Raw genomic sequence first — 144,179 nt, forward strand, 5'->3', positions numbered from 1 at the left:
AACTCCAGCGTAATGAGGTGGTCATAAAGTAAACCGACCAGCCCGTTTCGATGCAACCGTAAAGGCTCTGACTGAGGGTTGGCACCTAAGAGATAGTCTACATTTGGGCCCATAGGTAATGATGTGGTATGGCAACTAAGTCCCGTGATCCCAGGCATAATTCTATTTCTAAGCTGAATCCCCACACATACTCTAAGGCCACTAAATTGTCTTGGCTCTGAAAGTGGGTCTTATTGTCATATGGTGTATGAAACATAAAGAGGAGCAATATATACACTACTCACCCCTGTTCAGCACCTCCTCACACATTAATTACCTCTTTATTCCTTCCACCACGGTTAGCGAAGTAATTCATTACTGCATACTCTTTTTTTTAAATAATCTTTATTAGAATTTTGTGAATGAACACCCCCCCCCAACCCAAGAGGGACATTTTATATTACATTCAATTCCAATCCAGCAGAGAGTAAAAAGATACAATTCCAATAATTATAGGCAATTGCATTATTCACATAAAAAATAGTAAATAAAAAAACAATTCATCCAATAAAGTGCATAAGATTTAAGAATTATGCCACCCAACCACCTCTTCCCAAATCTTCTCCCTCCTATCCCTCTGCCATCTATTTGATCCAATCAGTAAAAGGTGCCCACACCCTTGACCATTTTTTCCTAGCACCTTTATCTTTTCATGAGTAAACTGCCATCTCTGTATGATACATAGCTATATGGCGTGATAGCCATTGATGCAATGAAGGCAAGTAGTGATCCAGCCAGGCCGTCGCTACACACAGTCTTAAAACTGTCATTGCTTTAATCATAAATACCTGTTCCTGTCTTGGAACTGCTTCATTATAAACCCCTAATAATATAAGTTGAGGAGTCATTTTTACAATTAGACCCAGCTTTTACTCCAAAAAGACAGGTATGTCCCCTATCAGACCACCAAGAACCAGGCATTCTGCGAATATATATCCGAAATGAGTGCCGTATAGTGGGCAGCAACGGCAGGGACCCCATACAGAAATGTTTCCCTGGGTATAGTATAACTTAAAACTGGTTTTAAAGTGCTGAACTTGCAGGTTTGCTGAGATGAAAATAGACTTGGTGAAATCCCGGGATTCTGAAAATACATCTTTTCCTACCTGCACCTTCTCTTCCCACAACATATCATGCTTATCACATCAGGCATTAAGCCATTCAATAGTTGATGAACCAATCTGTGTTTTCGTTGCTGAAACACTTTCCACCAACTCGATCCTGAAAAACCCTTCTGCCCGCCCCCTTTCTTTTCAAAGAAAATCACAGATCTGCAAGTATTTAAAAAATGGATTATGTTCCAGATTAAAATTACGCCGAAGGGTCTCAAACGTAAGTAATTCTTTCTCCTCGAAAAAATTGCCCAGCCCAGGCCACGCTCTTCCCAACGAGTTACGTGACAGTTGCAAAAGATGTTTGCAGAATAGGATTCTTTTTTAAGGGAGTATGAAAGTTAAACTGACCCAAACCTACTTTCCTCCGGACCACTGACCAGATTTTACAGGCACAATGGAGGGTCTTGAATCCCACTCATTTATAATACCAAAACTCAAGTTTCTGTAAATGAACCCCCAATGCTTCTTCCTCAATCAACAGCTAGTATGAGGTAGGAGAGAAAGTGATATCAGGCCCCACCTCCTCTTTAATCCTAAAGAAAATTGCCATCTGTTGCAATGCAGATGCCCAATACTTGAGTCTGAAACTAAGGATAGAAAATCCTCCACGAACTCTCAGAAGGGACAAATATTTAAGCGCCCTTCAGGGCCTGGCATATGCCCAAAGAAACCCTGAGATCATCCTGTCAATTGCCTTGAACCTCTGGTTTCCTACCTTGAGAGTAATAGCTCTAAAAAAATTATGTATTTTAGGCAGAAAAATAATTTTTACCGCAGTGCCTCTTCCTATCTGAGATAGCCATAGGTTGTTCATTCTTCCAAAATCCAATTTCGTTTTCCAAATCAGCCAAGCTGAGTTAGTCTCGACAGTTCTCAAGACTTCAGTTACTATATCGACTCCCAGATACAAAGCCCCCCTACCACCCAACTATCCTCAAATTTCACATCCCCATTAATAATACTTTTATCTTGGTTGAACAGGCATCCCTAGAACTTGCCAAACCTGTTAGCCTCCTTCTCTATTTCTCTCATTGCCATCCCTGGATCTGGGGTAACAACCGCTAGATCGTCGCCGTATGCTAAGATTTTAGTTTCCCATCCCTGAGACCTTACTGATGAGATTAACTTATTTGTTTCTATCCATCTTATCAGTGGATTTACATAGAGGGCCAAAAACAAAAGGGAACATGAGCATCCATGTCTTGTACACCATTGTATCATTATCGACTACGAGTGCCCCTCCCATCAGTGAGATTTTAGCTCTCGGATTTTGATATAGTGCTTTTAAGGCCAAACCAAACACAATCCCTAAGCCTGTTTTTTTCTATCAATACGGCCAGGAGACCCTATTGAATGCTTTCTCTGCATCCAAGAGTATTAAAGCAATGAGGTCTCTGTTTACTGCACCTGCATCAAAAAGGGTGACAACTCGTCGAATATAATCTGTTGTTCCCCGCCCTGTAATAAAGCCATGCTGGCTGGGGGACACAATCTTGCTAATTATCCTGGACAGTGTTGATGCCCGAATTTTTTAGTAGATTTTAGAATCACTATTCATTAAAGTGATGAGCCGTAAGAACCTAATTCTTTCAGGGATTTCCTTTTTTTAGGGAACACTACAATGTTCTCAGAGGCCCAGGACTCTGGTTGATCCACCCCTCCTTGTAATTTCTGAATGAGTTCCAACATATAAACTTTAAGACTAGAAAACATTGTCTTATAGAACTCCTATGATGGAAGGCAAGAAATTGTTTTTTGTAATTTCCCCCAACGTAATAGATTGGCCTATATACTCCTGGTCTTCCCCATCTAGTTTTTTTTAAGACAACCAAAACCAAATACCCTGTCATGTCCTCAACCTCCCTCCCAACTTCCTCGGTGTACAGCTGCTGATAATATCTTAAAAATGCGGTCCAGATTCCTACAAATTCAGACACTAGTCCTAGCTGGGGATCTCGGATTTCCCTGACTTGACACTGGACTGCTTGTTGTTTGGTCTGAATAGCCAGAAGATGCCCCACCCTCTTGCTATATTCATAAAAATTATGGTTCTGTATCATATATTTGTCTCCAGCTTTCTCTGTTGAAAGATTCACTATAGCTGTTTTTGCAACCTCCACTTTTAATTGTGCCGACTGAATCTCCATACCCATGGCTACTGCGTCTACCAGGTTAGTTTCTGCAAGAGACAGGCCCTTATACAGATCCACCAAGTGTAACTTTTCCTTCTTCAACACACCCAACTGAAACAAATTGTCTCCCAACGATCCCCACCTTAAACATACATATACTCTCGAGCTATATCTCAGATCATTGACCAATAGAATTAAGCATTCGTAGTACTGTGTGAGGGAAGAGATTACCTTATCCTTTAAATGCTTGATGGCTACTTGATGCCTCCTCTAGAGACTACCTCAATGACTGCATAACATTATATTTCATACTTAAGAAGGCTCTGCTTCTACCCCAACCACACTCTGGGAAGCCTTCAAAACAGTCATAAGGGGTAAGAACGGATAGAGAGGCTGAACTGCTGTATTTGGAGTGGAATATCTCAAAATCATAATATGTAGATAACATACACTCCAACAATGAAATCCAGTGAAGTCTGGATTAACAAGGGTAACTCCTAAGCAGATTCTCCTTGATACTGCTCGCCTGGGCTTGCTTCTCTCTAGACTTCCCATCCTTTGCTGGTTGTCTTCACTCAAACATATTAAAAGATACACTATACTAACTGGAATGACTCCATTGTGACAGGGTACAAGGCTATCACAAATGTTTTTTATCCTGGAACCAGATTTGAGTATTGACTATCAGGGATGTCTGGAACAGTGGCCAAGTTAAGTCATTTAAAGAACTAGCTTTAGAATACCATTGACACAAATCACAATACTACTTTTATCTGCAATTGAGACATGCCCTAGATATATACCGAGACAGATTTTCTGAGGTCCAGAATGTGTCACCTTTGAAGATAAATGAATAGCTATCTGACTTGGTAAAGGGGTAATCTCAACATGTATAAATCCATTGGTGTAAACTCGCCCAGCCCATAATTACAGCTTAAGATATCATGGGAGGCATAATTTAGTGCCCTCAATGATGACTAGTAGACCAAAGCCAAGAAGACTTCTAGGTTGTTGGCCATACCAATGCATTTCCTACTTCTCATATTTAAACATCTTCCTAAGTATTTTCTATCATACCATATGGGAAAGTTCCATTTTTTGTAGGTATTTGCTCATTAGAGTATTGGAACCTGGACCCTAAATCGTTCTCCTGGGGCTATGAACAATATGGATTTTCCACACAGTACCCATACTCTGGGTTACCTGGTTGCAAAGACAGATACAGTGCACCATTGGCAGAATGAACAAGCTCTTTCCATTGCAGAAGGACTAGATCTCTGGATCATGGTGCCAAAATTGAAATGAGGTACAAGGCCAGTGTTTTGCAAAAATGGGCAAAGATATGAGTCCTTGGCTCAGTACTAAAACAGCAATGTGATGGCACCATGGAATGTGTCCCTACACACAAAGGGTTTCACAGGAGTATTTAAGGATTCAGATGCATTACTCCCAGTAACTTATTGAACCACAATTTAAATGCATGCTTTCTGGAAAATTATAAAATGGTATTTTGGTGCAAATATAAAACCCAAGCCTAAATCTCCTGTTCCTAAAATACTCTTCCTTTAAAGGATACAAAGTGCCATCCACCATATGGTTGCATGCTTCATCATAGGGGCCCTTCTCACACCCCATCAACAACCGTTTAGGGTGTGGGCTACAACTACTACGCAGGGAGGAGGACTTCAGTTTCTTATGTGAGCTATAAAGTGTGGTTGGTGGCATTGTTCCCTCTAATTTTTTTCCCTCTGTGTGCGACAGTGTATGGTCTCTGTGCACCGCAGCCACGGCTATGTGCTCCAAGTATCAGACCATGCAGGCAAGTGCAGAGAAAAATTATCAGTGCAAATACTAATCTTAACTTTTACTTAACATGAAAAGAAGGTGCATTTCCACACATACAGCACCAAGTGAGGGATCTTAAGACAGATTTGCAATTTAGATATACATGCCATGGTCTTGATGGACAGTCCATCCAAGAAATAGCAAGCAATGAACGCCCTACAAAATGCAATGGTTGAAGTGAGCTGACACAAAGCCCTCTCTCTGTATTAATTCTGGTAAATCACAGAAACTGCCTAATAGTGCTTATTCACCTGGCTAGAGCTCATGTTATAGGCCTCACACCATCACTCTCTGTGGTTTGTGGAGAGGCCAAAGTTTGGAGATGCATGTACTCTTGACACCTCTAGGACCCATTGACAGGCACTGTGCGAAATCAGCACTGCATTCTGCCTCAACTCCAGGCCTCTCAATCAAGTCCTGCCATAAAAATGTACCCACAACTTCTTTTCAAGACACCTGGATGAAACTCAGTTCACAGTATGCACTGTACAAATCATATGCTGCATAAAAGAAAATTCCTATTCACATCATCTGGAAAAGCAAATCCTCTTAGGACACTCATGATGAAATACAATGTGAAGCATCCATATACCTTCATTTATTTTGTTTTAAATAGACTTTTAATGGGGTGACAGAAGCCATGAAGCAGTGCACAAACCACAGTGTTGCCCATAACAAAAGCTGAAGTCAGGGGGCCATAAGGCCGCTTTTTGTTGGAGTATCCTGGCTGGGAGCCTCACACCTAGATGTAATGGAGGGGAAACAAAGGCTCACATCTTATCACTTCACAGGTACTTAAGGGAGAAATGCTTTTTACCTTGCTCAGTCCCTGTATATTGTAATACTGTGCGTATATATATATATATACATTGTTGGAATTGGGTTTATCTTTTTGCCCAAGCGAATTTTAACTTCCCCAGAACGCGCATTGACATTTTCTTGTTTATAAGGAAACTTAAACTTCTTAAAATTCACTCTTTGAAACAAAGTGGGGTTGTCCCTGCTTTGGAGCGGTCTCCCAGTACCCAGAACCCGATACCTGACCCCTTGACTATATGTGACATAGATCTTTTGGCTGCCGCGAGAGAAATTGAGCAGGGGAGCAAAGACTGGGATATGGATAGGGATCTGCTGATCAGCATGGGTATCACTGTTGATCATAAAACAAGAAATGACTTCAAGCCCAAATCTAGATTTAACCCTGTGACCCTCTACGATGGAATCGATACTTACCATGAGGTGATTCTATCAGATCTTTTACAACTTTGGGGGAAACAAAACAATTCTTTTGGTAACAATCTCACAGTTGAACAGAAGGCAGGCTTGCTTTCCCTGCAAACAGCCAATTCCTTTGTTATTAAGCCGTCTGACAAAGGGGGGAACGTTGTGTTATGGGATATAAATAAATACAAAACTGAAGCAATCTGCCAGCTTGAATTCTCAGGAAGCTATCTGAGGTCTATCCAGGCTGAATATAAGAATACTATTGTCCAATACCATCACCTATTAGAGACATGGCTAGGCCAAGGGACGCTGAGGCGTAATGAATTCTTATTCCTGATGACCAAAAAACCAGCAGTCCCAGTGTTTTATATGCTCCCCAAGGTGCACAAGGACCTTGCTAATCCACCTGGGCGACCTATCATTGCAGCCAACCAAAGCCTCTTGGAGAATTCTTCCGTCTATTTAGACTTCTTCCTCTGTGACTATGTTCTCAGCTTACCATCTTACTGTAGGGACACTATGGACTTTCTTTCCAAAATACAGGGTATTCCCTGGAAATCATCGTATGTGTTAGCCACCATTGATGTGGTCTCATTGTACACGTGTATTGAACATGATCTAGGGTTAAAAGCGTGTAAATATTTTCTACGAGACAGACCAGTTTCAATGTTTGATCATACTGTGTTACTCTTGGACATGCTTCATTTTTGTTTGCACAATAATTGTTTTCTATTCGGGGACACTTGGTACAAACAGTATACAGGTACTGCGATGGGGAGTTGCTTCGCACCTAGTTACGCCTGCATCTTTATGGGCTGGTGGGAGGCGGAACATCTCTGGCATCAAGGTAATGAGTGTTACTCAGATAATGTAATCTTGTGGACCCGTTACATTGATGATATTTTTCTGATATGGGACGGGCCACAGGATTCCCTACAAGACTTCATTGCCGGACTTTCCAATAACAGCCTGAATCTCAGATTCACTAGTAAGATCAACGCTACCACCATTGAATTTTTGGATACCCTGGTAGAAGTCCTTGATGACACCATTCACACAAGCCTGTTCAGGAAGGCTACTGCCGGGAATAGTATCCTGCATGCGCAGAGTCACCATCCTGAAGGCCTCAAGAGAAGTATCCCTTATGGAGAGCTTCTCAGGGCCAAACGCAATTGAAGCACGCAACAGGCACTGTCCAAAGAACAAACTAAAATGACTGCCAGCTTTCGCACACAGGGTTACTCAGGGAAAACCATAAGAGCAGCCCTTGAGAAATCCTGCTTAAAGAGTAGAGACAGACTTTTGGTTCCTAAAACCCAAAGTAAGAACAAACAGGAGGTCAGGCTCATCACTACCTTTTCCAATGCCTCTCAGGCATTACATAAAAATGTGAGTAAACATTGGCATCTGGTCAGGCAGGATTCAGTGATAGGCAAGTTGGTTAGTCCTAAACCACACATCACTTACCGCAGATGTAAATCCTTACAGGATACTCTAGTGCACAGCCATCTTACACAGCGAAACAAAAAAACAGGCACATGGCTCAAAGAACTTCCTGGTTTTCACAAATGTGGTCGATGTAAGGCTTGTGCGAACAGCCAAAATGTAAAAAGTTACCTGTCACCTATTGGCAGGAATGAGAACATTCTTTCTTTTATCAACTGCAATACTGAATTTGTTGTTTATGTTTTGACCTGCATTTGTGGTTTGCGCTATGTTGGTAGCACAATTTTTCCAGTCAAAAAGCGAATTTTGGAGCATCTTAGTGCCATTAGGAACAAGGACCTTACATACACTATTGCTAAACATTGTGCATTAGAACATGGTGAGATTTCTGACATCAGTTCTAAGATCTCGTTTTTTGGTATTGACAGGGTTGCAGTACACCAACGTGGAGGTGACCGAGAACGCCATCTGCGACGTTTGGAGTCTGAGTACATCATTTGCTTACAGAGTAAGGCGCCTGGTGGCCTGAATCGAGAAGAAGATCTTCATGTACACCTGGGCTGAGGTGATATCATATACTACCAGTGTTCCTACAAATCTGGACACAGTATGGATACACGCTTGTTTCCCTTAGTAGGCGCTTTCCCTCCTGGCCTCCCCACCTTTTGATATGCAGATTCCAGTTTGACATTTTGCACTTGCAAACGGTCATTTTGATTTTGATTTTATCTCATTGCCTCCCTACCCATTGCATCCTACCACCACTTTGCACAAGCGGCTGCTCGATTGCAAAAAAAAGGGGAGGCTGAACCGCCACGCCTGGGTTTTTTAACACACTGGGGGTGGCTTTTCTTTTTCTTTTTCCAACATTATCCAAGCTTTTCCTTAGACATCGTTATAAACACACCACCCCCCTTTTGTTAAAAGGAAATTTCAGTTTTTGAAGCTTAGCCTTTTCAGGATAATTTAGGGTAGTCGCCACTCGGCAGCCCTATTTATTCTGCTTGTGCACCACTCTCCTGTGATGTAATTATGATGGGTTCATTTTCCCGTTCTATCAATGGATGGACTCTAGCACTTGCTACACATGTCTTTCCCTCGCAATGCACAAAATAGAAAATTTATATTTATTTTTATTTTTTATTTTCTGTTTTTTGTTATTATATATTTCAAATTAGCGAGAAAATAGAAAATAGAACTATTGTTTTCATTTTCCTGTTTACATATGATGGCAGTTTCAATGTACTGAGAGTCTGTTTTTCATATGTACCTATGACTCTTTTTTCTATGTCTATTGTGAAAATCGCTTGGTCATGCTTGGTTGTTATTTGTTTCTAAGAATGCTTATATATGTAGCCACTTCCCTCCCATGAAGTGACTTTGACAAAGACCGTGAGGTTGAAACGCGTCAGTCATTAAATTATTCTTTTCCTGCAAATCCTGAGTGCCACTCCTACCTTTATGTTGTGAAGCAAGAGGGTTCTCTTGACATATATATATATATATATATATATATATATATATATATATATATATTCACTGAAAAAACCATAGGTTTCACACATGTTATAGTTAGCGGAAATTTTACTGATAAAAAAACCAATGAAATTCCCCCGTTATAGTTAGTGCAGGCAACTATAACTCACGCGACCGCAATCCTCTGCTGATGCTAATACTGTATTTAGACACTTATTTGCCCATGTCTTCTTCCATACATTTTTAGCTATACATATATTACAAATATTTTTTTTTCATAAAGACACATATGTCATCAGCAGAAGATTGCGGTCGCGTGAGTTATAGTTGCCTGCACTAACTATAACGGGGGAATTTCATTGGTTTTTTATCAGTAAAATTTCCACTAACTATAACATGTGTGAAACCTATGGTTTTTTCAGTGAATTTGCAAGGTTTTTTAAATGCTAATTCCTAACTATAACGTGTGTGAAACCTATGGTTTTTTCAGTGAATTTGTACGGTTTTTTAAATGCTAAGTTACTTTACGCCATTCGTGGCGTGCGCGCCCACTTAACGCAGTTCGTTCCGTGCGCGCACGGTGCGCTTCGCGCACCGTGCGCGCACAGTGAGCACGCGGTGCGCTTCGCGCACCGCGCGCCCACTTTACGCAGTTAGTGCCGTGCACGCACGGTGGGCACGCGGTGCGATGACAAAGCAAGAAAGCATGTCAACAAATCTGTTTCTGCTTTCCTCCGTGACTATGGTATGGGTGCCATTTACCACAACAACTTGCGTTATGACATGCAAGACATTTATAGAGGAGATGGTGTGCACTTCAATGATGAAGGGAACAGAGTCTTCCTCTTGAACCTTAGACTCTGCATCGGTACTTACTTGTAGGTACCACTAAAAAATCATTTCATAAACACAACGGCTCTTTTTAGAGCCCCCTAATATCTAAACACTTAAATCTGATTTTCATTTTTTTTTTTTTTTTTTTTCTACCGTACGCTTACCGTAAGCTTACCGTACGCGTACCCCGTGATTTTTTTTAAAATCAATAAATGTTTTTTTTTTACTTTTCTGTCCTTCTTTGACCCCCTTACAAATGTTAGGGGGTCTGTAACTCTCCTCATTGCCCCCTTTCCTTGTTTTCACTCTTTTTTTTCAGAGTGAAATACACAAAATGGCGGCCGCCGCTTCCTGGTTTCGGCCGATTCGAATGTTTACTAAGATCTAAGAGCCAATCAGAATCGCGCTCGCGCACGCCACCGTACGCTTACCGTAAGCGTACGGTAAGCGTACCGTAAGCGGGCTCAGATATATATATTGATTTAAAGGCTATTTTCTCAGAATCTACTGAACAGATTTACACCAAACCTACAAAAGGCACTTCCTTGACCTAGGGACTACCTCTCTGCCAAATTTTGAGTAATTCTGTTCAGCCGTTCGGGCTGTAGCTCGTTCTAAAGGTCCTATGGAAAAATGCATGGGAAAAACGCGTTTTGGGACCCCCCTTTTATCTCAGCCCCCGCTTGACGGATCCCCCCGAGACTTTTAGGGTAGGAGCGGAGCGTAGCGCCCCACCTATTTTGAGAAATTCGCGAGGATTCGTCGACCGGCGCCAAAGTTATTCAAAATAGAATGTTGAGGTTTTCCTATGGAAACGTGGTCCTAACTATAACTACCTACTGGCGACCGCCAGTAGGTAATATATATATATATATATATATATATATATATATATATATATATATATATATATATATATATATATTATCTACTGGCGGTCGCCAGTAGATAGTTATAGTTAGGACCGAGTTCCCTTAGGAAATCGAAAATTCTATTTTGAATAACTTTGGCACCGGTTGACTTATCTTCGTGAAATTTTCAAAACTAATGGGGCGCTTCGCTCAGCTCCTACCCTGAAAGTCTCGGGGTGATCCGTCAAGCGGGGGCTGAGAAAAAAGGGGGGTCCCAAAACGTGTTTTCCCATGCATTTTCCCATAGGACCTTTAGTCGAAGGTACAGCCCGAACGGCTGAACAGAATTACTTGAAATTTGGCAAAGAGGTAGTCCTCAGGTCAGGCATGTGCCTTTTGCTTAAATGGTGCAAATCCGTTCAGTAGTTCCTGAGAAAATCAAAAGTAAAATCACATATATATCTGGGCCGAGCCTAACCACACATCTCATCGTGAGATCTGATTGACTGTCAGCACTTCATCCAAGAAGTGTTGGCAGCCATCTAGGAACCAATATACATGATAGCACCTCATTAAAAAGCATTGCAGTTAATAGAAGGTTTTAAGACTTTAGTTACATTATAAATCATTTGTTAATGGTACCATACTCATTTTAGGAATTGTGGTGTGTTGTAAGGTGATTTTACCATGTGAAAAAGCCTTCTGCTGTGATATCATGAATCATGTTTGAGAGAAAACTATTTTCTCATGCTTTTCCCACAGAGGTTTGGAAGGTGATCTATGAGCTAACTGAGAGCATATTTTCTGTAAATTCACATTATCTTTCTCAGTCATGTGAGAATGAAGTCTGACATTCTCAGTAAAACATGTACATCCAACAAGGGGAGAGACTGTCAGTTGATTCCTCTGTGTTCTACTGCAGCTTCCCAGAGTGTTCTAAAGAACAACTAGAGCGCTAACACTCCTACTTATGACAAACGTATGGCACACCTGAAGCTATCTTGATTGGAATAAAGTGGTAACTCTTAAAACATTTAATTTAAAAAGGAACAAAATTAGGGGGTTCCTTTTGCCATAGAAAGTATGATTAGTGCTGCAGAAAGAAAAATTAGGGCACATTTTGAGTGACTTTTCAAATCCTCTTCTATTTCATTAAAAAATTCTGACATGCAGACTGAAACATGCACTTTCAATACCAGCAGCAGACTTCCCTGGTGAGCAGTAGCTTTACTACAGTGATCTAATAAGCAACTAGAGTGCTAACATTCTGAATTTATGGCAAATTTGTGACACATCTGAATGCCTTCTTGATGGAATCAAAGTAAAAAACTGAAAGTATTTCCTACTGAGGAGACTGTAGTAAATGAGGAAATTAGGAAACATCATAACAAATAAGTCTCCCAAAATGGCCACCAGAGAAAAAAGAGCCCAAATGTAGCCCAAATATCACCCAGATGTAGCTCAAGTATATCCCAAAGACAGAATGTCCCAGAGTGTTCTAACGAACAACTAGAGCGCTAACAGTCTTACTTATGACAAAAGTATGGCACACCTGAAGCCAACTTGAATGGAATAAAGTGGTAACACTTAAAACATGTAATTTACCAAGGAACACAATGAGGGGATTCATTTTGCCATAGAAATTATGATTAGTGCTGCAGAAAGAAAAATTAGGGCACATTTTGACTTCTCAAATCCTCTTCTATGTCATAAAATAATTCTGACATGCACACTGAAACATGCACTTTGAATACCAGCAGCAGACTTCCCTGGTGAGCAGTAGCTTTACTACAGTGATCTAATGAGCAACTAGAGTGCTAACATTCAGAATTTATGGCAAATGTGTGACACATCTGAATGCCTTCTTGATGGAACCAAGTAAAAAACTGAAAGTATTTCCTACTGAGGAGACTGCAGTAAATGAGGAAATTAGGAAACTTCATACCAAATAAATCTCCCAAGATGGTCACCAGAGACAAAAGAGCCCAAATGTAGCCCAAATATCACCCAGATGTAGCCCAATTATAGCCCAATGACAGAATGTCCCAAAGTGTTCTAACGAATAACTAGAGCGCTAACAGTCTTACTTATGACAAAAGAATGGCACACCTGAAGCCATCTTGATTGGAATAAAGTGGTAACACTTAAAACATTTAATTTACAAAGGAACAAAATGAGGGGGTTCATTTTTCCAAAGAAATTATGATTAGTTCTGCAGAAAGAAAAATTAGGGCACATTTTGACTTCTCAAATCCTCTTCTATTTCATAAACAAATTCTGACATGCAGACTGAAACATGCACTTTGAATACCAGCAGCAGACTTCCCTGGTGAGCAGTAGTTTTACTACAGTGATCTAATGAGCAACTAGAGTGCTAACATTCTGAATTTATGGCAAATGTGTGACACATCTGAATGCCTTCTTGATGAAATCAAAGTAAAAAACTAAAAGTATTTCCTACTGAGGAGACTGTAGTAAATGAGGAAATTAGGAAACTTCATAACAAATAAGTATCCCAAGACGGCCACCAGAGACAAAAGAACCTAAATGTAGCACAAATATCACCCAGATGTAGCCCAAATATAGTCCAATTGCAGAATGTCCCAGAGTGTTCTAAAGAACAACTAGAGCATTAACAGTCTTACTTATGACAAAAGTATGGCACACCTGAAGCCATCTTAATTGGAATAAAGTGGTATCACTTAAAACATTTAATTTGCAACGGAACAAAATGAGGGGGTTCATTTTGCCATAGATATTATGATTAGTGCTGCAGAAAGAAAAATTAGGGCACATTTTGACTTCTCAAATCCTCTTCTATTTCATTAAAACATTCTGACATGCACACTGAAACATGCACTTTGAATACCAGCAGCAGACTTCCCTGGTGAGCAGTAGCTTTACTACAGTGATCTAATGAGCAACTAGAGTGCTAACATTCAGAATTTATGGCAAATGTGTGACACATCTGAATGCCTTCTTGATGGAACCAAAATAAAAAACTGAAAGTATTCCCCCTGAGGAGACTGCAGTAAATGAGGAAATTAGGAAACTTCATAACAAATAAATCTCCCAAGATGGCCACCAGAGATAAAAGAGCCCAAATGTAGCCCAAATATCACCCAGATGTAGCCCAAGTATAGCCTAATGACAGAATGTCCCAGAGTGTTCTTAAGAACAACTAGAGCGCTTACTGTCTTACTTATGACAAAAGTATGGCACACCTGAAGCCATCTTGATTGGAATAAACTGGTAACAATTAAAAGATTTAATTTAAAAAGGAACACAATGAGGGGGTTCATTTTGCCATAGAAATTATGATTAGTGCTGAAGAAAGAAAAATTAGGGCACATTTTGAGTGACTTCTCAAATCCTCTCCTATTTCATTAAAAAATTCTGATATGCAGACTGAAACATGCACTTTTAATACCAGCAGCAAACTTCCGTGGTGAGCAGTAGCTTTACTACAGTGATCTAATGAGCAACTAGAGTGCTAACATTCAGAATTTATGGCAAATGTGTGACATATCTGAATACCTTCTTGATGGAATCAAAGTAAAAAACTGAAAGCATTTCCTACTGAGGAGACTGCAGTAAATGAGGAAATTAGGAAACTTCATAACAAATAAATCTCCCAAGATGGCCACCAGAGATAAAAGAGCCCAAATGCAGCACAAATATCACCCAGATGTAGCCCACATGTAGCCCAATGACAGAAGTGTGCAAAACACTTTTTATTTTTAGTGTTTTTGCAGTTTTATATAGTGCAGACTTGTCAGGTATTGGAATGCTTTACATGAGCATTGGTTACATCACACAAGATCAAATTCATTTTGGTTGTAGACATGGGGAGATTAAGTGATTTGACCACAATCACAGAATGTTGAGCTGAAGCAGAAACTCCAACCTGGTTCCCCAGTTGCAAAGTCTGCAGCTCTGGAAGTAACACCACATCCTCTCGCCAAGGTGCAACATTTAATCAGGTGGTCAACTGGATAAAAAAACATAAAGATTACAAATAATTTAAAAGTTCTTTGTCGCTATTTGAAAACTCAGAAAATATGTCCTCATTTTCGTTTTTTAGAGCACTAACCATAATTTTGTTGCAAATAAGACCCTCTTATATATGTAATTTCTAAAGGAAATACTCTAGGTATTACATTTTTGATTACATCAAGATGACGTCATGCGTTCCACACTTTTGTAATAAATATAGAATGTTAGCAATCTAGTTTTTCATTGGGATACTGTTGAGAGGCAGAGGCCAGGGGCACGGACTCTGAAAATTGAAGGCAGGTAGGAGAGTGCAGAGGCAACAATTTGACCACGCTGGGCAGGCAGGAAGGGCAGTGGCAGCACAACAGACTATGGAGGGCAGTGGAAAGGGGGGCAGAGGCAACAAACCAACAATACAGGACTGGCAAGAGAGGCTGTGGCAATATAATAGACCATTGTGGGCAGAAGGAAGAGGCAGCGGTAGTACAACCATACATGCCAACAGACCCGTTTCAGCCAGGAAACATCCAATGTTTTTAAGCTCAAATGGGCTTTATTTGATCTGTCTCCTGTCTACAATCTCCTCTTTTTAAAGGTAACTCAAAGGGGAAAATCAATACCCCAGTTTTTTTTCAACATCTCCCTCTTACCAAGTTCAAAATGTTCGCAAGTATGGTACATTGAATCATGGTAGGCAGGAGGAATTGGGGTAGGGACATGGACTCGGATAACAGAGGACAGGAGGGACACGGAGAGGTGCACCAAACTGACCCTACAGGGCAGGCATCAGGGTTTGCAGCAGCACAATACCCCACACAGCGCATGCGGGACGGGAGTGCAGCACAACAATCCATAGAAAGCAATAGGGAGGGGACAGGACCATGCACATGGACAACAGAGAACAGATAGGAAAGAGGCAATGGTAGCTAGTTGACCATAATGGACAGACAGGAGAGAAAGCTGCAGCATAACAGACCATAAAGGGCAGGAGGGACGGATCAGGGGCATTACAATGGAACAGACAAGCCAGGAGGGAGGGAATAGGGGGTCTGCACATGGAAACAGAGGGCTGGGGGCAAGGTGGCAGGGCAGGAGCAGCAAGATGACCATGGAGGTCAGGCAGGATGGGCACTAGAAACAAGACACACCATGGAGAGCAACAATGAGACTATGGTGGCATACACACAGACCATGGAGGGAAGGTGGGAGGGGGTCAGGGGCAGCTAGCTGACCACACAGGGAAGGTGGGAGGGGCCATGGCAGCACAGAACACCATGCATGGCAAGCGGGAGGGTTAGTGGCAGCACAATGGCTATGATGGGCAAGAAGGAGGGTGCAGGGGCATGCACAAAGGACCATGGAGGATAGAAGGGAGGGTCAGGACCTGGGCACAGACAAGAGAGTTCAGGGGAAGGGGCCTCACAACAGACCGCGCGGGGCTGGCAGGAGGAGCAGTTGCAGCACAACAGATCACGGAAGGGTGTGGCAGTAAAATGGACCATGGAGGACAGGAGGAAGGGGATAGGGGCATGGCATGTGGACAGGCAGGGTGGAGGTGGCAGGGACAGGTTACAGTCATCTGACAATGCTAGGCAGGTGGGAGGGGAGTGGCAGCTCAACAGAACACTTAGAGTAGATAGGAGTGGCAGGTCCATGGAACATAGTGGGCAAAAAGGATGGAGCAGGGGCATGCACAAAGACATCGGAGGGCAGGGGGAAGGAGAATAGGGGCAGCAAGCTAAGCACAGAGGCTAAGCAGGAGGTCAATGATGGGCCATAGAATTGGGCAATGGAGGGCAGGAGGAGTGGACTGGTACATCATGCTAAATGGAGGGCAGTGGCAGCACATCAGACCATGCATGGCAGGAGGGAGGAGGCTAGTCCATGGATTCAGACAACAGAGGATAGGGAGGAGGTGGATGGGGCAGCAAGCTAACTGTTCAGAGAAGGTGGGTATTAGGAACTTTATTGTTTTTAAAATGTGTGTCTGTGCGAACTACTTAAAATATGAACAAGTATGCAGCATAATCTCACTTTTATTCAGGAAGAAGAGGACCTTTGTGACTGTGACTCCGGGCTCACTTGGCAGAAACACCCCCTGACCCTCCACCCCATCGCAAAATGTAATGCCCGTGAAAAGTGTAGGTGTACGCAGTGTTATATAGAACATAGTCCTGAGAGCACGATTGAAAATGAAAACTAGATGTAGTATATGGTATAAACTATGCACCAAAAAGTGTGATATAAGATGAACCGGGGCGTGAAATATAATATGCAATACATTGTGCGCAATGACAGATTAATTGGAAAGCGCGAGATAGCACAGGCACTAGCGCGTGATATGCGATATGCGCCTTGGAATGTAATATAAACAGAGCAGTGTTGTGTAACATAACTAGTCTCTAAAGTTGTAATATAAAATATGTGCTGGGGAGTGTAACGTTGCATATGCACTGTGACAAAGATATGGATCCCAGATTGTAATATGTATGGCATAGCGCTGTGCGTTATAACATACACATCGAGGAAGGCACGTTATATGGGACAATATAACCCATGCGAAGGCAAGTGTGGCATGACATATTCACGCGGTGGTGTTACAGTGCACATGGGCTAGAGAGTGTCATAGCATACGCACTAGCTGGTGGAATACAACACAGAGGTGTGAGGCAATCGGCGGCCACTGGTGGGTGTAACACAGCATTGGGCTCAGCCAGGAGCACGCTGTGACTCTCAAGTGAGGTTTGTCTCCTTTCCAGAGAGTAAAATAAAAAGTATTACACATCCGGCGGTGGATGTGTTTTTTATTAACCGTCAGGGGGGTTTCTTGCATAGTTTGGTCGAATGTTTGCTGAATCCCCTTTGAATGGCTTGGTGTGCGTGTATAGTAAATGTGCCCGTCAATAGCTACCCATGTTTGTATAAATAAACGACCAGGGTGTCTACTTGGAGAGTACCCACTGGCGGGGTCGCCGGGATTAGGCACGGTAGGGCGTCAGACACGTCAGAGCTTCACTACCGGTGTAAATACATTCCATGTGGATTCATTCTATGCATAGTCGCCTTTTAATGAATATCACGCAAATCGTCATGGTGATAGGTACATACGGTTTGTCCAGCATGTCCTAGGTGTTTCTATAAATATATATATTTTTAAAATAATAAAAAACAAAGGCCGGCCCGGGGGATGGAGTCCCTGGAGCCATAAGTGGCTTGAGGAGGGGGGCAACGCAGCCCCCTCCTAAAGAATTTAAATAAAAAAAGGCCATGACCCGGGGGTTGGGGTCCCCGGGGCTGATTAAGGCCTTGGGAGGGCCAAATTTATTTTTTTCACCAAAAAAATGAGCGTGCAGGCCCTGGGGGATGGGGTCCCCAGGGCCAGTAAACTAGAAAAAGAAGGGGGGCCACACAGCCCTCTTTCTTAAAAAAATAAAATAAATAAAAGACCGGCATCGCGCTGGAGGCCACGCCCCCTCCTTGCAGCACTCTGCAAACGTGCCCCCTGGCCAGTTGTAAGTTGGGGAATTAATTCCCCTTCAATACTGAGGGTCCCTGAGGGCCAACTAGCCCAACAGGTATCTCCAGTGTGTGCCAGGGAGCTGCGTTGCAGACAAGTGTTCTGAGGCCACGCCCCTCTGTACACCTCTATGCAACGCAGCTTTGTGGCGCTTACTGGAGGTACCTAGCGGGCTAGTTTGACCCTAGGGACTCTTAGGATTCAAGGGGACTTAATCTCTCAACTTAGAATGGCCACAGGGCGCGTTTACACAGTGGTGAAGGGAGGGGATGGGGCCTGAGGTGACATGTGCAAACACGCCCTGTGGCACGTTTTAAGTTGGGGAAATAATTCCCTTTCAATCCTGAAGGACCCTGGGGTCCAACTAGCCCACCAGGTGCTTCCAGTAAGTGCCACTGCTCTGCATTACAGAGAGGTGGTGCAGGCCGTGCCCCTTTTTACACCTCTCTGCAATGGCGCTTACTGGACGTACCTACTGGGCTATTTTGCCCCTAGGGATCCTCAGGATTCAAGGGGACTTAATCTCCCAACTTAAAAAACGGCCACAGGGCATGTTTACACAGTGGGGAAGGAAGGGGACGGGGCCTGAGGTGACGTGTGCAAACACGCCCTATGGCGCGTTTTAAGTTGGGGAAATAATTCCCCTTCAATCCTGAGGGCCCCTGGGGGCTAACTAGCCCACCAGGTGCTTCCAGTAAGTGCCACTGAGCTGCGTTGCAGAGAGGTGGTCCAGGCCGTGCCACTTTTTACACCTCTCTGCAACGCAGCTCTGTGGCGCATACTGGAGGTACCTAGTGGGCTAGTTGGACCCTAGGGACCCTCAGGATTCAAATTAACTTAATCTCCCAACTAAAAATGGCCACAGGGCTTGTTTACACAGTGGTGAAGGGAGGGGACGGGGCCTGAGTTAACGTTTGCAAACAAGCCCTGTGGCGCATTTTAATTTGGGGAAATAATTCCCCTTCAATCCTGAGGGCCCCTGGGGGCTAACTAGCCCACCAGGTGCTTCCAGTAAGCGCCACTGAGCTGCGTTGCAGAGAGGTGGTCCAGGCCGTGCCCCTCTTTACATCTCTCTGCAACGCAGCTCTGTGGCGCTTACTGGAGGTAACTAGTGGTCTAGTTGGACCCTAGGGACCCTCAGGATTCAAGGGGACTTAATCTCCCAACTTAAAACGGCCACAGGGTGTGTTTACACAGTGGGGAAGTGAGGGGACGGGGCCTGAGGTGACGTGTGAAAACATGCCCTGTGGCTCGTTTTAAGAGGTAGTTTTAATCCCCTGCCCTATTATATACTAGGGGCTTACAGAGGAGGTCATGCTGATCACAGGGGGACCCCAACGCATAGTGTTCCCTAGTGTATGTAGGTGTTTTCACTGTATTCTGAGTGTCTTTTAACATAACACTGGCTCTAAGACTGGTTAGTCAGACTCAGTTACCACCAGTATCCGTCTGAAAAAGGTGAGGGTACAGGATGATATTGCAACAAGGCTTCTTTCTGCTTTTCTGTTTGTTCTTTCTGCACGTTATCCTTCTTCCTGCACTTTTCTTCGTCTTTGAGGACTTCTGTTGCTTCTTTCTGCAATTCTTTTTTTTCTTTCTGTGCGTTTTTTCTTCTTTCTTCACATGTCCTATCTCTGTAGACATAGTTAGAAATTAGCATTTAAAAAACCTTTGAAATTCACTGAAAAAACCATAGGTTTCAGGCACGTTATAGTTAGCAATTAGCGTTTAAAAAACCTTAGAAATTCACTGAAAAAACCATAAGTTTCAGGGGCGTCATAGTAAGCTGGACTTTTCACTCGTACAAAACCATTGAAATTCCCCTGTTATAGTTAGTTCAGCTAACTATAACTCGCGCGCCCGCAATGCACTGCTGATGACATCTCAAATGACATCACTGGTGGCATCACTGATGATGTCATCCATGTGATAAATTAGTGCATCTTCTCACACCCTAATATAACCTTTGATACACCGACTCAAAATTTCAGACGGCCATTTTGACAACCATAGATATTCCAACACCAATAACTACTCACCCACTCATTGACTTTTAGGTCTACATACATGTCCACTCACTCACCTCTACAGTCACTCATACTTACAGTCACTCTGTGCATTTATACACCTATATAGACACTCACACACCGCCAATCATCCATTGAGGTACTGACACATCTAGTCAGTCATGCAAATAATTAATCACAGTCCAATTTACTCACCTATACAGTTAAACACACTCAAGTTCACTTACTCATAAAAATACGAAAAAATTCTGTGTCTTCCTGCAGAAAAAAACAAACAGCACATGACACAGATATCCTTGCACTATGGCGCATACAGCCACTCCCAAAATCACACACTCTCACATATAGATAGTTATATACTCTTACACATATATACACTGCGTTTCACATATGTAGTTAGTGACACATGTATACCTGAGATATACATTCAATCACTAACACACCCATACATACACTCACCCAACCATACAGTCCATCACACACACCCTACCCACACAAACACTCAGGCACCCATACAGATACTCAGACAACCAATGAATAACCCATATAGACACTCATATAGCTATTCACAAAACCATGCAGCCACTTATACACCAACACACAGACACATACAGACATTCACACAGTTTAGTAACTAGTCTGCAGTAAGATACATTTAATGACTCACTTATAGAGTCAGTTATGCACCTAGAAAATCATCCATTCACACACTTGTACACCCACTTATTCTTCAACAGGCCTTTCCCTATATATATTAAACATATTAAAACTGTTCAGAAACACATACTCAATGGAGGACGTCATCAGTGATGTCATCAGTGATGTCGTTTTAGATGTCCTCAGTGATGTCATCAGTTATTTCACTGACCATGTCATGAGTGATGTAATATGTGACGTCATCAGCAGTGCATTGCGGGGGCGCGAGTTATAGTTAGCTGAACTAACTATAACAGGGGAATTTCTAGGGTTTTGTATGAGGGAAATGTCCAGCTAACTATAACACCCCTGAAACCTATGGTTTTTTCAGTGAATTTCTAAGGTTTTTTAAATGCCAATTCCTAACTATAACGTGCCTGAAACCTATGGTTTTTTCAGTGAATATATATATATATATACATACTATATATATATATATTATCTATCTATCTATCTATCTATCTATCTATCTATCTATCTATCTATCTATCTATCTATCTATCTATCTATCTATCTATCTATCTATCTATCTACCTATCTATATATATATATATATATATATATATATATCCTGACATGCTAAGACAATAAATCTTCTTTATTGCATCTTTAACTGGAGTCTGTGCCCTTGTTTGGCCCACCGTGGTCATCAGTGATGTCATCAGTGATGCCATTTGAGATATCATCAGTGATATCATCAGTGATGCCACTGACCATGTCATGAATGATGCAATATGTGACATCATCAGCAGTGCATTGCGGGTGCGCGAGTTATAGTTAGCAGAACTAACTATAACGGAGGAATTTCTATGGTTTTGTACGAGTGAAATGGCCAGCGAACTATAACACCCCTGAAACCTATGTTTTTTTCTGTGAATTTCTAAGGTTTTTTAAATGCTAATTTCTAACTATAATGTCTCTGAAACCTATGTTTTTTCCTGTGAATTTCAAAGCTTTTTTAAATGCTAATTTCTAACTATAACGTCTCTGAAGCCTATGTTTTTTTTCAGTGAATTTCAAAGGTTTTTTAAATGCTAGTTTTTAAGTGTGATAGTCGTTATACCTATTTTTTTGTACTGATTTTCTACAGTTTATTAACTGTTTATTTATAAATATTTTATTTATTAAATAACATTATATATTTTTCAGAAAATTGCAATAAAAATGTAAAAAAACATTAAAACTGAAATATTGATTAATTTTTTTTCCATTTTTTATTTTAATATATTTATATGATTTTCTTTAAAAAAATATGTTTTCCCAATTTTTTTTCGGAGTCGCGCACTCAAAGTGTACACATCATGGTGGGTGCGTGGATCCTAGCCACCATTTTAGAAAAGTTGTGAAGGATACGCGTACGGTGTGCGATGGCTGCATGTTTTTTGGAATGATAAGTAATTCCAAATGTTTTCTGTTTTATTCGTTCTTTTTTTGTTCATTTTTTGACAAAATCACAAAAAATACAAAATTGTTCAAAAAAAAAAAATACAGCGTGATCCGGGGACTGCTTTGAGGTTTCCACGTTCGTGGATCGGGAAACCAAGTAATCTCGTGCATGAATGTAATCCGAGATTGTATATACATTTCTGTGGATCTGAGGATAATCTATCCCAGCAGTGCGCCTTTCAAAGAAATACAGCGACATGAATAATAATATATCTGAGGCATAAAAACAATCCCTTTCTCGATATACATTCTTATCCTGACCCTTAAAAATTAACGGATCTACAGGACGGCAGAACGAGTGGCCTATCCCTAGATGACCTTGATGCATGAATTGCATTCATTTGAAAAAATGAAGAAAAGAGGGCAAGGATTCTTTGCAGTACCTACCTTTTTGGATGTACTGTTCTTCGGAGAAGACTGATAATTCACTCCTTTGTGGAAATATGGATTTTTCTGGTCAGTTATGTCCCCTATCTTGGACCCCAACGGTTCCATGTGCATGTCACAAGTACATGTATGTTCCCTCCAGTTCCAGTTATGAAGACGCGAACACATGCGCGTCCACCGTCAACATGTCCTTTGACAGATCCGCCATGAATAGGCCGGATATTCCATTCCTAAATATGAAAGGCCATCGGCTTTATATGGTTCACTTATGCCACTTTACAGTCCAGGCAAGTAGGCCCTGATTCTGTCATCAAGACTCCTCTTGCCTTCTGCCTCTGAAAGCTCCAGTCCGAGCCTGCATCTGTGACCATGAACTTTGTCTCATTCTCTGCGCAGCTCACGAAGCCTGACATCAGCCCATTCTCTGCCAAGAACTGTATTTCACCTTCGAATTATCTGCCTCCCCCTCAGCCGATGCATTCCTGCCTAGTAGTTTAAGTAAACATTCTTCCAGTTACCAAGCAAAAAGGCCCAACTTCTCTGTCCTCATGCAAGTAATTCATAGCCCTGTTACCATGGAATATTCCTACCCCCTCGCATTCAGTGTAGACACTTAGACGCTTGTACACGCACGCACAGTCAGTATAGAATAGATTCTGTCCGAGAGTCCTTCTTTTGTGGATAACATAGTTCTTTAAACATAGGATGTTAGATATGATTTGGGATTAGGTTGACTTGACCCCCCAGACTTCTCGTCTCCACATATAGAGCTAAATGTCAAGTCCCCGTCACTCCCTAGTTACACGTCAATTACACGTCATACTGCTGCGCGCGCATTTAGGCCAAGTATTATCTTATAGATCCACCTATGTATGACATCATAACCAATCATGTTCCTTTTTACTCATTATTACACCCATTTTCGGTTACGCAGACCAAACGTCAATTTCCTTATCAATTGTTACGCCTACTGTATTCACTTCATTATAATGTATGTACTATAAAAGTTACTTCTTGTCAATAAAGTATGTACTTCACTTCCTGAACCCCCGTGGTGATGGAACTTGAAGCATCCGATTATAATCGATTATTGGAATAAAGCCCATTCCGAAACTCTAATATCACGGATTCTGCCTCTCATTTTACTGAGCTATTTTATAATGTTTCTGTATCAAATTCAGTCCCGGTAAAGGAATTTTTATTTACCACATGATGGCGCCCGAACAGGGACACTTTCTCATCTCACGCGCCGGCGGTGAGTTGCAGGCCCGGTCTCCTGCCACAGCTGGACGGACAATAACGCGTACCAGCAGGATTTCCTGTATCTCCCTCCGGTCAAGCGGGGGCGACTGAGACTGCGATCAACACCCAGACGAGGCGGTGAGAAGTGCGAAGTATCCCGACCAGAGCCTAGCTGAGAGAGCAAGATCCGAGGTATACAGAGACCCACCAGTTCGAAGTCAAGCCCAGTTTCCGACGAGTCGAGTCAAGTCCAGTCCGGTTCAAGTTCAAGATTTACCGAGGCCTTCCGTTTCCGAAGCTACCCGGTGAGTACCATTACTGGGGAGGCATTTCTGACGTGCACATAGGTTGTGCCGGTCAAGACGGGTTTGGGTACACAAATCCGGTCTGCACTGTTTTAGCAGTGTATCTGTACTGTTTAGCAGTATATCAAGTATTCCGAAGTATCTAGTTATTGTCAAGAATTAAGCATGGTGATTAGTTATGCAGACGATCATCAATGTTGTTTCAGTTAAAGGTTTAATGTTTTAATGTTTAATGTGTTAAACGTCCTGCATATTGTGGTATGAATGGTTGTTCATTAAGTGTGCTTTTTTATTAAGTGTGTTCAAGATTAAGTATCAGATCAGTTGTCAATATGCCGCTCTTTTCGAAATTAAGACAGATCACTACTAGAAAAGGGGTACTTGAAGAAGCCGTCCCTATTCCTCCTAGGGATACTCCAGGGCACTTCATGTATCACAAACATGGCTTAGACGCTATATTATTTCTTGATTTATGGGTAGACTACACCAAGGGATTACCAGAAAGTCAGAGATGGCCCGCAGCAGGAACCTGGGATGCAGAGTGCATCATGAAAGTCGAAGAAGAGTTATGGAAAAGGAAAGTCAGACAGTCACAGAAAGACGCCGTTGAGTTATGGCGTAAAGAATCTCATAGACGTACGGAAAAAGCACGTAGACAGGAAGAGAAGAGTAAAGAAAGTTCAAGCAAAGTTCAAGACAATCTATTAATTAAGGAAGGTATCCGAGTGAAATCAGAACAAGTAGACAGACAAAGAAATGCCCTTATGAATGGTATGTATCCCCTTCTGGCCGAAGGATTACCTAAGGCTACTCCAGAGATACCGAAAGACTTGCCACCCCCATTATTCCCAATCAAGGTACATCCTAAGGGGCATCCTAGAACCGCAGAAGATGTTTTTCTTTCCTCATATTTAGATGACGCAGCTCCCGAGTATGCTAATTCCGTCCCACGTAGACCGCATACCAGGGAGGTCCAACGCCAAGATCCAGCACCCGTATCCCTACAGCAACAAATCGAGTTACAAGTTCCGGCAAGCACATCTGTTTCTGCATCTGTTCCTACAGGTACTTCTATAGCTGAGTCCACACCTATAGTTGCTGTGTCACGTTCGACGAATCCTTTCACACCCGACGCCCCAGACGGGGCCACGGGAGGTGCTACCAATATTTTTTCTACGCCACCTAGAATAAATAAACTTATTTTTCAAGAGTCAGCGCATTCACGTACACCCAAATTCGTAAGTGATCGTACGCTTAAGGAACTTCTTATAGATTGTAGATATGACCCGGTGCTCGGTAAAGAGGACGAAATGATCCTGGCATCATTACGTATCAGACGAGCCGCAGGGTATTTAGCGAAGCTACCAGGAATGACTGCGCATCTAGATAAAATATATCATTTTGTTCAAACAGGGCGAGATCCAGAATGTATTAACAGAGCTATGGAATACCAGAAAGTAGAGATACAGGGGGAACTGTTACGTTTCCTCATAAACTGTGTGATCAGAAATCAAGACCGACCGGGGGTAGATCCGGAAGCAATGAAAATTCTTACAAAATGGAGCCAGAATATATCAGAAGGGAGACACGATAAGCAAAATTGTATAATAGCCATGTGCCGAAAGATCCGTAAAGAAATAGAACGCCTACACGAGGAGAGATTAGAGACAGACGAGTTCGAACAAAGCGAGGAAGAAGGGTCAGGACTGCCCGCAGGACAGTCGGACACCATAGCCTATGTAGGTAGAGGAAGATCTTGTAATAGGGATCAGACTAGATGTCATACTGACTCAATACGTCCAATATGTCCAGATAATGACAGGAATTTCCAAATACCTATAATTAACATAAGGTCTAACGAGCATTCGTTCCAAACCGCCGACAAACTACTCCGAGAACGAAGGGGTTATCATTTTCTCGATTCTATGGATGAACAAGATTTAGCAAGGGCAGCTGTCCATTGGGTGGACAGTCCCGGAAAATATAGTGATGAGACAGTAGTACGCACATTTTTGAATCTCACCCCAGATGAGCAGAGGTTAGCTGGGATTTATATGATTCAACAACTCATTATACTATATCAGAGTCAGCATTCGGACCCTGGTCCCTTACCTGACATATTGACTGAATTGCTTATGAATAAATGGAGAGGTCCAGGTACTAAATTAATTAAAGAAATTCTAGTATCAAGAAAGCAGTATATTCTTTTTGTATGCTCAGAGCATGTCTCATTGCCTGTCAAGGAAAGAACCACGTATCACCTGGATAGACAGAATCCCTTACGAGAAGTACACCCAATAAAAGGCGAGGACAATCAGTTTAAACGCGTATTTGTATATACGCCCATATCGAAAATAGAATTGTTAGAAATGAAGAAAGTGGTACCCAGTCATGACAAAGACCCAGCGGGTTTTCACCGAGAAATTAAAGACATGTTACTCATGGGAGAGTATACCTACCCCGACATTATGACAATATTAAAGGTGTTGATGCCTGCTGGCATTTATGAGAAACTCAAGGAAAAAGAGTGGGAGGTAGGTGACCAAAAGATAGAATGGTCAGCATTAGAAGCAGAAGAAAGGGCCCGAGGTCCAGGTTCGGGGCTTGGGGACAAAACTAAAGCACTACCAGGTCTACTAGTACAGGTACTGCCACGTTTATTAACTACGAAAAAGGAAGATTGGGGTACAATTTCAGCCTGTAAACAGAAGCAAGATGAAGACACTAGCGATTACTATGCCCGATTCGAGAAATGTTTTGGTATAAATAGTGGCATAAAAGCAAGTAGCGAATCATACCCGCATCTGTTTGTAACAAAATTAGTGGAAAATGCCCTGCCCCCAGTAAAGAATAGAGTATTAAAATTCGAGAGTACCTGGCAAGGTAACACTCCAACACAAATGTTACAAATGTTACAGTACCACCACAATAGAATTAGAGAGGAACAAGAACATGAACACAGACGCATGAAAGACACGAAAATGAAAATGCTAGTTTCCCAGACAGTTCCAGCTGAAGGACATAAAAAGGGTATGACACATTCCGATTCAGCAGGACCTGTAAAAGGGACATGCAATTATTGTAAAAAGCCAGGTCATTACGTACACGATTGTCCAGTGCTAAAACATAATATCGCCATAGGTAAAACACAAGAAAGATCACGGCCACTAAGACAAGATCAGAATGAACAAGGAGCTATGCAGCATGCCCAGGCCATGCCAGCCGCACAACAGCCAATACAGTTTGTGCCAGCTGCACCACCGTTGCCTGTTGCTGCCACACAGACAACAACACGACAAATGTATCAGACCGCACAGTATGAATATCCCGAGTATCAGCGTTACGCATGAACTAGCCTAGAGAGGGAAGTTGACTTACCCCTTATCGAGATTCCTGTAGATCAAGAAGGACCTTATGTACATAGTGAATTATTAGGTCAAGATAGAAAATTTTTACTCGATACAGGGGCAAGTCGAACAACTATAAAACGTAGTGAAGTTCCAGGGGCACCCCTCTCAGGCTCTCAGAATATTTCCCTTGGTTTTTCAGGAAAACCTATTGTTAATGAAGTATCACAGCCTCTTCCACTTACGATAGGACCTCTGACCCGAACTACAGATCTATTGCTTACTAAATCATGTCCAGAAAACTTGTTAGGAATAAAAACGTTGAAAGCCCTAGGAGCCATAATATGTTGTTCTCCGGAAGGAGTAAGGTTGTTTTTACGTGATTTTAAAGGTCACTATGTATCTAGAGACATGGATCCCCGACTGCAGACTTTACCTACACATCTATGGGCACAAGGCCCTACTGATGTTGGTTGCATGAATATTACACCATATCGAGTCACACTAAAGGCAGGAGTGGTGCTACCACGAATGCGACAATACAAGTTACCACCAGATGCTGTAGCGGCTTTACTACAAATCATTGACGAGCTCATTGCCCAAGGAGTAGTTGTAGAAACAGACTCCAATGTATGTAATTCACCGATAATTCCGATTCTTAAACGAACAGATCCTACAGCTCCGCCAGTATATCGATTGGTTATTGATCTGCGCGAGTTAAACAAATGTATTGTGCCACAATTTCCTGTGGTCCCAGATATCTCGTCATTATTGACAGCTATTGATTCCGAAGCCACATTCTTTACTGTAATAGATCTCAAAAAATGCCTTTTTCAGCGTCCCAATAGATCCGGAAAGTCAATATTTGTTCGGATTTAGTTTAAATGGGCGTAGCTTTAAATTCTCCCGCGCACCTCAAGGATTTACAGAAAGCCCCAGCATCTATAGCCAAGCACTGAAACGAGAACTTGACAGTATCCACATGCCAGTTAACACCGCCTTGCTTCAATACGTCGATGATCTGCTGATCACCGCCCGAAGCGAACCCGAATGTGAAAAAGCATCACTGACAGTTTTACAATTTCTAGCCGAAAAAGGGCACAAGGTGTCCCCTTCTAAGCTGCAATTCTGTGTCCAGCGAGTTGTTTATCTTGGACACTCGCTGTCCAAGGAGGGAAGGCAGCTTACACCCGACCGCATTCAGTTAATAGCTAACATGTCAATACCCAAGACACAAAAGGAGGTGCGGGCTTTCATAGGCCTCACTTCATATTGTAGGCAGTGGATCCCTCAGTATGCATTTCTAGTAAAACCACTCATTCAGTTAACCACACAGGAGGCAGCCACATCGACTGTTCTCCCTTGGACTCAGGAACACACACAAGCTTTTGAAAGCTTAAAGAAAGCTTTATGTCAAGCACCCGTTTTAGCAACGCCATGTTACAGAAAACAGTTTACACTTTTTGTTACAGAGCGCGAAGGTACTGCCTTGTCAGTACTCACACAAGAACAAGCAGGAGCACGCAAACCATGTGCTTATTTTTCTAGTACATTAGATCCCGTAGCTCAGGCTTTGCCTGCATGCCTGAAATCAGTAGCAGCGACAGCTTTAGCAATCAGACAAAGCGATGCCATAGTGTTAGGACATCCATTGACAGTTCAAGTACCACACGCAGTAGAGGTTCTTGTAAATAGAACGCAAACACAACACTTGACTATAGCGCGACTTACAGGATACGAGCTTACATTGTTTCAGCCACATATAGAAATCAGACGCTGTAACACATTGAATCCTGCCACACTTTTACCAGTAGTCGGAACAGACCCACTAGCCCATGACTGTATTGAAGTTATTACAATAACAACAAAACCCAGACAAGACTTAACCGATGTCCCATTGTCAGATCCAGACCTGACCTTGTATGTAGATGGTTCATGCATGAGAACAAGTACAGGAGAGTTAGTAGCCGCCTACGCAGTCACAACAGATACTGAAGTCATTGAAACTAATCGTATAAACACTTTGTCAGCTCAAGCCGCAGAACTTATCGCTCTGACACAAGCCTGTATTCAAGCCATGAATAAAAAAGTCAACATATACACTGACTCACGTTATGCATTCGGAGTTGTACATGACTTCGGCGTGCTGTGGCGAGAGAGAGGTTATTTAACTTCCCACGGTGCCCACATTCAGCACGGACCCCTCATTCATGCATTATTAGATGCAATACATCTACCCACTGAAATATCAATTATGAAATGTAAGGCCCATACGAAGGTTACTGATATCATTTCCCAAGGCAATGATCTAGCCGACAGAACAGCTAAACTGACTGCTCAAACTCAAACCCCCGACATGACAAAGACAATAGTCCCAACACCGACACATTGTATGACAGTTAAAGATCCTACTCTTGACGTAATTGACATACAGACACATGCTACACCAGACGAAATAAAGAAATGGACTGAATTAGGAGGGATCCAAACGGACCAAGGATGGATGATGAAGGAAAAGTCTGTATGGTTCCTTCCTGATTCAATGGTCCAAGTTATAATTAACACTATACATAGTCCAGCACATCTAGGAGAAAAAGCTATGCTAGACAGCATTCAACACATTTGGTTCAATAAACATTTACGAGCAGCAGCAAAACAAAAGGTCCGTACCTGTATGATCTGTTGTCAGTTCAACCCAGGAAAAAGCGTTTCCGTAGAACAGGGTGGATTTCATACTCCTAATCATCCTTTTGAAGTCCTCCAGATGGATTATATCCAGATGGAACGATGTCGAGGATTCAAATATGTTCTCGTAGTTGTTTGCGCTCTGTCCCGTTGGACGGAGGCATACCCGGTTTCAGATTACACTGCCCCGACTACTGCCAAACAGTTGGTTCGAGAATTCTTCCCACGATACGGTTTACCACGTGCTGTTTACTCAGATAACGGCCAGCCGTTCTCATCCGAATTAATGAAACACGTTTCACTTCTGTTAGGATATCAGTGGAAATTCCACTGTGTCCGACATCCCGAGGCAGCAGGTCTCGTAGAAAGACATAACCAGATACTGAAAATTAGAATGTCCAAAATATGCAGAGAGAAAGGTGTCGACTGGGTAGTAGCGTTACCAGTTGCACTCTTTTACATGAGAATGGTAGCACACTCTCGAACAGGGCTATCCCCGTATGAGGTGATCTTCGGTAGACCACCGAATATGTGGGGGACGCCTATACCACGCAAAATAACTGATATTGACTGTAATATGCTGACAGATTACTTGGCTTCCTTGATGTCTGCACTACAATCTTCTCGTTCACAGGTAGCTGCAGCCTTTCCCGACAACACTGAGGTGAAACCCCATGACGTTGTTCCGGGTAATCTTGTCTTTGTGAGGAATTTCGACCGAAAGACTCAGCTGGAGCCCAGGTGGAAAGCACCCAAGTTGGTCCTGTTGACCACAAGAACAGCCGTGAAGATCGAGGGCCGCAAGGGCTGGATTCATTCAAGCCACATCAAGAAATTTCATGGACTATCCTCGGATATAGACATTGTGCCCTGCACTCCCTCACAGACTGATACAAAACTCCCTTTTGTTGAACCGAACAAATCTGAAAATTACAAACTAAAGCTTAGGCCCACCAAGTCGAGCAATTTGATTGTTTAAGTCCTCTCCAAGGTGAAGCGGTTGAATTGTCTCTGACATGTATCCCTTGGACCTGAGTAGAGAAAATACCCGAAAAATGTTGAAACGACAGGCGTATTGTAAATCACTGCGTAGCCACTGCATAGTGACATTATTAATTTTGTTTTTATTGAGTCTTTTAATAATTATTACAAGTATGTTGTTGCACATATATTACCCTATTTCTAGACATGTTTATAATGTTGCTGCTGAACATTCTTTTAGTGACTTACCTCCGCATGAATTGTCTTATAGACTTGCGCTGCGCAATAACACTTTCATTAGTATGTTACATCATTCCCATCAGACTAGTAATGCCACCAATTGTTGGGTGTGTGGCCGACTCCCTCCCTATCAGAATTATGAAGGAGTCCTGCCTTTCTTTCCACATCCATTTACACATAATGGCTCCTGTGGAGCATGGTTTAGTTTAATTAATTCCATAGACTCAGACACAGCATTTTACCAAGATCATTGGGTATGGGGAAATCTGAACCTAGCTTTACTCAAGGTCTGTTACCCTGACAAGGAGGGTCGCCCCAAAAGAACAGGAACTGATCTAGAAAATGAAGTATATGGATTAGGAAATTTTACACCTAATCTCATGATTCTAAATGTCGTATCCGAGGTTGAACTAGTCTTACCCACCATGTCAGTATTCCCAGCGAAGGGTGAATTGTGTGTAAGAAAGGTTGGTTCCATACATATGGGCCATAGTAAATGCACTACTATAGTAGAATTCAGTGATCAAGGAAAATCTTCATTTAGAGCTTCCCGCCACTCCTACTTTATATGTGGTCAGACGACATATATGCGTCTACCCCTAGATTGGGATGGTACCTGCTACATTGCATTCCTTTTGCCACCTGTTTTCCTAGCTCCTCCTGATTATTACAGAAATATTCATTTAGTACACAACAGAGAACGGAGAGATCTCCCCATTGTCGATTACACTGAGACGGCATGGGACAAGTATGTAGATTTTAATAAAGGCATCTTTCCCTATATAGGTACTGTTACTAATAGTAAGCTGATACGTAGATTAACTAGAACCCTTGAAGCAGTAGTGAATGAGACTATTTCCGCCTTAGGCAATTTAACGGAAGAGCAGTCTGCTATGCGGATTGTTGTGCTTCAAAATCGTCTTGTCCTTGACGTCATCCTGGCTGATAGGGGCGGAGCCTGTAGGGTCATCGGATCAAGCTGCTGCGTATTCATACCAGAAAATTCGCCATCTGTATATAAAGCCATCACTCGCCTTCATAAGATTGTAAGCCAGATACACCAGAACCCAGGCACTTGGACGTGGTCCAGTTGGTTTTGGAATGCGGTATCAGCCTGGGGATGGAGAGTTTTATCCGTCCTAGGTATTGGCCTTCTTATACTATTCAGTTGCTGTCTATGTCTACAATGTGGACCAGCGATTTGTGGTCTGTGTGCCACATCGTGCATTCCACATCAAGATTTTCATTCAAGATCCCGGAAGAAGAAAGAAGAACAAATGATGCTATATGAACAGATCAATGGATTGATGAAGATTGATATCTCTTGAAGGGCAAGTAGGGGACAAGGAGGGAATGTGGAAATATGGATTTTTCTGGTCAGTTATGTCCCCTATCTTGGACCCCAACGGTTCCATGTGCATGTCACAAGTACATGTATGTTCCCTCCAGTTCCAGTTATGAAGACGCGAACACATGCGCGTCCACCGTCAACATGTCCTTTGACAGATCCGCCATGAATAGGCCAGATATTCCATTCCTAAATATGAAAGGCCATCGGCTTTATATGGTTCACTTATGCCACTTTACAGTCCAGGCAAGTAGGCCCTGATTCTGTCATCAAGACTCCTCTTGCCTTCTGCCTCTGAAAGCTCCAGTCCGAGCCTGCATCTGTGACCATGAACTTTGTCTCATTCTCTGCGCAGCTCACGAAGCCTGACATCAGCCCATTCTCTGCCAAGAACTGTATTTCACCTTCGAATTATCTGCCTCCCCCTCAGCCGATGCATTCCTGCCTAGTAGTTTAAGTAAACATTCTTCCAGTTACCAAGCAAAAAGGCCCAACTTCTCTGTCCTCATGCAAGTAATTCATAGCCCTGTTACCATGGAATATTCCTACCCCCTCGCATTCAGTGTAGACACTTAGACGCTTGTACACGCACGCACAGTCAGTATAGAATAGATTCTGTCCGAGAGTCCTTCTTTTGTGGATAACATAGTTCTTTAAACATAGGATGTTAGATATGATTTGGGATTAGGTTGACTTGACCCCCCAGACTTCTCGTCTCCACATATAGAGCTAAATGTCAAGTCCCCGTCACTCCCTAGTTACACGTCAATTACACGTCATACTGCTGCGCGCGCATTTAGGCCAAGTATTATCTTATAGATCCACCTATGTATGACATCATAACCAATCATGTTCCTTTTTACTCATTATTACACCCATTTTCGGTTACGCAGACCAAACGTCAATTTCCTTATCAATTGTTACGCCTACTGTATTCACTTCATTATAATGTATGTACTATAAAAGTTACTTCTTGTCAATAAAGTATGTACTTCACTTCCTGAACCCCCGTGGTGATGGAACTTGAAGCATCCGATTATAATCGATTATTGGAATAAAGCCCATTCCGAAACTCTAATATCACGGATTCTGCCTCTCATTTTACTGAGCTATTTTATAATGTTTCTGTATCAAATTCAGTCCCGGTAAAGGAATTTTTATTTACCACACCTTGGGAGATTTTAACTTTTGTCCTGAAGAAGGTGGTCCCTTATCCATATACTTCCACCGAAACGCGTCGACGCAAGCTATAGAAGGCAGACTCTAGATTGGAGTGACATCTGTTTTCCAAAATAATCAAATATGTGCATCGGTGCTTGAGAGAACAGTTGATCTGGATCTTATGTCTTCCTTCTTAGTTGGATAAGACAATATCCGTCTTACTTGTCTTTCTCCCTATGTTTGGAACCGTTCTTATTGTTTTAAATTTTTGTATTTTGTGCGCATCATGTATTTACTGATTACTAAGATGTGTTTTTAATCTTTCTATTTTGCTATATATTTTTGTCACTGTAATGATATTCAGGGCCTTTTAATAAAATATTTGTACTGTATCTACACATACAACTGAGTGGGTTGAATTTTGGTGTCTTGTTCTGGTGACTGATTGGCGATATACTTGTATGAGTGTTTGAGGTTTTTCATATGTGCCAAAAAGGGGAATCTTTCTCTAGACAATTGTCTCTTGGCTCCCTACCCCTTTTTGTGGTATAAGGCCCCTCTCTTTCGTTTTGGATCAATACTGGAAAGAAACCAGCTGTGGAGTAGGACTTCTTTACTACGCCGAGAACAACAATGGGTACACCGTTTATGAACAAATGAACGAGGTCTCAATGATCAGATACCATGGACTGAACTATAAATCAATCACACACTTAAGACATCATTCAGCTGATATGCCATCTATATACATCTCTGGCCACGAACATTACATATGAGCCATATTCCCCACTCCTGAGTAGCACACAAGACCTCCCTTTACTCCCCTCTAAACATACCCCTGGATGCTAGTCTCTAGAATTGCATACTCAACATGAGGATATTACCTTGCCCCGCTCCTGGACCCAGGTCATTTACATCTACCAGCATCATATGACCGGAAGCATGGGACATGCACAGACATTGTGTCTCGAACAAGACCACACATTTGCCCCACACTCACACCTTCCTTTCTCCCTACACTTGCCCTCCTCCACATAACCCATTCCTCCGTGGTATTTTGATTGAAATATGCAACTTTATTTCAAGCAAACGAGGGCACATACACGCGTGCGCTTACCGCGCATGCGCTAATAACCGGAGGCCTGGGCATCACACATGCGCATAATTGGGAGCATTCTATACGATCAGACAATACGTTCTAAACAAGATTTATATGACACCGTACATCTGCTCGAGTTCAACTTCCCTTGGGTTTCTTCCCCCCCTCCTCCTTGTATTTTCACATTTTGAATTGACTGTATAACTATACTTTATTAAGGAGGTAGACCCGAGAACACGCATACACACGCTTACCACGCATGCGCGAAGACCGTTTGTCTAGGCAAGACACCCGTACAAACACCTGCTCCATATTGGCACCGGATACTGGTACCGCCTTAACGGAACTCATCGGGACTACAAATGGAGCCTGTATCAAGACGCTGTTCCATTCCAGACAGGATGACGGTAGGGGTAGGTTCGGAAGAGGACTCACCAGAGCAAAACTGTAAGTAGCACTCCACCTAAGGCTGAATTTAGGGCACCAGTCTTTGACTTTACCAATATTTAGACCACAGGGTCTAAAACTATCCATATGTCGATACTTACTGGTGCTTCCATGAATTCCTCACTCAGCCCAAGAAGGTGTGAACGCTCGTCCCCTAGTCTATGGAGCAACCTACTCTTTAAACTTAGGTGAGTGTTGTGATGTGCACATGTGGAGTTTCTGCAGTTTGGCTCAGCGATATTAATGGGGGGTGAGTTGCCATCACCCCTACTCAATCGCCACGTACTACTCATCTGTATGACAATGTTGGGTGCTCTGGCTCTTATCATACCCTCCACAGGAGAACCTTGGGATCAGTGGGTGACTCCGATTGGCGGCGGGAGGCCACCCACACCAGGATGCTTATATCCTGTGGATGGTCGCCCTGTTTGCTTGTCGTTGAGACCCCACATCCCATCCTCTCTTGAGGGGAATTTATGTTTCTTGCACACCGCTGTCTCGTACTCAGTTGTTATCTATTTGTGTTTAGTTTAAGGACAGATTTGGGGCAAGGTTACCTTTCCCTGCACCCCAAAAAACATTGACATATCGTCCTTTTGTCTTTTCCTTCCTGTTTTTATGTTTACCTAGGCATATATCCAGGAGCGACCTTAAATGTGACAGAACAGAGAGCAGGGCCATTTTGACCTTGCATGCCCGGATATACACTGTGGGTATTACTCCCCAGATCACATTCATGCACACTTCACTTTTCTGAGGAAGCGCCACGGATCCGGTTGGACCGCAGGGGCGCGAAACATGTCGACCACATTGACCAGACTGTAGTTACCTATTGGGACATTAAGCACACTAAGGTAACACACAACCTACGGGTTTATTAGCCTGTCAAGGGTGCCATTCCCTCTTTTCTATTAAATAATACCCTTTGAGCAACCCTTAGACAATTTTCATATATCATGTTACACACACTCCTGCACCACTATTAGTTTTAGGACCCAAATCACACACCCGCATGCACCAGACGGCGTTTTCTCTAAAAGATCTCCGCTAAAGTGACCCTTCGGGGGACCCGTAGGGCATTGCAGCACCGGCCTGACGAGGAGCAAAATGCCCAATGATGAAGCATGACACCTCCCGGGTTGTGTGATGGCAACAAGAGAAAAGCTCTGCTTCCCCTCCCAACCCTTGGGTCTCATATAGCCTAGGACCTTCTTTTCTCGGTTTCCTTTCCTCTACTTCTTTGGAACAGTGTCTCCTTTCTTGATTGACATAGATGATACATGGAGCACAGACACTGGACCATAACAAGCTCCTGGTCCCCCCTCTTTTTTCATATAGAGCTGATTAGAGGTCTGCATGCATAGCGCACAGAATATTATAGCTGTACTAGTATTGGTATGTCTATGTTTTCGAGAATGGTAGTCTGTATTTTAGGGTGTGAGGAGGTGCATCAGATGATCACGTAGATGATGTCATCAGTGATGTCATTTGAGATGTCATCAGTGATGTCATCAGTGATGTCACTGACCATGTCATGAGTGATGTAATATGTGACGTCATCAGCAGTGCATTACTTTAATCCAAAAAGCTGGCAGCCATATTGGCCTGGTCACAATGTGAAAATTCAGGAATTGATACAATAAAGAAAAGAAAACAAGTGTTAATATGCACACAATGTAATTTCAGCATATCTTGCCCCGTGACCGCCATACCTGTATGTTCGTCAACGTGACTTATTCATAATAAACATACTTAGAATTGCAAACATCAACATAAACAATGGACTACACATTACTTTAAAGTGAAAGTCTATCGGCCATATTAATCTGGGCACGTTGGGTATTATAATGGTTCTTACACGAAAGAAAAGGAAAAAAAGGGGTATTAATATACACACACTATCTCTAAGTAAAGTTCTAGCGATTATAGTTCCATTCCATTCACAGCTCATTAGAGATGTCATGAGTGATGTCATGAGTGATGTAACTGACCATGTCATGAATGATGTAATGTCTGAGGTCATTAGCAGTACATTGTGGGGGCGTAAGTTATAGTTAGCTCAGGTACCTATAACTGCTGAATTTCACTGTTTGTGTATGAGTGAAATCTGAGTCTAACTATGCCGTCCCTGTAATCTTCGTTTTTTTCAGCAAATTTCTAGTTTTTTTTTTAACGCTAAGTAAGATGCATAACACAATGGATGGTGGGGGGTTGGAAGCAGGGCCTGGCATTGTGCTGCCCCCACCCAAGCTTGCTGCTCCTGCCTTCCCCTCTCCTAGCCCTTCATTGTCCAAGTCCATGTCCCTGCTCCCTTATTACAGTCCTGTGTGGCCATTGTTCTGCCACTGGCCTTCTCGCCTTCTCTGAACAGTTAGCTTGCTGCCCCATCCACCTCCTCCCTATCCTCTGTTGTCTGAATCCATGGACTAAACCCCTCCCTCCTGCCATGCATGGTTTGATGTGCTGCCACTGCCCTCCATTTAGCATGATGTACCAGTCCACTCCTCCTGCCCTCCATTGCCCAATTCTATGCCCCATCATTGACCTCCTGCTTAGCCTCTGTGCTTAGCTTCCTGCCACTATTCTCCTTCCCCCTGCCCTCCGATGTCTTTGTGCATGCCCATGCTCCATCCTTTTTGCCCACCATGTTCTATGGACCTGCCACTCATATCATGTTCTGTTGAGCTGCCACTCCCCTCCCACCTGCCTAGCATTGTCAGATGAATGTAACCTGTCCCTGCCACCTCCACCCTGCCTGTCCACATTCCATGCCCCTATCCCCTTCCTCCTGTCCTCCATGGTCCATTTTATTGTCACACCCTTCTGCCCTCCCTGGTCTGTTGTGCTGACCCCTTCATGGTCTGTTGTGAGACCCCTTCCCCTCAACTCTCTTGTCTGTGCCCAGGTCATGACCCTCCCTTCTATCCTCCATGGTCCTTTGTGCATGCCCCTGCTAACTCCTTCTTGCCCATCATAGCCATTGTGCTGCCACTAACTCTCCCGCTTGCCATGCATGGTCTTCTGTGCTGCCATGGCCCCTCCCACCTTCCCTGTGTGGTCAGCTAGCTGCCCCTGACCCCTTCCCACCTTCTCCCCGTGGTCTGTGCGTATGCCATCATAGTCTCACTGTTGCTCTCCATGGTGTGTCTTGCTTCTAGTACCCATCCTGTCTGACCTCCATGGTCATCTAGCTGCTCCTGCCCTGCCCCCTTGCCCCCAGCCCTCTGTTTCCATGTGCAGACCCCTATTCCCTTCCTCCTGGCTTGTCTGTTCCATTGTAATGCCCCTGATCCGTCCCTCCTGCCTTTTATGGTCTGTTATGCTGCAGCTTTCTCTCCTGTCTGTCCAATATGGTCAGCTAGCTACCATTGCCTCTTTCCCCTCTGTTCTCTGTTGTCCATGTGTATGGTCCTGTCCCCTCCCTATTGCTTTCAATGGATTGTTGTGCTGCACTCCAGTCCCGCATGCCCTGTGTGGTGTATTGTGCTTCTGCAAACCCTGATGCCTGCCCTGTAGGATCAGTTTGGTGCACCTCTCCATGTCCCTCCAGTCCTCTGTTATCCGAGTCCATGTCCCTACCCCAATTCCTCCTGCCTTCCATCATCCAATGTACCATACTTGCGAACATTTTGAACTTGGTAAGAGGGAGATTTTGAAAAAAAAATGGGGTATTGATGTGCCCTTTGAGTTACTTTGAAAAAGAGGAGATTGTAGACAGGAGACAGATCAAATAAAGCCCATTTGAGCTTAAAAGTATTGGACGTTTCCTGGCTGAATTGGGTCTGTTGGCATGTATGGTTGTACTACCACTGCCTCTTCCTTCTGCCCACAATGGGCTATTATATTGCCACAGCCTCTCTTGCCAGTCTTGTATTGTTGGTGTGTTGCCCTTGCCCCCCTTTCCACTGTCCTCCATAGTCTGTTGTGCTGCCACTGCCCTTCCTGCCTGACCAGTGTGGTCAAATTGTTGCCTCTGCACCCTCCTACCTGCCTTCAATTTTCAGAGCCCGTGCCCCTGGCCTCTGCCTCTCAACAGTGTCCTAATGAACAACTAGATTGCTAACATTCTATATTTATTACAAAAGTGAGGAACACCTGACGTCATCTTGATGTAATCAAAACTGTAATAGCTAGAGCATTTCCTTTAGAAATTACATATATGAGAGGGTCTTACTGGCATCAAAATTATGGTTAGTGCTCTAAAAAACTAAAATGAGGGCATATTGTCTGAGTTTTCAAATAGCGACAAAGTACTTTTAAATTATTTGTTATCTTTATGTTTTTTTATCCAGTTGACCATTTGATTAAATGTTGCACTTAGAGGAGAGGATGTGGTGTTACTTCCAGAGCTGCAGACTTTGCAACTGGGGAACCAGGTTGGAGTTTCTGCTTCAGCTCGACATTCTGTGATTCTGGTCAAATCACTTAATCTCCCCATGTCTACAACCAAAATGAATTTGTTCTTTTGTGATGTAACCAATGCTCATGTAAAGCACTCCAATACCTGACAAGTCTGCACTATATAAAACTGCAAAAACACTAAAAATAAAAAGTGTTTTGCACACTTCTGTCATTGGGCTACATGTGGGCTACATCTGGGTGATATTTGTGCTGCATTTGGGCTCTTTTATCTCTGGTGGCCATCTTGGGAGATTTATTTGTTATGAAGTTTCCTAATTTCCTCATTTACTGCAGTCTCCTCAGTAGGAAATGCTTTCAGTTTTTTACTTTGATTCCATCAAGAAGGTATTCAGATATGTCACACATTTGCCATAAATTCTGAATGTTAGCACTCTAGTTGCTCATTAGATCACTATAGTAAAGCTACTGCTCACCACGGTAGTCTGCTGCTGGTATTAAAAGTGCATGTTTCAGTCTGCATGTCAGAATGTTTTAACCCCTTGAGTGCCCCGCCCTTTCCACGCCCTGTGCCGGGCGTTTCATTAGCAGGCGGGTCTCATGACGAGATAGTCTCGTCATGGGCACAGCGCAACCGCGGCCCATGACGAGACCATCTCGTCATGGGCACTCAAGAGGTTAATGAAATAGAAGAGGATTTGGGAAGTCACTCAAAATGTGCCCTAATTTTTCTTTCTTCAGCACTAATCATAATTTCTATGGCAAAGTGAACACCCTCATTGTGTTCCTTTTTAAATTAAATGTTTTAAGTGTTACCAGTTTATTCCAATCAAGATGGCTTCAGATGTGCCATACTTTTGTGATAAGTAAGACAGCAAGTGCTCTAGTTGTTCTTAAGAACACTCTGGGACATTCTGTCATTGGGCTATACTTGGGCTACATCTGGGTGATATTTGTGCTACATTTGGGCTCTTTTGTCTCTGGTGGCCATCTTGGAAGACTTATTTGTTATGAAGTTTCCTAATTTCCTCATTTACTGCAGTCTCCTCAGAAGGAAATACTTTTAGTTTTTTACTTTGGTTCCATCAAGAAGGCATTCAGATGTGTCACACATTTGCCATAAATTCTGAATGTTAGCACTCTAATTGCTCATTAGATCACTGTAGTAAAGCTACTGCTCACCAGGGAAGTCTGCTGCTTGTATCCAAAGTGCATGTTTCAGTCTGCATGTCAGAATGTTTTAATGAAATAGAAGAGGATTTGAGAAGTCAAAATGTGCCCTAATTTTTCTTTCTGCAGCACTAATCATAATATCTATGGCAAAATGAACCCCCTCATTTTGTTCCTTTGCAAATTAAATGTTTTAAGTGATACCACTTTATTCCAATTAAGATGGCTTCAGGTGTGCCATACTTTTGTCATAAGTAAGACTGTTAATGCTCTAGTTGTTCTTTAGAACACTCTGGGACATTCTGCAATTGGACTATATTTGGGCTACATCTGGGTGATATTTGTGCTACATTTAGGCTCTTTTGTCTCTGGTGGCCGTCTTGGGATACTTATTTGTTATGAAGTTTCCTAATTTCCTCATTTACTACAGTCTCCTCAGTAGGAAATACTTTTAGTTTTTTACTTTGATTTCATCAAGAAGGCATTCAGATGTGTCACACATTTGCCATAAATTCAGAATGATAGCACTCTAGTTGCTCATTAGATCACTGTAGTAAAGCTACTGCTCATCAGGGAAGTCTGCTGCTGGTATTGAAAGTGCATGTTTCAGTCTGCATGTCAGAATTTTTTAATGAAATAGAAGAGGATTTGAGAAGTCACTCAAAATGTGCCCTAATTGTTCTTTCTGCAGCACTAATCATACTTGCTATGGCAAAATGAACCCCCTCATTTTGTTCCTTTTTAAATTAAATGTTTTAAGAGTTACCACTTTATTCCAATCAAGATGGCTTCAGGTGTGCAATACGTTTGTCATTAGTATGACTGTTAGCACTCTAGTTGTTCTTTAGCGTTACAACAAACAAATGAATGATGGACGGAATGCTGACAATGCATACATTCTCCCCCAGTCAAGAGATCTGGATTAAATCCATCGTTCTTTTGCCCACTACACCACCCCAGTTTAGACATGGCCATATGCAAATCAGTCTTGACCCTGTGCCTCATGGGAACAGTCCAGCCCGAACTGCCAAGCCATGTCTTCCCTGACTAAAGACATGAATTCCCCTGCCTTGGACCACGTTTCTCTCCTTATGTTGACTAATGTTTGGACTCCATTTTGTATTGTCGTGTCTCCACGTGCTCAGCACGAGAAGAGTCCTATCTTCGTGTCAGTTGCTCTTTAATCTGCCTAGTAACAGTCTATAAATAGCTCCTTTGTCCGTCTGGCGCATGCCCAGACTTGACCACATCTGTTATCAGTTAGTCCTTGCTTGACCATGTTTTCGCGGGCTTAAGGAGTGTGTTAACTCCGCCCACATATTGGTTCTGTATCGAAAATGACCATAAAAGGTAATGAATTTTGCTTCATGTTGTATCCACCCACTTATGAGCCCCTCTGTTGTGTATAAAAGGGGACTGTGTATGCAAGTCCTTTGTGCTACTCTATGCAATACTGAAGAGTGTTGTATAGGTTGTAGGACCACCCTTAAGGGTTAATAAACTCTGTCTTTGTATTTTGAAGTTTCCGTGCCAACTTCCTTCTAGTTTTTGTCACAGGAGAGCGAACCCTTGTACTCTGCGGGCCTAGCTGGGGCCTGTATTCATCAATTGGCGCCCGTCACGTGGGGCTCATCGGCGACTCGGATGCTCGAAGGACTGGTCGTGACGAAGGTGAGGAATTTTGCCGGGGATGTGATCACTGCCAGTGGCGTTTTAGTCCTGGCATCCCGAGGTTTTCTTCCTTCCCTTCCGAGCTGACCTTCTGGGTGGCGCCGGTCCTCGACTGAGACCTCTTCTGTCGGTTTGCCGTGACAGCCGTTTGGGCGAATTTTGGAACTTGGCAGTTGGAACCTGGACACTCTTGATTGGTAAGAACCGTTGTACGATACTTGCTCTGAGTTTTGATGCCTGGGTTGGCTATTTGAGTTTGATTTGTGATGACCGGTCATATTTTGTATTGATTACTGTGAGAATATATGCGTTGCAACACATATAGGCAGGTAATGTGGAGATATTTCTCCGGAGTTGTTTAAATCTGAACGGCGCAAAGTTTAAGTGCCATTTTTTTGATAATACTGCATATTTTGCATTATTTTTGAGCATGCCTGCTTTTAGCGCACTCCGTAAGTGGTGCTGCTGCTTTGGAAACCGGTTAAATCTTGAGGAATCTGCTCCAGCCCCCCAGAGGGGACTCCTAATAGGGATATGTATGTGAAGCATGGTCTTTCCTCTATAATGTACAGCACAGTGTGGAGGAAATACACCAAAAAGGATCCTGAGTTACGATGGCCTTTGTATGGATCATTTGATATGCGTAAGATTGAATATGTGGAACAGTGTATGTGTAAACGGCGTGCTCGGCAAGACATGTTTGAATGTGTACGGATATGGGTGAAGGAAGTGCGTGAGCGAGAGAAACGTGAGAAAGCGCTGTTTGATAAAGAGCAACGGAAAAATGATCATGTGCGAGCACAGGAAGCGAAGCGTCGGGAGGAAAGAGAACTGGCGGAGAGACAAGAGAAAGAGCGTAGGTTGCAAGTCTCGGGTCAATATGCTGTCCGCCAGCCACTTTATCCTGTCCTTACTAATCTTGAAGATGATTTTTATTTATTAGATCGTTCTCCGTCCCCTTATGTTGGCGCGTCCGCCCCGAGATCACAGGAGTCTGGATTGGTTTCGGATAAGGTAGACACGCGGTCTATGTTATCAGTTGAGCGTATGGGTGAGCTTCGGAAAATTTCTCTTCGTGCACTTAAGGGCAAGTTATCCCTTGCTGAATTGTTGGACTCTTTGGAAAAGTGGCGGGATAGAGAGAAGTTGTATTTTCTTGAAACCTTTTCTGATGAAGTGATTACTGCCTTTCGGAAATATTCAGAAGTTTTTGAGCCTGATGATGTAGTATTAGATGCTAAAGCATTGCGTAACGGTGTTTTTTCTCCCTCTAAGGCACCTGATGCGGTCCGGCGACTGTTTGCATTGCGGGACGCGGCGAGTGACCTTAAAGAGAGAGCGCGCCTAAAGGCAGGGGAGGAGGAGCAGTCGGATCCACGTATCGGCGATGATCAACCATCTACCTCCCACTCAGATAAGAGCGAACTAGTGCATGCTAAACCGATGCGAGAGGCGGCACCTTTGTATATTCCTCCTAAAGGAGCAGGAACTAGTTCAGATATTACTTCCGCCGATACTAAGGGATATTTTGTGTATAATTGGGTCTATACTCCCTGGCATAGGGCTGACGTTATGGCATTAAAGAATGCATTGCCTGACCCCCGCAAGAATCCAGCGGCCTTTTATGAAGAGGTCGAGGGGGCCTTGAATTCTTGTACTATGACTTTAGCAGATATAGATTTGTTCTTTGGGCTCATATTACCACCGGATATGTGGAGATCTGTGCGGAAGGTGGATGATGTTCCCGCTTTTAAGGCTAGGTGGTCCGAGATTGAGGATGAGGATAGGGAGAGAAAACCCGCGCAAAAACCACCGCGGATTATTTTAGATCTTCCTGCTGCTATCTTGACTAAGTTGAAAACGATTATTCCCCCTAAAAAGATTGATTGGAATATGTTAGCCTCGTGTAAACAGAAGGTTGATGAATCAGTTTCAGATTTCTTTACACGCTTTGAGGAGACATTTCATGATTTCAGTGGCCAGTCGCTTACGGATGATACGGGCCGGCATCTTTTTGTGGATAAATATGTGGCGAACTTATTACCGGGAATAGCAGCTCGTTTAAAAGCGAGTGAAAGTTCTTGGTCCACTTCGTCTCCGGCATCCCTCCTGACTATGGCCCAGTATTATGAGCGTCAGGAACAAGAAGCGAAGGGGAATGAGGAGAAGAAATCGAAAGATTTGAAAACAAAGGTGATGTTAGCGCAAGTGTATGGTCCGCCTCGTCGGGGTGTCGATAGAGGTAGGGGAGGATTCTATGGTCCCCCTTCGGGTCGGTCAGATGTAAATAGAAATCAATGTGCGTATTGTAAACAGTCGGGTCATTGGGCCAGAGATTGTCCGGTGTTGTATGCATCTCGTCCGGGACGTGGTCAGGGACCACCGAGAGGTAGAGGGGGCTTTTCGAATTATAGAGGGAACCCTAATGATCGTACTCGATTTGAGCCTAGCGTACAGCAACGGGATAGGCCTAATGTGTTTGATAGGCAACACCAGTATCAAATGTCTGGGAACGACCGTTCTGGGTATCATGACTCACAGCATGCATAGGCTTGCGTTGGATGGGCGTTAGAATCAGTTGAAGTGCCGGTTGATCAGAAGGGTCCTTATGTTTCAGCAAATGTTTTGGGTTCTACTGATCGGTTCCTAGTTGATACAGGAGCTACCCGCAGTGCGCTGTCCAAGCAATTGGTTCCGAGGGCTCCCCCATCTGGCTTAATGGTTACATCGGTAGGGTTTGATGGTACACTCTCTCGAAGCCCTCTTTCCCGACCCCTTGCATTCCATGTTGATCCCTTTTCTGCACCCTGTCCGTTTCTGCTTGCCCCGAACACGCCTGACAACATTATGGGTCTTGATATGCTCAAGCATTTCAGAGCTACGATCCGCTGTTCCCCCGCTGGAGTACGTGTGATATTAAACGATAATCACCCGATGACAGACCGGATGTGTGTGGTTGCGGAGGATACTGCATTAGCTTCCCTCCCTCGTTCTTTGTGGGCCACTTCGGATACTGATGTGGGACAGATGGTGATTCCGCCTGTCCACATTAGTGTCCAGGAGGGTGCGGTGTTACCACGCCTCCCTCGCCTCCCTCAGTATCGTTTTTCCCAGGAGGGGGAGGAGGCACTCATACAGATTGTGCAGGATTTGATTAAGGTGGGGGTAGTGGAAGAAGTTCCCTATAATGTTTGCAACAGTCCTATCTTACCCATTTTGAAGAAAGATACGGATACCAGGGTTTATCGGTTTATCATTGATTTAAGGGAAGTGAACAAGATTGTGATACCTCAGTATCCAGTGGTTTCTGACATCACGACGTTACTCACTTTGGTCCCGCCAACGGCGACCACGTTTTCAGTTATTGATTTGAAAAATGCCTTCTTTTCGATCCCTATTCACCCTGATGGCCGATACCTTTTCGGCTTTACTCTGAATAATAGGTCTTATAGATTTTGTAGAGTCCCCCAGGGCTATACGGAAAGCCCTAGCATTTACAGTCAAGCATTGAAACGGCAATTGGATTCCTTTTTTCTGCCCGAGGGTGTCGCCCTTATACAATATGTAGATGACATCTTGTTGGCGGCTGACACTCCTGAGCTGTGTGAGAAGAGTACGTTATCCTTGCTTTCCTTTTTGGCATCTCACAATCACAAAGTGTCGAAGAAGAAATTGCAATTCTGTAGACCAAAGGTGACTTATTTGGGTCACCTTTTGTCTAAGGAGGGGCGTGCACTCACACCAGATCGTATTCAAGCAATTTTGGACACGCCAGTGCCTTCCACACAGAAGGACGTGCGTGCATTTTTGGGTCTTGCTTCTTTTTGTAGGCAATGGATATTGGGGTTTTTACACATAGCTAAGCCATTGTTAGCACTTTTGACAAAAGACACACCAATTCCTCTTCCCTGGTCAAATGAGTGTGAAATTGCCTTTCAGCAATTACGACAAGCCCTTTGTTCAGCACCAGTGTTAGGTACCCCTGATTATACGAAGCCCTTTTCACTGTACGTGCATGAGAAAGATGGATGTGCATTATCAGTTTTAGTGCAGATGCACGGCGACAAGCAGCGCCCTTGTGCATATTTTTCGGCTGTACTTGATCCTGTTGCCCGAGCGTTGCCTGGTTGTTTTCGCTCGGTTGCGGCGACAGCTGTGTCAATACGCCAAAGCGAGGGAATTGTGCTATCTCATAAGCTGTTGGTATTAGTTCCCCATGCTGTTGATGCCCTGCTTAATCAGACAAAGACGCAACATTTGACCAGTGCCCGCTTAACGGGATATGAGTTGACGCTTTTGGCTCTTCATATTACGTTAAAGAGGTGTGCAACGTTAAATCCAGCCACATTGTTGCCGTTCCCGGAAACTCAGTCTGAAGCACGAAAAGCACATGACTGTATTCTTGTGACTGAGGAACAGACAAAGGGTCGTATTGATCTCCAGGATACGCCCTTTACAGATGTAGATGGAGAACTGTGGGTGGACGGATCATGCCTGAAGCTACCAGATGGTACCACTTCAGCAGCGTATGCAATTACCACACTGCAAACAATAGTGGAGACAGCACGTATACCGCAGAAATCAGCTCAAGCAGCGGAACTGATAGCATTAACACGAGCATGTGAGCTCAGTGCAGGATTGTGTGTGAATGTCTATACAGATAGCCGCTATGCCTTCGGAGTAGCGCACGATTTTGGCCTACTTTGGAAGGAGAGAGGGTTTCTAACGTCCCATGGAGCGCAGATAATGTATGGGGAGTTAGTTCACAACCTTTTGACTGCATTAACATATCCAAAGAAGATTGCTATAATTAAATGTAGTGCCCATAAGAAAGTGGTTGATAAAGTTGGAGAAGGGAATGCTTTGGCAGACCGGGTGGCACGAGAGACTGCGGTGCAGCCTGGTGCTACTGCAATGTATGTTGTGAAGTCACAGGCAGAAAGATGGCACGATGCTAGGAGAGAAGTGTTGGAAATACAGAGGACCGCTTCCGATAAGGAACGGGAGCAATGGTCCAACGATGGAGAATTAGATGATGAAGGGTGTTGGAGAAATAAACAGATGGATAAATGGAAGTTACCCACAGCCTTCGTACAACCTATGGTTCAGATGGCACATGGACTAGCGCATGTCGGAGCTTCCGCAATTGTTAAATTACTCACACGAGTTTGGGAGCATCCGGAGATCGCTAGTATGGCAAAGAGGGTAGTGCAGACTTGCATGATTTGCCTGAGGTATAACCCAGGAAAGGGTACACGAACTCCAGCAGGAGGATTTGCAACACCTACTGCACCCTTTGAGGTTTTGCAGATGGATTACATTCAGCTTGAGCGCTGTAAAAATCTGAAATATGTTCTAGTAGTGGTTTGTGCCTTCAGCAAATGGGTTGAGGCATACCCTACGAAAGACAATACTGCAATGACTACAGCCAAGATGCTATTGAAGGAGTTCTTCCCTCGATACGGTGTTTGTAGATTGTTATGAGTGGTAACGGACCTCATTTTATAGCAGACGTTATAAAGTATGTCCTGAAGGGTCTAGGCATTACCCAGAAGTTCCATGCAGTATTTCACCCTCAGTCTGCGGGATTGGTTGAGAAGTATAACTGTACTCCGAAGCTTAAGATCGCTAAGATCCAAGCTTCGACTTCTTTGACTTGGCCAGACGCTTTACCGCTGGCATTATTGTCAATTAGATCGATACCGCATTCTCAGACCGGTCTCACACCGTACGAGATCGTCTTTGGACGCCCAATGAATATTTGGGGTCCACCAAAACCTAAGTCACTGCATGATGTACCTTGTGTAATGATGAATGATTATCTGGCACAGTTAACGGATAATTTGGTTTCTATTCATCAACAGGTTCGAGAAGCGCTCCCTGATCGGTCCACAGGTGAAGGTCATAATCTCCGACCTGGAGACCAGGTGATGCTGAAAGTTTTCGAAAGGACGAACAGTCTGGAGCCGAGATGGGTTGGTCCTGAGCAAGTCTTGCTCGCAACGAGGACAGCTGTGCAGGTTTCTAATCGAAAGAACTGGATCCACTCCTTGCACTGTCGCAAAGTGCCGCCTGGATTGGTGGAGCCTGCTGTGTTGACCGACCATCGAGAAATCCTGACTGCGGAGAAAGGCCGTGCTGTGGAACCGAACGACACTGAGGAGCTCTTCCCGAACCAAACGATTCCTGGAGGAGAAAGATATCACCTCAGACCAAGAAAGTGATTGCTGTATCCAAAGTTGTCAGAACGGCCCTTAGGTTAGTGAAACGGAGAGCCAATGTGGCAAGGGGGGGGGGATCAGCCCTGCATTAGTGTAGCGACACCCGTCTTGGCCCGCTGGTGAAGAAATCAACGGCTGCCTAAGGGGAAGAGTTCTGACAACCTTTTTAGTTTCAGGAAGATATTGACTTCTTACTACAAGATGGAGAAGATGAAGATTCTTTGTGCGACAAGCTTTATTATCATTGTGGCTATTGTTGGTATAACCACATGGTTTGTTGAGGATGTGACTCCTGCCCGTGAGTTGCTTGTTTTGACCATCCCAGTGCCTGGGGAGCACTACTTTTATACCCTTCCGTATCAAGAAGTGAAGCATCGACAGTCTTATTTGAATAACACTTTCATCCAGATGTTGCATCACACCCATGTTGCTACTAATGCTACGAACTGTTGGATATGGGGTATGATGCCAGCTCATCAGAAGAAAGGAGGAACGCCATTCATACCTCTTCCTTTTTCTCATAATGGCTCTTGTAGAGCATGGTACACTTTGCTTTTTGCCACATGGAAACCTACAGTGGGACGATTACTCTTTAGACTTAATAGGGAATGTCATCAAGATAAAGATGGTTATCCACAAGCGAATGGGACAATATGGGAATGGGAAGAATATCGACCAGACAATGGATCGATCCCCTACATTTTCACGAACACTAGAGACACTATAGGGAGAGAACAATTTGTGATTCAAGTGGCACAAGCTCAAGCGGACCTGTGTGTCCAGAGTGTGGGTTATATTCCTGTTGGTGTTAGTGATTGCATTATTGTATTGAACATAGACGGGTTGAATAATAGTACTTTCTTAGCATCCCATAACACATACTTCGTATGTGGGAATAAGGGTTATTATCGTTTGCCAGCCGGTTGGTCCGGAGTATTCTATGTAGCATTCCTATTACCTCCTGTATTCTTGGCACCTGCATCTTATCATAAAGATTTGAAGTTGTTGAACAATGTGACTGTAAATAGGTATAAACGTACTCTATCTATTGATGATGTTGACCAAACTGATACTAGCTTGCAACAGTATATTGATTTTAATTTAGGATTGTTTTTCTTTGTTGGAGCTGCCCTAAATAGTAGGAAAGTTCGAAGATTAACAAGAGTTGTAGAGGCTGTGACAAATCAAACCGCTGCTGCTCTTGGGAATCTTACGGAAGAATTACAAATTACCAGAATTGTTGCATTACAGAATCGTATGGTATTAGATGTTATGTTAGCTGACCGAGGTGGAGCATGTAAAATTATCGGAAGTAGTTGTTGTGTGTTTATTCCTGACCATACGCCATCAGTTTATAATGCTATCAATAAATTACATAAAATTGCAGCTGAAATCCATACAGAAAATGGCACTTGGACCTTTTCTGGATGGTTTTGGGCATTGATCACCACATGGGGGTGGAAGGTTTTGACTGGTCTTTGTATTATTGTAGCAATTCTGTTTTCTTGTTGCATTTGTGTCCAATGTGGTCCTTTACTTTGTTCCCTATGTGTGTCATTCTGTATTCCTGATAAGAAAGCTATTGCCAATGTCACCTATCAGAAACATTTAACTAAAGAGGTAGAAGAGATGATGAAAATTGACATATATGATGATTATCCTAATAAGCCGGATGTCTTCAGTAAATGCTGAAAGGGTCGTCTGTTGAAAATTAAAACAGCGATATGATTAAGCATTCACTAAAGACATGAATTCCCCTGCCTTGGACCAAGTTTCTCTCCTTATGTTGACTAATGTTTGGACTCCATTTTGTATTGTCGTGTCTCCACGTGCTCAGCACGAGAAGAGTCCTATCTTCGTGTCAGTTGCTCTTTAATCTGCCTAGTAACAGTCTATAAATAGCTCCTTTGTCCATCTGGCGCATGCCCAGACTTGACCACATCTGTTATCAGTTAGTCCTTGCTTGACCATGTTTTCGCAGGCTTAAGGAGTGTGTTAACTCCGCCCACATATTGGTTCTGTATCGAAAATGACCATAAAAGGTAATGAATTTTGCTTCATGTTGTATCCACCCACTTATGAGCCCCTCTGTTGTGTATAAAAGGGGACTGTGTATGCAAGTCCTTTGTGCTACTCTATGCAATACTGAAGAGTGTTGTATAGGTTGTAGGACCACCCTTAAGGGTTAATAAACTCTGTCTTTGTATTTTGCAGTTTCCGTGCCAACTTCCTTCTAGTTTTTGTCACAGGAGAGCGAACCCTTGTACTCTGCGGGCCTAGCTGGGGCCTATATTCATCAATGTCTTCCCTGGACCGGAATCAAGCATCCTAGGACCGGTTTCTGGCTATCAGCCGTCATCAGCCAGGATAGCTTGACTCCAGTGGCGTAGTGAGCACGGGTCCACTTCTGGGAATACCCATCCCAATTAGGGCGAAAAGCGTTACAACAAACAAATGATGGACGGAATGCTGACAATGCATACATTCTCCCCCAGTCAAGAGATCTGGGTTAAATCCATCGTTCTTTTGCCCACTACACCACCCCAGTTTAGACATGGCCATATGCGAATCAGTCTTGACCCTGTGCCTCATGGGAACAGTCCAGCCCGAACTGCCAAGCCATGTCTTCCCTGGACCGGAATCAAGCATCCTAGGACCGGTTTCTGGCTATCAGCCGTCATCCGCCAGGATAGCTTGACTCCAGTGGCGTAGTGAGCACGGGTCCACCATCTGGGAATACCCATCCCACTTAGGGCGAAAAGCGTTACAACAAACAAATGGTGGACGGAATGCTGACAATGCATACATTCTCCCCCAGTCAAGAGATCTGGGTTAAATCCATGGTTCTTTTGCCCACTACACCACCCCAGTTTAGACATGGCCATATGCAAATCAGTCTTGACCCTGTGCCTCATGGGAACAGTATAGCCCGAACTGCCAAGCCATGTCTTCCCTGGACCGGAATCAAGCATCCTAGGACCGGTTTCTGGCTATCAGCCGTCATCAGCCAGGATAGCTTGACTCCAGTGGCGTAGTGAGCACGGGTCCCACGTCTGGGAATACCCATCCCACTTAGGGCGAAAAGCGTTACAACAAACAAATGATGGACGGAATGCTGACAATGCATACATTCTCCTCCAGTCAAGAGATCTGGGTTAAATCCATCGTTCTTTTGCCCACTACACCACCCCAGTTTAGACATGGCCATATGCAAATCAGTGTTGACCCTGTGCCTCATGGGAACAGTCCAGCCCGAACTGCCAAGCCATGTCTTCCCTGGCCCGGAATCAAGCATCCTAGGACCGGTTTCTGGCTATCAGCCGTCATCAGCCAGGATAGCTTGACTCCAGTGGCGTAGTGAGCACGGGTCCCACGTCTGGGAATACCCATCCCACTTAGGGCGAAAAGCGTTACAACAAACAATTGATGGACGGAATGCGGACAATGCATACATTCTCCCCCAGTCAAGAGATCTGGGTTAAATCCATCGTTCTTTTGCCCACTACACCACCCCAGTTTAGACATGGCCATATGCAAATCAGTCTTGACCCTGTGCCTCATGGGAACAGTCCAGCCCGCTAGTTGTTCTTTAGAACACTCTGGGAAGCTGCAGTAGAACACAAAGGAATTAACTGACAGTCTCTGCCCTTGTTGGATGTACATGATTTACTGAGAATGTCAGACTTCATTCTCACATGACTGGGAAAGATAATGTGAATTTACAGAAAATATGCTCTCAGTTTAGCTTATAGATCACCTTCCAAACCTCTGTGGGAAAAGCATGAGAAAATAGTTTTATCTCAAATATGATTCATAATATCCCAGCAGATGGCTTTTTCACATGGTTCAAATCACCTTAGAACACACCACAATTCCTAAAATGAGTATGGTACCATCAACAAATGATTTATAATGTAACTAAAGTCTTAAAACCTTCTATTAACTGCAATGCTTTTTAATGAGGTGCTATCATGTATATTGGTCCCAAGATGGCTGCCAACACTTCTTGGTTGAAGTGCTGACAGCCAATCAGATCTCACGATGAGATGTGTGGTTAGGCTCCGCCCATATATATATGTGATTTTACTTTTGATTTTCTCAGGAACTACTGAACGGATTTACACCATTTAACCAAAAGGCATGACTCTGAACCAAGGGCTACCTTTTTGCCAAATTTGGTGTAATTCCGTTCAGCAGTGCGGACTGTAGCTGGAACTAAAGGTTCCTATGGAAAATTGCATGGGGAAAACAAACTAATTCATCAGGACCAAAACAAATTGCATTTGCAGTATCTCTGTGCAGGCAAAGTATATGGTTAAAATCAAAAAGAAAACATACATCCAGTAGACCACTGAGAATGTGAAAATGATTGAAACTGTTTCCACCTCAAAAATAAACAAGACAGATGTATTGGAGAACAACATAAATTCCATCAATATGCTGTAATTTCTTCAGCAAAGGCCTGCAGGCATGGGTAAACAATTCTATTGGTGTCTGTGCTCCACATTCAAATAGTGTTTTGTTCAAGACATGTATCATAAGGCACCAACAACACAAAAATTCCGTCTTACCTGCAAAGGTTGAGTTCCAGACCTTAAATTGCTGTTCCGCAGGCAGTGGAAGCACAGGGTTAAAAGGGATTACAACATGAGCCATGAAGTTCATTAGCCAAAGACCACACTGACACGGAAAAGAGAAGCACCCCAAGCCTCTCTTTTCTCATTAAACTCCATCAGGCAGCATTTTGGTCCTCAAAAGTATTCCAAGCCTTCCCATTTGTTGAAGACTCACATCATCTCTCATCATTAGATCAAGTCTCTCATACCCAGTGTACACTGCACCATACGCAGACCAGCCCAGGCAACATTATCAGACCCCGAGATATAGGCTTCAAAAATGCGGGATAAATATCCTCACAATACTTCACCCAGATTGGTTCTTTGTCATGCTGAACCGCAATTGCCCAGGGTGAGGAGCCAGATGCCAAAACTCTGAGCTGCTCTTTAAAAAGGTGCCTTCCTATTTTGTTATCACACACAGAAATCACGTCTACTTGCTTTGTTCATACTTCGCAATTCATTCAAGAAGAATGCAGTACTGTAAAAAACTCCCTCTCTGACCGTGATGCCCAAACTTCTCTCACAATCCTGATCCCCTCCCCATATCCACACCCCGTTAAAGACAGGTAAGAGGCACACTCAAAAAGACCCATTCCTTCACCAATATTGTCTCAATGGCCCCTTCTCATTTCAAAACAATGACCTTACTGCCTTTGCAAGGCAAAAAAATGGGGGCAGAGAGAAAAGGTGAAGGCAGGGGATAAGGTGTGGTGGTGTGTCGAAAGGAGCTTCTCAAAAAACATGATTATCATTTAACAGGTATACAGAATAACTCATAACATCTGTTCAACATTACTAGCACCATATTCTGTACCCACTGGAACAAAAAGATATGATGATATTCCCTAATCCCAATCCAGTATCCCAGGGGCAATATTAGCTAACAGATCCCCCATTCAAAGCTAGTCTATGGTTTCTCACCATTCAGACCTATTATATAGGTTTTCAACCTAAAAACCCAGTGCTGTTCTCTGTTAAAAAGCAAGGTCTGAATATACTGCCCCTGAGTGGATTCTCCAGTTGGTGAATCACAGTCCAAAAGAGATCTCTTTCTCCACGAGTCTTCTCCAGAAGTGTCTTGACATCTTAGTATTATGTTGACATCTGATGGTACTCTGGTGTTCAATTATCCTGGTTTTCACTTTCTGTGTTGTCACTCCAATATTGCAGAGCCCACTGGGGCAAATTATCAAATAGATGACGCAATTGGTGACACACATCTTCAAATGTCTTTTTGCCCAGGGTCTTGGAAGGCCCAAATCGATCTCAGATTCATGTTGTGTCAACGCCCACACACTGTGTGGCCTACAAGGTAAATGTCATTGTACACTTGGAAGTGACCACAAGTTTCCTTGAATGTTGTTCTTCATTTCCTTAGGGTGATTATGTGTCAATATACTGCTTAAGTTCTTATTTTGCCGAAAAGCAAACTTAGGTCTCATCAAGCTCACAGTATATTAAGAATGCACAAATTCTTATTAATAACTTATTAATAGCTGTTGAAAAACTACAAGAAGTATTCACACATGTCAGTCTTTCTGTAGACCTGAAGAAATAGTCCTCTAGGCAAGTGTTTTCATGATATCTACATGCGCGTTTTGCTGCCCTCCGAACTAGATGTGTGGGATACTGTCTCTGGACCAATTGTTTGCTCATTTCAGAACCATGTTTCTTTTTCATTTTTACAAACATGCTCTTGCTTTTATATCAAGAAGCTATGCAACACGGATTTAAATGATTTGTGGGAAAGGTGATGGTGTGACAATGAATTATTAGGAATAAAGTACCCCTGTCATACTTGATAAGGCTAATGCTAGTCACCTCACAGTTCTATAACCTTATAAAGGAACTAGGCCTGGGTCAAAATTCCGTTCCGTTCGCGGAAATTGCGATAATTTGGCATTTTCGCGTTCCGCGGAAAGATCGAAAATGTCAAAATTTCCGCCTTCCGCAGCTTAGCGATAATTTGTTTCTTGCTCGCGCTGCAAAATAATACATTCTTGCATGCGCGGGATCGCCTTACCTGAATCCCCGCGTTCGCCGACAAGATTTCCTGATCCGGTCGCGTTCTCCACGAGATGTTGGATTGTTGGTAGCCATTTGCGCTGTCTCGCGACAGTTCGCGCCCGCAGTAACGTCATGCGTCGCGCGATCACGTCTTTCTTCTCGCGATCATGCACCGTGAGACAAGTGAAAACAAGATGGCCGCGCCCGCGAGCAACCGCATGGGTAAGTTGGCTAGCCGCGAACGGGCGGGAAAAAAACTTCCGCATCTTCACGATATTTCAGCGTGTTTGCGGTGATTTTTTAACATTTTCGCGATAATTTGTGAAAGTGAATTTCACAAATTCCGCCCACCCCTAAAAGGAACCTTTCCTTGTTCCTCTATATGGTCATGGAACTCCTAGGTGACTTGCAATATCTTTATACTGTACTTCTGGAGTACTTTATCGCATATATTCCCACGCGCACACTGCGTTCTTCATCAGCTAGGCGGGCCACGATTCCTAGGACGAAGAGAGCTACCCTGGGAGGCCGAGCCTTTAGCACTGCAGCTGTGCGCCTGTGGAACAGTCTTCCATCGGAATTACGACAGATCCAGGATTTGACACTATTCCGTGGGCAGCTTAAGACCTGGCTGTTCCCCAGAGTATAACCTTTTTAGCTTTCTCTCCTCTTCACTATGTCATTAGCGCCAGGATGCCCGTAGGGTTGCAGTGCGCTCTATAAATATTTATACATACATATATATTGCCAAATATATGTTTTTGTAATAAAGTATAAAAACAAATGTTACAAGGCTGCCTACCTTTTCCTTATCAACCATACATTCCACCACAAAATTAAATGCATTACATCAGCACATTAAAAAAAATCAAACTCAAATCAAAATAATATAATTAAATAATATATAAAAATAGTTTACAATAAAATGATTTTTTACATTCTCACATAAAAATATATTTGTTTTAAAATTATCCACACCAGACACATACAAAAATATTGGCCTGAAATATTTAAACACTTAAAAAAAAACATAGATCATTTAAAATACTAAAATAATATAGAAAAAAACGAAATTACATGCATCTATATTATATACAACAACATTTTAAACAACATTATTAAATACAACAGTGAAATCTGATATACTTACCTTCAATATTCTAAACGGCAATATTTTGAATATCACAATGTAAGGGAACAATATTATGGTAAGACAATATTTCCAACTTGATATTTTGGTAAAACACCACCTAAAAGTGCGTGCCAACACATAGGGCCTAATTAGGATAGCGGTCAGACTTGCGTCCTACCGCCATCCCTTCAGGAACGGGACCGCCCAACTAGCTTTCAGTGGTCCCGCAACCGGTATCATGATGCAACTGCCTTCAAGGAAGTTGGTTGCAACGCATATCTTTTGTATTGCGGCGTGTGCTGCGGACTGCAGCACATACCACAGTAGCAAAGATACACTGTACATATCTCTGCACTATGTGGCAGGCACCATGCGCTGTCTGTCACATGGTTCAGGGATATGTGGTGCACCCAAGGGCCCATGTCGGAGGGCCCGGGGGTAAGGAGGGCCCGGGGGTAAGGAGAGCCTGCTACAGACCACCAATGTCTCTTTCTACCAACCTTTCCATGGCAGGTAAACCGCTATGAAACAGCGGGCGGAAACTGACATTGTAATACCTCCACCATTGCAGGCATTACACTCCGTCTCTCTGAATGCCAAGCATCCGCCCACCCAGTGGCGTAATGATAATTGAGGGGGCCACCCTGCAAGGTACATGGAGGGGCCCCTCCGGACACTATCAGGAGCTCCCCGGCCGAAGTGCAGTGCTGAGGGGGTTCCCTGGAGATTGGGGGCCCCCGGCACTGCGGGGGATGTGGGGGCCTATGTTACTGCGCCCACCATCATAATGCGGCAGGCGGTAATGCATGGTCCGATGGTGGGGAGACCGCCACAGACGGGCAGAGGGTGGCAGCTGCACGGCCATTGTAATGAGGCCCATAGTTCCTAACAAAACCTTACCATATTTCCATATCCTCGTTTCGGATCGCAAGCAATTAAAGCGACCTAAAACTGCTGACCTCCCCTTTACATCCTAAGTAAGAGCTCGGGCTCAGCTTTTTTAGAGAGCATTGTTGAACCAATTATAAGCGTTGTCTGACAAACTATTATTCTGGCTTTCTGTGTTACAAGTTTCCATATCCCTTTATTACTTTAATTTTATCACAAGTCAAGATGATGAACGTGATTTCCTATTTACGTTCATTACTGTGCTCCAAAACGCATACCCTACCTTTCCCACATGCCAAGGGTGAGTTTAGCCTCACAGTTTACAGGATCACAGAAATATGAAAAAAATATAGTGCTCATAACAAAACTATTTTGATAAGTAGGTACCAGTTAGGGAACTGAGTTTAAGCCAATGAGAAGTCGGTGTTTGGAAGTCAAATCTAAGAAAATCTAACGTTGTAAATCCGGCGATGGTGATCTATTTACGCCGAACTATTTTCCTGCATTTTTCACATGAGTGGCATTCACCGGGCTCACACAGGACTTTTAAATGACTCGGATTCCCTTATTGCCGTCCGTGTTTAATTCCAGGCTTTTCCACCTTCTTCTCAATCGCAAGCTTACCTTCTCTGTTTGGGATGCACTGCTCTCATGCCTCTAAGTCCTATTATAGATGTGAATCAAGAATATATTGCGATCTGTTGAATACCTTGCCCCTGTCATATGTCTATGTCATGTGTCTAGTGCTCTGAGACAGGACTTATGCAGTATTCAGTCCTTCAACCACATTCATAACAGTCCCAGTGACATGTGAATTATATCTCACAGGTGTCAACGTGTTTACCTGTTTGGGCCCTTCCACAAAAGCATAACAAAAAAGTTTGAACTGCTTTCAAAAATAGAGGAAGGTTCTTCTGATAATATGTAGAGCTATAGCCCAATACATATATACAGTACTTATAGCCCTTATGTACATCTGCTGACAAATTCAACACTTTGGAAAAAGGTGAGAGAAAATCTTAAACTTCAGCTCAGAAACATTAAAGCTCGTCCGCCTGGAAGCCTTGGACGTCTTTGGCCCCTTATTTTCAGTTACTTGTGGCAAATGATACACCAGCTCAGGTAATCAAAATGACTGCCATAGCAAAGACTGCGCCATAGCTCAAGCTGTTCATCAATCTAAAGGAGAAGAAAAATGGAGAAACAGCATCACGGTCACTTCCAGATGAATGCAGATGTGCTTCTGACAAGATTCACGACAAGCAGACCAGGAGGCAGGCAGAGTCTGTTGCAGTCACATATGTCTGCATGTGCAGATGCTGCACTCATCATACTCAAATGAACTTCTGAAGCTGCAGGAACAGATGTTCTTTCCAAAAATGAAATGAGTGACAGATTTGTGACATACACTAGGAATTTTATATACAGTGACATGTCATTTTCACCATTATCTGTGGAATCAGCATGCTTTATAAATGTGCATGGTCTCATGTCCTACTATTCCGATATTCCTTTAATATACATACATATGCATGACTCTGCAGGGCTCTTTACACAGAGGGTGGCAAGAAAGCCTCCAGTTGTGATTGAAAACTACAATTAGCAGTAAATATCATATATTACAAAAGGAGGAATATCCTTTCTGGCAAATAATGCAAGTGGGAATGTCTAAAGCACGAATATGCAAACGCTTTGGAAGAGTGAAGACATAAGGCATTGGAAAACTTGTTGAATAGCTAATTAGCAAAAAACATTGCAAGAACATGCCACAAAGATAAAATTAAGCAACAAACACGCACTCACCTAAATGTATTAACCATATACTTGCGATAAAACATTTATATTAAAAAAGTATCTATCGCCTATAATTTTACTTGAACAGTTCAACTGCTTCCTAACAGACAGATGCACTGAGGGCTAGAAACTATTTTTAGGGCCTGATTACGAGTTTGGCGGTCTCCTAACCGGCCACCACACCTTCACCCCACTGGGAGACTGCGAAACTCATCTGCACACCACCCACCAGATTAGGAGTACATTCCAGGTCTGGTGGTCGATGCTTTGGCAGTTTTGTTCAAAGGCTTAAATGTGAGACTTAGAAAGGCATCGCTGTGAGACTGCCAAAGCGCATTACTGCATGACATGGACTGCAACATGTCGTGCAGTCCATGTCATGCAGGAACTGGGGGTGCCTGCATGCAGGGGGCATGCATCCCCTGGTCCAGAGGCAACAGGGCCCCCTTAAGTTCTTTATCACCACCCTTTTCATAGCGGGCTCACCACCATGAAAAGGAGGGCACTGAGGAAATGCGTAATATGCTTGGTGATGCTGCAGTGGAACCAGCAGCATATTGCGGGTTCACACTGCTGCAACACAGCTAACGGATCACGTATCCCTGACAGATGCAGCGGTCCTTTGGTGGTCCGCCGTCAAACTCGTAATAGGGAGTTAAGTCTCCCAGTGCGGTGGCACCCCCATCAACACTGTGGCTATGGTGGTCCATAGGACTGCCATAGTCATAATAAGTCCATCAGTGTTAATGCACATAGCAAGGAGATATACAGCTTATTGATGCAAATAGAAGGTAGTACTGACTTTGAATTAGTGTAACTTAAAGACATAAAGGCATATTCATGGGCCCCTTGTGCCACCGTTGTGTTGCTGTGCATGGCTTTGAATGGCCTCATAGATATGGAGTAAGGCAAGGTAGTGCAAATCGTTGTGTTGTCTTACTCTGCTCTAGGAAGGCATTCCATGGGTGTTGTAACAGATATTCCCATGCAACACCCATGGATTCTGACGCATCCCCAGATTTATAAGACCATATAACCCTGGGGATGTGCCAACACCTTACAGCTCCCCAGGGGAGGCGCAACGGGGAGAAATATTTTTATTTCTCCTCGTTTGTTTCTCTTTCTATGTGTTCTGTATTCTTTAGCACACATAGAAAGAGGAAAAAGCCTCCAATGATTGTTTTTGTGCAGGAAGGTAACCCTGCCTGCACAAAACACTACTGAATGCAACGCAGGCACCCTTGCATCATGGTGCAAGGGTGTCGCATTGGTGCTAAGCTGCCAAAACGGTGCCATTGAAGGGGGAAAGGACAGGAATGTGCCATATGCCATAGATACGGCAAATGTCTGCCCTTTAGCTTTGATGCAGAGCAGCAGAACAAGGTGACTTGATGTGCTGCCTTGTGCAAAATCCCCATAAATATGCCCCACAGTTTAAACAAACATCAATGAATTGAAAGAGTATAATGGAAAAGATCATTGACCTAGTAAAATTGTGGCACACTATTCCTGGCACAGAGATACACTTTTTTTTAGGCTGATGTGTACATGTGGCTAAGGGGTGAATACTCAGACGCTGTCCTGATATTGAAGGAATCACAAGCACTCTCTCCTACCTGATATCTTACCCTCGGGTCCCTGACGCTGTGTGTCTCCCCTGCAGCCGCTACCTGCCATCGCGCGGCCATCGCAGGGGGAGACTACAGCTCCCAGAGGGCAGAGCGCTCACCAGCTGAATTGAATCTTCGCGCACGGAGGCGCTTAAGAGAAGGAGGCTCCCTCGGTGGAGCGGGTGAATACTCAGACGCTGTCCTGATATTGAAGGAATCACAAGCACTCTCTCCTACCTGATATCTTACCCTCGGGTCCCTGACGCTGTGTGTCTCCCCTGCAGCCGCTACCTGCCATCGCGCGGCCATCGCAGGGGGAGACTACAGCTCCCAGAGGGCAGAGCGCTCACCAGCTGAATTGAATCTTCGCGCACGGAGGCGCTTAAGAGAAGGAGGCTCCCTCGGTGGAGCGGGTGAATACTCAGACGCTGTCCTGATATTGAAGGAATCACAAGCACTCTCTCCTACCTGATATCTTACCCTCGGGTCCCTGACGCTGTGTGTCTCCCCTGCAGCCGCTACCTGCCATCGCGCGGCCATCGCAGGGGGAGACTACAGCTCCCAGAGGGCAGAGCGCTCACCAGCTGAATTGAATCTTCGCGCACGGAGGCGCTTAAGAGAAGGAGGCTCCCTCGGTGGAGCGGGTGAATACTCAGACGCTGTCCTGATATTGAAGGAATCACAAGCACTCTCTCCTACCTGATATCTTACCCTCGGGTCCCTGACGCTGTGTGTCTCCCCTGCAGCCGCTACCTGCCATCGCGCGGCCATCGCAGGGGGAGACTACAGCTCCCAGAGGGCAGAGCGCTCACCAGCTGAATTGAATCTTCGCGCACGGAGGCGCTTAAGAGAAGGAGGCTCCCTCGGTGGAGCGGGTGAATACTCAGACGCTGTCCTGATATTGAAGGAATCACAAGCACTCTCTCCTACCTGATATCTTACCCTCGGGTCCCTGACGCTGTGTGTCTCCCCTGCAGCCGCTACCTGCCATCGCGCGGCCATCGCAGGGGGAGACTACAGCTCCCAGAGGGCAGAGCGCTCACCAGCTGAATTGAATCTTCGCGCACGGAGGCGCTTAAGAGAAGGAGGCTCCCTCGGTGGAGCGGGTGAATACTCAGACGCTGTCCTGATATTGAAGGAATCACAAGCACTCTCTCCTACCTGATATCTTACCCTCGGGTCCCTGACGCTGTGTGTCTCCCCTGCAGCCGCTACCTGCCATCGCGCGGCCATCGCAGGGGGAGACTACAGCTCCCAGAGGGCAGAGCGCTCACCAGCTGAATTGAATCTTCGCGCACGGAGGCGCTTAAGAGAAGGAGGCTCCCTCTGCGTCGCGGGACGCGCGCGGGCGGCGCCGGGCTAAGCCCGGGCAAAGGGCGGGCCCTCTGTGGCCCTCAGTGACCGAGGTAGGCCGGGCTGGGCCCGGTCCCTTATCTCCCATATTTGTTTTTCTTTTTTTTCTTCACACTGTAAGTACTTGTTTGCATTCGTGCCCATTAGAGTAGTTGGGCAATGTAATGCAAACACTGTGATAGCTATCCTGCACCCTTCCTGCTGTGCCAGTGACTGACTCAACTCCAGATTTTATTCATTTTATATTGTCACATTTCTTACCAATTACTGTGGAAAATGTCTAAAACTTTACGCTCAGGAAGGGTAGTGGGAGAAAATCCTGCCCAGACTTTAACTACCTCCCGTACAAGACACAAGGCTGTAACCATCCCACCTTTAAAAAGACAATGTTTGTTATCTGAACTTTGGGTCCCATCTGGTACAAAAGAGCCTAAATGTGCAACTCTACATAATCCTGACACCAAAGTCTTGGAAGCATATGTACCAACTACCTCTGTGCCTCGATCTCCCCAGGTCCAGCAGGGGGCCCCCCAAACTATGGCAGAAGGGTCTCCCTTGCGGGACTCTACAGTTGGGAAGTTGATGAATATAAGTGAGCCAGTGCACATACCATCGACCCCTCAGTTCTCAATGAATGACAGGCCAGGGGATGACCTGTCTGCACTATCCATTGATTTGGAACTTTGGGGACGCTACGTAAGCCCTGCTAAAGTGGAATCCCTGGAGCAATTTAAAGTTCAGGGGGGAGCCACCCCATCAGGGTTAATGCTGTATAGTAGCACCCCGTTGCTAAATAGTCATGAGATCTCTGACTTGTTAAACTCTCCCAAGAGCCCCGACCTCAATCTCCTGGATAATATCTGTTCTGCAGAAGCACGAGAAAAGCCGATCTCTGAGTCCATGATCGCGCTGGAACAACTCCTTGCTTCAATCTTGTTGCTTCTAGGGAAATTAGTAGGCAGCTCGGACTGTATCCTTGAATCAGTTACCCAGATCTTAAAGGTATTGCTGCAGAAAGTGCCGGATGCGAGTAAGGTCTCTCCCCCTAAGTCTGAACAAGCTGCATCTGAGAGGAAATTTAAAGCCATTAGAAGCGAACTAACTAGGAAAAATGAAGAGTCTTCTATGGTTCCTCATAAGGAGTTGCCTTATACTGCAGCCTCTAACTGTATCAAGAATTTAGTCCTGGAGATAGAGGAGGAGGATGAAGTTTTGCCAGGACCCAAACCGGTTCAGGAACTATTTCCAATCTTTGTCTCGGATGGCGGAAAAGACCTCTTGGCTGATAAATCTGAGGTCAATAAAGAAAAGAGAACATATGGTAAACAAAAAAGTACCAAAGCTAGTAAGAGGAAACCCACTCGAAAGTATAGAAAGAAGAAGCAACGGAGGATCATTTTCCAAAAAAGCATAGAGACAAGGGAGAATGAAATAAGGAATGGGGAATCCTTTTCTACTGCTTTAAAAGTGGACATTGGTGTGAATTTATCCTCTTCAGCTTTGGTCGAGGAGGAAATTGAACAAGGCAGCCTGCCTCCCCCGGAGGACTTACCACTAATTGGGGGCTCTCTCCCAGGCTCTCCTTTTCGGAGTGCTTTTGGAGGTCCAACTCCTAATTCATCGGGGTTTTTAAACCCTTTGGCCCCCCCCTTTGTGGTAACAATTGGCTCTGAAATTACTCGCCCTCCGGCCCGGCCTGTAATTACGTCAAAGGCTCCTGTGGATGTGCGTGTATTAGATTTTGTCCCATTATTTGATACTGACCTCTTATTAAATAGAGCCTGGCTTCTCAAGTGTTTTAGTGAGATTGAATGTCTCTATCACATTCAGTCTAGAGACATTGAATTGGTAACTTTGTTGGGTAGTAGTCGGGTTGTGAGTACTCGGGTGAAATTTTATTCCCCCATTATAACAAATCTGATACTAGAACAGGCTGAAAATTTTCAACGCTTAGGTATTGATATACTACCTATCTCTACCCCAGGCAAGCCAAATTTTTTCGATAAACAGGGGTTGAGGGGTGGTGAACAAAACGGGGTAACCTCTCCTCTGAGTGACCTGAAAATTTGGGTATCCAGGGGAAAACGCATAGTATCGCACGCGAAGCCTCTTCCACTAGCTGACAATTCTATACTCAATGATGTTAATAACCGGTGGAATTGGCTACATAGTGCACTTTCAACAAAAAATAAGGATTACCCCAATTTGTTCCACCATCTTTAACCCAGCCTTAAATATAATTTCCTGGAATGCGGCCGGATTCCATAGTAGCCCGGAGAAAATGACTTTTTTATCCACTCTGGAGGCGGATATATTGTGCATCCAGGAAACATGGTGCATAGATAGGTTAACGCCTTCAAAAGATTTCTATGTTTTGGAAGTTCCGGCTGCGTCCTCTAAGAAAGGGCATGCTAGGGGGGGGCTCGCCTGTTTACTGTCAAATAAGTTCCAATGGAGATTTTCCCATTATATTGATTCCAGTAGACTCTTCCACACAATAACACTAGAAAATATGTTCCATGACAATGTAAAATATTCCATGGTAATTTTTAATGTGTATATTCCGCCTGAGGAATGTTTTAATGATAAATTGCAGCGGGTTCTCCAGTATATGGATAAGATAAAAAATTCGCCTCCTTTTCCTGTAACTTTGCTTATCGGTGATTTGAATTGTAAAATTTCAAATGCTAGTCTAAAACTCTTCAGGGATAAAGCTAAGGAGGAAGCATATTGCATCCCCCAGACGCTCTTCCCTGAAAACTTAAAGACAAATAAAAGGGGGAAGATTTTGTTAAAAGAATTACTGATCGGGGATGGCATTATCTTAAATGGTAGATTTCCATCCGACGCCCCTGCAAGTCATACCCATAAATCCCCCTTTGGGTCATCAATTTTGGACTATGCTATCGCCAGCTATAGTCTGTTTCCCCAGATTCTTGACTTAAAGATTATACCCACGACTCTGAGCGACCATAGTATATTGTCACTATTAATTTCATCAAATTCTATGAATATGGCATCTTGGTCGCTAACTGGCAGGGAGGCTACCTTCCACTCGACATCTGGAAGATGCTTCTGGAATAATGCTGCCATTAATGGGGTCCAGGAGTTACTGACCGATACCCTTAAGGAATTAGAAGAGTGGAACGGAAATGAAATAGTTTGTTTTGAGGAATTCATGGCAAAGATTTTATTGAATGCTAAAAAAACTGTTCCCCCTAGGAAAAAAGGAGAGGTAGTTCCTCTAACTCTCCGTAATCTGAATAGGGAATTAAACAAACTAATCCGTGCACAGTACGTCGAAAGGGTATTGGAACGTGGGAAAGATATCGCTAGGTTAAAAAGAAAGAGAAGCAGACTTAAGCTAAAAATTAAAAGGGATAGGGAGGATGAAGTATGGACTAAATTAAGGGAATCTGCTGCTTATGGCAACACTAAAGATTTTTGGGCAATAATTGGGAAAGGATGTGGTACTCGCCACTCCCCTACTCCCATAGCTATATCAGAAGATCTATGGTCCTCTCACATCCGAGAATTATATGCAGGGATTGGGACCATAGGTGTGGATAACTTCATGCATGTTGCCCCTGATGACTCGGTCTTCTCTCCTTCTGAGAAGGAAATTGAGTTGGCTATAAAAAATATGAGATCCTCTGGGGCTATGGGACCGGATGAGCTTCCGATGACGGTCCTAAAACAAGACCCTTCAACCTGGAGTAAAATCTTGTACCCCCTGTTTAGGGCATGCCATCTTACTAAATGTGTCCCTGCATCGTGGAGGGGAAGCATTCTGGTCCCTATCTTCAAAAAGGGTGTAAGGGACAGTCCCAGTAACTATCGCATGATTGCGCTCCTCGACTCCATCGGAAAGGTCTTTGCGAAATGCCTCCTGAGATCTCTTTCTGATTGGGTCGAGGAGCACAACATTTTGCCGTTGGAACAGACTGGCTTCCGAAGGGAACATGGCACTCTGGACAACCTGACTGCCCTTCAGGTTATTACTGATAAATATGTCCAGGTTAGAGGGGGTGTTGTATACGCCGCCTTCATTGACTTCTCCACAGCGTTCGATAAAGTGGATCGGGGTACGCTGTGGAGAAAATTGATGAGGATGGGTGTCCCTACTCCCCTACTGGAATTGGTACGGGCTCTGCACACTGAGACCTGGTGCAGGGTCTTAATGGGGGGTGAAAGGGGGCTGTCGGCTAAAATACCAGCTCAGAATGGCCTTAAACAGGGCTGCTTATTGGCGCCCCTGTTGTTTTCCCTATACACAACTGACCTCCCTGCAGCTGTGTCCTGTAGTGAGGGGATTGCACCGTTGATAGGAGGGGTGCCAATAGCCTGTCTGATGTATGCCGATGATGTGTTATTGCTCGATTTAACTCCCGTGGGTCTGGCTAATAGGCTTCAGGCTCTTCAGGACTTTGCTGGGGAGCATCATATGAAGATCAATATTAATAAAAGTAAAGTGATGTGTATTGCTGGTAGGAAGAAATGTCGCTCCACAAATTTTGGTTGGGCCATCGGAGGGCTTAGATTGGAGGTCGTAACTTGTTATACGTTTTTAGGGAAAATATTCTCAGCCAATATGAGCGAGAATTCTCATATAGAGCATTGCTCCTGCAAAGCTCTTGCCCAAGGCAATGGGTTAAAGTCCCTATACCTGGCAACGGGGAAAAGACATTTTTCTAGTCTTCTAGAAGTATTTAGAGCTAAAATCCCCGCAACCATCTTGTACGGTATAGAAATAATTGAGATAAAATATTGGGACTTTTGCCATAAGACTGAGGGAAAACTCCTAAGATCCCTCTCGAATTTTAATAATGCCTGTTCACTGGCTGCTTGCAGGCTGGATTTCGGACTCAGGAGTGCCTGGGTTCAGGGGCTGTGCGCCTTGATAAGGTGGGTAGCCAACTTAGCCAGAGCGAGAGAAGGAACCCTGCGAGTTTTACTCAAAAATGAACTTTTGGGCAATTTTAAGGAGTTCTCTAAACTTGTTACCAATTTTAGAAGGGCTGTGAAAATCCTTAGACTGGATGAAAGCGCTCTTTTCTCCTATTCCCCCACGCAGTTAAAGCAGGTCCTCAGGGAGGCCTCGTGGGAGTATTGTTTTCAATCCGACAAAAAAACAGTTGGAGACAAAAGGAATGTGGAGCTGCTGGTCTCCTCCTATAGGTTGAAACAGCCCCAACCATATGCCCAGTGGAACCTGCCACATGGGATTCGTAGGTTTTGGTTTTTATTACGTTATGACTTAATCCCTCTTAACGTGTTGTTGTCTAAATGGCATGGCACTTCACCGTTGTGCAATCTATGTAAATTAAATAATCAGGACTGTATGCATGTACTTTTGATTTGTCCTATGTTACGAAGCTTGCGCATGCGATGGCTTAAAGTAATTTGTCTTCGCCTCAGCATTGTCACTTTACAAGATTTTCTTCATGCACTTTATTGCCCACCAAATGAAATGTTTTGTGCTTATGTTTTTAACTTTTTTAAAGGATTTTTAGCTATTTATTAAATTCTCTGGAAGATTGTGCCGGCCCGGCCATGTGGGACTGTTGGTTTGTAGTGTACCTATTATGGTTTGAATATTATGTTTTTTTATAATTTTTGTATTTCTGATGAGTGTGTTGTTTTGTTTGTACATGCTTATGTGGCCCTCCTCGAGAGCCAAATCATAATAAATAAATTTGATTTGAATTTGGCTAAGGGAAATCTCATCACTCACAGTGCAAGAGAGTCAATGGCAGAAGTTGCCTGACCCACTTAACCTATACTGTATGCTGTAGTGGGTGGAATCAAAATGTCCGCGACAGTTGAACAGTCAAAAGGATGATGAGGACTGGCCCAAACCCCTCTGTATATGTATATATTTTTCATTTATGTATTTATTTGATTGCATGAGGCTGTTGAGGCAACTAAAGCTGTTTCTAGTACAGTCCTTGAACGATCCTGTGAAAATCTTACGGAAAATACTAACTAAGATAAGATCCCCTGCCCTTAACCTATTGTAAAATGAATAAAACATTAAGGACTTATTACAATGTCGATCAGGAGTTTCCTCCGACCGACACTGGGGGAAACGGAACTGACCGACCACTGGTCGGCGGTCCCGGCTGCCTAATTATGATGTGACCATACATGGTGCGGTTGCATTCCCACATTTCCCTATGGGAGCTTGTGTTACGGCTATAAACTGGTCATAGCACAAACTCCCATAGGGAACTGGGAGGTTGTGTTAATCTCTGCACCTCGTGGCAGGCACCTCAAGGTGCCTGACACAAGGTGCAGGGATCAACGGTGCCCCCTCGACCCCCAACCAGAGGCCGAAAACAGAATGAGGCCTTGCTAGGAGAACCGCCTAAACACCCATTCCGACCGGCTTTCCATGTCGGAAAGCCCAGCATGGAAAGCCTGCCGGAAACCGTGCATCATATTCTCTACCCATATGGATTATGGGCCGGTTCCAACAGCCGGAATGACCGGCCGTTTCAATTCTGACTGGCCGTATTGTAATCAGCCGGCAAGAATTGAAATCAACAACCTTGCTCGGAAAACCTCCGACCTACAGTCCGAGGCTGTATGACCGAGATCGTAATAAGCCCCTTAAACTGCCTTTGCCACCAGAAGATTTTGTTTATGGTCATTAAATTCTCAAGCAATGATGCAGTTGGGTTTGTTTTGTAGAGGCCCGAACCCTCAATCTACTGCATGAGAGCGGCATTTTCACCCAGAAACAACCTTTACAACGAAGTTGTAACCAATCAATACCTTTAACACAAAGTTTTAACCATGCATAAGCCTTACTCACACATGTCTCTATCATGCATATGCCTTTACCACAAATGTAATTAGCACACAGTCTTTACCACACATGAATGTGTAAGTATATTAGTAAGTATATAGGTAAGTCTATATTATGTACATTTCTAAAATATTAATGAATACATGAATTGTATTATTATTTATCAGCTGTTCTCGGCGCAGGAGCACCATAAATCAATGGGCTGAGGCTCGCAGCGTGGGACCCACGAGCAAAGGAGACTTCATCTCCCAGACTGCTGCTGGCCATAGGAGGGGCCACCAAACTGTTCTTGATGCAGGAGCGACGTAAATCTACGGGGTCAGCCCTGCAGCGTGGGACCCACAAGCAAAGGAGACTTCATGTCCCAGACTGCCACTGACCGTATTCGGGCGGCCAAGCTGTTCACAGTGCAGGAACGCCATAAATCTAGGGGCTGAGCTCTGCAGCGTGGGACCCACTAGCAAAGGAGATTTCATCTCCCAGTCTGCTGCTGGCCATAGGAGGGGACACCAAGCTGTTCTCTGCACAGGAGCGCCTTAAATCTACTTGATGAGACCCACAGCATGGGATGCACCTGGGCCAAGCCCGGGCCAAGGGTGGGCCTGTCCGCACCCGTCCGAGCCTGGCAGAGGCTAGACTGGGCCACCCCTCTAAGCTCTTCAAGCCTAGAAGCCAGGACATTAAGGTGCGGACTTAAGCATACTGATGAGACCCATAATTTGGGACTTATAGAAAGAGGCAGTCTTTGTCTTACTTTGAGTATACTCCTCACCAGTAATTGCTAGATTGGCAAACGAAAAGCGACTGAGGTTAGAGGGGCGGAGGCAACTAGGAATGGAAAAAAACCTAAAAAAAAATCCCAATGCACACTGATAGTAGCTGCGTGCTTGATCGCATGTACAATCTTTTGTCAAATGTAAGGGTATCCTAAAACCCCAACTTGTTGCCTTTCCTCCTATCACAAGTCACTCCATGTTAAACACAAACACAAGCCCTAGCACTATAACAGTAATCCCCAAAATGTTAACAAAGTCTACATCTAGGAGGCCTGTATTATGCCCCTACATAGTAAAAAATCTTAAAGAAGGGATATTATCTGTATCATTAGAAAAAGACTCCCCGAGCGTTCCTGCAATAGATTTTCCTTGTAGCAACAGTTTCTCCCCTCTTTTAGATTTGACCTACACCCCCCAAGAGGCCCTTGTGAGTCCATTAATGGTGGCCTCAGGAACTGTCTGCCACTTTACGTTCAGCACAAAACCAAAGGGTATGAGGCACAGGGTCAAGACTGAATTGCATATGGCTGGGTTCAAACTGGAATGGCATGGTGAGCAAAAAGACAATGGATTTAGGCCCAGATCTCTGTACTGGGATGAATGTATGACATTGTTCTGCATTCTGTCCATCAACTGTTGTTTTTGCATTTGTCACGCCGAGTGGGCTGGGTATGCCCAGACGTGGGTCCCTTGCTCTCCATGCCACTGGAATCAAGCTATCCTGGCTGAAGAGGGGTAAAGCCCCGAAACCAGTCCTAGGATGCTTGTTTCCAGTCCAGGGAGGACCTGGCTTGGCAGTTCGGGCTGGACTGTTCCCATGAGGCACAGGGTCAAGACTGATTTGTATATGGCTGGGTTCAAACTGGAATGGTATGGTGAGAAAAAAATGATGAATTTAGGCCTAGATCTCTGTACTGGGGTGAATGTATGATATTGGTCTGCATTCTGTCCATCAACTGTTGTGTTTGCATTTGTCACCCCGAGTGGACGGGTATGCCCAGACGTGGGTCCCTTGCTCTCCATGCCACTGGAATCAAGCTATCCTGGCTGAAGAGGGGTGAAACCCCGAAACCGGTCCTAGGATGCTCGTTTCCAGTCCAGGGAGGACCTGGCTTGGCAGTTGGGCTGGACTGTTCCCATGAGGCACAGGGTTAAGACTGATTTGCACATGGCTGGGTTCAAACTGGAATGGCATGGTGAGCAAAAAAACGATGGATTTAGGCCCAGATCTCTGTACTGGGGTGAATGTATGACATTGTTCTGCATTCTGTCCATCAACTGTTGTTTTTGCTTTACGTTCAGCAGCATGGCTGGCAGCAAGGTGTAAAAGACCTTGCTTCCATCATATAACGCTTCGAGTTCTAGTGTTTTGTAATGTGAGGCAGTGTTACTCGACCTGCTTCCGTGTTTTTTGAACGCCAGGCATTCTGCCACTTCTCTGGCATTCTTTGTCCTTGTTTCTCTCCTCTTACATATCTACTTGATCATCTTGGCTGCTGCGGCGGTGACATAGTTTGAGCCGGGTCTTGGTGGTAAATTCCCTCAACCACGGTCGCGGTAGTGAATTCCCTCAACTCAGGTCATGGCGATGATTGCCCTCAGCCAATCCAGTGGCACAGCATCTCCTGGCAACTCTGGTTGTGTTGGTGATTCTTCTCATGGTACCGGTGGCGGCAGCAACTCCTGTCAACTCCGGCAGCGGCAGTGAGTTCCAGTTGCCCCTACGTTAATCCTGGGCTGTGGCGGTGATTCATCTCACGAACCCGGCGGCGTCAGCATCTCCTGACAACTCTAACTGTGGCAGTGAGTCCCTGTAGCCCCATGTTGATCCTGGGTCACGGTGGTGGTCAGGACAACCCTGGCTGATTTTCCCTAGAATAAAAAAGTTTCAAAAAAGAAAAGAAAACTAGTTCTGCACAACCATAACGGACACAACTAAATTAAGATCTATAAAGAGAACTATACTTATCTGCAGAGTTTCTCTTATCTGCAGAGTTGCTATCTTCTGTGAAAATCAGTTTCCTTTTGTTGCCTTCTGTTTTTTACCCTTGCAAATAAAAGGGGACATCATTATATTTTTGTTCTAGATTTTGGTCCTAATCAGTTTGCATGAATATAATAAGGACTGCTTTACCTCCTACTAGAAGACTCTTCCAGAGAATATCCTCAAAACTGATTTAGGTGGGTTTCTTTCATTACAATGTTTACTTCTTTTCCTTTTTTTTAGTTTAGTCCTCAGCCTCTAAACACCACCACACTTTTTCTCCTGCTCCACAGAAGAATGTGGCACATCAGCCACCCAGTTGAGGAAGGACCAAATAGAAGAAGGGAAATTATGACGTAGTTTAGTAAAAATATAACCTTCATTTATACTCCTCCCCTGTATGTCAAATACTTACATTATTTTTCCTTCCCTTTTAGAGTATCTTCAAACCCATGAGTCCTCTGCTTGAGCTGGGAAGACTGGTCAACACTTCTCTTTTGTTTTTTCCCTTCTTCCCCTAGTCTACCGCTGGCACTTTGATGTTGTTGGATGCCGTGAGCAACTTGCGGGTTGTAGGAACCTATCATGTATCATATTACTCCTGCGGAACTGTAAACAACTTTGACAGGAACACCAATAACAGCTCCTCAGCCATCTCGAAAGTATCAGAGCACTTTACATGAGGATTAGCGAGTTACAAAATAACGTCAGTTACAGGAGCCTAGTAAAACATACAGAAAAAAAACAGTGTTACACAGTAACATGAGTTACTAGAGCATAGCTTAACATATACACACATCCTATGGGGTATAGAATAAAGAGGGGAAGAGTAAAATGGGGTTGGAGTGAAGATCAGGTCAGGAAAGACCGGCAAGGAGGAAAGTAGTTCAGGAGAACCAAAAAGACAAAGTGAAAGTCAAATAAGCTGTCTGATTCATCGGAAGGCCAGGGAGGAAGGAGACAAGGCGGAGAGACGGACAGTCTGTCCAACGTCCGGCTGGGTAGGTGATGGCCGAGGGGGTGATCCACAGCCCATCTCTTCTATAGCTACCTAGGTAGCTCCACCGTGCATCGGCCAAAGTTGCTAGGTCTACTGCCCCACTATCTATGGGACCCTCATTACGATTCTTGTCTGAAATTATTTTAAATTGGTCCCAGGGGGGAAATCCTTGAGATGTGGAGGCCAGGCGACATAATTTAGGGAGATTGGGGGTAAAGTACAGCCACTTTTGAGTCTTTCAGCAGCTCCAGTGCCTTGGGCCCCCCTCACCGGCACCATCATGTCTGTGGTCGCCCTAGGCTATATGGCTTATAAGAGCTGTAGATTAACAATAAGCGTTTACCAGGGGTGATTAGGTGCTGGCATCTGTAAGTATGCGTCAGCTTCAGCCGGCCGATAGGAGCCGTGATCACACCAGCGTGTCTCAGGGATGAGTCTCTGTCACCAGTTCCCAATCGAGTGACGGAGACCTGTGGAAGTTTGACTAGCCCCAACTGCAGCCACAGAGTGAGTACACCAACTTGCAGTCAAGAGCTCAGTCCGTGCTGCTGAATCAGTTGTCAGGTGGGTGTCAGTCAATGTGGATGTGCACCATTTCAGTGGGCTGCGGGCGCTGGATACGGTGTGGGCGCATCGGCCATCGTTTGAGTCGACGGGCGAGCGTAGGCCGATATTAAGATGGATGAAGGCCTGCCTCGCAAAGAGTCTTTGGTGAGCCGTGGGACACTGATCCTAGGCAGTTACAGCAGCAGTATCCCGGTCCTGTCAAGGCGGCCCGATATGGAGCCCCCTGGACTCGTCCTTTTTCAGGTCAGTGGCAGGCCTTTGTTTCCCGGGGCAGAAATTAATACGGGGCGGTAAGAGACTCCAAGCGTTTGATAGGATTTAAAGCACTACGGCCCCCCACTGTGCAGAGTCCGACAATCAGGGAACACCATTTCAGGCACTAATCCGTGCCTGAAATGGTGGACCCCTTGAGGAAATAATGTCACATGGCGGCCATGTTAAGGTCAGGCAATGGCTATGTGCTCCCGTGGAATACACAGAATCCAAGGCTAGGCTGGGACATCCCCGGAGTGAATAGCCATAACCAGTGGAAGGGGGGTGTACCAAGCAAAACAGGAAGCCATCTTGACACACAGGAGAGTCCAAAGACCAACCCCTGAAATAATTTATATGGCAAATGTACCAAAACTAGCAAGCCAGAACGGGCATGAGGGCATGGAATCATTAAGAAATAAAGCAATACATTGGATCAGACATGTGAGGGGGTGTTGATCGCTTATAAGAGATGATTTTCTAAGGGCAAGGTGTCACAAATCTCACATCTCCTCATTTGATAGTATAGAGCTGTTGCTAAAAAGTGAAGACTTGGTCGAAAATCTGATATCCTTTGACATTAGAACCTGGCCACCTGGAATATCCACCATCCAATTCAAGCAACGCATGCCCAATTTGTCAACACACAATTGATCGTCCAAGCCTAGATTCTACTACAGGAGCAATTGATTGACTTCTGAACACGACCCCAGCGGTCGCTGGCTTTCATCCCACCAAGCATCCATCTCCTACACGCTGCCCTCGTTCTGAGGACAGTTTGTTCCTATGCAACAGTGGTGGGACCAGTGGGGATCAAGTGGAAGCCAACAGTAGAGGGATATCAACATTTAAGGGACCCACTCTGAACACTAGTTTAGCCGCTCAATATATGGCAGCGGTGCTTACTATTAGGAATGTAGAAAGCCTGAATAATTTGACTTATGCCTGCCTAGACCAAGGGGCGAACTTAAGGCTTGTCTCTTTGAATGTGGCAGGGTTAAGCAACACATTGTCCCTCCTTCATTTGCACAACTTTATGGAGGGCTATGACATCTGTCTTTTGAAAGAATCCTGGTGCTAAGCTCCCATATACAAGGCGGGCTATGTCAGCTACTACTGTCCTGCAGTCTCAACGGGGAAAGGCTGCCCAGCTGGGGGGGTTGCTAATTTGGGTCAAAATATCCCTGGGATGTAAGAATAAACTCTGTTCAGACAGCCCAGATAGAATGGGGATTTGCCTGAAGGGTCGCAAAGACAAATTTATAGATATCTATAACATATATGCCAGAGGAACAAAGGGGGATGGTCCATCTGCTACCATCAAACAACTAGAAGAACTATTGGACAAAAGAACTACCCAAAATCCATTGTTGATATCAGGCGATCTGAACGTCACATTCGAACCTTTAGACAGAAGTGACATGACTGAGTCAAGCGAGGTAGACGCCGAGTGGTCCATCCCCCCAATAGATCGCCCGCTGATCATGAAATGGTCCCAATTAGCACTTCAAGTAAAAACCCCAGAAAACGGGCTAAGACAAGCCAACAGAAGGACAAGCTCAAATAGAATAGGTGCCTACACTTTTAATAGGGTAAACAGCCCGAGCCGAATCGATTACATCATGATAGATTTGAATCTCTGGGGAGAAGTCATTGATATGTCTGTGGAAGAAACCATTGATAGTGACCATAATCAACTCAGTTTAAGCATGAGAGCAACTTGGGGGGACCTAGTATATAGACCGTGGTCCAACAGCTAACAAAGGAAGTCCAGACATCCAACAACCAACGCAGCCTAAAGTGTGGTAAGATAATCCTACACAAAGAAAAACTATCTGGGTTGCACAAGGACCAGTTGGAAGGCATGACCAAACTAGAACTGCTATATGAGAAAATAGGAGGGTTAGTCGAGGTAACTAATGTCCATACAGACATCTTCAAGCACTTAGGCTCATATTTTACTGTAGTTAGGCCCTGACCAGAACCCGGGAACATCAAAAAGGACCCTATAACTTCATTTAATAAAGAATGTAGAACCTCTCAAATCCAACTATCCATGGCAATTAAATTTAAAGATAGAGGAGACATTAGAACTGCGAGGAAGAGATATAAGTCATCTTTACATGAAGCCAAAAAAGAGTGGGACGAATCATGCTGGCAGCAAATCAAGGAAGCCTGTGAAGCAAGAGACTCCAAGAAGTTTTGGGCACTAATTGTATGGGGTGACGGAGAAGGAGCACCATCTCCTCAAAACTATATTTTTGCATCTGCATAGTATGATCACTTCCACCAACTCTATCAAGACAATGACGCACCACCACTGCTCAGGAAAAAACAGCTGACTTACCAGGCAGCGACCTTTTTTTCATTCCGGACATCAAAGCCTCCATTGGCAGAATAGTCCAATCAAAAGCTCCAGGCCCGGATGGCATACCAGGGAACCTCTTTCTATTCGATTGCCCAAGCTGGTCCCGTTACATTCTACTGCTCTTGAACGCCATAGCAAGAGGTGCTCTGATTCCAGGCTCTTGGTGAGGGGTGAGGTGGTCCCCATATACAGAAAAAGGGGTTAGAGAACTCCCCTGCAATTATAGCCCCATTAGCCTAATTGATGCAATACAAAAAGTATTTTGCCAAGCGCTTTTACAGAAAATACAGACGTGAGCTGATGAAAACACCTTTTCAATGCCTTTTCAAGCTAGTTTCAGGGAAAAAACTGGGACAGTCGACCAGGTGTTCCCCCTTCTCCTCTTTTACTGGAAAATGGTGGTCAACGGAAAGGGTAGCTTGTACATAGCCTTCTTCAATTTGAAGACAGTGTTCAAATTAGACTCAAGAAAGAAGTTGTGGCACATAGTTAAAGATATGGGAATCCTAATTGAAATTCTTAACTTAGTCATAAGGCTACATGAAGGCAACTTCGCCAGAGTGAGGTGGGGTACACAAGGGCAACTTACTGATCCAATCCCTTTCAGCAGGGGTGTGCGGCAGGTATGCATATTAACGCCCATGCTCTTCTCATTTTACATGAATGACATAGAACGATTTCTTCCCCTAAACCGTGCCAATACTCCAACTTTAGGCGAGGAAAAGATTGTGACCCTCCTTTTCACAGACAATACTCTGCTGTGCTCCAAGTACTCCTAGACAGATTCAAATGCTTTTCTGATATGCGGGGCATAATGATAAACATCACCAAAACTAAATTTATGGCCATAAACCACCACCAATCCTATAGGGGCAGACCATTACTGGGAGGGGCATCACTAAAATGAGTAAACATGTTTGAATATTTAGGCATTAAACTGTCTGAGAAAATGTCATGGAGACATAATGTTCAAAAGATGGCCCAGAAAAACAAACATATAGTAGGGGCAATAGGAAAGGAATATCATTTGTCAACAAGTAAACCAGTAGCCAAGGCCCTACAAAAATATGATGCACAGGCAGTTAATTCTGCCTGGTATGGTCAGAACTGTGCGGTTTTGACAACAAATTTCTGAGGAACCTGGTATCACTTCCCCAGAGCACTCAACTTCACCCTTTAATGTTGGACATGGGCAGGAGACCGATTAATGATATTGTTAAGCTCCGCCCATTGTTATTCTGGGTAAGTATTAGAGCAGTCCAGGAACTCTCCTCTTATGCAAAGACCATCACAGAAGTAACCCGCTATGACAAAAACAACAAGGTTAGCTGGTTTCACAATATAAGGAGGCTTCGAAAAGATAAAGGGCTACAGAAAGTTTGAGACAACCCTAGCATATCACTGCTGCAAAGAAGCAAAATTAAACGACACTACTGCGAGTGGGTCACACAGATAGCCTATCAAAAATCTTCCTGGGGGAGTCTAACAGTGGAATTCAGACTCCATAAGCAAACTAGCTACCTGGAGCCTTATTAAGATTCAATCCTAATACCGTTTTACAGAAAGTTATACATCCAATTCAGGCTCAGCTCCCTCCCTTTGCACGATTTCCAAAGAGGGAGGCTGTCAGATCGAGACTTTTTTCTACACACAGGAGCAAAACGTCGCAAGCTCCCAATGCCTCCCTTGGTCTTCCCAGCGACGCGCCTAGTACACGTGCTGCCAAAGAAACCCAAAGGGGGAAAGGGGATGGGACAGAGAAGAGACAATCACTCAGCGTCTTTTCTTTCTTCAGCCTGGACGTTTATCTATCTTCAGCTTCTCTCCTTGGCTGGACAGGTTGTTGTACTGAAAGAAAATGTTCACATTAACACTCATATATTATCCTTGCTCTACTACCTTCCTTTTATGTGTATGTGTATTTTCTCTCTCTGTACACCTACCCTATCTGTGAGTGACCAATGCTTCTCTTCTTGTTATTTTTATTTCGTGTCTTATGTATTCTCTTCCTTCAGGTGCTGTAACTAAAACATGACATGTGTTAGCTTGCTACTTGTATTTATCTATTCTTTCTTTTGTCTTTGTTCTACAGTCTTCCTCACCAGCGACGTCCTGAAGCGTGCCTTGACTGGATTCCTTAAGGTAAGTAAATCTTCCTTCTTAGAACGCTCTTGCTTATATTTACAAAGAGAATATCCACTTGTAAGCCTTAATGTAGAATTCTGCTCTCCGTTACTTTAATGTAGGGGAATTAGCTCCGCTCCTAGTATAAACCTTGGGGGAACCCCTCACTGTCTTGTCCTTATCTTTTTTTACTATATTTTTGTCTTATTTTATTCTTGCAGGCAACAGGAAAAAACTATATTTACAATGACTTGGCACTACAATTTTAACTGGTTCTGATACTCAATAACCACTACTAAATGCGCTGTACTAAAACATCCTTTAGCTCTAGTTATGCTTGCTAAGGACTTGTGCGCATGCCAAGAATAGAGTCTCTTATCATTATGCGCTAACTCCTTCAAATTCCTCGAAGAGATTTAAACGGTCTTACTTGGAAGGTAATTTCTCTGCGACTTCGTAATATCTCGAACACTGGAAAAGGCGCGATGAAATTATAATCCCTCACTAACTTCGCGACGCCATCAGGATACTGTCTTATCTCCTCAGAAAACTTTGGTGAAGTGCACCGCTCCTCAGACTCAACACCTGGATCTTAGCTGATTGGAATTGTACGCTAGAACGCTAACCTGCTGTTCACGCATTCCAAACCTGCGGCCATTTTGGATTGATTCGGTCTTAATCTCCTTTTCTTTAGATGGTGGGCTTTTAAGGGATTCTTTCTCACAGGAAGTTTGTTTTTTAAGTAAGGCCTGACAATCCTGACAGTGGCATAACAACACATTAACATCAAGAAATTGCCCAGGGAGCAACTCCCACACAGAATCCATGCCTCATGTTACATTTGCATGCCCAGCTTACACATAGCCTGGATCGAAGTGGCTAAATCCTATTTGCAGGCAAATGGGCACACAAGATTACCAGGCGGCTATGAGAATTCTTAAATCAGATGCTAGTCCATTATTCGCATGCGTAGTTGCCAAGTTTCTTAGTCGTATGTGGCGCATCAGGGGAAGAACACAGGCCGTAAGGTCATAAAGTCGTATTGGTGTTTTATAGTGACTTATTAACTAATTTAACTACAAAGGGGCCGATTCCGATCTCGCTTGGAAGGGCTCCGAACGTGATCCGTCCGTAAAATGTACGAGCTGTACGCTTGTTTACCGACTGACTCGTACAGCTGTACGAGTGAGCAAGTACGATGCGAGCAACGCAAAATTCGCCGACCGACCCGTTTCCAGGTCCGAACCGCTCCGTAAGCCTCGTTCGTTAGCGCACCGTGCCGTGCAACTGAGGCGAATTCCGACCGAGCCAGTACGATGCACGCATCGAAGAGCCGGATCGAGCCGAAGTTTCTGGCTCTCAAAATGTCTGGGAAACTGCCTTTGGGGGTCCGCGTTGTACTCCCATCACCCGCAGCCTTACGACTTGGACACAGGGGGAGACCCAAGGGTCTCCCCAACACAGGCATGTACGGTACGTATGGCATTGACGCGTACCGACTGTAGGGGGTGCCCTTGTGCGAGATGTACCCATTCAGTCAATGGGAGCCCATGTATGCGACATACGACCGGCTCCCATTGACTTCAATGAGAGTATGACCGAACCGAGTCCGGCAGCATGCGGCTGCATGGTACTCGCTTGGTCGGACTGCAGGAGTCTGGCTTGGTCGGAAAACACTCCGGATCCGGCTCGGTCAGAGAGCTTTCCGACCCAGATCGTAATCAGCCCCAAAGATGCTATAATTATGTATTACATGTCTTTTATTGTATTTTAAATTTTCAAAAGCTGAGGCGTGTTTTATCCTAATGTTTCAATTTTTCAAAGATAACTGGCGCACTTTAAACAAACTTTTTTCATGGTATTTTATGATAAGTTTTAATTGAGGGAAAACTTTTATGGCATGTAGCCGAATTAAAGTATTTGACTGATATTAATTACCATATATTCTTCAAATAATTACAACACAAACCTTTAGAGATTTGTTACAAGGGATATACATATAGGGGCATTGGATGGGGAAGTGTATTAATACACAAGTGTTAATGTTAATACATGAGCATTAATATTTCAAGATTAGAGTATATGTTAATTAATATTAATGATATTAAAATACATTTTTTTAATAACTGCAACACTAACTTTTACAGGCGGGATGCAAGGCATGTAGGGGTATTGGGTAGGGAGGTGTATTAATACTCAGGTATTAAGTTTAATACCCGAATATTACTATTCAAACATAACACATGAGGAGACTAATATTAATATTAATTAATTTAAATATATTTTTCAATATTTTTGACACAATCTTTTTGGGTAGGATGCAAGGGATATAGGGGCATTAGGTGGGAATGTGTGTTAATACTCAGGTAATATTTTAATACCTGATCATCAATTACTAAAGCCAAATTAATTACTTCTAAAAGTGGATAGTTAATTTAAAACATTGTGAAATTAATCAGGAAAATACATAAAATATATATTTTAAAAAAAACTATTTTAAAACAATTTTTGACATAAGAATCTTTGTTTTAAAAAACTATAATGTAAAAAACAAATATTCACACTATGTATAAATTATGATATACGAATAAGAAAAATATTTCATTAAATAGGACAACATATAACTGATTCTATTAACAAAGTGTAACATATGAATTTATAATTTTAAATCTATTTTCCCATGCTTTTCCATTGACTTCAATGGAGAAAATTGTCCTTTATTGCCTGTTGCTTTAAGGCTTGATGCCCATCTGTTTCTACGGTTGGTGGAGCATTTCAATTAAGATCAGAAAGACGGAAGAACTGCGGGCAGGTAAGAACAATTTGCTTTACATTTTTAATTATATAGATGGCTACGTTTATTGCAAGGGAAGGGGGAGGTAGCTAGATGTAAGATAGTAAATAAATGTGTTTTCAATGTTTTTACCACTTTTTTAGTTCCATGCAGGTTGTGTTTGAATGCCCATGTTGGGACGGTTGTTTTTTGCTGCAAACTTGGTTTAAAAAAGTTAAAGTTAATCCCCAACAGTTAAGAAAGATGGCAACTACAGGTAGAAACCCCAAATTCCTTTCATTTGTAAAAACGAATTAAAAAAATTGCAATCTTATTAGATAGTGTTTTCGTAACAGGCAAGTAAGTTAGAAAAGGATTAGTATGTTTTAGATATTTAGTATGTATGCATGATCGTTCAGGTTATTGAATTTTTAACCATAGTCGCTCGGACATCTCTTTACATTTGTTAGAAACATAAGGGTTCAGGCTACCTAACAATGATTGCACTATTCTCATTTCCAGTAGAGGCTCGTGGAGGGAGTGCTGCGGGTCGGTGTGGTGGGGCGGGGAGGGGCAGGGTGGGGGGGTAGTTAACTCCGGCACGCGGCCGACCGAAGTAATGTAAATAAATAAATAAATAAAATGAATTTCATTGTGCACGCTGTAACACCAAATGGTGATGCAGTTCACGCAATGAAATTTGTTTTATTTATTTATTTACATTACTCCGGTCAGCCGTGAGCTGGCGTTTACTACTCCCCACCCTGCTCCTCACCGCTCCACCCAACCACCCCGCAGCACTTCCTTCAGGAGCCGCTACTGCTCATTTCTGATATACTGTGATACAGCGTAAAAATTTACCAAAAATGATCAAGGTTTGATTGAGGTATGCCAAATGATTTATTGAAATAATTGTGCCATCCCTCAATGGCACTGTTCGTCTCTGCACCTTCCTCTAAGCAGGTTGCATAACAGTTCCACCATTCAATGGAAACCCTTGTGTTCCTCCTGTGACCCGACCTGTGTTGATGGCTAATCCAAGTGTCTTCAAATTAATTTAGTAGTGGGGACAATCTGTCCTCATTTTGTGTAAAGTAGTTTTATTTAGTAATTGATGTGTAGAACTCACCCACACACTCAGGAGGCATGAAACATAACGCAGTTACTGCTTGACATGCAATCCGCAAATAAGGATGTTTTATGAAATCTTTTCCTATATGCCTGAGAAAAGTGAAAAAAACATCTTCGAATTTGGTTGTCAGGTCACATTTTAGTAATACTTTTAATCATTATAAATTCAAAGTAAATTATCACGTTCCTAGGACTTTTATTCATTGTTTTGGATTTTATCACTGAAAAATTCAGCGTATGTTGAAGATTGCTTGTCAGGGGGTAAGATATATGGGACCGAAGTGTTATTTATGTTGCCCTGAATAGAGTAAATCTGGGTGTATGGATGGGGTAAGGACATAGAACTCCCAGCCATCATCCAAATTTCAATATTCTCACGGGTTACCAGGTTAGGTGTTGTGGTATATTAGTATTTTTTTTTGTCATGCAAAATGAAAGGTTCATCAGTGAAAGTAACAATAAGTTCAGGAGGAATGTTAATGTCTGTGAAAGGATCTTACCTGCGTGCCAGAATCCACAGGGGCAGATGACTAACTCTCCAATCCCCATCATAGCTGCCAGTGGACACTAAGTCCACACTCACACCCACAGGGGGGAAGGGGAATGGGGTAAAGAAAGAGAGACCGCCTCCAGAGTCAGCTATCTGTCAACTCCCACTTCCCAACCGTCCTTCTGTCTATGTAAAGATGCGTGTGTTCTATGCTGGGACGAGGTAGGAAGACACCTATGAAGGAAAAGAGAGAGAATTACTTTACTATCCTACTCTACTCTCTCTCTGACTTCTGAAACATTCTACACCTTCCCTAACTCTACCTGATTCTATGTTGGGCTTGCTTCTCTCTTATGCTGACTCAATAGTTATCATTAAGAACTTGTGGAAACTCAATTTCAAGAGCGCTAATAGGTTTTCAAGCAAGGCGCTCTAACAGGAATTAAATATGTAGTTGACTAGTGAGGTAAGTTCCTTCAAAATATTAAGGGAAACGATAGGCTATGATAATTGCTCAAACATAAATCCACAGCTTCAAACTGTTAAGCAAAAGTCTTACTGTCCTTTAAGAGTCTTTCTGAAGTTGAATTCTGTCTCCAAAAACTGCTCCTCTGAAGTTCATCTCTTCAGAAAATCCAAAAATAGAAGGGGAAACTTCCCTAAGTGTGTACACACTACTCCGCGAGAGCGGTGTTCAAATGGTCGAAATTTAACTAGGAAAATCGCTCGTTGAGCGAGCGCAAAAACGAGACACTGCTTCTTCCCTCAGAAGTCCGTTGAAGTGCGCAGCGCTTTAGAGGAACACAGTTGCTCGAGACCTGGGGCAAAAGACTAGAGTGCTGTTGCAGGAATTGATCGTGGCCGCCATCTTGAATCGTCCAGAGATCCGTGAAGAAGATTGCAAGCATAAATAATAATATTAATAATAATACAGCATTTTCTAGAGCGCGAACAGCTACCTCACAAGGAGGTGTCCCGGAGCTGGAGCGGCATAAACACAGAGACCAATTTTATGCAACTAGCGCGGTTGGGAGAAGAGCCAAGTCTTCAGCATCTGCTTAAAACAGGCTTCAGAGGGGGCCTGCTGAAGCGCAGGAGGTAGAGAATTCCATAGCGCCGCCACCTTGGCCGAGAAGGTTCTTCCTCCTAGCCGGGCCCTTTTTATTCGTGGCACTGCAAGCTGAACCCGGCAGTTGGAACGAAGGGAGCGGCACTGAGTATATCTCGGCAGTCGAGCTCTCAGGTAATTTGGGCAAGTGCCATACAGAGATCTAAAAGCCTTAAATTTGATCCTACTGGCTAGAGGTAGCCAGTGAAGAGAACGAAGGTGCGGAGAGACTGAATGCTTAAATGGAATACGCATTAGCAGTCACGCAGCTGCATTCTGGACCAATTGCAGTCGCTGGATTAGGTACTTTGGCAAGCCCAGATAGAGGCCGTTAGCCTAATCTAGTCTTGAGGTTACTGTGGCATGGATTACTGTTTTTCGGCAACTCTCAGGAAGAAGTCGCAGAATCTTCCGTAGGTTCCTCAGCTTGCCTCGACAGCATACAGCTACCTATTGGATATGCGAGGCAAAGGACAGATTATCCTCCCAACGCACCCCCAGATTTTTTGCCGTTTGACTAGGCGAAGGGGCCGGTCCCATCACTGCCGGCCACCAGAGCTCAGAAGGGGGAGGGGAACCTTTTCCAAAGAAAATCACTTCCGTCTTGTCCGCATTAAGTTTTAATTAATTGGTGTTCATCCAAAATGCGACGTCTTGAAGACAGCCCTTATAGCTTGAAAAGGCCGCCTCCGACACCACCGAGTATGGAAACACCAGTTGGGTGTCATCAGCATATGAGATTGCCTTGACTCCCCAATTGGCAATCAATGTAAAAAGCGGAGCAAGGTAGATATTAAATATTAATGGGCTAAGTGCCGAACCCTGAAGGACCCCACACCCAAGAACCTTAGGTGTGGAGGAAACGGTCCCCAGTGCTACCTTTTGGGTTCTCTGAGTCAGATACGACTGTATCCAACCCAGCGCCTGGCCCTGGAGGCCTACCTCTACCAGTCGCTTTAACAGCCTTGCGTGGTCAACCGTGTCAAAAGCTGCCGATAGATCCAGGAGCACCAGCATGGCTGAGTCTCCCGAATCCATCGACCACCTCACTGATTCTGCCACCTCAATCAGAGCAGTCTCGGTACTGAAACCGGGTCTAAAACCTGACTGCGTTTCATGCAGTATCCCATATTCCTCCATAAATTTACTTAGCTGCCGCTGAATTACTTTCTCAAGCATTTTGCCCGGTGCAGCCAGCAGAGAAATAGGATGAAGGTTACTGAGGTCCGTGGGGTCCCCATTTGATTTTTTCTTTAATGGGAGGAGGGTGGCATGTTTCCAAATCTCCGGGAACACCCCGGAGGAAATGGATGAATTCCAGATATGCTGCAAAGTGGGAGCCACAAAGTCAGCCATTTTGCTCCAAAGCTTAGGTGGTCAGGGATCGTCAGGTGACCCTGACTTACAACGTCTTAATTCCTGCAAGACCGAAGTCAGTGCTATAGGCTGAAATTGAGCCAGAGAAACCCCAGTCACCTCTTTGACAGCCAGATCTGTCTTCACAATCCTCCTCTCAGGGCCGAAGGACTCATAAACTCGCTTAATTTTTTGATCAAAGAAATCAGAAATGCTATCGCACACATCTCCTAAACAATAACCAGAGATGAGGAGTTCGCCTTAACCACTGGGGGTAAAAGGCATTTCTGCTCCTTCTAAACTTCTGTGGGCTTTTGGAAAGGCTGGTAATTTATTTCCTGACAGTACCCCCCTCCAAAGAAGGCTCCCCTGAAGAGGGCTTGTCTGGGTAAGTGTTGTGAAACTGTTTAATACACCTTGGAGCAGGTACATTTTGGGAGGGTTCCCAGGATCTCTCCTCTGGACCAAAACCTTTCCAATCTATTTATAATATCAAAATAGATCCTATACTCATTAATGAATACGAAGCTTTCTCTTTTGCCATATCACTTACCAAAGCATACACGTTCAAAGGTATATTATTATACCGCCCTCCCGGCTCTCGATCAGACTTCCTCTCGTCTCTAGCGTCCCTAATAGAGCCTTCCGCAGGAGAAGCTGATTTCACCATTCTAGGTGATTTTAACTTTCACCTTGAATCCAATAATGATGAAAATACATCTGCCTTACTTTCTGAATTCAATTCTATCGAACTTTCTCAACTGATAAACAAACCGACTCATACTGCCGGTCATACTCTCGATGGACTGTTCACTAATAATAAACACATCTCACTAGGAAACATCCTTCCCTTAACATGGACGGACCACTTTGCAATTCTTTTTAACATTAACACTGTACATAAACCACATAATCAGACCTCCACTTTCTCGCCGGTTAACTTTAAAGCGTGGAACAGCATTTCCTCAGATAATATCAAAACTTATTTGAAAGCTACACATCAAGACCTCCCAGACAATCCAGAACACGCAGCCATGCTCTACACACGATGGCTTCGTTTAGCCGTCGATACACTTGTCCCTACAAAAAACACCTCCAAAAACAGGAAAACTCCCTCCGCTCCCTGGTTTTCAGAGAAATTAAGGTTAGATAGACAGAAATGTCGAAACCTGGAGCGCCATTGGCGCAGAAATTATGACAGCACAGCTAAAACTCAGTACAAGGAAGCACTTTCCAATTACAAAAAATTATTAATAACAGAGAAAAGCAAATTTTATACTAATCAAATCGAATCCTCTCAAGACTCCACGAAACAACTTTACAAAGTTGTTACCAAATTATCAGGATTAGACACACCCCCGTCAGTAGCACCTACCCAAATTCTCTGTGATAATCTTGCCAGTTTTTTTCAGAATAAAGTAATGGACATTTACTCCAGTTTCTCTGCACAAACCACTATGCCTAATATTGACCTTTCCTCATACAATAGTCCAACATCTCAAAACAGTAATCAGGACGTCCCTCCCTCATTTTCAGAATTTAAAAAAATCACAAACGAACACATAACTGACCTTATTTTTAAATCCAAATCTGGATCTCCCAATGACCCTTGCCCACCCAACATAATAAAAACCATTGCAGAAACCATAGCCCCAGAATTGACGAAAATTTGTAACTCTATGTTTGAAACAGGAATATACCCCTCCATCTGGAAAGAAACAATAATCAGACCTCTTTTAAAAAAAACCAACCTCAACCCCTCTGACTGTTGCAACTACAGACCCATAGCAGGTCTCCCTCTTCCAGCAAAAATCATAGAAAAGGTGATGAACACTCAGCTGGCCGAATACATCGAAAACAATAACTGTTTAGATGAAACCCAATTCGGATTCAGGAAAGGGAATGGAACAGAGACTGCACTCATTAAAACAGCTGATGAAATAGGAACAACTATGGATAAGGGTGGAGCTGCAATTCTGGTGCTGTTGGATCTTTCAGCAGCATTTGATACGGTGGACCACTCAACCCTCATTAACCGTATATCAGCCATAGGGATTAAAGACAGAGCCAAGGCCTTATTAGCATCCTTTCTAGCCAATCGTTCACAACAAGTAAAATTGGGAAGCTTTCTCTCTCCTCCCTTTTCCCAACCATGTGGTGTCCCGCAGGGCTCTTCATTAAGCCCCACGTTGTTTAATCTTTATGTTGCAGACCTTGCTAGAATCATAAAATCGCACGATCTGCGACTTTCATCGTATGCTGATGACACCCAGATTGTCATTGAAATATACGAAAATGGAAACTTCATTGCAGACAATTTTAAAAAAGGAATGTCCACCATCTGCACCTGGATGTCAAAAAACTGTCTGAAATTAAACTCCGACAAAACGGAGGTGATGATTTTTGGAAAGCCTCACCCCAGCTGGTCGACCTCCTGGTGGCCTGAGGAACTAGGCTCCCCCCCGGTTCCGGTCACTAGAGTCAAAAACCTTGGAGTTTTATTTGATGACAAATTATCATTCATGCCACACGCTAATTATATCACCTCATCTTCATTCTACACCATCAGAATGATAAAGAAGCTTCTACCCTATCTTCCTCCTAGCGCAGGAAAAACTCTTATTAGTACCCTTGTCATGTCTAGAATAGACTATTGCAATGGACTATTTATAAATGCACAAGAAAAAGTCCTGAAAAAATTACAAATGGTACAGAATGCCGCGGCTAGGATTCTCTCGGGCACTCCTAAATTCAAACCTATTTCAGGAGTCATTCGACAGCTTCATTGGCTACCCATCAAAAGCAGGTCTAAATTTAAGGCATTATGTATAGCCTATAAATCAATCCATGGCTCAGGACCTGAATTCCTCAAGAAAAGCTTTTGCCGGTACAGACCTAGCAGGAATCTACGCTCTAGCTCTAATCAGCTGCTAAGGGTTCCTAGAACCAAGAAAGCCACTTGGGGCGATAAGAGATTTATCGTGCCAACAACCAAACTCTGGAATGAACTTCCGCTACATATTAAGAGTGCCTCCACTCTTTTATCTTTTCGGAAGTATATAAAAACATGGTTATTCAAATAATACTCTCCGTCTCTCCCGACTGCCTGTTCTAAGCTGTCCTATAGCGCCGAGACACCTCCGGGTAGTTGTGCGCTCAATAAATCGCCTAAATAAATAAATAAATAAAATGAGGTAGAACAATTTTGCCTTCTTAATCTTTGAGTCTAGCATTCTGTTGATCTCATATTCTGAATGTGAGTCTGTAACGATAGGGTCTGGAGGTTTAATGCTTCTGACAGTTGGAGGACTCTTCATAGTTGGAGAAGCATGGAAAACCGGGTGAATTCTCATCTGGGGAGGTAAAACTAGTTTTACAGCTACCAGATTCACCACCTTGCTCACAGTAAAGGGCACCAAATACCTAGGTAGGAACTTTCTGTTATACTTAAGGTGTAAATGTCTGGTGGACAACCAAACCTTATCCCCTTTAGAGTAGTTTGGGTTGTTCCTTCTTGTAGTGTCAGCGTGTTTTTTATAGGTGGCTTTGGCCTGGGCTAGGTGTTCTCTAGCAGACTGATAGGTCTTTTGGATTCTCTTACTCAGGTCAGTCACGGCAGGGACTGAATCATCAGACTTTCCCAAGATTATTTTTGAATGCCTGCTGGAATTCAAATAGAATGGAGAATAAACTGTGGAGGCATGAACCGCATTGTTATATGCGACTTCTGCTGTCCAAATTAAGTCTGGCCATTCACCCTCTTGATCTAAAAGATATAGACGAAGATACGGTTCAATTTCCTGATTAACTCTTTCAGTCTGACCATCCGTTTTTGGATGGTAGCTGGTAGAGAATCGTGAGCCAATTCCTAATTGTTGCATAAAGGATCTCCAAAACTGAGAAACAAACTGGGCCTCTCTGTCTGAAATTATGACTACTGGAATACCATGTGCTCTGACTATGTGTTGTGAGAATAGTTGGCCCAATTGTGGGGCTGTAGGAATCTTTTTGAGTGGGATGAAATGGCTAATTTCTCAGAATATGTCTACAAAGACTAATATGGTATCATAGCATTGACTAGAAGGTAAATCTACTATGAGATCCATGCTTACAGTATGCCAGGGATAAGGCACAGTGGGGAGGGGCTGGAGTTTACCTTCTGGGTATTGAATACTTGACTTCCCACGTATACACTTATGACAGGTGTGGATGTATTGTCTCACTTGAGGGTTCATTGCTGGCCACCAAAGGGTCTCAGGGCTGACTCTTGCAACTCCAAAGTAGGTAAATACAAGGCTTCCTTGTAGTAAGGGAGATTTTCATGGATGTTTCTGTCATTATCTTCCTTCACCCAATTCTGACCTTCTTCTTCTGACATGACTTCTCAAATGTTCTCCTTAATTTCTGGGAATTGTAAGGTACAAGCAAATTTTTCTGCTAGTAATGTTGGAATTTCTTTAGTTTCTTCAATCTTTGGCCCTGTCTCCAATCTTGACAAGGCATCTGCCTTTCCATTTGCTGAACAAGGATAATAGGTAATGGTAAAATTGTAATCAGCAAAAAACAATGACCATCTAAGCTGTCAAGCAGCTAGAGTTTTTTCCAGCTTCAAAAACTGGAGATTCTTGTGATCGGTGAACACAGTGACTACATGTCACGCTCCCAACAAATAATGGTGCCACTCTTGGAATGCATCCTTAACTGCCGACAACTCCTTGTCGGCAATAGATTCGTTGATCTCTGGGGCCTGAAGGCTACAGGATGAAGTTGTCCAGTAGCCTTGTGTCGTTGGGATAACATTTCTCCTATTGCCAGGTTGGAGGCATCTGCTTCCACAAAAAAGGATTCTTCGGAATCTGGGTGGAGAAGGATGGGTGCCGAAGTAGAGGATTCTTTGAGAAACAGGAAGGCCTTCTCTGCTTCACTTGACCAATCAAATTGTACTCCTTTTTTCAGTAACCTAGTAATTGGAACAATCTTTTTGGAGAAATCTCGAATGAACTGACTGTAGAAGTTGGAAAAGCCAATGAAGCTTTGTACTTCCTTTAAATTCCGGGGAGAAGGCCAATCCAGGATTGCTTGAATCTTTCCCGTATCCATAGAAATTCTTTCTTTTGACTTAATGAATCCTAAAACCTCCACCTTGTTCACGTGAAATGCACGTTTCTCTAACTTAACATAGAGATAATTTTCCAAAAGCTTTCTAAGGATTACACTCTACATGCTCCTGTAGATTGTTGGAAAAGATCAGAATGTCGCCGATGTAAACCACGGCTACACAATCCAGGAATTCTCTTAAGACATAATTCACAAAGTGCTATAAAGCGTCCGGGGCATTACACAAGCCATAGGGCATGACTTGGTATTCAAACAACCCAAATCTGGTGCGGAAGGCTGTTTTCCACTCATCTCCCTTTGCCACACGAATCAGGTGGTAGGCTCCGCGAAGATCTAATTTAGTAAAAATCTTGGCCTCTTTCAGTTGGTCTAGTAATACAGAAATCGGAGGCAGAGGATAGCGATTCTTCACAGTTACAAGGTTGAGTACTCGATAGTCTATGCACGTTCTGAGTTCATCATTCTTCTTTTTTGGGACAAAGAAAAGAGGGGATGAGACTGTAGATTGGGAAGGGCAGATGAATCCATTGGGCAGATATTGATCCAGATATTCCTTAAGGAATTGGTTCTCTTTTTCCGTAGGGGCATAGATCCTGCTACAAGGCAAAGTTGCTCCTGTTTCGAGTTTGATTTTACATTCGTAGGGCCTGTGTGGCGATAGCTTCTCAGCCTTGGCATTATCAAACACAGCTGATAAATCCTCGTATTTGGGGGGAATATTCACTGCTTCTAAGGCACAAACTTTTTTAGGCCTGGTTGCTAAGACTTTGGCGGGTGTGGTTTAGGAGTATGTTTTAGGAGGACCGTAGCAATGTTTTTGGTAATAACTGGAATTCAATTGAATAGTTCTTTTTTCCCATTTTATCTCCGGGTTGTGCTCAGTTAACCACAGGCAGCCCAAGGATCAATCAAAATTGAGGCGCTTCAATAAGATTGAAAGAAATAGTTTCACGATGCCCCCTATGATCCTTTAACTCTGTAGGTTCTGTTTCAACCGTGATGGGACCGGAGGATACATTTGTGCCCTCTACGGCACATACAGGTTCCAGCATTTGTCTTTTTGATAAACTTAATTCCACTTCTTAGGGTATACTGGATATCACAGAAATTTCCAGTCACCCTGGAATCTATCATAATAGAGGCCTCTTTCACTTTGTTTTCACCAAAACGTATTTCAAACGATACCGTTAGATGAGGGGAGGAGGACTGTAAAGTATTTGCCACCTGTTGAAGATCTAGGGTTGTCTATAGATGAACATCAATCAGGGCAACCCTTTTCACTGATGGGGTTTCGCTTTTGCCGAATGATTCACCTTAGGGCTTTTTGGACACTCTCTTACAAAGTGTCCCGATTGTCCGAAATACAAACACCAGTTTCCTGATCTTCTTTTCTCCTTTTCTTCTTTAGATAAGGGGCTGCCTATCTGCATGGGCTCTTCTGAAAGGTGAGACTCAGTATTCTTGGCACCTTCAGTCTTACTCCTGTCGAATCGTGGGGGAATAGGGAGAAAATCTAATTTACGCAAAGACCTCCTCTCAAAATGCATTTGATCTATTTGCAGGACTACGTCAATTAGTTTGTACACATCAGTGGGACGGTCAGAAATTTGTGCCAACGCATCCTTTAATTCCTCTCGTAGTCCTCTGTAGAAGATTGCTGCCCTTTTTGCTTTCAGGCCATTCTTTCTCCACTATTGATTTATTGAATTGGCCCAAATAAGAAATCAGATCTCTGTTTCCTTGCTTAAGGTCTAGGAGTTCATTATCTGTTGCTTGAGAGATTGCCCGACTATCAAAGATCTGAAGAAATTCTGTTTTAAATCTCTCAAAATCATATAACACCGGATCATTACGTGACACAATTGGCATAGAAAAAGATGCTGCATCCCAGCTCAAGTGAGACAATACAAGGGCTGTCTTAGACTGGTCAGCAGCGAAAATGACCGGTCTACAAAGGAAGTGTAAAAAACATTGTGTCAGAAATATCTGCGCTTTATGAGGGTCTCCATGGAAGCGTTCTGGGGCGCTAAAGGAATTATAGGAGAAATAGAATGAATAACTTGGGTGATAATCTCCGAAGCTGGAGCAGAGGGGGTCTTTCCAGTTGCTCCGCTAGTTTGGGAAGGGGTACTCAAGGTCAGCTCATTTATTTTTTGCATAAGCTGTTGACTCTCCAACTGGGATCTGTTAATTTCTTCTCTTAACTCCTTGTTCTCTTCTATTGTATGGGTTAGCTGTTTTTGCATATTATCTATTAGGGTTCCCAGAGTGTTAATATCTAGTCCCTTGGCCATTCTGCTCAGGTGGAATTTTAGTCGCACTTCAATCTGTCAGGATCTTACCAGCGTGCCAAAATCCACAGGAGCAGATGACTAACTCTCCAATCCCCACCGTAGCTGCCAGCGGGAACTAAGTCCACTCTCACACCCACAGGGGGGAAAGGGGAATGAGGATAAGAAAGAGAGACCACCTCCAGAGTCAGGTGTCTGTCAACTCCCACTTCCAATCGTCCTTCTGTGTATGTAGAGATGCGCTGGGACTAGGTAGGAAGACACCTATGAAGGAAAATAAAAATAAAAAGAATTACTTCACTATCCTACTCTACTCTCTCTCTGACTTATGAAACATTCTACACCTTCCCGAACTCTACCTGATTCTATGGTGGGCTTGCTTCTCTCTTATGCTGATTCAATAGTTATCATTAAGAACTTGTGGAAACTCAATTTCAAGAGCGCTAGTAGGTTTTCAAGCAAGGCGCTCAGACAGGAATTAAATACATAGTTGACTAGTGAGGTAAGTTCCTTAAAAATACTAAGGGAAACAATAGGCTATGATAATTGCCCGAAAATAAATCCACAGCTTCAAACTGTTAAGAGAAATTCTTACTGTACTTGAAGAGTCTTTCCGAAGTTGATTTCTGTCTCAATTACTGCTCCTCTGAAGTTCGTCTCTTCAGAAAATCCAAGAAGCCTTTCTCTACTACTACCAAAAATATGAGGGAAAACTTCCCTAAGTGTGTACACACTACTCCGCGAGAGCGGAGTTCAAAAGGTCAAAATTTAACTAGGAAAATCGCTCATTGAAGGAGCGCAAAAACAAGACTCTGCATCTTCCCTCAGAAGTCAATTGAAGTGCGCCGCTCGCTGCGCAAGTGCATTAGAGGAACACAGCTGCTCGAGACCTGGGGCAAAAGACTAGAGCGCGGATGCAGGAATTGATGGCGGCCGCCATCTTGAATCTCATTTGAAAAACTTTATTTGATTCTTGTGAATCATAAAAGTACAGAGTTACAGTAATAAAACATTGCTTAAAATGAATCCATATTACATTTTGCACATACTAAATATAACCAAAACAACATATAAAATTTCTTAGCAGGGTTTTCTATAAGCTACCATTTTCTTTATATCAATCCAAGGGTGTAAAAATAAATTTCCCTTTCACATTTCATATCTTTTCCTGATTAGCAAGACAGTTCTAATACACTTTAACACAGCACAATATGTGACGGCATTGGACAAAGAACGTAAATAATTAAAATCATCCTGATATGAACAAGGGACAATTTCCCTCAGGATGGGCCTAATAAAACGAGCCCTTATCTCTTTATACATAGTGCAAAACAGCATCTTGAATCATCCAGAGATCAGCGAAGAAGATTGCAAGCATAAATCTCTAAACAATAACCAGAGATGTGGACGTCGCCTTAACCACCGGGGGTAAAAGGCATTTCTGCTCCTTCTAAACTTCTGTGGGCTTTTGGAAAGTCTGGCACTTGATTTCCTGACAGTCTGAATGGGTTTGTAGAGTTACTCGTTAGGGATTACTTGCCTATTCTTTCCTTTCTACCATTCTTTTAATGTTGGATATGGTGGGCATACTACCTGCTACATGCAAGGGAGTGTTTAAAGATACTTCTCTCAAAACTGAGCCACTGGGATCATTTGAGATAAATGCAGGTAATTTAATTTGTTGTACATTCTCACACACTTCAATCGCCATTGCAGAGGAAGAGTGGTTATGCTCTGTGGTCCTTCCACAGTGTCACCCAGAGTAACCGCTCTGCCTGTGCAATGGGATGAAAAATACTGCACAAATCTCCAATGACTTCTGGGCTCAGTTAACCTCTCCTTACAGTAAAGATGCCAACATACTTAAGGAGCCAATTGCTTGTCTCTCCAAGACTTGATGTAACTGGCTTGAAAAGAAGATTCTATTATGGTTGGTTCTGAAAAAGTAGAACAAAGTATAAAAATGTATTTTTATTGTATTGTTTTTTGTCCTTTGTTATTTTACTTGCTAAGAGAAAGAACAAATGTATTTTTATTTTGTCCACTCATTATAAAAAGAAAGAGTAGATATCCTGTTTAATTAATTTCCTTTTGTTTTCTTGTGAACCTTAAAAAAAATAAAAACGTGTTAGTTGTGCTAAGAAAAAATTCAAGTCTGTTTAAGGAAGGGTCTGGCATTTGGACATTGTTCTTTTTACGTGTTTAAAAATAGAAAGATGAAATTTGCAAATTGCTTTTTTTTTATTGTGGTAAATTACTTGTGTTTTTCATGTTGTTTTTACTTTACTTATGTCAGAAATGGTGATCTTTGTGTAGAGTTTGTTCTCCAATTTGCAGAATTTTCTCTGTGTTTGTTGGTTGATGTATCAGTTATAACAAGAAAAAAACAGGTAGATTTTTTCAGATTTTAAGAGTTCTTTTACACCCACCCCAGCTACTGTACAGTACCTAGCCTGGGGTAAGTATCCAGAAGTGTGAGGGCCTTATTATCAATCAATCAATCAATCAATCAGGTGTTTATATAGCTCGCTACTCACCCGTGAGGGTCTCAAGGCGCTATTATGACTTTAGTGGTCTCAGAGTGGGGCTGCTAAGGTGCCGCCATACCGCAATAATGCCAAAGCCAATAAAGACCGCCCACCAGAGTATGACTTATTTTACTCTGGCGGGTGGTTCTTTCGTGGTTCCACTGAGGCGCCTTTGAAAAATGGCAATGGAGTGTCAAAGGCAGTTTCTGCAGGAACTGGGGGTGCATGCACACAGGGAGTGGGGCTACACATGCCCCCCTGCATTCACCCCATGGCACAGAGGCAATAGGGGGCCCTTAAGTGTCCCCTTTGTTTCCTTACCAGCACACTTTTCATGGCAGTTGCACCGACATTAAAACTGTGGCGGTGAGGAAACTTCTAATATGCTTGGCGGTGCTGCATCGGCACTGCCAGCATATTAGGTGCCTCAGACCACTGTGCCATCCCCAGGGATCATGGATACCTGACGGTAGCAGAAACCTGCTCCTGGTGCAACTTTTCTGGAATACTTCCAGGGGCTGTGATTCTAAACAGTAATATATCTGCACATTGATATAAATCTATTGGTGCAGATCCACTACTTTTTCCATAATTGTTCCAACAATAATATGTGTGCAGATTTGTGCTGGGTGTAAGTCTACATGAACAAATTAGAGTTTGATTGCATTGTGTGTGCAGTGTACAACTGTGTGCTCTACTGCATTGGTGCCTACTCATGGTGACACAGGGCACATTTTGTGGTTGAATAATTTGTATTGATACATTACATGTGCTCGCTAGTTCATCATGTCAGTGATGGGTGCATACTATGAGTGTCAATAAATGCATAATTGTTTTGAAAGGTATCACGATGACCTGCATGCATTGCTTCTGTGTGACACTGAGATCTACTAAAAGAACACGAGAGAGAACTTGTACCAACATTTTCCTCAGTTCATATTAGTAATATGTTTACAGTCTGTGATGTCATATTTTGTCATTGTGATGCTGGGTCATCTAAGCATAAATAGAAATCACCTGCACAAGAGAATATAGCCACAGACCCTAAAATACAATCAAATCAACTTTTGATTACTAGGGGTGGGTATAACTGGTGTAATTCTCTCTGGTGTAATTACTGGTCAGGACAGCAATGCCTGAGCATGCATTTTGCTCTGAGACAATTGCACTAAATGTTATAGGACATGAGCAGCAGTAATTAGCAGGCGCTCACTCTCTCTTACATCATTTCTCCAGAGGTAAGATATTTGCCCAAATTACTCTTTATTTCTCAGGCTGGTATACTTGCATAATTTCAATCATTTCTCATTACAAGATGTGTACATACTTAAATTACTCCAATTACTCTGGGCATGATTAGAATTAGAATTAGGCCTATTAACATGCATTTTTGTCATCAACCCTGGCTTCTTTCAGAGGTAACTGCCTTATCACCCTATTAAATATTGCTGTATTGGTTCGAGATCACAGTTTAAAGATTATAGCTATTTGCTCATCGCAAATAATTGAATTGAAGTTATGCAATAAGGATATGACATGTGTTAGAGAATGAGTTCCTGGTTGACTGGGGTGTGAGCCCTGGTCAAGCAGCAACCACAAACCTTGTCATAATAAGGCACAAACAAACCCTAAATGAAACACTGCTCAATCCCCTGGTAACTTGGCACAGAGCAGTCAGACTTAACTTAGAGGCAATGTGTAAAGTATTTCTGCAACACTTCAAACAGTAAAATAGTGAAAACACCCCACAGAAGACTCGACACAGGCTTGAAAAATAGATCTGAATGTAATTAATAAATCAAGACCACAATGACAAAAATCCAGCTGATAGAATCGTAATTAATAACTTTTAAAGAATAAACTAAAATAGCGCCTAAAAGCAGAAATTCTGGTTCAGGGATATCTGGTTGCGCTGGACCGGGTCAAAAACAAAGGTTCAGCCCGAAAGCGATGGAGCGTGGGTTAGACACAGTTCCATATTAGTCCCACTAAAGGTTTACCTTCACAAGTTTTGTGCCAAGACTCCTTTTCACATTAAAGAAAGTTGCCGGGAGCAAGGAGAGCGTTCCTGGCAGTGGCCATCGTGGCACAAGGAGCAGGCTGGGTGTCGCAGATGGGCAGGCTGGTACTTTGCATTGGCAGTCCCCCATGGTGATTGATGTTTGCTGTGAGGCTGAGTTTTTGCTGCCAGGAGTGATCTATTCTCAAAGACGAGTAGAGAAAAGGGAAGGTCCTGGAGAGTATTGACACCTCCAATGACAGAATGACTTCAACTCTGACCACCAACGGTAATATGGTACTATGGTAATTTAGGACCCCAACGCTTAGTGAAAACAAGAGGCCCCTAGCATTTTGAACTCGCTATCATTCAGTGCTTATTGTTGGACACTATTTCACAATAATTACTATATGTGAATATAGTTGTTGAACATTTGTATTCATGTAGTACTGTTCTATTGAATGCATGTCATGTACTTCCTTATGTGATATTGGATGAGTGGTGGTTTCGGAAGCAAAGATACCTTGAGAAAGTAGCAGGAATAACCATTATATTTGTGTATTTCGGGCATATATATGCGTTTCTCCATGAATGTCTAAGGCTATGGCTTATTGTTTAAGGATACAGGTATGCGAGGGGAAGTAGGACTAAAGTATATGAAATAATAAGCAATCTTCATGGATGATTGAGACACTGAGTAATTACGTAGTCTCTGATACACTAAAGGATGTTGAATTTACAGTGTAGGGGGTACACATTTGGTTAGTACAACTTTCTAAAAGTGGCATTTTCAGAATTGTAATTTAGAATCCGATGTCACTATAAATTAGGATTTTAAATTAGGATTCCAGAGACACAACAAATGAACCAGTTATATCTTCCCATTTGTAATTACATTTATGAAATGTAATAAGTCAACTTCAATGTTATCTTATGGGAGAGATAGGCCTTTCAGTAGTGAAAAATAAATGTAAAGGTTTTTCACTACCAGGACATGTACAATTTAAAAGTACCTGTCCACCTTTTTAACAACATGGCACCCTGCACTCTGGGCAGTCCAGGGCTCACACTAGGGGTGACATATGTATAAAAAAGGATGGTTTGTTTTGCAAGTTTGAAATAACAGTTTGAAACTGCACACAGAGGTTCAGTAATGGCAGGTCTGAGACATTATCAAAGGGCTACTGAAGTGGGTTGCACAATCAGTGCTGTAGGCCCACTAGTAGCATTTCATTTTCAAGCCCTGGGCACATGCAGTGCACTTGGCTAGGGACTTATAAATATATTAATTATGCCAATTGTGTATAAACTAATTCTACCATGTTTTGAGGAGATTGCACAAGCACTTTAGCACTGGGTACCAGTGGTAAAGTGCACAAAGTCCTACAGCCAGCAAAAACGGATTCAGCAAAAATAGGAAGAGGAAGGCAAAAAGTTTGGGGATGACCCTGCAGAAAGGGCCAGGTTCAGCAACAGGTGTGCGTGTGTTGTGGGAAGCTGTCAGGAGTTGAAAACGCCACATAGGGTGCAGGGCTAATACAGTGGTTTATATAGTGGATGACAAAGGTATTTGTGGTGCACAGTCTTTGTTAATTGTACCGTGTATGGTATGCAGCCTTCACACTGCCAGTGTAAAGCATGTGGAGTTATCAATAGCCAAAGAAGTAGAGGAATTTTAGAGGGTTTCTATCATAAATTACATTTTTAGATATGTATGTAATACTTTTTTGATGTTGCATGTGGCAAGGTCAGGAAGTAGCTCGTAAATCCAATTTACAACTGGGCATTCGTTATGTCATTTGTAGATGCTTGTTTTGTGGCTACTTCGACTGCACACTCCTTACTTTTGGTGCATGACAGTGGGCTGCCTGTCACAATTTCAAAGTCAACCTTATTAACCTGCTGACCGCTGAGATGTATAAACAGTTGTGTACTAATATTAAGTGACTAGCCAAAACAGGCGCAAGTTACAACCATATAATTATAAAAAATGCCCATTTTATGTCAAGACTGCCTTTGTAATTAGGGCTCTTTTCTGAGGTCTGTATATCTGTCACATTACTCTCTGCCCTTTTTGGGTGATGTTTACTTAGCATCGTATTTGGAGGCTTCCTGTCACGTACATTTGGGTTAATGTGTAAGGATAATTATTTTGCTTAAAAGGATGGACCCTGCACCTCTTTCGCTTTTACAGAACGTCACACTTTAGCTGTGGGCTTTCAGAAGACAAGTCGTCATTCCGGTTACGCCCTTGTCCAACTGTTTCTGGGTTAAACGGCATCTTTACAGGGCAAATGATTACTTGGTTCTAAAGTGCTGATACATCCAGACTCTGTTTCTATAAAGATATCTCTCAATCTACTTCTCACATCCAAAGACTCTATTTGTATATTTAGCGCATGCTAAGTGGAAATGTGCTTTAAAAAATGCACATAAATACATAAAATTAGCATTTCAGAACCATTGCCAGTCCTTTTTTCATACATTTAGCATGCAGCCTTCCATGAACGCATCTGCAAAAATCTCTCTTGGATGAGGTAAAATTGCTGCTCTATAGCTGCTGCCATATTTGTCTAAATTATATAATTAGTGTATAATCCAATGTTCCTTTGAGCAGTTGCATATTGAAAATACTATACAAATGTAAATTGGTTTTTATTGTTGTTGTACTTTATAATTGTTGGTTAAGTGCTTGTAAATATTTATGAGATGCAAAGTCTTGCTTGGATTTGATCTTTTGCAAAATTACCCTATTCTTGTCTTACATATCTCGCAAAAAATATATGTTCATAGTTCATAGTTAGCTGCCAATTACATTTACACTGCAAGAACACACATCGACAGGAGAAACTACAATTTGAAACTGTTACTTGTACTTTAGTCTACTGCTGCACATTATTTTTTGTTCACCACCAAGAGTGCCAATTTATGAGAGTGTGTTATAGAAATGAATGTAAAGTAGTAGTCTGAAGGAACAATGCTACCACTAGAGTATACGTATCTGCTATTTAATAGGAACAGCTTGAATACGTTAACTCAACATTCCACCTGACATGTGTTCCTTTTACAGAGCTCTTTAAAAGCTTTCTCAGGCTCTCCATACCTCGTTCACCACCTCACGATACACATTTCATGTTTTGTACCTTTTGGCTCTTTAAGAGCTTTGCCTAGCTTTTCTTTATCCATTCCCACTGTGACTTCCATTTTTTGTCATGGCTATGCTTCCCCAGTCAATCACAAAGGAGGGACTCTGGGCTTTTTGGACACGTCCAGCAGACGTGGCCCAACTTAGTAAAGATACAGGAAGTATGCTGTTGCTAATTACGAGACATGGGAAAACTAGGGGAACCGGTTTGGTGCGGTCATGAGATGTAGGAGGATGGTGATACCTCCTCTTGGAATTTGGGGCCCTCACACACCCGGCTGGGTGTCATGCTTCATCATAGGGCTGCTCCTCATCAGGTCGGCGGAGCAATACCTGACGGGCTCCCTATGAGGGTCTCTTTGGCAGGGATCTTTTATTCCAAATCGCCGTTTGGTGCCATGTAGGTGAGGTACCTCCCAATCCTGGCAGAAGTGGGTAGGTCAGAGAGCCTGTTGCTGATTCAGCAAAATACATAGGGAATGTCACTTTTAAGTTTTTCATGTCTTGGTAGTGAAAAACTCACTGCCGCAAGGCTGACCTCACCCATAGGATAAGATTGGGTTACCTTATCACATGAAATAAGATCTAACTTTTAATTGGGAGCAAGTCGGAATGTTGAGTTTGGTGTCTAAAGAATTGCAATTTTGGCACGTTTTGAAAGTTAGTACATAATTCATTCATGAAGTGCATGCTACAGATTATGCCATTTACGCTTCTGGATTTTAAAACAACTGATGGGTTGGTGTGCTTATTGTGTTTTATAGATACCTCTGAAGAAGGGCTAACTACAAGAATGCATTAGGTATACAATTATGGCTACTTAGATGAGATTGTGGATTCCGACATGCTATGATTGAGAAGCCTGGATGGGCATTTCACTAGCATTTTGAAAATTTTAATCACTATGCCTCTGAAAGAAATACGGGAATAAAAAGTTAAAAACCAAATAAAACTTTCACTACTTTGGATTCCGTGGATGAAATAGGATTCTTGCTTGTCGTACAGGCGGTGCACATCAGATTGATGCGCGACGGCGCATCAGATACCTTTCAATGTATTCGTGTTCTAAGGGACAGAAGCACTGCCGAGGTCGCACGCCAAAATTCCGCCTTTAAGCATTTTGTTTACCATGGTTAAATATGGGAGTGTATACCACCACTTATTTTTAGAAACTTTTAGAAAGTTGGATTTTGTTCTCTAAACCATTTGGTGCCACAAAGCTTCTGTCTGAGCACACTCACAAAGGGTTTGACACCAGTCTTTTGTGCCCCAAGACAAGCTGGGACTAGGATGGGAATTCCAAGTACCTCTGGGGTGGAAACCTCCAGAACCTTCTCCTACTTCATGGCTGACACCAAGTATAAATATGATGTTTCTCGAATTTGAATTTATGTTGAAAAAACTAAGACAAAAGGTGTTTGGCAAAACAGGGACAGTTGGTTTAATAACACACTGCTGCGCGGAGTACAGCATACAGAAATGGGTCTGAGGACTGACTCAAAGTACAATCAATTTGAGCGCCATTATATACATTTCTTGGAGCATCATAAAACAATTCATAGATCCTTTTTAGGAAGAGGAATGTGAGCCTAGTCATGGAGTCATAAACTACTCCCATCTAATAAGAAATGCAGGTGGGTATCGACCTTGTGTTGAGACAAAGAGGGCCAGTGGGTAAGGTGTCCAGATGTCCGGCATGGGGAGCATTTGATCACTGTGGCCAATCTCCCTGGACCATTGTGGTGCTGCTACATATCTATTGGTTTAATCTGTGTTTTTCCTTTTCACATGCTTGTTCGTCTGGTTACGTATCACCTTAACTGTGACCTGTCTATCAGTTGCCTGAGGCCCAGGTCGCAGGGCCTCCTGACCATGTATTTCTGACTTGCCATGTGATAAGCCACCTACATGGATTCAATATGATTCCAATGGGGCAGCGATCCTAGTTCCCAAATCCTCCAGAGATTTACTCTCAGTTTACATAAGGAGACACTGCTCCAGTGGCAAATCTCAGGGGGAAGAGGGGTGGGATAGAGTGGGCGTGTAGAGTCAAAAATGCTGTGGCTCGTCTACTCAACAGCAACACTGCAACCGGCATTCATTCACACCAATCTGATGAATGGTACCAGTAGATATGGTACCTATAAACAAACAAGTATTGTCTCTATCTCTTAAGGTATCACCTCACGGGGACATGGCCGAGCCGAGCACCAAGATGGCTGCTCGGTGTTGAAGCTCCAGAGCCGCCGCGACCGATCAGTGGTCCAGCGGCACTCAACTCACTTCACGGCCATGGAGATTGTGGCTACACATGCCCGTGGGGACGTGGAACACTCCGGCCCGAGTGACGGTATGGTGAAGGCTGCGGAGAAAGCATAGCGGCCCTTGCTCCCTGAGACCTGATGCGTTCCTCCAATTACCCGCGGTGTTGGGCCACGGGTGAGCCTGAGGGCGGGTTCTCAGGTGTGCTAAGCATCGCACTCCAAATCAAGGCCACGGCTGTCGTGCTACCACAAGATGGGTGCCTACAGTACTTCATGTATGAGCGGTAGTTGGGCTGACGCGGTGAGTCATTACTACACATCTTGGTCTTCTGGCTGGCTGCTTCCCTCGTGCAGATGACAATAATGAAGCAGCATATGTAAAACACTTCCCTAACTACTCTATGCCCTGAAGGCTGAACCGGAGGCCTAAGGAGATTGCGGCCCTAGGAGCTAACACCGCACATAGGATCTGCGGGGGTGCATGGCACCCTCATCTCAGCATTTGGGCCTGCTGTGCAGCAGAGGTCTGGTTGCAGCATAAGTGCTGTTGACTGGACAGTGTGCTGTTGTGGTGGTCCCTGCCCTGCACCACATTTTCACTCAGCTGCACCAGTGGTACACTCACCCCTTCCCTGTGCTTTGGGATGTGCAAATCGCATACATCCCCATGGGGCGCGGTGACCCCAAACAACACCAGCTCTCATTTGAAGCTGCCAAGACACCTCGACGCGATGACAACGGTGACCCTCCGTGAGGAGATCCTCCTGGTCCTTCTGAAACAGCCTTCACTACCTGATGGAATATAGGCCATCATGGAGGAACTACGCACTGGGTTCAAGGTCATCGATGCGCGATTTGACACAATGGCAGCCCGACTGGATGATATGGACGGCCGCATCAAAAGCCTCAAGTCAAGAATAGATGCCACTGAACTGGAGAACTCCCAACCTGCCATCATCAAAAGATTGGAGCGCACCGAACGGATCCTATAAGCGGTTGCTTCCAAGGCGGAGGATTTGGAAGCGTGATCGTGGCATATTAATATTTACAGGGGTGGCTGAAACAACCAACACAGGTCCAGTGGCAAGCTTTGTAGAGCAGCTTATAACGGATTTGTTTGACAGAGATAATTTCTCCTCCACATTTGCTGTTGAGCGTGCACATAGGGCCCTGGCACTGAGGTCTGCCCTTGGCGTCCCCCCTCATCTGATTATGGCCCGGATACTGAAGTACCATGACCGGGACACCATACTGTGACTTGCTCAGGATGAAAGCTCCATACAACATCAAGGCATGTGGATATCTTTCTTTCCAGATTTCACCCCCCTGGTACAAGAAGCTCACCACAAATTCCAAGATATTAAACAAACATTGCATAAAGCAAATGCCTGATATGCGATGTTGTACCCAGTGAAATTACGCATTACCCTTAATGGGAAAAAACACATTTTTGAAACATCTGCTGATGCAACAGATTTCTGGAGGCAACATAAGCCCAGTTCTCCCTCCCGTACTGGCCAGGAGACAGCAACCCCAACAGGCTCCCCGCTACTGACCTTTGAACGTTGTCAGACTGCATCATCACATATCATAGCTGTTTGCTCTATATGTAGTTCCCCTTACTTATTGCATTGTAACTTCCTCTCACGGCTTCCTGACTTTTTACTGAATGTGCATAACCTTCTTTTTACTATTACACACTCTTACATTTTGGTTGCGGCAGTTTCCATGAGCGTTGCCTCCCGCCCAAGGAGATCTCCTAAGGTTTCTTGGGAATATTCAGGGATTCACCAGATACTGTTTGGGGGGCTATCCGATGTGGGTATGTTTTATTGTTTCTTTTTGTATTCATATTCCAGGAGAATATTATGGTTCTTGTTGGCAATTATCCTTACTACGCGACAGGCACATTTTATTACTCTAGATCTAAATGACAGCAACGACTAGGGGTTCTCAAGGGTTGGAACTAACATGCATGTCCTGGAATGTAAGAGGCCTTTCTAACCCACATAAGCGTAGGCAGGTACTATTGTACCTTACAAGACATGCCATTCAGCTGTCTTTTTTACAGGAGACCCACCATGGCCCTAACTATATCAATCGGTTTGCATCTAGTTGGGGGGTTTCTTTGCCATCTATAGTACCTACTCTAGGGGCCCATGAATACTCACATAACAGTTCCTTTTCAGACACACAAGGTGATCATGGACCCAGAGGGTCGTTATTTGCTAGTGTCTGGAACTCTCAGGACAGAACGCATACTCCTAATAAATTTCTATTGACCGAATACAGATACACCAGAACGTTTTACTAATGTTGCTGTACATGTGCTGTGTCTTCTGCGCGCAATCTGGGCGTGCAGTTTGATGCAAGCTTATCCTTTGACGATCACGTCAGGATCACGGCCGGTTGCTGTTTCAGACTCATTAAATCTCTAAAGAAATTTTTTGACTTCCTCCCCGTTGCTTCTAGGAAATCGGTCGTGGTAGCACTGATACTCTCCCGACTAGATTACTGCAATGGGTTGATGGCAGGAGTGAAAAAGTCCACTCTGAAGAAGTTGCAAAGTGTACAGCACGCGGCGGCAAGACTAGTGTTAAAACTTCCCAGGAAATCTTCAGCTTCAACTGCATTAAATTCTCTTCACTGGTTGCCACTGCATAAGAGAATCCTTTTCAAACTCTTACTTACAGTTTTCAAATCCTTGAAAAACATAGGTCCCAAATACCTCGTTAATCGTTTCATTCATTATGATCCTGTACGATGCCTGCGATCCTCAGGGGCCAACCTTGCTAAGATCCCGAGGTACAAATACAAAACTAGGGGTGGAAAAACCTTCACAGTCCTAGCAGCAAGGGTTCGGAACAAACTGCCCGTAAATCTTAGACTGACCGAGACCGAGTGTCTCTTTAGGAAACAACTGAAGACCTGGGTTTATCAGCAATCTGATACCTATGTGTTGGCAGCTATTTAGATCTTTCACCACTTGTCCCCTATACGCATGCTCAGCGCGAAGATGCTCCCTTTGGAGCGAAAGATTGCGCTTTACAAATATCCAAATACAATACAATACAAATACAATACATGTCTCCACACTATCTATTGATTCCATCATCATGGGGGGTGATTTCAACCTCGCACTAGCTCCTGCTCTTGACACAACAGGCCGGGGACACATCACCAAGGTGCACTCGCTTAAGGCTCTCAACGTACTATTGCATTCCTCATTATTGAGAAATGCGTGGCGCACAGTGCACCCTTCCGATGTAGGCTTTTGATTCTATTCGGACTCTCACAAGTACTTGTCCCCCAATCTACTGATAAACACCCTCTCTGAGGAACATCTCCCCGAACCCTGTCTGATCATTAACCTGTGCTGTTGACGCTTTCTGTCCCTAGTGTGGTGCAGGCATCTATCCCTTGGTGTTTCCCAGCCTAGGCCTTGCTTGATGGTGTCTTTACAAAATGATGTTAGAGACGCTATAGCTGAGTATTTTCAGCTAAATGCCGGCTCTGTGCCCCATTGTATCACACTCTGTGAATCTTTCAAAGTCTATATACGAGTCATATGCATTGCCAAACAGTCCGGTGTATTGCGCACCATCCGTCGGGATCTCCTGACCACAGAGGACACACTGCGTGACCTAGATGAGCATGCTTTGACAGAGGATCCCCCCCTTTGTTGCATCAACCCGCGAATCTTCTCACGGAGTTTGGGGACTTAGCTGCTCGCGAGGTCAATTACCTTGGCAAATATGCGCGTGCAATGCAAGAGTATACGGGGAGGGCGAGAGGCTGGACCTTGTTCATTACAGAGCTGGAACTGGATGATGGTGTATTGTATACACGGGGTCCAGATATCACCTCTGCCCTTCTTGCCTACTATTCACGGTTATACACCACTCGCTTTCCCCCTGCAGACGAAGCTCTCAGTAACTATCTTGATTAAGTGGCCATGGTTTGATTGGAGGACTATCCGTGTCAAATTTTATCATCACTTATTACGACAGAGGAAATCTCACAGGCCACTGTTGATCTCAATGGCACTCGCACTCCGGGCACAGATGGCCTAACCGGGATCTTTTATAAAACGTATAAATCGTTAATAATTCCTCAACTGTTGGAGGTATACGCTGAGTCCCTTGAAAATGGACGACTGCCCCTTCAATACGGGAGCCCATAGTAATTCTTCTTCCTAAATCAGGAAACCCTCTAATCGCTGTGCCTCATACCGACCCCTATCGCTGCTCAATCAAGATTATAAAAGTCTGGCCAAAATCCTTGCAACATGCTTATCACTAATTGTATACCAAATTATATCCTCTTTCCAATCTGGATTCGTTCCAAATCGATCCACATCTGTAAAGCTATGCACAGTCTTTGCGGTCATTAATCAAATAGATCCCAGCCTCCCAGCTGCGGCTATATTGCTCGACGCAGAGAAGGTGTTTGATTCCTTAGAGTGGTCTTTCTTGCATGCTGCACTATGAAAGCTAGGCATTCCTAAGGGCTTTTCTGATCTCATAAGCTTGCTCTACACGGACCCTTTGGCCGAACTCTGGGTCAACTGCGAGCTCACTGGACAATTCCCTTTATCGCGTGGAAATAGGCAAGGCTGCCCCTTATCGCCGTTACTTTTCATCATAGCTATGTACCCTCTTGTGCGTCATCTGGAGGAGCACCATCTACAATGTAGATTAAGATTCACTGAGGGCCTCTTTTGGCCTCACTGTACGCAGACGGCATCCTGCTATTCGTTATGGACGCCATTGAGAATTTGCCTCCTCTTCTCTGCGATATTGTGTGATTTGAATCTCTTTTTGGGTTAATTGTAAACTGGAACAAATCTGAAATTTTCCCGCTAACAGATGTCACGGACCATTCAACCTTAGACTATCCCCTGCGTTGGTGTGACGAGCCTCCTCGCTCCCTGGGTATAAACAGACTCTCACCCGGTACGGACTATGCACTGTTGGGGACTTGTTTCGCGGTGCCCAGCTATGCACTGCTATTGAAGTCACTAGTGAAAGAAACTTGCCTTATATGGATAAGTTCCTCTGACATGGAACACGTACATCACTGTACACTGCACTTCATTCTGCCACAGCAGAGCCCACTGATTTCTTACCATTATCTCTTATCATTACATCCACAGATGGTACACACCTGGTTTCCCGCTCATACAGCTTGGCCCAGATGCTCAGGCCACCAGTGGGGATGGGAGCACGCGCGGCATAGGAGAGGAACCTAAGGCACTCACTATCAGATGAGATAAGGACATTCTGTTGCGAACAGACCCCTTTCATCTGTGGCAACTACCGGTTAAAGCTGCTTCATTACAATCATCTGCACAGAACATACATCACACCCAAGTTGCTCGCGAGATTGGATCCTACTAAAACTCACATTTGCCCCAGGTGTGTGACAGAGGAGGCCCATTTCAGGTATGGAGCTGCCTGCCAATACTAGAATACTGGCAAAAGGTTTTTCGGTATCTTGCATTAATGACAGAGTCTGACTTGAGCCCCTCCTTGTTACTTGCCCTACTGGGATACGTCAAACCATTGGGTGCTGGGATTCGCCGCTTTACCGCTATTGCCTTGCTCCTTGCCAGGAGACACATTTCTAAATACTGGTATATTCCCACGGTCCCCACAATTAAGGCCTGGCTATGGGACATAATGTATTTTGAAACCATCAGTGACATGTATGCCACACTGCAACCACCCTCATCCAGACCCAAAAACTGTCTGGCAGCCACTCCGTACTTATTTGTTATTATATCCAGAGGAGTCTGAATGAGGGGTAGCCAAGCTAAATTGAGATGTGGGGAAGTATGCCCACCATACTGGGAATGGAGGAATGTGCACAGATCTGCACTGTGCTACTTTCCTTATCGAATAGGCACCGGGCATGTCATTGTATATTGCAATGTATACCTTCTACATATTTTACTCATCTCCCAAAAGTTGTGAGGCCAAGACTAACCCCATTCCCCTCCTCCTTTTGGACTCTTTAGTAAATCAGACATGTTATATCATAAACGATAAAGTTGCTGAAACTGTTCTTCTGTGCCGTTATCAGATGCTGCTGTATGAACTGTATTCTATTGTGAACATACACATGATGTGATTTCTCCTGTATATTGTTTATGTTTGTTTGTAATTGATGAACATTTCAATAAAAAGAATTAAATAAAAAAAAGGTTTCACCTCACAAAAGGTTTTCAATTCTCAACCAACCTTTAGTTTTGTTGTTGTGTTGTTTTCATTTAGTTTGTCGATAGAGGCTCCTTTATCAAAAAGCGAGTATGATTTCAGCATCAAACATCATTGGGTTATCTTCACTCAATTCCTCTCTGGCAGAGCCCTGCCAACAATATGTACAAGTTGAACAAAAACACTGATTATGTTTGTTTGCAGCACGATGTTGCGACTGAGCTTAGCACGTAGTAAAATCAAGTCTGGTAATGCGTCTCTCCTTTTCTTCTTGTCCTTGTTTTCATCCAGGTGTGAGACCAATTCAGGATGTTCTTTGCGGTGAGGTTGAAGTGGGAGAATCAAGGGAGCTGGCATGACAGAGTCTTGGAAGCCGGGAAAGAGGTAAGTGGCAGGCAAAGAGGTGAAGGAGAGGAGTGTGGACGGTCTTTAAATAAAACTGCTTTAGAAGGTTCATAAAGGTCACAATTTAATTGTTTGTAACAAGGAACAGGTGCAGATGATTAATTTGATGAGGGTGTCTTCTAAAAGGTGTTTTGAAATGTTCACAAAGGTTGAATTCTAATTGCTTATAGCAAACAATAGGTGCAGGGGATTAATTTGATGAGGGCTGTCTTCCAGAAGGTTCACCTGGACGTCATTTTAGCTGGTTACTTGATGCTTATTCCTGTGGATTTTCTGAATGTTTCTGTGGCGCCTGAAACCTGACCTTTCATATGCATGGTAAAACATTTGTAAAAGCTATTAAGCCTTTTCAAACAAATCAAGGAACATCAGCTGCAGCTAGCTATTATTGTGATATTCAAGAGAGGTGAACTATAGCAGGAATCCTGACACAGAATTGATGGAGAGGTCATAATGGGTAATTTCATCAATAGTGTTTCAATTTTGTTTTTATGCACACATGTACCATTGCATGCATCAACATCAATATTAACATCCTCCTTGAAATTCTAACTACATCATTTACCTCATACTTCCTGACAGTCACATTATTAGGGGTGTGTCATGCTACGTTTTAATTAGTACTACTTCCCTATTTACTTGCATTCTACCCAAGTTGAGCATTGCATTTTTACATCAGGAAACCCCCACTTGTAGAAAACCATACAAAAATAATATAAATGTTAGAAAAGGCATCAATGATGTACATAAACTAATCATCCCCCAGGGGAGCCAGGAAGTCCAATTTGTATACCTTTCCTGCTCGGGGGCACCTCCCGCATGTCTCTTTGTAAACTGTGCATTTGCTTGGATGGCAAGAGTCAACGTCCTGTTGTCCATGTCATTGTGTGGGATAAAAGTACAACAGGATTCACCAATCTTGGCACAAACCCCTCCCTCCATTGCGGTCATCAAGTCCAACACGTATCTAAATCTAAATCTGGCATTTGTAAAGGGAGAACTAATCACCCTAAAGGATCGCAAGGTGCTGGGGGCTGTCAGGGAGATTAAGTGAGCTATTGCCCAGAGTCACATGATGCGGAACTGAGCTACCACTGGGGATCAAACTGCAAGCCCCATGCTCTGGAGTCAGTCACTCTGGACACTGCATCACACCTCTCCATATGAACGTTGCATCATCATGAGGCGGACAGCTCTTAGTTCTTCTTTGATTGCATTAAGGCTGAGCTCATTGTTCATCATTCTCAACATTTCCCAGCTAGTTATGTGCAACCACTGGGCATTTGCTTTCGTTAGCACAGTGAAGAAGGGTATGCACACTCCTGCATTTACTTGCGAGTCAGAAAGTTGTCTGAATTCTTCTGGAACATCCTTGAACTGAGCCCAGCCAAAATGCTTGGCAGTTCTTTTCTCTTAAGCCTGATGCAACAGGCTTTCTGTAGCGGCTATTGGTACAACTCTGGCAAATCTACTCCAGGAATGACCAGGGTAGAGGTGTGTATGGTGACGAGCTGGATGTAGACAAATTCATTGCACTGCCTTTGTATATTTAATGAGGATGGCCCTACACTGGGATTCCATGTCTGGCTTCAATTTGTTAATAAAGCAGACTGCCCCAGACACACTAAGGGCCACCCTGGGACCACAGACAGAAGCAGGAGAGCACATGTTTGTGCACTGGTGCAGTGGCTTTGCTTCCTCCAAGAACCTCTTTTATGGCAAGAATTGGCGTCAAACAGTGTCCTCCCCTATGGTGCCCCTCCTGTGCATCCTATCTAGCATTCCTTGAATATCGCTAGACTCTGTTAAGATATACAGCGCTACAGGATTAGCCTCATAATGTGTCAGATTTAACACTACTCTATGGGGTTCTACTCTGTTGGGTTATATCTAGGCCCTAATTCTACATAAGTACAGATAGAGAAGGCATTTTGCCTTTTCAGGGGCTATCACTTGGGACAAGTAAAGGCTCTCTGTGCTTGCTGAATGTGGTTTCAGTGAACAAACGTAACATGACCTGGCTGATGTATGGGTGTCCACAGCAGTCATGTGCTGATACATTCTGTTATGTAGGAGTGTGCAGTATAGTGAGTGTGAGATTTGGTGTTGGGTTCAGTGTAATTATAAGCGACATTGGAGAGGTCCCAATGCAAACACTGTCCAAATATTGCGGTGAACTCCATTTGACTAGGTCGCACTTTGGCAACACATGGTTGTGAACACACCCACAGTAAGCACAATTGGGTATTGTTAGGATTATGGTGGCGGTCACCTCAGAGATAGTGGGCCACTGTAAATGTAGTGCACTTTGGGGACTCGATCGCGGACCTGTTGGATAAAAGCTGTTGTGTGTTGGTTAAGATCAGAAAAATGTGCATCCTTATGTATATCATTATAATTTTTTTGTATTTCTGTGCTTTTATTTTTATGAGTGTGCTTTTATATTCATACGTGCTATTTTAGTGGGGCACCGGAAAGTGTCCCTGATCTGGCTGTCTACCTTTTTTACTTTTATTTAATATGTGTCGTGTTTATTCATGAGTCACCTTAATTCTAGTCTTACAGGTCATTGGTTCTCCCCCCTCACTATGACAGAAAAAGATATTCACCAAGGGGTATTCTTCGTGAATGTGTGAATGATCTTGGTTGTTTTAATAATTTATGGGTGTCGCTAGACTCCCAGCATGCTAACTTCCCGAGTTGGCATACAGGGGTGATTTTTGACCTACACATGCATGAGGCAATGTAAAAAGAAGGGGCGTGCCATAATTAGGTATTGTTGGCAATTGCAACATGCTCTGAGGTCACGTGTATACCTCTCCAGTGTCTGTACGCTGCGTGCAGTGGGGCCCTCCCTAGCTGCCAAGTGTCTTGACTATGCCCTTTTTCAAAAGGGATGTTTTGGTCTTGTTTGGAGTTTCTTTTTACTGATCTTTTGGGCGCTTCCCTAGGTTTCGATGTGATTTACTGGTTTCTATTCTCAAGTACCAGAGAGGGTCAGAGAGCTGTTCCCCATCCCCCATGTATTTCTGATGTGGCGGTGTCCGAGATTGGGCTATTTGCTTCCCTAAAGTGTGTGTGTAAGGCCTTGTGTGTGTCAGCTAATCGCTATGCTGGATACAGTGGTGAGCATATTTCTCAGTACCTTGCACGGAGCTGTGATGTAATTTTTTGGACTTTCTCCTTCCCAGCATCCCCTTTCCTTCCGACAATGTCCTATCAAGGATATTTGGCCCTGCAGTTCCTGGCTGTGGCCAAGTACTTCTAGCCGGTGACACGCTACTTTAGTTTGTTTTAGCGGGACAAGCAGGCTTAAGATGTTTAAAACACTTTGAGAAAAGGAGGAGGGAGACTATTGTTGAATGTAGAATCCCATGCGAGTCCAGAGCTCGTCGAAATTTGCCTGATATGGGTATTGGTCTTGGACTGGTATGAGGATGAGCAATTGTTCTGGTGAGTTTTCCTACTGACTCGGCACCATGCAGTGCTTTGCAATCAGTTGGAGTTTGTGCATGCGCTACGGATGAGTGTGCATGTAACCTGGATCCCGACACTGGAACATTGCTTCTTTTTGGAACTGAAAAGGGGCCTCCATTGGCCCGGAGGCTGGTGGCTGCAGTTGGGACCACACACCATGAAGGAACTTTGGTCACGGTCGGACCCCGAGAGTGGGGTCTGCTTGATGTGGTTGTTGGAACTCGTCCAATTGGACTTGGGTGAGGGTACCTGGGTGCCTGCGTTTATGTACTGGATGGGGAGCCGCCCTGCCCCCTCATCAGACTTCCCTCCCCTGGAGTATGGCCAGCCAACTCCACCCTGGGGGACCAGCAGCAGAGTTAGGCCTAGTTCCATACAGGCACCCGAATGGCGGACTTTAGTGCGAATTGCCAATCGTAAAAATGTACAACAGCCCTGAGGGGAAACAGCCATTACATTGCATGCGTTACAACGCATGCGATTACAACGCGGTCATTACAATGACTGCGTTGTTACATCGCAGTACCATTACAATGCAAGTCGTTACAACAACTTGCTCTAGGGGGTGCTCTAAACTAAGGAATAGTATAATTTACTATTCCAACACCTTTCCTATTATTGCACATACTGGAGTTGGAATAGTAAATTATACTATTCCTAAGTCCAGCACGCCCCCTAGAACAGGTCATTGTAACAACTTGCGTTGTAATGGTACTGCAATGTCACAACGGGGTCATTGTAACAACCGCGTTGTAATCGCATGCGTTGTAATAGCTAATGCTGCGCTCTGTCACTTTAGAAATGCAGGGATGTACCGTATTTACATTAATATGGTGCACCCCTGCATTTCTCTCTGTGCTGGCACTAAATTAAGCTCCCTAGTGCCAATGCAGTCACCCTTGCCCCATAGAGCAAGGGTGCCTGCATTGAAGGAATTATTGATTATGGGCAGGAAGGTGTCCCTTCCTGCACAAAACAATCCAGAATGGCGATTTGAAACTTCTACGTGCGCTGCATTGTGCAGCACACATTGAAGTTGCAAATCATCATTTTTTTAATGATTGTTTATGTGTAGGCAGGGACACCTTCCTGCAAATAAACAATAATTCATGGCAGTTTGCTGTTTCTATGTGTGCTACACAATGCAGTATAGATAGAAACAGCAAAAACGAGGAGAAATTAACCATATCTCCTTGTTTCGCAATGTTAAGACCATGTTTTCCCTGGTCTTAATTTTGGAGCTGCCTACTAATTAGGCCACGTTTGTTAATAGGGAGCACCGTCAAAATCAGCGGGTGTTGCGGCTGAATGCCCACCGTAACTCCCATTGCCCACCCCTTTCATGCTAAGTATAGTGTGAAAGGGTGACTTATTTACGAGGCGGCGTTAAGCCATGTTAAGTGGCTTAACGTTGCCTTGTAAATAAGGCAAAGCCCCTATCTCCACAGGAACGTCATAAAAAGTGACGTTCCTGTGGCAATAGGGCCTTGTACATATGCCCCTTTAATTTTTAAATGAGCTTTGAAGTGTGTGTGAAGTGAATGTTTCACATTGGGGGTTTTGAGCTTATTGCGTAGGTGGGTTTTGTGATTCCTTAAAGGGATTGCCTCCCCAGACAGTTACACCTCTCTGCTGCAGTCCTTGTTGAGCTGGGGTCCCTGTCTGTTGCTGCTTTTGTCACGTATTTGAACAACCACCTGATCCCTGCTGCTGCGATGCAGTGGCAGGCTAATCTCTCTGTGGCTGAGCCTAAGGTGCATTTGGATTACCTTGGGCTTGGTTTTGATGATGGGGTTTTTGCGGGGACTGTCACAGATTTATCAATCTCTGTTTATGATATGCTTTTAAGTGGCATTGTCAGCCATGTGACCCATTCGGGGGCAATAATAGCAATCTCTGTCAAACTCTCTAACCTCTGCTGGTATAACTGGTTTGAAACCCTCTGGAGTTTCTTGGTGGAGCCTCCTTCAACACAGGTGCCATTTGTACTTTTATGGTCTTTTTCAATTTGTGTTGGACCAACTTGGCAGTGTCTCTCTGTATTTTTCCTGTTTCTTTCTGTAATAATGTCATACTTGGGCCTGTATCTCCTACCAAAGGTTGGTATCTAACTCTACTATGCTATCCATTCCATTCTGTATTTCAGTAGGTGTCCCCTTTTTGAAGATGATACAGAAGAATATGACATGTGTACCTGTATAGGTCCATGGCTGTCCTGCCTCATGTCTCTACCATTCCCTCATTCTGTCTAGAAAGCCAGTCATGGTTTCCCCAGGCTTCATATTTCTGCGATCAATTTTCCCACATCTGGGCAATGAAGGAACAGTTCTCTCAGGGCCATCCATAATCGGTGCCTGTACAAATTGAATGAGGCCCATCATGCTCGATCTTCGTCCGAGTGACTGCAGGGATGCAGGACAGGCAAACACTGTGTTATTAAGCTCTCCAATGAGACTGCTTAGGAGATTTTTGACATCGCCTATCGCTAGGTTTATTCCAGTGGTGTTCTCAAAACATGACAGCCATTTCCCTGCCCAATCCAACAATGACAGCAGTTTGGTTCTGAGCCCTTCTTTATCCATCTGGGCCCATGGCACATAGTTGATCCCTGGTTTGCCCTTCTACAGTAGCAGGCACTTTTTGGCTTGGGGTGGTGCTTCTGGTTTCTCTCTAATGTAGCACTCCCATCTTCTTAGGCAATCCTGAATTTAGGGGCAGTTCCACTTGGGAATTCTCCCTCTGTGCTGGATACAGTCTTCTGCAATGGCCATATCCTCTGGTTCAAAGGATCCCTATTTGGTCTACCATACTGACCTCCCCTTTCAGTCCAGTAGGCTAGCAGGTGACAAAATGGTTGTGCAATGGTCTTGCCTTCCTCTCTGGCCACTATCGCCCTTGGGGTCTGTTTGTCTATCCCTTGCATTGGGAGGGAGTAGCAGACGTCTTCATTGCTGCTCTCCATGTGTGCGTGCAAGGCTACGATGTTGCTTTTCCTGCATCTTAATCAAGTCTGTACTAGGCTACCATGATCCCTTATCACTTGGTTGGCTCCTCACCAATGGTGATGTTCCAGTGAGGCTGGGGCCCCAGGCAGAATCCTCCCCTATAGATCAGCCTTGGACTCTTTTCGAAGTGGTGCTCTACACCTACCCCCACCCTCCTCAGGTGGAGGGCGCATAGCTTTACCCCTACTTGATGTGTCGCTGTCTAGGACTGCTATGAACCTCTGGTCACCCGAGTGCGTTCACCTGGACGAGTGGGAGTGCATGTTCTCTGTGCTCTGGGGTTTGGTGAGTTGAACGCGATGGATGGGGGGTCAAGCTTCTGGGAGCTCTAGCACTGGACTGGGGAAATGCTGGGATTGCCTGGGCCTGCTGGTCTATTGGCCTCCACTACTTAGATATAGTAATTTGTTGCTAGGTAGGGGCGTTATCTGGCTTCTTTGATCATGGAATTAGTATAACCTAGTGCGGGGATGGCAGGCATTGGAGAGTGCACCTCCATTCCTACATACAGTGGGGGAGGCGCGGATGTCTAACTTGCTGGTTCTAGGATAGGATTGCCAGTCTGGTCCTCCTCACCAATGGTCCATCTTTCTAACAGTGTCTCTCTTCTGGTCTTCTTTGAGCCTATGTATTCGGTCTAAATGTGTGTTCTTTTGTGTTCCATTATGTTAGAGTCGAAGGTTCTCCACTCTGGCCAGGGAATGTTTGTGTCCTAGTGTGTGTGTGTGCCATTCTTGGAAATACTTGCTAAGTTTTTTTTACCTTTGTGGGGAGCATAGTTTGAATGTGCTTTAGCGGCGACTCCATGTTAAGCTGTGAACTTTTTTATGGGATTGATACACACTAGCTTCTCAGGATTAAGCCATTTCAAATTCTACTCTGATTATGGAGAAATACAAACACAGGGACTACTGGTTGCAATTACTTCTATGAGCTGAATGCTATATAGGGATGCATCGGAATATACATTTCACAAGCATAAAAATGCATATGAAGGGTCACAACATGAAAGAAACTGCAATTGTTAGTACAAAACATGTAAATTCAGCAGAAATAGAGCAGACTCTAATTTAGATATGGAATAATGATTGTAAGAATTGGCAACTCCTTCATAAGTCATTAACAAGCCATTACACTCAAGACAAGAATGCATTTGCAACAATTTACTAGCACCACAACATCAAGAATGCATCAATTAGTAACCACAATGAAGAAAAAGAGAGAAAACATTTGATGTAGAAAAAATTATGACTTTTCCCAAGAAACACTTATCCCGCTCCTTAGCACATGCTACCTGATGACTGGGGAGGCTGTGCGCAGTACACAGAGTGAGCCCGATAGTCTGTTGTTATCGGCTCCAGGACAAAGATAACAATTTACTTGGAAACGAGGAACAACTTGACTACCACAGACCCTTCTTGACCAAGCACAAGCTACACCTAATCTCAATGGTCCAAATGTTCCCTATTGTCCACATTATACCCTGTATCACACCCAGGGGCATGCATACCAGCTGTGTCACACAAAGCGGTCTAAGAGAACAACATATCTCACATCTTTCAGATAGCAACAATGTTAATAAACCGCCAGCACTAAGAAAACTCTTTTTGACTTATAAATAAGATCAAGGTGCTAGCCCTATATCACACCCAGGGCATGCGCATTCCATCTGTATCACACCCAGTGATCCAAGTGGTGAGCCCTCACACCTGTATTACACCCAGGGGGCAAGTGTACTATCTGTGTCATGCCCGGCGGTCCACGTAACTAACAACCCTCATCTTTCCTAGCGTGCTGAATTTAAAAAAATGTCGACCTCGGCGGGATCGCCTCCGAGGCCGCCTTGCAACTATTCAGTTTGGAAACATAAAAAAGGCAATATGTCAGATTTCTGTCAGTGCAGGGCACTCAGGTTACATTTTGTGCTTCTTCTTAGTTTGCAATATGAATATGCCGTGAGAAAAACGAAGACAGAGGCATTTGGCAAAACAGGAAAGTTGGTTTAATTAAACACTGCGGTCGGGATTAAAGCATACAGAAACGGGTCTGAGGAATGACTGAAAGAACAATTGATTTGAGAACCATTATTTACATTTCTTAGGAGGGGGGCATCATAAAACAATTCATAGATCCTTTATTGGAAGAGGATTGTGGGCCTAATCATGGAGTTATAAATTACTCTCACCTGATAACAAATGCAGTTGGGTCTTGACTTTGCATGGACACAATGAGGACCAGTGGGTAAGGTGTTCAGATGTCTAGCATGGGGACCGCATGATCACTGCGTGTGCTGTGTTCTGATTGGCTGAGTGTTCCTAACTTCATGGTGCATCTAACTTTATGGTGTTTTGGGAACGAGCGCCCCTCCGGCCATGTGCTCTTGGGGCTAATCTCCATGGACCATTGTGGTGTTGCTGCCTATCTTTGTGATTAATCTGGGTTTTTCCTGTTCGGGCATTTGTTCTGCTGCAGCGTAGAGTACAAAACCCCTCTCTCCGTCACAGACCAAAGATCTCACAAACATACACTATCCATACATTTGTTGGTGCGGCCCATAACACCAACATTCACTCACCATCAATCTGTGTTTCTCGGGAGGCGATTATCTTCCAAACGCTGACAGGAAAGGAATTACCTTTTTACCCTAATGAGCAACAAATCTACGCAGCCTTCTGATACTCATTAGGCCCTGAACTTCACCTTTAGTATTCCTCTCATAAATTGGGATGGATCAGTTAGTTGCAGGTTTAGGTGGACTTCCAATTCTCTACTTTACCTTTAAATTAATACAATTTCAATGAATAAACAACCCAACTCATTCTGTAGTTGATCAATTCAATCTTTATCTAATTAATGCAAATTAAATCATTCATTTAATCAAGTCACCAATCAAATTTACCTATTCTGGCTAATTGTCGTCCTCTAAGTCAAACCTGGTTGTCTCGCAAATCTATGCCCTTCAAATTTAGTAATTTCAGTACATCAGGAGTTTGGGCATTAATTCAGTCCGTCAAAGATTCAGGAAAACAGCTGTCCTGCAGCGTCACCGTCCTCTCCATCAGCATAACGTCAGGAAATCGAGAAAAGCCAAAAACTAACCGGCACCAACCTCTCTATTCTACCATAATTTATAGTAAAAATCATTGACAAAGTGTAACAAGTATGGGTTTTCAGCGCCTCTGATTGGACAATCGAAAATCGTCTGACAGGGTTCTCACAAAAATAATGTCTCTTAGATCATCAGTCTTGCTTTTTCCGGTTTTAAGAGGCGTCTTATTGTTCTTTCTGAAAAGCTGGCTTGCTTTCCAGGGCGACCTTGGTGGGTACAGTCTGGTTAGGGTCATGACGAGGCCACTGTAGCTGGAGTTAGCGCAGGCGCACTTCACCCCAAACCTCGTCTAGCGTCGACGGTCAAATTAGATACCGGAAGCAGCCATTTTGTGGCAGGCCCAAATGGTCAACTTAAGCAAAAGAAACACAAAACGCAATTAATACATAAAATAACTAATAAAATGTTATTCCCTCGCTAATACCCATATGTGTATGTATTTATCTAGCAATAAGCAACACTCAAGCGGTATTATACTTACTGAATAAAGCACAAATCACTAATACATCACAAAAGCAACATATATCATACAATATTCTAATTGTCTATCATTAATATGCGTACATAATTTAGTTTACGAATTAATAAAGTCATGCAAAGCAATCCCACGTGTATTTCAGTCATCAATAAGGTTGATTAATAATTTCCACTTCAATCCATTAGTTTGATTATAATTGAGTAATTAATTTAATTAGCATAAACATGCAAAATGGGGAGGGTATACAACATTTTTTTAACTACCCGCTCCAGCAACGTGTCACCCCACCTTTGATCTGTCAATCAGTTGCCTCAGGCCTAGGTCGCAGGGCCTGCCTGACCACTTATTTTTGACTCGTGGTTGATAGACAGGTCAAATCAAGTGATTTCAACAACAGTGATTCAATTTAGTTTTTTCATGAACATATGTATCATTGTGTACATCAACATCAATATCAGGATATGCAGTGCACACCTCAGCTCCCTTTGTGTGACTCTCTGGAGTAAGTACACAAACATCCCAACTGTCATCCTTACTCAGAAGTATATTCAGAGGCACACAGATGCACAGAATGGTTAAAGTAAGAAAATGGCAACTTTCTAGGCCTTGGTGTAATGAAACACGGTTTGTCCTTTTTAAACCACTTCTTGATTCTTCCTAACCATGACTTTTTCTCTTTTTCTGGTGGATCGTAATACATTTTCTTGTCTTTCGTGTATCACTATACTCTCTTCACAACTGTACCGTTACTCTATCCAATCACAGCGCGACTCACACTAACGCACCAATTCAGAGCGTCTACATCATTGACACAATCCTCAAATCCCAGCGCGATTCACACTAACGCACCAATAAGGAGCGTCTACGTCACCCTGTATTTCTCCACTCCTAGCGCAACGTACACTAACGCACCAATCCGGAGCGTTTCACAGTTCTGACCGACTGTCCAATCCCAGCGCGGTCGTTCTGACGTCAGCAGCCGCTGCAGCAGCTCTTACTCCTGTCTACCCTTCCTTTACAAATCTGCTCAGTAAGTTTTTGTTTCAATTTCTACACTTCTGTTAGTAACAACATAGAAATGTCTCCATTGTCTGCTTCGCTAACCAAAGAACAGCAAAAGACCTTTCTCACTGGAATTCCGTCTTTCCCGAGAGCAGCGCTTACCTCTGCCCTACTACGGAATCGTTACTTCCGTTGATAAAGTAGCACATCCCTCTACTTCACCCTTCTAACAAGCATTAGCTAATTGTTTCTCTAGTATTTAAGACACATAGTTGGAGACCCAATGCTCCTGAAAAATAAACCCAGAGTTTCGCAATTAACCCAAATGCTAAAGTAAGAAAATTGGAACTTTCTAGGCCTTGGTGTAATGAAACACGAAAATGGCAATATTTCACGACCAGAACATGTAAACACAACAGTACATGTCCTACCTTTTAAATACACTGCAGCCTGACCATCAGCATACCATAGGCCTATCTTAGGGGTGCCTTACATGTAATACAAGAGAAGGTTTGGGCCTGGCAAGTGGTTGCATTTGCCAGATCAACATGGCAGTTTAAACTGTGCTCACAGACATTGCAGCAGCAGGTCTAAGACATATTTGCAGGGCCACTTATGCGGGTGGCACAATCAGTTGTGCCGGCCCACTAATAGCATTTGATTTACAGCCCCTGGGCACACATGGTGCACTGTCCTAGGGACTTACTAGTAAATCAAATTGGCCAATCAATGAAAAACCAAATCCCAGTACATTTTAGATATGTAGCACTTGCACTTTAGCACTGGTCAGCAGTGGTAAAGTGCCCAGAGTCCTAACACCAGCAAAAATGAAATGCAGGACACAGTCAAAAATAGGAGATAAGAGGCAAAAAGACAGGTGAAACCATGCCAAAAGATGCCAGGTCTAACACTGCATATCTCTCTGTTCTACTGATTGGATTTGGATTTTTGTTGTTTTGACCTCAAATGATTTATAAAATATTCCTCTATTTATCTAAATTGGTGTGGTAAGTTTTTTGTGTTGTGTCTTCACTTTGTTACTGTTTTGCTGCATAAATACTTTACACATTGTCTCTAAGTCTACTGAAAAGGTAGAAATATGGAGTGATGTCTCATTGTGCTAACTGAAGACTTATGCACATGTATTGTACATGGATCATATTACTACTCTTCAACATTGGCAAATTTACTCTATTTTCTTGTGCCATGTGCTTGGGCCTTTATTTGTTGTGCCTTCTTGGCTTATCTGAATTACTCCAATACCATCACTCACACCCATATGACCCCTTATAGCCTCCTATTTCGTAAGGTTTTCTAAAAATCCAACCCCACCATTCATTACATCTACCCTCAAAAGATCCCAGCAGCAGTATCCACATAGGGGCACTTACAGTGCACCACACCCATTCTAAAGAAGCCGGTGACTACACTGACTGACCATAACATCACAGGATCACATCAGATTGAGATTAAAGCATCTCATTTACAGGGAATAACATCTATACTACTGCACAAACATCACCGCATCTGCCTTTTTCGCTTTTGAAGGACTGCATAAATGTCCCACATTACATTCCAGTTGTTTATCTTTCCTATGTATGTAGTGCATGTATATTTATTGGTAAGGCTCATGCTGCCTCAACTAAAAATACCTTCCTGCAGCAAGACAGCCCAACATTAAACAGAACATGTTAGACAACACCTCCCATATACAGCAAACTCTGCTTCGATTCAACTTTTAATCAGCTGCCCTACTACATCCAAAACCAAGACACACTACTTGTACAGAGATTAATTGATTATGTTTATATCAAAAGCCTGTGTACATCAAGATATAATTAGAGAAATCAATATGCAAAGTCAAATGAAATATGCAACACATCAGTGCCTCATCAAAGATCCAGATACAAGCAAAATTATAAACATGTACCATAGCATATACAAAATTATTTCATATACGCCTAGGGGGATAATGGGGAGCAAATAAAGTCAGTCAGTAAATCAAGCTATTAAAAACAAGTAAGCCCAAAATCACTTCCTTAGTGTGCCATCCCATCACCCTGTTCATTACTGACAACATATATATCTCTGCTGGTATGCTGTAAGGAGCAGACACCGCCCACTGGGGCCAGTACCTACGCCTGATGCCTGCTCCGTGCGGACTTGGAGTTCGAGTCCGGGCTTTCCAATGTGCCTGCAAGGTGTGTTCCACCCAATCAAAGAGGGGCATACCATTTAAAAAGTGTTGACTGGTTTTAATTATTTTGTTCTGGCTGCATCTGAGGAAGTCCATTACGGATGAAACGCGTCATGCACTATGTCAGAATAAAGGAGCAATTTAACGATTGACCCGCGTGTGCTCAACTTCTTTTCCAGGGAAGTTTGGTCTTTATATATATATATATATATATATATATATATATATATATATATATATATACAACAATGGCTCTGGGAAGCCCGAAATGCGTCATGGCGGCAAGAAGCAACAAATAAATATTGCAAGCACTGAGAAAAGTCGAGTCTGTTCCATTCTTTTACAAGGAGTCTTAAGAAAGGAGTAGCGGCACTCGACTCACTTCACAGCCATGGAGATTGTGGCTACACATGCCCGTGGGGACGTGGAACACTGCGGCCCAAGTGACGGTATGGTGAAGGCTGCGGAGAAAGCATAGCGGCCCTTGCTCTCCGAGACCTGACGCGGTCCTCGGATGACCCGTGGCGTCGGGCCACGGGTGAGCCTGAGGGCGGGTTCTCAGGTGCGCTAAGCATCGCACTCCAAATCAAGGCCACAGCTGTCGTGCTACCACGAGGTGGGTGCCTACAGTACTTCATGTATGAGTGGCAGTTGGGCTGCCACGGTGAGTCATTACTACACATCTTGGTCTTCTGGCTGGCTGCTTCCCTCGTGCAGATGACAATAATGAAGCAGCATATGTAAAACACTTCCCTAACTACTCTGTGCCCTGAAGGGTGAACCGGAGGCCTAAGGAGATTGCAGCCCTGGGGGCTGACACCGCGCATAGGATCTGTGGGGGTGCATGGCACCCTCATCTCAGCGTTTAGGCCTGCTGTGCAGCAGAGGTCTGGGCGCAGCGTAAGTGCTGTTGACTGGACAGTGTGCTGTTGTGGGTCCTGCCCTGCACCACATTTTCACTCAGCTGCACCAGTGGTACACTCACCCTTTCCCTGTGCTTTGGGATGTGCAAATCGCATACACCCCCATGGGGCGCGTTGACCCCAAACAACACCAGCTCTCATCCCAACTCTTGGCAGTGCGATGCCTATTCCTAATTTTGGGGGCAGTAATACTACTTAAGTAGAAAAATTTCTAACTTTCTCCTTCACCTAAGTCACTGGTTGCTAAGAAGTGTGTGCCTCTTGCATGTAATCAATAGCATTGGTAACTTGCAGTAATCCTCGTGCTACTTCTCCACTGCAATTTGTCATTTCAACTTGAATGGTGATAGTGCGGCAAGATAATGTTGCTGTAGCATTTGTCAGGCAATGGAAAGATCTAGTGAGATCATCTAATCTGCTTTGATAAGAGTTGCTGATGGCCCCGTCTGTGTGTTACATAATTTTGCTGCATTACTGTGCATAAGTCTGTATCGGTATTTGCCTGCTCCTTATATTTTTTGGCAGCTGCTATTTGTACCTCGACAACAGTTGTGTGTTTCATGGTCCTCACCTGTTGCCTTGTACCACGTCTTTATTCTTTTGTGTACAGGCGAAAACTGCTGCTTTCCCCCCAAGCTCCTCCTCTTCCTCTTCCTGCCATGCTTGACCCTGGGATCTAGTCAGGACAGGCATGGCAATACGACATCTCCCCCTTTTTTGTATTTTGAACGTTCGATGTCCCTCTCAGAGTTCTTCAATGAGTCGTGTGGGTTTTCGAACAGTTCTCCATGGTCGGCTGATTCGTGGTCAGCTAGAAAGGTGCCCCTCTCTATTGTCACATGCCTCCGACACTCGTCTGGGTTCTTCATGATTGCTCTCTTCTTGACTTGACACGTCCTTGTCCCAGTCAGGTTCTCGAGCCTGGGCGTATGCTGTTGGGTTACACTTTTTGAAATGTGACACGTTTCTGGTTGTTCTCTTTATTCCAGACTCAGCTATAATCATGATCCCTTTCCTTCTTGTTACCTGTAACGGATGAGCATAGTAACGGCTGTCCGCTTTGGTTTTCCATTCCTGCCTCACCAGCACCCAGTCTCTATCTCGGATGTCGGATGTACTGGCATGTCTGCGGTGGTCAGCATATGCTTTCATTTTTGCTTTCTTGGTCCGATCGAGTTGTACCAGGGTCTCGTGGTCTGAAGTCGTGATTCTGGACTGTATGACAGCATCTGCGGTCGGTATGCGGGTGCGTGGAATTCGCCCTAGCATCAGAGTGGCAGGGCATTGATTTGTAGTGCTGTGTGGCGTGGTCCTGTACACCCGTAGCACTTCATTTAACGCTGGCTGAATGTCACGATCAGCTAGTTTGGCTTGTTGCATTGTCTTTTTTATGGTGGCCATAAATCATGCGACCATCCTGTTGGCCTGGGGCCACAAGGGAGTGATCTTTCGGTGCTTGAAATTCAGGCGTCTCGCAAATTCTGCAAATTGCTATCCATTAAAAGGTGGTCCATTATCAGTCTTTACCATTGTAGGGATTCCCCAAGCAGCAAATGCTTCGTCAATGACAGGTATGACGGTGGTCGCTTTGGTAGAGGGAATTTGGTGAGCAATGGGGAATCGGGAGTACTCATCCATGATGACAATGATGTACTTTCCCGACTTCAGCGGATCGAAGAAGTCAACGGCTACTTGTTACCATACGCTGTCTGGGAGGTCTGACATCTGCAGGGGGACGTGTGATTCTTTACACCCTGCCAATTGACAGTGTGGGCAGTCTTGGAGTGTGGTCTCTACCATCTGGTCAAGGGAAGGGAGCCAGACCCGCTCTCACAGCGTTTTCTTCGTGGCTACCACCCCTCTGTGTCCTTCGTGTGCCAGGTTGATGGTTTCTTGTCTCAATTGGTGAGGAATGACGATCCTCCTGTCTCTTAGTAACAAACCGTTGGCGCTGATGGAGAGATCGTCCTTGACGTGTTGGAATGCCATGAGTTCTTGAGTGTTGATGGCGTCACTTGTCTTTGGCTTGTTCAGGTGTCTCCACGAATCAGTGAGGACACGATGCATGATATTTTGGAGTGTGGCATCTTTAGCAGAAACTTCTCTGTTGGCCTCTAGTGGAACGGCAAGTGGGCATGCCTGGTCGATGATGAAGTAGAGATATTCTTCGGCTACAGAGTGTTGCACTCACGTCAGAGCTTGTGTGTGCCGTGATATGTAGTCTGCTGGGTTCTCCTCCTTCCCCGGTTTGTGAATGATGGTATACGTGTAGTCTTACAAACGGATTCCTCACCGTTCGTTCCGTGGAGGCATCTTCGCCAGGGGGTTCCCAAAGGTGGTTGTCAGATCTTGGTGATCGGTGATGAGTGTGAAGTGCTTGTCATATATGAAGAGGTGAAAGTGCTCACACGCCCACACGACCGCCAGGCTTTCTTTTTCCGGTTGGAAATATGCTTTTTACGTGTCAGTGAGGCTGCGACTGGCGTATGCAACGATGTGGCGTTGGTCGTCTTTGTCATTGTACTGCGCTAGAATCGCACCTAGCCCAACGGGGCTGGCATCTACTGTGATTTCTGTCTTATGTTTGGGGTTGAAATATGCTAGGTTGATGGCTGATCTTACAGCTGTCTTGATTTTATTAAAGGCTTGTTCGCATTTAGCTGACTATTGGAAACTTTGCCCTTGTTGTGTCAGTTCTTATAGCGGGTAGCTGATGGTTGTGTAGTCTTTGATGTAACGGGCGCAGTAACTGGCCATACCCAGGAACGAGCGGATGTCGCTGACATCATGTGGTTGTGGAGTGTCAGATAGTGCTCATACTTTCTCAGGGTCAGGTCTCATGCCCTCTTTTGAGAAGATGTGGCCATAGAATTTGAGAGTCAACTTCTGAAACTCACATTTATCTTGGTTGAGTGTGGTATTGGCATTGAGGAGGGCGTGACACACCTGGTCCAGCGCTTTGTCGTGAACTTTTTGGGTCTCTCCGAACACTAAGATGTCGTCACTGTAGTTGAATGCGTTTGGGATGTTTTGGCTTACTCGCTGGACAGCCCCCTGAAAAATCTCAGCCGCTGACGAGATCCCGAAGTTGAGGCGCTTGTATCTGAAAAGTCCTTGGTATGTGGTGAATGTGGTAATGTACCTCGATTTTTCATGGAGCTCAAGTTGGTGGTACCCCTTGTTGAGATCCAGTTTCGAGAAGACTGTTGCTCTGATCATGACGCTGATGTGGGGTCCTGGATGCCGCTCCCTTTCGATGGCTGTGTTCAGGCTTGCATGTCCACACACAGGCGTACCTTGTTGTCCTGTCCTCTCTTGGGCACAGCTACTACTGGTGACACTCATGGGTTGGGCCCAGTCGATTGTTCTATGATGTTCGCCCTTAGTAATTCTTGGAGTTCGTCATCCACCACTTACTGCAGGTGGAATGACACTTTCCTGTGATGTTGAGCCACTGGTGTCACTTGCTTGTTGATGTGCAGCTTGATCTTGAAGTGGGCTAGTTTTCCTAGGCCACTGAACAGCTTTGGGAACTTGTTGACGATGTCTGGTGAGTCATCCACTCAGTACAGAATCTCTACCAGCTTCAGGTGTTCCGCTGTTAGTAAGCTGAGAAGAGTCTGCTGCTTCGGGACCTTCAATCACATGGATTTGCACGTAGATTTTTCTGTCTTTGTATGTCAGCGTTGTGCTAAACTGTCCTAGACATGGCAATGATTCTCTGGACATCGACGTGTAGAATTGTACTGCGGCTGGTTTCAATTTCGGTTCTGTATTCATAGGTAGTCGGTGGTGAAAATGTATTTGGGTGCCGCACCTGTGTTTAGAACGAACTTGGCGGAGTGGCTTCCCATTTGGACGTGTAGCCGTGGGTACTTCTTCAGTCGGTCCGGATCCACCACCATGCACACATACTCATCACTGTCTTGTGATATGGAGGTGAGGGCGGATGACCGCTGGGATTGGTATGAGCTGTGTGACTATGTACTTGACCTCGACGAGCTCGTTGAGCAGTCTCTTCATCCTTGTACAGCCCTTACGTGGTGACGTGACCATGTGTGTCGCTTGGCCAGTCCTGTTACTGTGCGACGGGTTTGGCAAGCGGCTTCAAAATGGTTGTCTTTCCCACATCAGTGGCTTTGTTGGCCGATGGCTGGACACTGACCCGAGTGAGGGTAGTCTTGACCACAACAATAGCACTGTGGTGGTTGTCTCCGGGAATGACTGCTCTTGGTCCCTCTTCCCTGTGGAATGGATCTCTGCTCTTCCCCAGGGGGAGCCACCACTCTTTGCCGATCACTGCCAGCCAACTCAATCCCTGCAAACAGTCCCTTGGATGTTCTTGGCTTCTCATGTTGCCCCATATCTCCCCCTTTTTTCATCCCAGATTCCTTCATCAGGGAGGCAAGTGGGCCAGGCTGAGGTGCTGCTGCCTCCTGCGACCTCCAAGCAGTGGACCTGCTAATAAAACCTCTTGAGCTCCACCATGGGCAACGACAAGCCCTCAGCTACTTAAGCCAAAATCGCACAACTTGGGTGCTTCCTGCATCGCTGGCCATCGATGGCCTTTTGGGATGGGCATACATATTTCAGGGGTGCAACAGGGTGTCCTTTTGACACCCTTGAAATTGCATTCACAATTTGGGAGTACCTAATGGGTACTCGCAAATTTCGAATGTCTTCTCATTCATTCCTATGGGCCTCTAGGCCCATAGGAATGAATGGGAAAGTTTTCCTAATTGCGAATCGCAATTTGCGATTTGCAATTAAGGAATATTAAGAAATCGCAATTAATATTGTGAATCCTACATACATTTCATTTTGAAAGTCCTTAATAGCGATTCGTAAAAAAAATCGCTATTAATGACTCGCAAAACGGGTTTTTAATACATATGCCCCTTGGTAATGATAACCCAACCACCTTGCCACTGTGAAATTTATCATAAATAATAAAGAAGAGAAGTTATAAAACTTTCTTTTCTGTGAGCCAAAATCCATCCTTCTAGCAACCTCCCTTGATTGGCCAGCCTTGACAGGTTTAGCCAAACTGCTTTGATTAGGTAATAAGTGGCAGATGTTATCTGATGGGGGAGAACTGCAGCTGCAGAGAACAGGCCAGTATGGGGGCTGGGTAAATCAAACTGGGCTTCAAAGAGAGCAGAACAGTAAGGAATGCCACCCAGGCCTACTCCCTCTTCCTGTACCCACCAGCCAGATGGCAGCCCAAGAGTGGAATTTGCAGGAAGTCTGGAAAGGGAGTGTTAAGTAAAATGAGCCACACCAATGGGTTGGCTTAGCCAGGTCTTTCTCCCAAGGAGAGGAATTCTCCACCTTGAATAGAAGTGCTGTCCTTTGGGGGACAAGAATATGGCATACTTTGGAGAAAGCTATAATGCTTTTGGGTGGCACCTTGTACCTTATTAGTCAGGGGTGATGCCTGAAACTACAGGGAGAAGAAGGACTTCCCTACTCGAACCCTGGTCTGCCCCACTCAAGATTGCAATTTGAAGGACTGCCCCTGCTGCACACTAGGACCTACAACCATTTGGACTTTGCTTTGCTTCAAAAAGGAGTGAGGAGTGGACTCCTTGAAAGAAACAGGTTAATAGAGCTCACCTGCACCATCTCCCCCAATAAGTACCCAACCTGCAATGTGTCCAGTGGGCTTTTAAGGATTTGGCCAATTGCATTGTGGGAACTGTAGTCCAAACATCCAAGATGCAACTCAGAGACTCTGGAGCCTTGGACGTGTGGTGTGGATACTTGAACCTTCAAGAGGAACTTCAGCAAGAAGTTCCATAATTTTTTAGAAGTTTGGAGGAACTTTTAGAAAAAACTCCATAGGGTGAACTACTTTTCGATGTTAGTTAAGCTGCCGACATCAAACCGCGATAGTGCCTGGATTTTAGGTTCGTCCCACTGAAAGCTCCAGAGCTGAAGACTACCAGGATTTCAGAGAGGCCTAATGCTGAGCCAAGCCGCCTTCGTTGACTTGAATCCCAGCCTGCAGAGGAGAATTGATCGACAACAAGAGAAAATCCTCCAGAAAACTTTCTAAGTGTGAAGGCAAAATTTTTACCAGGACCTCCTGCTTAGTGTATCCGACCAAGGCTCCATTGCAGTCGGTCTCAAACCTTGACTTTGTCCTGGTAAAATGTGCCCAGATGTCCCAAGTTGGCGCTGTATATTATTAAGCACAAAAAAGTGTTTATCCTTCAAAAATTCATTTAGCCGAATTCCTATATTGGATTTTGGTAGTTTAGGTGACATTTTAAGCATTAAAATATTTCCTAGTCTTATCAATTGGGTGCAGATTTTTATTGTGTGTTGTGTCTTATTTATTTAATGTATTGATGGTTTTAAATGCTTTACACACCTGTCTCCTAAATTAAGCCTGCCTACTTGTTGCTAGCTGCCAACGTTTGAGCGAGGGAATACATTATTGTGGCCTTGTCTGGGCCTTATATTGTGTTGGTGGCCTTTTTGTCAGTAGTGGGTGCATACTTACCCCTACTAATAATTCAACTTTCAACATTATTTTATTCAGCTCTACAAAATTCTGCAATCATGTTCATAAAAAGAATTATAAAACACAATTATGCCTTATCGTCAGAATATTTATAATGATACCTAAAATAGACCCTCTTAGTAGAAGCAACAAAGACTCAACAAAAGCACTCCAAAATGATTTGACCATTATTATTATCGCAAGAGATTGTTTACATCACATGCCACATCTACTCATCTATTTGAACATATAATTTTCATCTTGAAGCAATTTCTTTCTGTTCTGTTTTATCTATTACTATTTAATGTATCCAATATACATGAAAAATCACATTAACACGCTGTCTCAACTTTACTTACACACCACCAATAGCATCAGGCAACTAAATAGGTTATTTTGATCGACCAAGATCTTAAAATAAGTACATTAGCCATAATGTAAAAAGATAAAGCTGTAATTTAACAAACACTGCAAAAAAGTAAACAGTTTAGGCTACTGTGGAGGATATAATGACCATTTTCCGCAGGATCAGAAAGAGAAATGCCCTTCTAGGAGTCTATGTAAAATACCATAAAAACTGTACAGGCATTAGAGTGTGCATTAGAGTGTGCTAGAAACCTGTTCATATGGACAACCAGGGGCATTAGTCTCCAGAGTCCTACATTTTGGGATCCTGATTTTTTCTAGTAACAGTCCATGCATAAATTTTGTTTGAATGGGGTGTAAACGAGGATTTTACGCCTCTTATGTCAACAAGTTTACCAAAGATAGTTTAGATCTTATACAGTTAAATAGCCTGGAGAGGCAAGAGAATAGGGCAAACCCCATTCTGAGTTCAACTACATCAATGTGATGCAGCCATGACAGCTCCGAGTTGACAGTAACTCCCAAATAGATAGAACCCACCAACGTTTCTGAACTAGTATTGCTTTTATCACTTTCTGTTATTTGAAGCCTAGGTTGTTCATAAACTCAACCTAAGCCTTTACCAGCTACTTAAGATAATTGCAATATCTGCTGTTAGCTGAGACCTTGTGTTTAAGAAAAATAAGCTTAATAAGATACATACATATAGACATACATAGAGGGTTTTTGGCCTTTGGTCTTCACCTATTGGTCCGCTCAATTGTCATTCACATTTTGCTTCTGCTCACCACAAAATACAGCATGGGATAGTGGGTCAACCCACTTCTCTCACTAGCTATCTTCACTGTGAGTGAAAGAAGTTTTGCTTGTGTCAAGTCAAGTCAAAGATAGCTTTATTCGATTTTAAAATTAAAATCATAAAAGCACAATCAATAAAACATGATTAAAAACAAAGTCAAATTACATACAAGTTATATTCATCATGAAAAAAAGAAATGGCAGAGATAAAAACAAACATTAAAAGTTAATCCAGGGTTGATCTGCATCGAATTACAAATTTTAGAAACTTGGATACAGCACTAATTGTTAGTTCGTCATCTAATAGGAGTAACTTTAAATACGCAGGTCTGCAGCGTCTTAGGCCCCAGAACTTAAGAAGGGAATCAGGTATTTCTTTCTTCCCCAGGCATAATACTTGCAAAAGAGAACACAATGTATCGAAGATTGCAGAGCAATATCATCACAGGGACAATTAATTAATTTTGAAGACCAATCATTTCTGGCTGGAAATGTTATCAACCTATGATCTCAACCAGTTCTCAATCGCGATAGCAGCATTCTGTCATAAGCAGGGTAATCAGGGGACAGGTAAAGCTGCAAACCGGGGCTCTGAACAAGTGCATTGTATTGGGTTACTGATGTCTTAGTCCTCTCCTCAAGGCATCTTTTGTTCTCGAGGAAAGCAAGGCAACTTATCTTAAAAGCCTTTCTAGAGATCAGAGATAGCGAGGAGGGATTATCAAAAAAAGGTTCATGCCCCATATTAGTCATGAACTCCTTTACATAGGAGATCCAATGAATATCTTTCCATCTCTCTAATTTAAGGCAGTCACTCAGAATAGTTCTATTAAAAACGGTTGCTTCTGAGGTCCATATCTTGTGCCATAGGAGTAATGGATTGATTTTAATGAGATCCGAAATATAGACCAAATCCAATTCCCTGTGACATATATATGTGGAGGTCGATTTAGGGACCGCTAACAGATAACGTAGGAAAGTGTTTTCTTTTACTCGGATTTCCTGTGAGTCTGCGATACCCCATATTCCAGATCCATATAAAGCAGTTGATATGCATTTAGACTTATAGATGTCTAATAGAATACGTACAGGTCTGCCTCCTAATTTATTGGCAATCTGTCTGATTGCTCTTAACGAACGGGCAAAAGCGAGATTCCTAGCCCTAATTGCTGCTTTCCAAGTACCTTTTTGATTAAAAACAATCCCCAGATATGAAAAAAAGCTAGTAAGTTCTATCTTAGACTTGTCAATAAAAGTCTTACAAGAGAGTTTATTCTTTGACGAGCAGCACATGGTAAAGGTTTTCCCTATGTTTATTTTTAAACCCCTGGAACTCATAAAAAAAGAAAAGCTGGTTAAAGCCTTTTGAAGACCCAGCTGAGTTCTAGCCATGATAACTGCATCGTCAGCATATAATAAAATGGGAACTGGGGTGCCGTCAATTTGAGGATAATCTAACTCTTGTTTAATTAAAAATTCTGCCACTTCATTTATATACAGATTAAAAAGAAAAGGTGCCAAAATACAACCCTGTCTGACACCTTTCATAATTGGAAACTTGGCAGAACACTCCCCTTTGTTGCCAAAACGCACCTTGGCCCCTGCCGCTCTATACAGTGCTTTGATAAAATTAATAATATTTAAATCTATGCCCAAACCTATTAAAGTATCCCAAAGTACATCGTGGTCCAGGCAATCAAATGCTGAGCTAAGGTCAACAAAGGTCATGAAAAGGTTACCCTTTTTTACCATCGTGTATTTGCCGGTTATTAAGGCCAGGTTGAGCCCTTGTTCAATAGTACCTAGGCCAGCCTTAAAGCCGTACTGGAACTTAGAAATAACATCGTGTTCCTCTGCCCAGATGTGCAATCTGTTTAAAATAATTCTGCCTGCCACTTTCATCAATGAATCGAGTAGGGAGATAGGCCTATAACATTTGGGATCGGTTCGATCTCCCTTTTTAAAAATGGGCACCACAATGGCTTCCTGCCAGGTCAATGGGAAACCCTTAATATTAAAACAGTTTAACACATTAGTCAACAAAGGGGCCCATAAAGGGAGAGTATCTTTATATATGTCTGTAGGGACCCCGTCAGGCCCAGGGGCTTTGTTTCTGGCACTTTCCTGTAGGGCCAATTCTACTTCTGAGACAGAAAAGACAATACCCAAGGGAAATGAAACAGGAACAGTAGGTTCAATATCAGCCTGCTGAATTAGGGGTTTAGAGGCTGTAACGAGCGAAGTATCTTTTTTGTAAAGCTCGGTAAAGTGATCCACCCAGATTGATTCTTCTATCGCAGGTTCCAGCTTATCAGAATTTCTTTCTGCGAAGAAGGGGGGGTTTACTGCTTTCCAGAATGCAGTGTTATCTCTCAAGGAGCTTGCCTTTACCAATGCATTCCACGCATTCTCCTTGAGCTCTTGCTTCCGTTTTTTTAACGATATTTTATAAGCTGCCCTGGCAGCTCCAACTTCCAGCCTGTTCCTAGGTTTTTTCTTTAAGATCTGCTTTAAGTTAGAGTGTGCTTTGGAACAATCCGAGTTGAACCACCCGATAGTTTTTTGATTAGCCTTGTCTCGTAGAGTTCCTGTTAACTTTTTGGCAATAAATGAGGTAATCTGGTCAAAGGCACAGATAATCAAACTAGGGTCTGGGTTGATCTCTAGACAGATCCTGACGTTTTCATGTTGATCCAGAATCAAGTTCTGGAGAAAGTTTGATGGGTCGACATTCTTCCATTTTATGGCATAGCCATTTTGTCTTGCCAAAGAAATAGCATAGTGGGAAAGGTTTTCCACTACACTCTGGGCAGATCTAGCACCCCTATCAATATCAAAGATTGAGCTGATCGGGAAGTGGTCACTCATTGCAGTGTCTAATGTTTTAAACAACAGGACTTTGCGATTATGAGTGGTGCTAACCATAGTGTAATCTATGACAGATTCTAGACCGCGACCATTAAAGGTAGGCTGAAAATAAACCTGAGGCGTGCACAATTCATTTGCAAATCCCAAGTCCCAGTCAGAAATTAAGTTATTAAACATATTTCCCAGTAAAGTGTGCTCAAAATGTGTACATGGATCGCCAGTTAGGTTGACCATTCCGCATATACCAGAGCTATTATAGGGGCACAAGTGGCAATTAAAATCCCCTGTCAGAATGATGCACACATCATTTGGCTCCAAGCCAATTGTGCGGGCTATTAAATTATTTAGATCTTCAAATTCTTTATTCAAATCTTCCCTCGGGATATTATTGTATAGATTTATTAAAATAAATCGGTTTTCGCCTGCAGTTAAGCAAAAGACCTGATAACAGTTATGTCCCTCTGTGTTCTGTTGCGTTATTGCCAGCTTAACCATGTTGGAAATATAAGTACAAAGCCCCCCCGAATTTCTCCCTCTCCTGGGCTGCATTGCGGGGGTAAAAAACGTACGATACCCTGCAAGATGAATCTCGGCCTGTTCCCAGGATTCCTGCAAACATATAATGTCGTTCTTCTCGATTAAATCACAGAAGATAGGATCGTTTACCTTATTTGCTAAACCTGCTATATTCCAGGATAAAAGAGCCAGCTCTCCCCTTTCGGAATCTCGGTGACGCTCCTTATTAAGGGAACAGTCTACATGCGGATTTTGTTCCTTCACAGGAATATTATATTCCGTATCTGTTTCCTCGTTAAATGGACTAGCCACAGAGAAATGTGTTTCTGCCAGAGGGGGAATATGTTCCACGTCAGGCTGCACCCTGAGATGGTCAACTTTTGGGGATAAAAAAGTTTTTATACCAAAGCCGGGATATGTGATTGTTTCAGTCTCTTGTTTACCGAATTCGTCAAGTGAGGCTTTAGATGTTATTAGGGGGTCTGGCAAGTTTTTTATCTTCCCTTCATTTGCAACTCTTTGTGGGTCAATTAACAGGAGATTTAAGTTTTTGACCGTGGTGATGGAACTAAAACAATGCTTAGAAAGACTAGGTCCAGTCCGATGGAGTCAATCCACCATCTCTAAACTACTATAGCGATTGGAGGTTGGTAAACCCCTCCAGTTGTCACTATCTGTTGGATTTCTATTAATTTGCCTTCCCCAGTCCCTTATACCCATTGTTCTGTCACGGGATTTTACAGTAATCCATTCACGCTCATTGAATAGATAGGGATAAGATTTAGGAGGGTAAAAGAAAGATAATCTTTTAGTTTCAATACTCTCATTTGCAAAATGATTTCTCCCGGAGCAGATATGATCAACCGTTTCCGGGTCCTCAAAGTTAACCAGGACACAGTCACCCTGTGTTGTTTTTCTTTCTGCCCCCACCCAGGAAACCCTGCGGACCATTAAGATCTTACTCGTCCTATTCGAAGGGAGTGGTCGATTTACATTGAGCCAGTATTGGACCTTGTTTTTCAAAGAACCAAAGGGTTCTTCTTTTCCCTCTTTCAATTCGGGAACCCCCGTTAAAATCACCAAATAAGGAGATACTTCTGGGGGCAAATCTATAACTGAGTTACCCAGTTTAGGTCCCTTAATTGAATCTTTCTGTATGTTTGGCCCTTGATTATTATATCCAGGTGGATGGTTAATTTTTTCTTTTACAGAGTTCTCTATATTAGCAGTTGCCAAACTATTTGCTTTTAAGGCGTAGGTTGGCGATTTAACTGTTGAACAACCCACTGTTGAATTTTTTGCGTGTCTTTGTCCCTCACCCAGAACCTTTGGTAATTCAATATTAGTCGAGATCTTTAATAAAGCAGCCACATCTATTAGCTGCCTCTCAATCTTCTTCAATCTAGTTTCCAATGGAGTAAGATGTATTTTAAAAAGCTCCCTTATGATTTCAATTTGCTTATGGTCAGCCTTCAGAGGCTCCAAGTTTATAGGCGTCGTAGAGGGAATAACAACGCTCGACAATTCCAATGGCAGGCTATCCTCATTAGGACTACTTGGAAAAGAGGCATCTTTTGACTGTTGTTCAATTCGTTCTATCCCTCTAGTGATAAGTTTGCCTGGCCCTTTTTCTCCTATAGGAATAGTTTTTTTTGTCTTAGTGGGCTTATTTATTTTAAGTTCATTTTTCTTATACTTTCTCTTGGAAAGTTTTGTCGTCTTTGGTATTGCACCCTCTTTCTCTCTCACCGTCTGACTATTGATTGAATCTTGCAATCGTGGTTCTAATACCAAAGGCTCCGCTGGAAGAATCGGAGACCTCTCTAGTTGCGAAGAAGATATACATTCAGTCATTGAAAAGGACAAGTCCACTACATTAGGAATGCTATGTATATCCACGTGTACTGAGGGAAGGGGTGCTTTATTACTTGTGTTATCGGGAGTTTTAGCTGTTGCATAAAGGCCCATAGAGGACCGCTTGGCCAGTAATAGGTCCTGTGATACTCTTCGTTCCATAAGAGCTATTCCTTGGTCAATAACAGAGTTCGCTCTAACAATGAAGTTATCTAATGGGCCAGTAATATTACTAACATCCTTAATCACCTTGCTCTTACTTCCTCGTGTGGTCGCCATGGATAATAGCATATAATTTCCACAACTAATGGTCAACCAATATTTGCAAGACGACGTCCAATCACCTGGGGTATGAAATGTTAGAGGGGGGGCCCGATCCGGTCCTAATCGGTCTGTAACGGGCTAGAACGGGCCCGCCCTTGGCCCGGGCTTCGCCCGGCGCACGTCCTGTGCCGCGTCCCGCGCCGCGTCACTGGACTGAGAATATATGGGTAGTGTTCCGCTAAGAGGGGAGTGTCCGGGAAGAGGCCGCAGCTGTAGCTGGTTTCCCAGCCGCGGAGCCTCGCACTCCCTCACGCCCAGGTAGAGCACAGAGTCCACAAACAAAGTTCCACAGGCACGAACGGCTCCCGCGAAGCGGGGGCCGTGAGTCGTCCTCTTAAGGGCTGGCAGGGGGAGTGTCCGGGAAGAGGCCGCAGCTGTAGCTGGTATCCCAGCCGCGGAGCCTCGCAGTCCCTCACGCCCAGGTAGAGCACAGAGTCCACAAAGTTCCACAGGCACGAACGGCTCCCGCGAAGCGGGGGCCGTGAGTCGTCCTCTTAAGGGCTGGCAGGGGGAGTGTCTGGGAAGAGGCCGCAGCTATAGCTGGTTTCCCAGCCGCGGAGCCTCGCAGTCCCTCACGCCCAGGTAGAGCACAGAGTCCACAAACAAAGTTCCACAGGCACGAACGGCACCCGCGAAGCGGGGGCCGTGAGTCGTCCTCTTAAGGGCTGGCAGGGGGAGTGTCCGGGAAGAGGCCGCAGCTGTAGCTGGTTTCCCAGCCGCGGAGCCTCGCAGTCCCTCACGCCCCGGTAGAGCACAGAGTCCACAAACAAAGTTCCACAGGCACGAACGGCCCCGGAGAAGCGGGGGCCGTGAGTCGTCCTCTTAAGGGCTGGCAGGGGGAGTGTCCGGGAAGAGGCCGCAGCTATAGCTGGTTTCCCAGCCGCGGAGCCTCGCAGTCCCTCACGCCCAGGTAGAGCACAGAGTCCACAAACAAAGTTCCACAGGCACGAACGGCACCTGCTTGTGAAATGGTGCACACCCACATGAGAACTAGTCCCTTTCATTTCTAGGGCTCCTAGTTCAATCTGTCTTATTTATTCGTATTTGTGTTTTTGGTGCAACTGACCTCCCTGCCTATCTTTGCTTGAAATATTTATTTCAACATAACATTTTAAAAAGAGGAATTCTTAAAATTAGAGATACTTTTATTTTCAGGGATGAAAGGCGGCACTGCATTCGTTAAAGAAGCAAAAGGCATTCCATTCATGGCGAATCTATATCCTGCTGTTACTGAAGTTATGAAAAAAAATCCTACAAAGCAAATAATGAAACTACTTTTGCACAACTAAATATTAACAAAGCAGTTTGTTTATTATCTTCTATGGCACAAGCTGTTAACATTGAGAACTGTGAGTAACAAGGTTTTCGGTTCGATCCTAACCACAGTTTTTTTGTCAAGCATGAAGTTCTGGATACCAGTAATAATATACAATTTCCCCAAAACAAATTGTATTGTGGCATCCTTTAAGGGTTCCTTTTAGAATCTTGAATTGCTTAATTTATTAGTTTTTTTGTTTAACTTCTCATGGTAAAATACAACTTTAGGTATTGGTGCTATGATGAGCTGGTACTAAAGTCCCACCCCACCTGTATACAGCATGACTAGGCCCAGGCAAACTATTTAATTCTGCTCACAGAATTGGAGGAATTTGGTGACCATATGTTACTCTTTTAACATGGAGTGCCAACAAAATTCTGCCTGTCGCAGCATGGCAGAATTTGTTGCATGTGCGAGCAACGTGTGGTAGATTAGTAGGGCGAAATATAAATTGTTATTGGCAGTGTTGGACATGTGAGCCTATTAGCTGGATGAATAGGATAAATGATGGGTAGAGAAGGGAAGAGTTCAGGAAGAATCATTTGGAAGCTCATAGTAGTAAAAGAGGTTTGGGGTGAGTCAGAGAGTGGTGGTAGGGGATATTTTGGAAGAGGAATAGTATGAGTCATAATGTGGTGGGTTTGTGAGGTCTGGAGAGATTAGTTATTTTCTTTCCTTCTGCAGTGGAATTTAAATGTATAAATATATAGATACATAACCACACATAAAAGGTATACATACATAGAGATTTTAACATGATACACATATGGATAATAATCGGGAGTTAAAATTGTACTAGATAAAGTCCTATTTGATTCACATATTTTAAAAGAGTAGACATGGATTTAAAATATGCCTTTCCTACTAAATACTCTTCTATTCTAAAAGCTTTGGATGAAGTTTAAGTAACCATGCTGATGATATTGGATTTATCAATGACATTCACCATATTCAAAAAAAGAACACACGTTATCTCCTGTAAGAGTAACGTCTCCAAGTAGGCACTCCTCAGTAAAGATATCAAAAAATACCATGAAAAGTCTTGAAATTGCTTTTGTACGATTGTTTAATGTCATTTAGTTTGGTTCCATGCTATTATATTCATAGTACATGGTGACTCGTGTATTTCATTTCACTTATGTTCTGCCCAATGTATTTCGGGCTAAGCCCTTCTTCAGGGAACTTTAATTCTGAAAGTATAAACAGTAGTAAATTGTATAACCGAGTGAAAACAACAACGTGTAAATACCATCACACGAAGTGTTGGTGAACCAAGTGGATGAACGACAGGGATTCGGACCGTGTTGTCAAAAATTGGTGGCAATTGCGAGTTATTGTCGATTTTTGACATGTTAATAGTGCTCAAATTTATCTGTAATCAAAGGTGTTCTTTGCGTGACTGTAGAAACTCTGAACGAACGTATATTGAAAAGACGTATACTAAAAAAGCTGTCTTCTACGTTTGTGTGATTTACCAGTGTGTTAATACCCGGGTGCTATATAGAACTTTAGTAACATGCTAGACCTTCCTGTGTAGCTGTTTTCTAAATGGTAAGTTAGTTAGTAATGTGGAACCTCTAATGGGTGGTTGGTGATTTAAACAAACTCAAGCGAAAGTAAAACGATTTTGTTAAACAACTGACCTTTTAGGACAGTTAGTTTGTTCAAATAATAAAAAGCTTTCATCCAAGTAAACGCTGCGATCCTGAATTGGACAAAGTGACCTGTGAATAAAGCACCGGTTGTTACCGTAATGTCGAGAATGTAAAAAGTGACGAGAAGTGGAAAACTGAGTACTCGCTTACCGTCCACGGCTGTTCGGACGCGTCAATCCTCTTCATGTTCAGTGCGCAGGTATTTCGTGTCACGCGGTGAACCGTATTCAAAAGAAAGATTCCGATCACGTGATTAGTAAATAGTGAAAACATACTTCAAGTGTCGATTGTGCTCCATGAAACGGGTGAAAAAAGTGAAAAGTTACTAAAATCAGATTAATATGATCTCAGCGAACGGTATGCTGGTAAAGTTCTATGAAGGTGACAATAATTCTAATTCAGAAGACAATTCGAATTATGCATATCTACGTGGTGATACAATATTTTTTTTAAAAGTAACCCAATGACATAACACGATTCCCAGACAATTACTCAACATTGTAAACAGCTTTTCAGTGGTGTAATATATCGTTTTCAATTCCCAAAGAACAAAACTAAGTATAAAGGATTAAAATCGCACAAAAAGAAAGACAAGCCCTAAAACAATTGGCATCAAACAAAGAAATAATCATACGTCAAGCAGATAAAGGTGGAGCTCTTATAATCATGGATACAGATTTTTATTTAAAGAGTGTTGATGAACACGTTAACGACATTGAAACCTACATGAAAGTAGATACAGATCCCACTCACGAATTTCTAAAGATCCTGACACAAATCATTAACATCGCCATTGACCGTGGTACCATCAGTGGAAAAGAAAAAGAATATCTGATAAAGATCAACCCAGCCATTCCGTACATTTATATGATTCCTAAAATACATAAGCATGCTACCAGACCACCATATCGACCCATTGTATCTACGATTAACTCCATAGGCAAATTCATCGACAGGCACCTACAGACCATCGTCAAGAATATGTCAACGTACATCAAAGACACCACTCATTTTTTGAACATTTTGGAAGATCACAAAGTACTCTACACCAAAGAGATGATTATGAGTACGATTGACGTCAAGTCACTGTACACCTCAATTCCACATGACCTAGGTCTAACAGCAGTGGAAAGTTTTTTGGTACAGAGTGACAAAGAAGATGACCTTAAACTATTTTTGATGGAGTTACTCCATTTTACACTTTTTCACAGTTATTTTCAATGGAAGAAACAATTCTTCATACAATCATCAGGAAGGGTTCGGAGACCACACTAACTACAGCCATTCAAAACTTGAATAAAGTCAATGACAGGATTGAATTCATATCCACCATTAACAAGCATCAAATATCCTTTCTAGATGTTTTAATCACAAATGACAATGGCACATTAAAAACAAGTGTATTCAATAAACCTACGGACAGAAACAATCTGCTACATTTTAAGAGTTTCCATCAACCATCTTTGAAAAAACACCTACCATTCTCACAACTCCTCCGGATTTAAAGAATCGCTTCCACAGAGTACATTTATAACAAGCATAAAATAATCACCTTGGAAAAATTCAAACAGAGAGGATATCCCAAATCCACATTAATCAACGCTATGGAAAGAGCACAAAAGTTAGAAAGGAGCAGTTTATTAACCTCGCAACCCACAAGTGACAAAGAAAGGTCCGTGTTTGTCTCCAAATTCTAGAGCAGAAGCTATAAAATCAAGAAATCTATTCTAAAACATTGGCCACTACTTGCACTCGAGGAAGACTTCAAAGGCATTTTTTCAACCAATCCAAGATTTGCATACTCAGGTACTCGTAATCTTAAAGAACTGCTAAAAGAAAAAACAGATACACAAGCCAGAGTACATTGAGGTACCCTTCCATGCCACAATTGTGGCAATTGTAATGCAATAATTAAGGGAAATGAAATATCTCACCCTACAAAAGGCACGTCTGTCAAACTTAGAGTTACAGGAACTTGTGATAGCAGCAGCATAATCTACATGCTAAAATGCCCATGCGGACTTGCGTATGTTGGTAAAACACAAAGAAAAAGAAAAACACGTATAATTGAACATAAAAGCAACATACGATTAAAAAATGTGAAATCTACAGTTGCTGTACATTTCAATGAACTCAATCATAACTCCAGCCAGTTACGTTTCTGCATCTTAGAACAAGTGCCAGTATTACCTGAAAGAGATAACTCACAACATTTACTAAGGAGAGAAACTTTTTGGATTCATCATCTGTCGACGTTACAACCAAAAGGGTTAAACAAACGTTTGGACCTTGGTTGTTTTTTATAGAGTCATTTATAGTGGTAAACTGAGAATATTATAGCGAGCTACACGACTGCATTCATATGTGTTAATTGATCACATGATGTTTAGAATTTTAATCCTTTATACGTAGTTTTCTTCTTTGGAATTGAAAACAACATATTACACCACTGAAAAGCTGTTTGCAATGTTTAGAACTTTACCAGCATACCGTTCGCCAAGATCATATTAATCTGATTTTAGTCACTTTTCACATTTTTCACCCGTTTTCGTGGAGCACAATCGACACTCGAAGTATGTTTTCACTATTTACTAATCACGTGATCGGAATCTTTCTTTTGAATACGGTTCACTGCGTGACACGAAATACCTGTGCACTGAACAGGAAGAGTATTGACGCATCCGAACAGCCGTGGACGGTAAGCGAGTATGCGGTTTTCGGCTTCTCGTCACTTTTTACATTCTCGACATCACGGTAACAACCGGTGCTTTATTCACAGGTCACTTCGTCCAATTCAGGATCGCAGCATTTACTTGGATGAAAGCTTTTTATTATTTGAACAAACTAATTGTCCTAAAAGGTCAGTTGTTTAACAAAATCGTTTTACTTTCGCGTGAGTTTGTTTAAATCACCAACCACCCATTAGAGGTTCCACATTACGAACCAACTTACCATTCAGAAAACTGCTACACGGGAAGGTCTAGCATGTTACTAAAGTTCTATATAGCACCCGGGTATTAACACACTGGTAAATCACACAAATGTAGAAGACAGCTTTTTTAGTATACGTCTTTTCAATATACGTTCGTTCAGAGTTTCCACAGTCACGCAAAGAACACCTTTGATTACAGATAAATTTGAGCACTATTAACATGTCAAAAATCGACAATAACTCGTAATTGCCACCAATTTTTGACAACACGGTCCAAATCCGGTCGTTCATCCACTTGGTTCACCAACGCTTCGTGTGATGGTATTTACACGTTGTTGTTTTCACTCGGTTATACAATGTACTACTGTTTATACTTTCAGAATTAAAGGCCCCTGAAGAAGGGCTTAGCCCGAAATGCATTGGGCAGAACATAAGTGAAATGAAATACAAGAGTCACCATGTACTATGAATATAATAGCATGGAACCAAACTAAATGACATTAAACAATCGTACAAAAGCAATTTCAAGACTTTTCATGGAATTTTGTTGATATCTTTACTGAGGAGTGCCTACGTGTAGACGTTACTCTTACGGGAGATAACGCTTGTTCTTTTATTGTTACTCACCCTTGCACCCAGAAGGGTTTACCAGTATGGCACCCACTACCTGAACAAATCAGATTACACGGAATACATCCAGGAGTGTGATAAACCACACCCCAATTGGATTTCATTCACCATATTCAATCACAGCACATTGTAATCTAGAAAGCAAGAACTGGAACAAGTTTCCTAAGACTGCTAATGATGGTTCTGCTCTTTCTCATATGGAAGACACACGTGTATGATTGATCAAAGTATATTTTTATGTGTCACTTATTGTATGTCAAGTGTCCCAAGGCTCTTGCTCATCTTCTATGATCTTCGGAACCTATCTGCATGTTTCCATCACTTTTGTTGACCTATGAAATCCCAAACTAAGTCATTTTAAAAGAGTTGTAATTGGCTTAACCTTAACACCTCTAATACATGTTTTTTTAAATCTCATCAAGTTGTTGTGGGTTCCTATTTTTTTCACCTCAACACAGACAAATATGTAAATGCATTGTTAGCATTAGTTAGCTATTATTTAAAATGTCATTTTCATCTACACCCTGTATCCTTTATTCTTGGATAGCTGCAGCTAACATTAGCCCCCAAAAGGTTATTTTAATTTATTGCAATGAATGAAAAAATGTAAGTCCAGCAAAATGTGCCTTCCCTCCTGTACCTAGTCTGAAAAAGGTGTCTACCCTCCAGTACTCCGTGACTAATATGCATAAGGCACTTTGTGGATAGGTAGGAATTTTAGAAGAACTGACCTAAGATTTACAACATATGCATAATATACTGTCCACACACATTAGGACATTGACATAGTCCCTGCTAAGT

Source organism: Triturus cristatus, chromosome 5_2 (genome assembly GCF_964204655.1).
Source record: "Triturus cristatus chromosome 5_2, aTriCri1.1, whole genome shotgun sequence".
Taxonomy (NCBI): domain Eukaryota; kingdom Metazoa; phylum Chordata; class Amphibia; order Caudata; family Salamandridae; genus Triturus; species Triturus cristatus.